The 121,896-nt window shown below is 49.3% G+C and overlaps 1 protein-coding gene across 1 annotated transcript; it reads right to left on the bottom strand.

Moving 5' to 3' along the window:
- Nucleotides 1-288: 288 nt before the first annotated feature.
- LOC119965036 (E3 ubiquitin/ISG15 ligase TRIM25-like) lies at nt 289-68,116 on the bottom strand. Its single transcript, XM_038795248.1, has 8 exons — nt 67,312-68,116; nt 56,113-56,208; nt 54,671-54,901; nt 54,158-54,180; nt 37,754-37,887; nt 33,316-33,450; nt 1,642-1,776; nt 289-561 (listed from the first exon to the last, which is right to left on the bottom strand). Exons 1-8 carry the CDS (start codon nt 67,870-67,872, stop codon nt 497-499), a joined length of 1,380 nt encoding a protein of 459 aa, XP_038651176.1. The 5' UTR covers nt 67,873-68,116; the 3' UTR covers nt 289-496.
- Between the last annotated feature and the right edge of the window lie 53,780 nt (nt 68,117-121,896).

The raw sequence follows: 121,896 nt of genomic DNA, 5'->3' as shown, positions 1-121,896 counted from the left end.
AAATCCCGAAACTAAGTGATGTCACGAAGAATACAATATCAGAATTAATTTTAACAATTTTAGGGATGTGTACCGACAATAAAATGCTGGAAATACAGGTTCAGTGAATTTGGTTTTAAATGTGTGTAAATTTGCCAATAAGTCGGTGACCTCATGAAATGACAAAGTCCCAGTGTTGTAGTTTAACTGAACTCGGATTCTGTTGTTAGAGGGAAATGGTCGCAGGCGAGTGACATGGGAATTATGGCGGGCCCAGAGAGAACCAAAGCCACAATATATGCACCAAGATTTATTGCTATTCCCAAGACCAGAATTTCCCCCCTCCCTCTCCGCACTCTTACTGGCAATCCCTATTACCCAGTAATCCCCATTCGTCTCACATCCCAGGAATGGGATCCTGAGGAAAAGCTCTGGGAACAGAGAACTTGAGGTCGATCTTTAAACCTCCCTGGATGAGCTGGGTAGGGCTGTTTCTGTTTAGTCCATGTTACTGATCTCAGATCATCAGACAAACCAAGTTGCAGTTTGCTGTCTTGGGATCCAGACTGAATGAGCTTTTCCCTAGAGAGGAGAGAAGAGATTGGTAAAACAGGTTATTCCACTCAGATCAATGATTGACAACTGCAGGGTAAGAGAGTCATTATTTCCCAGACACAGTCAGGCCCATATTACCTGCCAGACTGTATTCTTCCCAAGTCAAATAAAATAATAATCACTTATTGTCACAAGTAGACTTCAATGAAGTTACTGTGAAAAGCCCCTAGTTGCCACATTCCGGCGCCTGTAAATAAATAACCTTCAATCAGAATCCCTGTTCAATAGCAGTGTGTGGCTCCCAGTGCTGTACACTCAGTGCAACACTGCAGTGAGTCTCACAGTAACAGTCAGTTTAATTACACAAGCTGCTGACGCTGAACACATTCTCCCAGATACAATTACCTGAATGTTTCACCTATTGGGTGTGCCACAGTCAGCCTTGGACCGCAATTTCTTCCTGCCCAGCCAATTAAGAGCCAGCCAGTGTAAAACATGTTCTGTGAAAGTCTGAGCGCTGCCAGTGAGAATGAGAAGCGGGCAGGCGCCAAGAAAGGGAGGGTGTGGGCTGACGTTTGTAACCCCCCCCTAGTGAAGTATCACCCCACCAGGTGGCTGCGAACTGAGTTCACAGCCACCACCGACCATTCCCGACAGGCAAAACGCGGTTAGAATCACGCCGTCAGGAACCCGGCCAGTTTTCCTCGGAGAATTGCCCGCGGGAGCCTCGGACAGTAGCCTCCTACTCTCACTGCGTAGACCGCGCATGCGTGTAATTTGTGGCGATTCTCCAGGGATCGGAGAGTCGCGGGAGCAGCGTCGGACTGGATTTCAGCGTAACCGCCCATTCGCCGATCGCGATTTCGGCGCCGAGGCTCGGAGAATCCAGCCCCCTATTCCTGACACTTAAACTAATAGAGAGCTGTGAGGAGGGAACGGGGCAGGAACTCAAATCTCATATGCTTAACTGAAGAAAATATCACCGAGAAAGAAAGGGTTAAATGGAAACAAAGGATTAGTAGAAAAACAAAGGGTAATTAAAAAACATGAGAGGGTTTAAATATAAATTAAAGTCAGTGTGATTCCTGTGTTGGATTACAAACTCACCTTCGGATATTCCCGCATTCCCACTCATCCCCATGGATGGCTGGAGGATGTTCCCTGCGTCAGCGACTGCTCCAGAGGAGCTGTGTGGGGAAGGAGGTACGTTCGATGGGCCCCTGTAATTGGTGGGAGCTGTCACTGTAAACAAAGCACACAGTGATTGGGAATTGTGACACAGAGAGGTCCACCCTCTTTCATATTACACAGTGGTGGGTTCTAAATTTCATCCGTATAAATTCCTACATTACAACAGTGGACTACACTTCAAAAATAAAACTTCATTCTAAAGACATTTGGGATTTCCTGAGGTTGCTCCATGAATAAAATTCTTCTTTTATTTTAAACATACTGACATGTCTGTGAGAGAGGGTGTGCCTTTAGGAAACATTCTGATTGACGCAGGATTCTCCATCGGCCAATGCTGAAATCAGGAAAGGCAATTGGGCGGATAATAATAATCTTTATTGTCACAAATAGGCTCACATAACGCTGCAATTAAGTTACTTCATTGAAAAGCCCCACATTCCGGTGCCTGTTCGGGTGCACAGATGGAGAACTCAATGTCCAAATTACCTTAGCGCACGTCTTTCAGGACTTGTGGGGAGGAAACCGGAGCTCCTGGAGGAAACCCACATCAACACGGGGAGAAGGTGCAGACTCTGCACAGACAGTGACTCAAGCTGGGAATCGAACATGGGACCCTGGCGTTGTGAAGCAACAGTGCTAACCACTGTGCTACCACGGCCACAGAGAAACCGCTGTGACACGGAAATCATGGCGGATGCTGAGTTCATGCCAAATTGCAATTCTCCGGTGCTTCGACAGTGGCGTCAATGCATTCCACTCCGCAAGTACAGTAAACGTCTGCATATCATTATTGGGCCTGACCCAGTATTCTTCGGGGCCTCCACTGGGGGGAATTCCCTGCCGACGAGGTTTACTTGTGCTTTTAAAAAATCGAGAAACAGGCACTGTGTCTGACGAGGGAGAGAGGAGGAGGAGGTAGAGGCACGACTTGGGCTGCCGGTCCTGACACTTGCCTGGCTGGCTGACGTGGGGTGCGCTGCCAGAGCCGGGGTAACCCCACCACAGGACTGGGGCGGTGTCCCAGCACGGATTGCCATTGCTGTGGCCTGCAAGGCAGCCATCTTGCTGCGCACCCCACCCAGTTTGACCTGGTTGGGCACGGGTGTATGCACTATGCTAAAAGGTTGCCTTTCACCCCCTGCAGAATGTGCATATTGGAATACAACCAGCAATGGTGGCCTTCCTCCTAGTCGCTGTAGCCCTGGGAGATGCAGTGCAGCTGGACGAGCTAGAGCTGCTCAAGGAGGAGAGCTGCAACAGCAAAGCCTGCCCCAGAGGAACAGGAGGCAGCGTTGAGGATGGAGAGCCGGCCGCCCAAACAGCCGAGGAGGAGGAGGTGAAGGAGGTGCAAAGGAGGCCTCGTGTGTATTGGCAACGCTTTGTAATTTGAGGACCTGCTGGACCAGGTATGCTGTCAAAGACTCTGGCTGAGCAGGGGGACCATGCAACATATCTGTCGGATCATGACGCACCTGGCATTGCACGGGAATGGGGGAGGACACCTTCTCCCACTGGCCGTTAAGGTGACTGCCGCCTGGACTTCCCAATGATGGTCGCCTGAACGTCCAGTGGCGGCCATGGAGTGAGTGGTTGAAGGCGTTAGTTTTGGCACTTATACACATTGTGGGGTAGCTCCGGCAGGAAATGATGCAAAAGGTACAGTCGGAGAAGGTCTTCCCAAGATTGGCATATCTACTGGCTACCAGACCCGACAAAAAACAGTTAAAGACCTGGCTAAGGATTGGCGAGGACCTGTGGCACAGCAACAATTGCGAAAAAGGCGGAAGCAGAAGGGTCGCTGCCAGAGGGAAAGCCCCAGATGGAGCAGTTGATGGTCTTCATCAAAGATGAATTTTGCCAGTAAAGGAAGGATGTACATGGTGAATGCTCGAAGTCCATTGACGGACAGTAGCATCTCTGAAAGGATTGATGGACCATGTAGAAAGGCACAAGGGGTGACGATACGTGAGTGTAGAAGCCAGGTATTTCTAATACACCTAATATAGGTAAAGATAGCTGTTTAAGCGTAAATATTAATCCCCAGTTTTAAAATTAAAGAAAACACATATTTGCAAACTCATTGTCATAGTTTTAAAGTAACACAGAAGTCTGATAAGCCAAACACTTTTCATTACATTTCCCCAAGGACAAGGGCTGAATCCATGGCAACGAGGTGGCAGCAGTGAACAAAGAACAAAGAAAATTACAGCACAGGAACAGGCCCTTCGGCCCTCCCAGCCTGCGCCAATCCAGATCCTTTATCTAAACCCGTCTCCTATTTTCCAAGGTCTACTTCCCTCTGTTCCCGCCCATTCATATACCTGTCTAGATGCTGCTTAAATGATGCTATCGTGCCCGCCTCTGCCACCTCCGCTGGTAAAGCGTTCCAGGCACCCACCACCCTCTGCGTAAAAAACTTTCCACGCACATCTCCCTTAAACTTTCCCCCTCTCACCTTGAATCGTGACACCTTGTAACTGACACCCCCACTCTTGGGAAAAGCTTGTTGCTATCCACCCTGTCCATACCTCATAATTTTTAGACCTCAATCAGCTCCCCCCTCAACCTCTGTCTTTCCAACGAAAACAATCCTAATCTACTTAACCTTTCTTCATAGCTAGCACCCTCCATACCAGGCAACATCCTGGTGAACCGCCTCTGCACCCCTCTCTAAAGCATCCACATCCTTCTGGTAATGTGGCGACCAGAACTGCACGCAGTATTCCAAATGTGGCCGAACCAAAGTCCTATACAACTGTAACATGACCTGCCAACTCTTGTACTCAATACCCCGTCCGATGAAGGCAAGCATGCTGTATGCCTTCTTGACCACTCTATCAACCTGCGTTGCCACCTTCAGGGTACAATGGACCTGAACTCCCAGATCTCTCTGCACGTCAATTTTCCCCAAGACCCTTCCATTGACCATATAGTCCGCTCTTGAATTTGATCTTCCAAAATGCATCACCTCGCATTTGCCTGGATTGAACTCCATCTGCCATTTCTCTGCCCAACTCTCCAATCTATCTATATTTTGTTGTATTCTCTGACAGTCCTCCTCGCTATCTGCAACTCCACCAATCATAGTATCATCTGCAAACTTGCTAATCAGACCACCTATACCTTCCTCCAGGTCATTTATGTAGATCACAAACAACAGTGGTCCGAGTACGGATCCCTGTGGAACACCACTAGTCACCCTTCTCCATTTTGAGACACCTCCCTTCCACCACTACTCTGTCTCCTGTGCCCAGCCAGTTCTTTATCCATCTAGCTGGTACACCCTGAACCCATACGACTTCCACTTTTTCCATCAACCTGCCATGGGAAACCTTATCAAACGCCTTACTAAAGTCCATGCATACGACATCTACAGCCCTTCCCTCATCAATTAACTTTGTCACTTTCTCAAAGAATTCTATTAGGTTTGTAAGACATGACCTTCCCTGCACAAAATCATGCTGCCTATCACTGATAAGTCTATTTTCTTCCAGATGTGAATAGATCCTATCCCTCAGTATCTTCTCTAACAGTTTGCCTACCACTGACGTCAAGCTCACAGGTCTATAATTCCCTGGATTATCCCTGCTACCCTTCTTAAACAAAGGGACAACATTAGCAATTCTTCAGTCCCCCGAGACCTCACCCGTGCTCAAGGATGCTGCAAAGATATCTGTTAAGGTCCCAGCTATTTCAACCCTCGCTTCCCTCAGTAACCTGGGATAGATCCCATCCGGTCCTGGGGACTTGTCCACCTTAATGTCTTTTAGAATACCCAAAACTTCCCCCTTCCGTATGACAACTTGACCGAGAGTATTTAAACATCCATCCCTAGCCTCAACATCCGTCTTGTCCCTCTCCTTTTTGAATACCAATGCAAAGTACTCATTAAGAATCTCACCCATTTCCTCTGAGTCCACGCATAATTCCCTCTTTTGTCTTTAAGTGGGACCAATCCTTTCTCTAGTTACCCTCTTGCTCCTTACATACGAATAAAATGCTTTGGGATTTTCCTTAACCCTGTTAGCCAAAGATATTTCTTGACCCCTTTTAGCCCTCTTTATTGAGCGTTTGAGATTCGTCCTACTTTCCCGATATTCCTCCAAAGCTTATCAGTGTTGAGTTGCCTCGATCCTATGTATGCTTCCTTTTTCATCTTAGCTAGTCTCACACTTTCACCGTCATCCATGGTTTCCCTAATCTTGCCATTTCTATCTTTCATTTTCACAGGAACATGTCTGTCCTGCACTCTAATCAACCTTTCCTTAAAAGACTTGCACATTTCAAATGTGGATTTACCCTTAAACAGCTGCTCCCAATCCCCATTCCCTCGCTCCTGCCGAATTTGTTATACTCTGCCTTTCCCCAATTTAGTACTCTTCCTTTCGGACCCCTCTTGTCCTTGTCCATGAGTATTCTAAAATTTACGGAATTGTGATCGCTATTCCCAAGTAATCACCGGCTGAAACATCAACCACCTGGCCGGGATCATTCCCCAATACCAGGTCCAGTATGGCCCCTTCCCGAGTTGGACTATTTACATACTGCTCTAAAAAACTCCCTTGGATGCTCCTTACAAACTCTGCTCCATCTACGCCTCCAACACTACACGAATCCCATTCAATGTTGGGGAAGTTAAAATCTCCATCACAACCACCCTATTGCTCCTACATTTTTCTATAATCTGTCTGCATATTTGTACCTCTACTTCATGCTTGCTTTTGGGAGGCCTGTAGTAAAGTCCCAACAATGTTACTGCACCCTTCCTATTTCTCAGCTCAACCCATATTGCCTCAGTGCTCGAATCCTCCATCGTGCCCTCCTTAATTACAGCTGTGATATCATCTCTGACGAGCAATGCAACTCCTCCACCCCTTCTACCTCCCTCTCTATCCCTCCTGAAGCATCTATACCTGGGATATTCAGTTGCGAGTCCTGTCCTTCCCTCAACCAAGTCTCAGTAATACCAATAGCATCATATTCCCAGGTACTGATCCAAGCCCTAAGTTCATCTGCCTTACCTGCTACACTTCTCGCATTAAACAAATGCACCTCAGACCACCTTTACGTTCTTCATCTCTTCCCTGTCTATACTTCCCCTTAGTCCACATTGAGTGTATTGTCTCGTACCTTACTGGCTTTTGTTGCTGCTTCTTTACTGACCTCTAACTTCCTAATCTGGTTCCCATCCCCCTGCCACATTAGTTTAAAACCTCCCCAACAGTGTTAGCAAAAGCACCCCCTAGGACATTGGTTCCAGTCCTGCCCAGGTGTAGACCATCCGGTTTGTAATGGTCCCACCGCCCCCAGAACCGGTTCCAATGTCCCAAAAATCTGAACCCCTCCCTCCTGCACCATCTCTCAGCCACGTATTCATTCTGACTATTCTTGAATTTCTACTCTGACTGTCCCGTGGCACTGGTAGTAATCCTGAGATTACTACCTTTGAGGTCCTACTTTTTAAACTTATCTCCTAACTCCCTAAATTCTGATTGTAGGACCTCATCCCTTTTTTACCTATATCGTTGGTGCCTATATGCACCACGACAACTGGCTGTTCACCCTCCCCCTTCAGTATGTCCTGCAGCCGATCGGAGACATGCCTGACCCGAGCACCCGGGAGGCAACATACCATTCGGGAGTCTCGTTTTCAACCACCGAACGCCTGTCTACTCCCCTTACATAGAACATAGAACAGTACAGCACAGAACAGGCCCTTCGGCCCTCGATGTTGTGCCGAGCAATGATCACCCTACTCAAACCCACGTATCCACCCTATACCCGTAACCCACAACCCCCCGCTTAACCTTACTTTTTAGGATACTACGGGCAATTTAGCATGGCCAATCCACCTAACCCGCACATCTTTGGACTGTGGGAGGAAACCGGAGCACCCGGAGAAAACCCACGCACACACGGGGAGGACGTGCAGACTCCGCACAGACAGTGACCCAGCCGGGAATCGAACCTGGGACCCTGGAGCTGTGAAGCATTTATGCTAACCACTATGCTACCGTGCTGCCCAATGGAGTTACAATTAAATCCCCTATGACTATAGCCCTGCCAGTCTTTTTCCCGCCCTTCTGTGCAGCAGAGCTAGCCACGGTGCCATGAGCCTGGCTACTACTGCCTTCCCCTGGTCAGTCATCTCCCCCAACAGTATCCAAAACGGTATACCTGTTTTGGAGGGAGATGACCGCAGGGGACACCTGCACTGCCTTCCTGCTCTTTCTCTGCCTTTTGGTCACCCTTTCCCTGTCTCCGTCACCAATCCTAATCTGTGGTGTGACCAACTCACTGAACGTGCTAGCTACGACCTCCTCAGAATCTCAGAAGGTTCTACTGTTCTCACGCCGTTCGAGATTAGGGCGAATCACATCCCATGACTTATACAAACTGGAACATTTTAGACTATGTTGCCTTGTTTTTAATAAATGGACAGTTAGAACATCGAATCAAATATATATTTGATTCCAACATTCTCAAAACAACAATTTTATAAAAGCAGCATAATTTACTTTACTAGATTGAAATAGACGGTTTGAATTATAGTTTGGAGTCATGTCCAGCATGACATGATGAGATAGCATGAGGTCTCCATTGTTGCAGTAATCAGGTCAGCATAAAACCAGTTTTTGCTAATTTGATAAAGCACAATATCGCATTCTTTAAAATGCACAAGTAGGCAGACAGGCAACAATTAGAAGTAATGTTACATATTGAAGATGGACAGCTTGCCATCAAATCAAATGTGTTTGAGTCTAACCCAAACCAATTAGGATTATATTGGGGTGTGATCAGATCACTTAAGACAGATATGAAATAGTATAACAACAGAAGATTTTGCCGCCATTTTGGAGAGTTAGGTTAGGGTTAGGTTAGAGAGAGAGAGAGAGAGAGAGAGAGAAAGAGTTTTAGGATAGTTTTTGTTGGTAGGTTAGAAGCATCTATTCTTTGATATGAACTATTAACTGTCTCTCTGTATTCATATTTCATTTTCAGACTTTGACTTCAGACTTTGACTTTTAAAAGTTATGTTTCGAGCTGTTCGTCTAAGAAGAGAATTCCTATGATTCTTTGAAAGCTTCAAATTGTCTACGAAATGCCTTTTAATGACTTTCAAGTTGTAATCAATGGAAGATAAATAAAACAATCTTATTTGCACCTGACAAGTTTTAACTCAAATTTCTACTGAGTTCCAGTAATCGCAAGTGCAGCTGGTAACCTTGAATTAATGGTTTCAAAATCCCTCAACTGACACAGTCGAAATCCAACAGTGAGGTGGAGAAGGTGGTGTTCGACCAGCGCGATCAGATCATATCTTCGGAGGCGGAGGTGAGGATCCTGGAGAACCTATGCAAGTAGCTGAGAGTGAAGGTTGAGGAGCAGGAGAACAGGTCCAGGCGGCAGAACCTGTGAATCGTAGGTCTGCAAGAGGATGTGGAAGGAACGAGAACCATGAATATGTGTCAACGATGTTGGCATGGTTAGTGGAGGGAGAGGAGGGGTGTGCTTCCTGGTCAAGGCCCCAGAGATGTACAGGGCCCACAGGTCTCTAAGGCAGAAGCCGAGAGTGGGGCAGCTGCTGTGGGTGGTGATTATGTGGTTGCGCAGGTTTGTGGAAAAGGAGAAGATCTACGATGGGGCCATGCAAAGGCGAGACTGTGAATGAGAGGGGAATCCTGTCCAAATATGTCAGGACATTGGTGCGGAGCTGGCGAAGAGGCATGCTGGATTCAACAGGGCCAAGGTGGTGGTGTACTGAAGGAAGATTCAGTTTGAGGTACTGTACCCAGCAAAATTGTGGGCCACATTTGAAAGCCGGGAGTCTTATTTTGAAATGCCAGAAGAGGCCAATTACTTTATAAGGGACCATAAACTGGGGGAGAACTGAAAGGTAGTGTGAGATGGAGGAGCTATCTCTGGAAAGGTTGGATGTTCTGGCTATTGTTTGCTGCCGGAATTTTTTCTTTTCTTTGGGGAGTTCTAAGTTTGCGAGGGTTAATCGCATCCCCCCCTCACCCCCCCCCCCCCCCCCGTTTGGAGGGGGCAATTTTGGATGGTTTTTCTTTGCAGGTTAGGGGTGTGTATGGTGGGGCCCGCTGGGTGGGGTTGCTGGCTGAGGGTCATTCAGGTGGGTAGGCGGGTCGTTTGCACAGGCTAAGGAGGGACTGGTGGGGGGAGAGGAAAAGGGGTGTGCCTTCGAGTGGGAGTTGCTTTGTTCACACAAAATGCTGGTAACGGAGGTGAGGTGGGGAGTAGGCCGCGAGAGGTGGCCAGGCTGGGGCGGGTCGCAACGTGGCAGAGTTGAGACTGAGCACGGTCATGGGCGGAGGGGGGCCATCTTGGATGGGACCGGTTTAGGGCGGTATTAGAGGAGGGTAAAGCAGGAGGAGGATTATGGCGGATGATAGAGGGGACTGGAGGCGTAAGCCTCTGGTAAGATTTGTAATGTGGAACGTCCGTAGATTAAATGAGCCGATAAGAGGTCTCAGGTTTTTGCGCACCTGAGGAGTTTGAAGGCAGAGATGATCTTTTTACAGGAGACACAACTCTGGGTGAAGGATCAGGTGAGGTTGAGGAAGGGATGGGTGAGACAAGTACTTCACTCTCGGGGTGCGGCCATTTTGTTGAAAAAAGGACGGGGTTTGTGGGGGCCAACAAAGTCCGGGACCCGGGGGTAGATATGTGATTGTGAGTGGGGTGTTGGAGGGGACACCGGTAGTGCTAGTGAACGCTTATGCGCCGAATTGGGATAATGAAGGGTTTAGGGGGTACAATTCCAGACTTAAATATGCACCAGTTGATTATGGGTGGAGATTTCAACTGTGTGACGGAACTGGGAATGGACAGGTCGAGCCCCAAGTCATGAGAAAGTTGAGGATGGCAAAGGAATTGGGAGTGTTGATGGAATGTGTGGAAATGGTTGATCCATGGAGGTTTAAGAACCCAATGGGGAGGGAGTACTCCTTCTCACATTTGTATAAGGTGTATTCGAGAATTGATTTCTTTGTGGTGAGTCGAGCGGTGTTGATGGGGGTTGAGCGGTCGGAGTATGTGGGAATTATGATTTCAGATCATGTGCCGCATTGGCTGGAGGTGAAGTTTAGCTCGGAGCAAGTGCAGAGGCCAGGATGAGGCTGGATTCACGTCATTTGGCAGATAGGGGCTTTTCACAGTAACATTATTGAAGCCTTTACTGTGACATAAGCAATTGTTATTAAGGGCTTTTTGTGAAAAGGTGAAGTTGGTGATTGGGGATTACGTGGAGCTGAATCAGAAGAGAGAGGTGTCAGCGGCTACGTTTTGGGAGGCGTTGAAGGCGGTGGTCCGAGGGGAGATTATCTTGTTCAAGGCTCATAGGCATAGGAGGAGGACAATTGCTGGACGAGATATTTGAGGCGGCTCCCACTAAGGGGTTGTTGGCTGAGAGGAAGAGGTTGCAGGGCTAGTTCGATAGGTTGACAATGGAAAGGCAGGCTTCCGCTTGTGACCATGGAGTGATGGTCACATAAAGGGATGTTCCTGTTCAAAGTCACAGAAAAAGGCTCTTTTTTACCCAGATCGGGTGGAATTTTGATGAAAAGGCGTAGGTGAATTTTAGAGGAGTAGTTTACCCTTGGAATGGTATGTCTTCTGATCACCGGACCTGGCAGAAAACATTGAGAGGTTGGCTGGAAAGTTGAACAGTCTTGTGCTTCACTATAGTCTCTTCCAGCATGCAGGCGGGGGAGGGGCAAGCTGTAAGGCCCCAGATACAGGAACTGATGACTTTTATCAAGGAGGAATTCATAAACAGAGGAAAGAAATACATGAGGATCATGCAAAGGCCATTGCAAAAGCTGTGGCACCCCTGAAGAGTACTTTGGAGCGGATGGAGGCGTGTTTGGAGGTGCAGGGGTCGTAGATTCGGGAGATTGAGAAGTGATCTCGGACCACAGTGATCATGTGGTGGCTCTGGAGGTGGAGGTGGGGCTCCTAGGAGGCCTTTGTTACACGCTGAGGGCAAAAGTGGAGGAGCAGGAGAATGCCTCGAGAAGCAGAACCTGCGAATAGTGGGCCTGCCTGAAGGAGTGGAAGGTTGTGAGTGCTACGAGGTATGTCTCGAGGATGCTGGTGGGACTGGTGGCAGAAGGGGTACTGATAAGGCACCTGAAGTGGACTGAGCGTATAGGTCTCTGAGGCAAAAGCGACAGCTGGGGAGCCGCCGCAGGCGGTGATTGTGAGACTCCATAAATTTGTGGAGAAAGGGAAAATTCTACGGTGGGCCAGGGAGAAGCGTAGCTGTGACTGGGAGGGAAATAAATCCGGATTTATCAGGACATCGGAGCCGAGTTGGCAAAACGACGGGCAGGTTTCAACAAGGCCAAGGCGGTGCTGTACCGGCGGCAGATCAGGTTTGGGGTGCTCTATCCGGCGAAATATGGGTGATGTTTGGAGGCCGGGGAGTATTATTTTGAGACCCCAAAAGTGGCGAAGACTTCATTGAGGAGCATAAACTGGGGGAGAACTGAGTGGATAATGCTTGGGAACTGGGGTGTCTGGCACTATGTAATGTTTGGGAGCATATTTGAAGTGGGTTGTAGGGATTTTCGCCTTTATTTGTGGCGGGGGGGGGGGGGGATTTCTGTTCAATGTTGAGATTGTAAGAAGTTGTAGGGGTGAAACGCTTATGTGGGGATGGATGTTAGCATCCCCCTCCTGTTTTCTGGCACTGTTTGTATTTAAATCTGTTTGTTTGCTTTTGGAGAAGGCTACCTGGAGTTCAGGAGAAGTCCTTGTTTGGGTGGGGAGGGGAAGGACAGCAGGAGGCCTTCTTCTTTGAGCTTTGAGCTCAGGAGTGGGGGGGGGGGGCATTAGGATGTGCCTTGGGCAGGACAGCCACACTAGCAGGTTATCATAAAATTATCATAGAATTTACAGTGCAGAAGGAGGCCATTCGGGCCCATCGAGTCTGCACCGGCTCTTGGAAAGAGCACTCTACCCAAGGTCAACACCTCCCCTATCCCAATAACCCAGTAACCCCACCCAACAACTAAGGGCAATTTTGGACACTAAGGGCAATTTATCATGGCCAATCCACCTATGGTTATGCTGTGTGAACGGAAGTGAGGTGGTGGGGGAGAGAAGGCCAAGAGTGGTGGCGGGGGAGGAAAGGGAAGTGGGGGGAAGAAGGGGAAGGAAAAAGTGGGGGCGGGGGGTTCTGCAACGCGGCAGGGGGGAGAGATGACATGGTCAAAGGCGAGAAAGGGGCATCTGGGATGGGCTAGGTTACAGAGTGGAATTAAATGGGCAGGAGTTAAGTGGGAAGATGACGGGCGGCAGAGGGGATTGGAGGCGCAAGCCTCCAGTAAGGTTGGTGACGTGGAATGTCCGGGGACTGAATGGGCCGGTTAAAAGATCGCGGGTGTTCGCACACCTCAGGAGCTTGAAAGCAGGGGGTGTCTTTTTGCAGGAGACACACCTCGTGTGAAGGATCAGGTTAAGTTAAGGAAGGGGTGGGTCAGGCAGGTTTTTTCACTCAGGGTTTGATTTGAAATCGAGGGATCTGTGGCAATTTAATGAGCAAAAAATGGGATCGTGAGTGCGAAGGAGGTGAGGGATCCAGGTGGGAGATATGTGATTGTGAGGGGGCATTGGAAGGAGCACAGGTAGTGTGGTAAATGTGTATGCCCCAAATTGGGATGATGTGTGTTTTATGAGGCGGTTGCTGGCAGCAATCCCGGATTTGGCCACGTACCAGTTGACCATGGAGGAGATGTTTAACTGTGTCCTGGAGCTGAGGGTGGATAGATCGAGCCCCAGGTCGATGGCTAGCGTATGAATGGCAAGGGAGCTGGGGGGGGGGGGGTTTATGGAGAGGATGGGTATGGTGCATCCATGATGCCTTCAGAACCCAGGGGGAAGGGAGTATCCTTCTTTCACACATCGATAAGGTGTATTCGAGGATTGATTACTTTGTAGTGAGTCGGGAGGTTTTGGTTGGGGTGGAGGGGGCAGAGTATGCGGGGATAGTTATCTCAGACCATGCACCCCTTTGGCTGGATATTCGGTTCCGTACGGAAGAGAGCAGAGGAGTAAAGTAAATAGAAGATAGAAGATTAAGGTAAAAGCGTTAAGAGATGAGTTCCTCTGGAGAAAGGGAATTCAGATTTTCTGTCGCCGTGAGATAGGCTAACGGTTAACTGTGATATTTGTGAGCTGTGAGAATCTGTTTTGTTTAACCAATTAATTTTAGTCAAAGCATGAAGTGGGTTATAATTTTTTATCGTCTGTCATTCTGAGTCAGAGTCGGAGATTATAACTTAAGTGATTTTTGTTGAGATTTCTCTACTGAACGAAAACATCGGAAATTACAATCAGTTTAAAAGAAAGAAAGTGCCTTTATGAATAAAAGTCATTGAATATGAATAAGTTTTTAGATTACGTGAAAAGACATAAATGGCATCATGCCAAGTTCTCCGCCCCTTAGATTCTGCAGGAAACATTAACTATTTCAGTAGACAGTTGAACTTTTCTGAATAGACAAAGAAAAAATTTACGTCTCTAAGAATAGCTAATGCCTATAACATCAATCATTGGAAATTGACTTAAATGTGTGATATTCATAGCCCCCTTCCAGGGATGTTTTGCTGCTTCTAAAATACTCTTATGGTGCATCTTTGTCAGCTTTGAAGCTTTGGCATTGCAGTCCCACTCGGCATAGATGGGGGCTGGTTCCCAATTATGATAATCATTTGAATGAAGGAAATGAGTCCCTCGAACACTGGTTAGCAAATAGAGGGATAGAGGCTATCATGCAAGGGGCCAAGGAGCATTTAGCCCCAGGAAGGATGTACCGCAACTAGCGACACCTGAACCTATTAGGCAGACCACTGCAAATTAGGAGCGGTAATACATTGCATTGATAATGGAATGTTTATAGAACGGTCTCAAATACGAGCTCACCAGATGCAAAATTTAATAACTCCTGAGCCTGCGCCCGATCGCTCTGTGTCTGTGTTCTATGCTGGCAGCTGAACGTTAACCCTTAGAGTACCACTGCAGGAAGTATTACAAAAGATTAATGACCCTTGGGCACAGCTATTAAAACACCTGATAGAGTCCAGATGAGAGAATATAGTAACCCATTGCACGGCTTGGTATGCTCGTGAGGATGAGCACGCATACAATTTACAAACACACAGTCACTTAGGGAAGCAGACTTCATTGCATATCACTCCTTTTTATTTTTCGGTGTTGTGGGATTAGGAATGTTAGTACAGTTGACCCATAGTCCGAGGGACCTTTTTAGGATGGGTTTAACTTCAGAACCCATTTAACATTTGCTGTAAGACATCCCGCTAAGGAAAAGCAAATAGGAGAAATGATCAAAGAGGCCAAAGGAAAAAAGTAATACATGGGATGTATATTGAAATGGACGGACGAAATTGCCTGATAGAATTTTATGGCAATCAGGAGGGCAGAGTGACCTGGAAAGAGGAGCAATGGCCCGCTACATTTGAAAGACAATAACCTCCCTGAGTCAACGCTGCAACACTCTTGCCCGCGCCCTCGGAAGCAGAACATTTGTATGATTGTGACTGTTTACAATTGGTTGAAGCCATCACAACCCCTCAACCTGATTTATTGAGTCACCCACGAGAAAATCCAGACATCATCTTTTTCACCGATGGGTCAGCAAACAGACCAAATGATATGGCCCTCCTGGCCGGCTATGCAATAGTAACTCCATTCGAGATATTGGAAGCTTTTGCTATGCCTTCGGGAACGTATGCTCAAGCGGCCGAATAGTTTGCCCTTACTAAAGCATGTATTCTAGCTAAAAATAAACAGTCAATATTTATATGATTCCTGATCCGCTTTTGGGGCAGTACATGATTTTGGCCAAATTTGGAAAAAACACGGGATTCATAACTTCTTCCGGCCAACCTACTAAACATGCTAAATTGATTTTAAATTTACTAGGTGCTGTTCAGCTGCCCAGCAAGGTTGCCGTTTTAAAGTATGAAGCGCATACTACCGCAGACGATGAAGTCTCATGCGGCAATAGATTTGCTGACAAAATAGCAAAGGAATTGGCTCTCAAACAGGAGCCACAACTGCAAGCGGCCTGCAGTTGAACTTCCATCCACCATAACAGAACCAAAGTTAAAACAGGCACTTTGGAGGAGTTTAAAAATTCAATTCCTGATGTAGTGAGAACTCATATGGAAGAACAGAGGGTTAAAACTGCGAGATTTATTGGATAAGCATATGGATGATAATGGCATAGTGTAGGTTAGATGGCCTTTAGTTTTTGACTTCCCATGTCGGTGCAACATCGTGGGCCGAAGGGCCTGTACTGCGCTGTATCATAAGAACATAAGAACTAGGAGCAGGAGTAGGCCATCTGGCCCCTCGAGCCTGCTCCGCCATTCAATTAGATCATTGCTGATCTTTTGTGGACTCAGCTCCACTTTCCGGCCCGAACACCATAACCCTTAATCCCTTTATTCTTCAAAAAACTATCTATCTTTACCTTAAAAACATGTAATGAAGGAGCCTCAACTGCTTCACTGGGCAAGGAATTCCATAGATTCACAACCCTTTGGGTGAAGAAGTTCCTCCTAAACTCAGTCCTAAATCTACTTCCCCTTATTTTGAGGCTATGCCCCCTAGTTCTGCTGTCACCCGCCAGTGGAAACAACCTGCCCGCATCTATCCTATCTATTCCCTTCATAATTTTAAATGTTTCTATAAGATCCCCCCTCATCCTTCTAAATTCCAACGAGTACAGTCCCAGTCTACTCAACCTCTCCTCATAATCCAACCCCTTCAGCTCTGGGATTAACCTAGTGAATCTCCTCTGCACACCCTCCAGCGCCAGTACGTCCTTTCTCAAGTAAGGAGACCAAAACTGAACACAATACTCCAGGTGTGGCCGCACTAACACCTTATACAATTGCAACATAACCTCCCTAGTCTTAAACTCCATCCCTCTAGCAATGAAGGACAAAATTCCATTTGCCTTCTTAATCACCTGTTGCACTTGTAAACCAACCTTCTGTGACTCATGCACTAGCACACCCAAGTCTCTCTGAACAGCGGCATGCTTTAATATTTTATCGTTTAAATAATAATCCCGTTTGCTGTTATTCCTACCAAATGGATAACCTCACATTTGTCAACATTGTATTCCATCTGCCAGACCCGAGCCCATTCACTTAACCTATCCAAATCCCTCTGCAGACTTCCAGTATCCTCTGCACTTTTCGCTTTACCACTCATCTTAGTGTCATCTGCAAACTTGGACACATTGCCCTTGGTCCCCAACTCCAAATCATCAATGTAAATTGTGAACAATTGTGGGCCCAACACGGATCCCTGAGGGACACCACTAGCTACTGATTGCCAACCAGAGAAACACCCATTTATCCCAACTCTTTGCTTTCTATTAATTAACCAATCCTCTATCCATGCTACTACTTTACCCTTTAATGCCATGCATCTTTATCTTATGCAGCAACCTTTTGTGTGGCACCTTGTCAAAGGCTTTCTGGAAATCCAGATATACCACATCCATCGGCTCCCCGTTATCTACTGCACTGGTAATGTCCTCAAAAAATTCCACTAAATTAGTTAGGCATGACCTGCCTTTAACGAACCCATGCTGCGTCTGCCCAATGGGACAATTTCTATCCAGATGCCTCGCAATTTCTTCCTTGATGATAGATTCCAGCATCTTCCCTATTACCGAAGTTAAACTCACTGGCCTATAATTTCCTGCTTTCTGCCTACCTCCTTTTTTAAACAGTGGCGTCACGTTTGCTAATTTCCAATCCACCGGGACCACCCCAGAGTCTAGTGAATTTCGGTAAATTATCACTAGTGCATCTGCAATTTCCCTAGCCATCTCTTTTAGCACTCTGGGATGCATTCCATCAGGGCCAGGAGACTTGTCTACCTTTAGCCCCATTAGCTTGCCCATCACTCCCTCCTTAGTGATAACAATCCTCTCAAGGTCCTCACCTGTCATAGCCTCATTTCTATCAGTCGCTGTCATGTTATTTGTGTCTTCCACTGTGAAGACCGACCCAAAAAACCTGTTCAGTTCCTCAGCCATTTCCTCATTTCCCATTATTAAAACTCCCTTCTCATCCTCTAAAGGACCAATAGTTACCTTAGCCACTCTTTTTTGTCTTATATATTTGTAAAAACTTTTACTGTCTGTTTTTATATTCTGAGCAAGTTTACTCTCATACTCTATCTTACTCTTCTTTATAGCTTTTTTAGTAGCTTTCTGTTGCCCCCTAAAGATTTCCCAGTCCTCTAATCTCCCAGCAATCTTTGCCACTTTATATGCTTTTTCCTTCAATTTGATACTCTCCCTTATTTCCTTAGATATCCACGGTCGATTTTCCCTCTTTCTTCCGTCCTTCCTTTTTGTTGGTATAAACCTTTGCTGAGCACTGTGAAAAATCGCTTGGAAGGTTCTCCACTGTTCCTCAACTGTTCCACCATAAAGTCTTAGCTCCCAGTCTACCTTAGCTAGTTCTTCTCTCATCCCCTTGTAATCTCCTTTGTTTAAACACAAAACACTAGTATTTGATTTTACTTTCTCACCCTCCATCTGTATTTTAAATTCCACCATATTGTGATCGCTCCTTCCGAGAGGATCCCTAACTATGAGATCATGAATCAATCCTGTCTCATTACACAGGACAAGATCTAGGACCGCTTGTTCCCTCGTAGGTTCCATTACATACTGTTCTAGGAAACTATCGCGGATACATTCTATAAACTCCTCCTCACGGTTGCCTTGACCGACCTGGTTAAACCAATCGACATGTAGATTTAAATCCCCCATGATAACTGCTGTACCATTTCTACATGCATCAGTTATTTCTTTGTTTATTGCCTGCCCCACCATCTCGTTACTATTTGGTGGCGATAGACTACTCCTATCAGTGACTTTTTCGCCTTACTATTCCTGATTTCCACCCAAATGGATTCAACCTTATCCTCCATAGCACCAATGTCATCCCTTACTATTGCCCAGATGTCATCCTTAAATAACAGAGCAACACCACCTCCCTTACCATCCACTCTGTCCTTCCGAATAGTTTGATACCCTCGGATATTTAACTCCCTGTCGTGACCATCCTTTAACCATGTTTCAGTAATGGCCACTAAATCATAGTCATTTACGATGATTTGTGCCACCAACTCATTTACTTTATTCCGAATACTACGAGCATTCAGGTAAAGTACACTTATGTTGGTTTTTTTTTAACCTATCGTTCTATGTTCTATGTAAATGGCAGATGATAATGAATTAGTTCATAAATCAAAGCTTGGTTTTCGACAACAGTTTCAGCCTGTGAGGGATAGAAACTGGGGACATGAGAAATACTCAAGTGGTGAAGGTAAAGGTGATCTGATGGGAGATAATAAGGAGAGTACCTCAGATTAAAAAAGAAATCCAGGAGGGTGGAAAAGAAATGAAAAGTTTCAAATGTTTTCACTGTAATAAATTAGGCCATGTAAAGTCACAGTGTTGGTGGTTGAAGAAAAGCACTGTGGTAAAACAGGATAAGACAGTGGGGTTTGTTAAAGTGGTAAAGGAAAGCCCAAGTGAAGCGAAGTAGGTGTAAAAGATTGTAGAGCTTGATCAAGAGGTGATTGATAAGAAGGTGCCAGATCTCTTTAAAGAATTTACTTGCATGGGAAAAGTTTACTCATGTGTATAAGGAGGAGCAGGTAAAGAAGTCACAATTTTAAGAGATACGGGAGCTAGTCAATCTTTGATGGAAAGAGATGAGGAGTTATGTAGTTTGGGAAGAATGTTGCCAGAAAAGGTGATGATATGTGGAATTTAGGGTGAGAGGAGTAGCATTCCATTATATAAGGTAAGGTTGGAAAGTCCAGCGAAGAGTGGAAAAGTGGTAGTAGGAGTAATAGCGAAATTATCTTGTCCAGGAATACAATTTATCTTGGGTAATGATATAGCTGGATCGCAGGTGGGAGTGATGCCTCCTGTGGTTGATAAGCCAGTGGAAAATCAGACAACCGAAGTGTTGAAGGGATATCCTCGGATATCCCTTTGGGATTGTGTTACCAATGGGTATTAACAGTGACGGGGAACTCATTTCACTAGCAAATTGACCAAAGCCCTAACAGAAGCCATGGGATTTGATTGGAAATTGCATATGCCATATCAGCCACAATCCTCAGGAATGGTGGAAAGGGCGGATGGAATAATTAAAACTGCAGTTACAAAAGTGTGTCAACAAAATGGGCTGCTATGGCCAGATGCCATACCCATAGTATTGTATGCCCTGCAAAATCTGAGAAATTGTAATACGGGTTTAACCCCGTATGAGATATTAATGGAAAATTCTATGACAACTGGAATGAAACCCCAATGACTCCGGCTGCAGTAGCCATAGTATGGGCAGATGAGGCATCACTAAAATATGCCCAGGCCATGTGTGAAGCTGCTGAAATAAAAACAAGAAAAAAAAATGAAAAGGTGCAAAAGGCTCAGATGCATCCAAAAGAGGGAAATACACACCCTTTAAACCTGGAGATCAAGTGCATGTGAAAGCACCAAACAAAGATTATTTTTCTCCTAGGCGGAATGAACCCTACCAAGTGTTGCTAACAACCCGAACAGCCGTTAAAGTAAAAGAAAAGCCAGATGGGATCCACGCAACTCGTGTGAACTACATCATACGGAACATTGAGAGTACTAGCGAAATGCTAACCTGAAGGGAATGATGGCGTTGACGTTTTTATATTATCATATTAATCCAACATCATGTAGAGGGTAAACTGCATACTAACACCTTAATATACATGTCTCACTCATATGCAGTGAGGGTAAATAAATTCAGTTGTTGGGTTTGTACACAAATTCCCAGATGCTCGGGGAGGGCTTCCCTGTGCGACCTATGCCATTTACCAGTAAAGAGATAGCAGAATGGGTTCTAAGACAAAATAGTACAGGATGTGGTGAAGATATGTTCGATTGGAGATTAGCTGGATACGATATGAATAGATTTGAGGAATGGTGGGGGCCTAGGCTTAATGTAACAAGTCAACTGCCCTGGTTGATCCTTCCCAATTATACTGGAGTCTCAAAAGGAAGTATGCTTTAAGAATCATAAAACATATGGGACCCACTCAGTAGGCATTAGTCAGTGTGATCAGACCTTGAATTGGCAACCCCCTATGTTCCACCTTACAGCTAAAGAACTATTCATTTTGATTGGTCAGGAGTTGAAAATCAAACTAGTGGAGGCTTCTGGGAAGGGGGGTTGATTAGACTAATGATGACTGATAGTAAAGGAAACCTGACCGCATATAACGGCATGTATTTTATCTGTGGCCATACCAGAAAATTGGGAAGTATCCTGCTATTTTGGGCACGTAGTCCCTTATGTGCATCACATTCAGCAATTGCAGGACCATCTCCAACACAGGACGACACAAATGCTGGGAATAATGATACCACCATTATGAATAGCCACTAATGCATACAAACTATGCGAACTGCGAGACATCCTTGAGCAGGTAGCTAATGACACTGCAGAAGCTGTCAACCAGATAGAAACTGAGATGGCTGCTATAAGAGCGGTTGCCCTGCAGAATAGAATGGCTCTTGATTTCTTGTTAGCTGAAAAGGGAGGCACTTGTGCCCTGAATGGCAGTGACTGTTGCACATACATCCCTGATAACTCAGAGAAAATTGATAATCTGGTAGATCACACTTGTAGAGAGGTAACAAGATTGCATGAAAATGAGGGATGGGACTTTAGCTTTGGATGGTAGTATCGTCAGGGCTGAGGACTGTGTTCTGGATTATAATCGCCATTGTAATCTTGATTGTCGTATGGTTACTGTTTTAATATTGCGCAAGATATTTTTATTGCAATAACACGGGAGAACAGGCCTAACCGCGTTGCCTCCTTGCTACCAGGCTCATAATACGCAGGGAACTGTCATACGTCCGTTCCCCTTACGTTATAAACCGCTCTTCTCTGGAGGACACGATAATTTACTAAAAGGTGTTGATCAAAAGATCAACAAGGAGGGAATTGTGGAAGGGAAGTTAATGAGTTACCAATTTAGAAACATGCTGGGAATATCGACTATATTTTAACACTGCTTTTGAGCGAAAATAAGTTGGTCAAGTAATGTAAACTAAATACTGCTTGGTATTTGTACTCGGCCTTATTATGATAATAAGTTGTTCTTCCGAAGGACAACAAAATGCGTAGTCGAATTGTTTTTAAACCAAGGGCAAAACATTCATATTTCCTCTTGCATACGTTCCCAAGTGTTTATTTCACACTATAAATATAATGGTTTCCGACTGCATACCTCAGAGTGCAGTCCACTAGCTTTTGCAGCTGGAACACTCTCTCTCCACAAATATATTTGTCAATAAATTTCCTTAAATCGAACCTCGAGGAATTTGTCTTTATTTTGATTTCCACAACACAGAGGCTGGGGTGGAGATTTGACTCGGGGATTGTTGGCAGATGGAGGTTTTGTGATAAGGTGCGGTTGGCAATTAGGGATTACGCATCACAGCCTGGTATGGCAACTGCTCGGCCCAGGACCGCAAGGAACTTCAGAGAGTCGTGAATACCGCCCAGTCCATCACACGAACCTGCCTCCCATCCATTGATTCCATCTACACCTCCCGCTGCCGGGGGAAAGCAGGCAGCATAATCAAGGATCCCTCCCACCCGGCTTACTCACTTTTCCAACTTCTTCCATCGGGCAGGAGATACAGAAGTCTGAGAACACGCATGAACAGACTCAAAAACAGCTTCTTCCCCACTGTCACCAGACTCCTAAATTACCCTCTTATGGACTGACCTCATTAACACTACACCCATGTATGCTTCAACCAATGCCAATGCTTATGTAGTTACATTGTATATATTGTGTTGAACTATTATGTATTCTCATGTATTTTCTTGAATTCTGCTTAATTCCCTTTTCTTCCCATGTACTGAATGATCTGTTGAGCTGCTTGCAGAAAAATACTTTTCACTGTACCTCGGTACACGTGACAATAAACAAATTCAATCCAATGTGGAGTTTAATCAGAATGGGGAGGTGTCGGTGGGCATTTCTTGGGAAGCACTGAAGGTAGTGATCTGGGGAGTAATTCTCATTTACAGTTCGCGTGAATAAGGAAAGGAGGGCGGAACATGACCGTCTAGTGAGCGAGATAGTGGAGGTTGACAGGGAATATTCGAGGGTGCCCACTGTGCGGGATTGGCGGGGAGGAAAAAGTTGCAGTGGCAATTTGACAGGCTGACAATGGGGAGGGCGGTAGGGCAACTGCGTAGGGCAAGAGGGGCGCAATATGAATATGGGGAGAAGGCGAGCTGCTGATGGCAGGCTGCGTCCAGGGAAATATTGAAGATACGGACTGGGGATGTGGTGTCAGAGCCAGGGAAAATAAATGAGGCATTTAGAGAGTATTACCAGGGACTTTATGAGGCTGACCCAGGAGAGGAGGGGGACATGGGGTGGTTTCTGGATGAGCTGGAATTTCCCCAGGGGGACGAAGCAAAGAGGCAGGCGTTGGAGGAGCCCCTGGGATGCTGGATAGTATGAGGGGTATGAAGTCGGGGAAGGCCCCTGAGCCGGATGGGTACCCAACAGAATTTTATAAGGAATTTGCGGCAGAACTGGCACATCTGTTGGGGGCGTTTAATGAAGTACTGGAGAAGTGGGAAGTCCCAGAGACAATGAAGCAGGCAGTAATCACACTAATCCCAAAAAAAGGGAAGGATCCAGTGGAATGTGGGTCGTATACACCCATATCACTATTGAACAAGGATATGAAAGTATTGGCTAAGTTGTTGGTGGGGAGGATGGAGGATTGTGTCCTGGGGGTGGTTGCAGAAGATCAAACAGGCTTCATGAAGGGCAGGCAGCTCACAAGTAATATAAGACGGTTGTGTAATGTGGTGATGAATCCGTCGAGAGCTCTGGTAGTGGTGTCCATGGACACAGAGAAAAAATTTGATCGGGTGGAGTGGCGGTACTTGTTCGAAGTTTTGGGAAGGTTTGGGTTTGGGCTGAGATTTGTGGCATGGGTGTGGTTGCTGTATGTGGCGCCAAGAGCGAGGGTGAGGACGAATGATATGAGCTCACGAAGCTTTGACTTACACGGGTACGAGGCAGGGATGCCCGCTGTCGCTGCTGCTGTTTGTTCTGGCCATAGAGCCATTGGCGATGGCTCTCAGGGGGGTCGGCAGAATGGCAGGGGATAATGAGGGGACAGCGGGAGCATCGGGTGTAGCTCTATGCCCATGACCTCTTGATGTATATTTTGGATCCGTTGGAGAGTATGGGAAGGATTATGGGCCTGTTGGGGAGTTTTGCAGGGTTCTCGCGATACAAGCTGAATGTAGGGAAAAGCGAGATATTCCTGGTGAATGAGCTGGCACAGCAGGCTAATTTAAGGGGGATGCCATTTATGGTAGCGAGGGATAGGTTTAGATACTCGGGGATTCAGGTAGCGAGGGAATGGACGGGGCTCCATAAGTGCAACTTAACGAAGGTGGTGGAGGAGGCTAGGGAAGATCTTAAGAGGTGGGATACACTGCACTTAACTTTGGCGGGGAGGGTCCAAGTGGTGAAAATGAATATTCTGCCGAGGTTCTTGTTTATCTTTCAGGCACTCCCGATCTTTATACCAAAGGCCTTTTTTCGGAAAGTGGACACAATCATCTCTGATTTTGTATGGACAGGAAAGGTGCCGAGGGTGGGGAGGACCCTGCTGCAGAGGCAGCAGGGGGTTGGCATTGCCAAACTTTCTTCATTATTATTGGGCGGCGAATGTGGACAAGGTGTGGCGATGGTGGGAAGGAGAATGGGTAGAGTGGGTTAGGATGGAGGAGGAATCTTGTAAGGGGTCTAGTTTGAGGGCTATGGTGTCGGCAGCATTGCCAATGGCTCCGAGTAGGTGTTCAGGGAGCCCAGTGGTGCAGTCCACGGTGAAGATATGGAATCAGCTGAGGAGGCATTTTAGGATGGCAGGGATGTCGGTGCTAACGTCGCTGTGCGAGAATCATGGGTTTGAGCCGGTGGGGGATGGATAGTGTATACAGGAGGTGGAGGGAAGTGGGGCTGGTCAAGGTGAGGGATTTGTATTTGGAGAAGGGTTCGCCAGTCTGGAGGAGCTAAGGAAGAGGTTAGTGCTGCCGAGGGGTAGTGAGTTCAGTTATCTCCAGGTTAGGGACTTTGCACAAAAGGTCTGGAGGGGGTTCCCTTGATTGCCGGGATACGCCCTGCTGGAGCGACTGCTACTTCCGGATGTGGAAGGGGAGGGAAGAATTGGGGATATATATAAGTGGCTGGGGGAGCAGGAGGCGAGTGGGGTGGTGAAGATCAAGGAGAAATGGGAAGCGGAGTTGGGAATGGAGATAATTTGGTGAGTATGGAGTGAGGCACTGCGAAGGGTAAACGGGACTTCCTTGTACAATGATGAGCCTGATACAGTTTAAGGTGGTGCACAGGGTGCATATGACTTGGACGAGAATGAGTGGGTTCTTTCAGGGGGTAGCAGATGAGTTTGAGAGGTGTGGGCGGGGGCCAGCGAATCATGTACACGTTTTGGGGTTGTGAAAAATTGGAAGATTCTGGGCGGGAGTGTTCGCGGTCTTAGCCAGATTAGTGAAGGAGAGGGTGGACCCGGACCCTGGTGGCGATATTTGGGGTTTCAGAGAAGCCAGAGCTAATGGAGAGGAGGACGGCCGATGTCTTGGCCTTCGCCTCTCTGATTGCACTGTGCCGAATTTTGCTGGAGTGGCAGTCGGCATCTCCACTGGGGGCAGCAGCATGGTTAGGTGACCTGTATGACTTCCTGCGGTTAGAGAAGATAAAGTACGAGTTAAGGGGCTCAGCAGGGGAGTTTGAGGAAAGGTGGGGGGTGTTTGTGACTGTGTTTGAGGAGCTGTTTGTCGCAGGAGATGGGTGAAAAAGTAGAAAAATCTGTACAAACTGTATAGTTGATTGTTGGAAAGAATGTTTCCCGGGGTGTTTATTTGCTGTAACCTACTTTGATACAAGTTTGAATAAAATGCGTTTAAAAAAAAAAGACTGGGAAGGGCAGTGGGGCAGCTACGGATGGCGAGAGGGGTGCAATATGAATATGGTGAGAAGGCAAGCTGTATGCTGGCCCACCACCTGCAGAGGCAGGCTGCACCCAGGTAAATTCAAAGGATGCAAACAGAAAAGGAGGAGGTAGTGTCAGAGCCGAGGAAGATAAATTAAGTAAATTAAGTATTCAGGGTAATTTGACAAGCTGTACAGGGCCAAGCCGGGTGGAGAGGAAGGAGAGATGGGACAGTTTTTAGATGGGTTGGAGTTCCCAAGATTGGAGAAAGAGAGGAAGCAGGCGTTGGAGGAGCTGCTGGGCCCAAGGGAGGTGATTGACATCATTAAGGGACGAAGTTGGGGAAAGCTCCAGCCGGACGGCATTCTGGCAGAGTTTTATAAAGCGTTTGCGGAAGAGTTGGCACTGCATTTGTTGGGGATGTTTACTGAGGCTTGCAGAAGAGGGAACTGCCAGAGACACTGATACAGACGTCGGTCACACTAATCCTGAAGAAGGGGAAGGATTTGTTAGAGTGTGGGTCGTTTTGACCCATTTTGTTGTTGAACACAGACGAGAAAGTGCTGGGTAAGTTAGTGGCAGGGAGGATGGAGGGATGTGTGCCAGAGGTAGTTGCTGAGGTTCAAACGGGTTTTGTAAAGAGCTGGTTGCTGTCTAGTAACATCAGGAGGCTGTTAAATATGGTTATCAGTGGGGCGGGTGCCAGAGGTTATTGTCTCTATGGATGCAGAGAAGGCTTTTGATCGGGTGGAGTGGAGGTATTTATTTGAGATCTTGGGTAGGTTTGGATTTTGCCCGAAGTTTGTGGTGTATGGCATCTGTTGTTTGTACCCCGGTGACAAGTGTACGTACAAATGAGATGAGTTCACAAAGTTTTGGACTGCACAGGGGAACAAGACCGGAGTGTTCGCTGTCGCCGTTGTTCTTCGCACTGGCGATTGAACCTTTGACAATTGCCCTTCGGAGGTCTGTGGACTGGAGGGGGAGCAGGGAGCACTGGGTGTCATTGTACGCAGACGACCTGCTGTTGTATGTGTCAGACCCACTGGACAGTATGGGTAGGCGCATGGGAATATTGGAGAGGTTTGGGGCCTTCTCGGATATAATTAAATGTCGGGAAGAGTGAAGTATTACTGGTGAATGCAGTGGATCGGGGGCCAACTTGGGATTGTGTTGCCATTCATGGTAGCTAGGGAAAGGTTCAGGTATTTAGGGATTCAGTGACGAGGGAATGGACGATGATGCACAGGTGGAATTTGACAACGTTAATGCAGGAGATTTGGGGGGATTTTAAGAGATGGGGCTGGCAGGGAGAGTGCAAGTGGTAAAGATGAATGTGCTGCCAAGGTTCCTGTTTGTTTTCCAGACCCTCACAATCTTTCTCCCCAAGGCCTTTTTCCGGAAATTGGAGACAGTGATTTTGGAGTTGATATGGGCAGGGAAGGTGCCGAGGGTAAAGAGGCAGAAAGGGGGGTTGGTGCTCTTGAACCTGCTAGACTATTATTGGGTGGTGAATGTAGAGGTGAGGCGATGGTGGGGGAGAGGACGGGAGGCTGGTGGAGTGGGTGAAGACGGAGGAGGAGTCCTGTAGGGGTTCCAGCCTGAGGGCTACGATGATGGCTCCGCTGCCACTAGCTCCAGGAAAGTGTACGGGAAGCCCGGTGGTACAGTTGAAGGTCAGGGTGTGGAATCAGCTGCGGAGACACGTTAAACTGGAGGGAATGTCAAGTGTTGACACTGCCGTGCGGGAACCATAGTTTTAAGCTGGGAAATGGATGGAGATGGGGCTGGTGAGGGCAAAGGGGGGTTTGGCCGAGATGGAGACTGTTAATGTCCCTGTTTGAGGACCTGTTTGTTGTCAGTGGGTGAGGCGGGGGGGGGGGGGGGGGGGGGGGGGGGGTGAAGGGGAGAAAAGGTCAATTATGGGAATTGTTATGTTTTTGTTTGATTATGTGTTCATGTTTATGTATGACTGGTTTAAATAAAATAATATATATTTAAAATTAAGGATGAAATTGCAGAGTACTTGGAAGTGCATGGAAAAATAGGGCTGAGTCAGCACTGCTTCGTCGAGGAGAGATCATGCTTGACAAATCTGTTAGAATTCTTGGAAGGTAACAAGGAAGTTAGACAAAGAAGAGCCAGTGCATGTGATTTATTTGGATTTCCATATGGCCTTTGACAAGGTGCCGTACAGGAGGCTGCTAAAGAAGATAGGAATTCATGGTGCTAGGTGCAAGTTACTGGCATAGATAGAGGATTGGCTGACTGGCAGAAGGCAGAGAGTGGGGATAAAGAAGGGTCTTTTTCAGGCTGGCAGCCAGTGACTAATGGGGTTCCGCAGGGGTCAGTCTCGGAGCCTCAACTATTCACGATATACGTTAACAATCTGGAAGAAGAAACTGAGGGCACTGTTGCTAAGTTTACAGATGAGAGTGAGAAGAGGGCAGGTGCCAAGAAAAGGGAGGGTGTGGGCTGACATTTGTAATGTGCTCCTTCAGGGTGACAACCACTGTGGAGCTGTCTCAGGGAGATGTTGATGTCAAAACCATGTCACAAGTGTCTAAGCAGCACAATCAAGCACAAATCTCAGCCCCCAGACGTCATGTTAATTTATTTCAGTCTTCACAGTTGATCCCACCCTAGATTGAAGTTGCAGCTAAAATGTAACGGCCGCTTGGCCATTCGGCATGTCCATTAATCAGAAAAGTAGACAGGACATGGACAAGTAAAATTGTGTCCAATTGCTCCCTGAATGGACTATGTTACCTCCTTGATTTTCGGTGGATATGCTTCTGACTCTTGTGCGTGCCCATTACCTGAAATATTGAGTGAGTGTGCGAGATGTTGGGACGCAGGGCCAACAACTTTTGCGATTTCACGCACTTCCAGGATGCATGCCCGCCAGCCCGATCAACGTAAAACTCTGGCCAGTGTAGAAGATTCATAGGGATACAGCACCGTCTCCAGCCTCAGGGTTACAGCCCCACAAACTCAGCACTGGTTGTATAGGGAACACACAGCTCACTGGACTTTCCTGTGTCCTGGACTTTCTCCCTCCTGTTACTGTCCCATCCTAAATACAGGAATGTGTCCTGAGCTCCGTTACTGTCCCATCCTGAATACAGAAGTGTGTCCTGGACTTTCTCCCTCCTGTTACTGTCCCATCCTGAATACAGGAGTGTGTCCTGAGATCTGTTACTGTCCCATCCTCAATACAGGAGTTTGTTCTGGACTCCCTCCTCTTACTGTCTAATCCTGAATACAGGAGTGTGTCCTGGGCTCTCTTTGTCCTGTTACTGTCCCATCATTAAAACAGGAGTGTGTCCTGGACCTTCCTCGTCCTGATACTGTCCCATCCTGAATACAGGAGTATGTCCTGGACTCAGAACAGAATCTCAGAATACTACAGTGTAGAAGAGGCTCTTCGGCCCATAGATCTGCACCAAACCTATCCAACCTCTCTTTATAACTTAAATGTCCCATCCCAGGCAACATTCCAGTGAATCTTCTCGGCACCCCCTCCAATGCAATTACATCCTTCCTATAATGTGCCGACCAGAATTGCACACAGTACTCCATCTGTGGCCTCACCAAGTTCATCGTGACCTCCCTGTTTTTGTAATATATGCCCGATTGATAAAAGCCGTGTCCCATATGCCTTTCTCACCACCCTATTAACCTGCCCTTCTGCCTTCAAAGATCTATGGGCAGAGGTGCCCTTGTTCTTCAGAATTTCCCAGTGTCAGATCTTCCATAGTATGCCTCCTTGTTAAATTGCTCCTTCCAAAGTTTATCACCTCACACTTTTCAGGGTTAAATTCCACCTGCCACTTATCCGCCAATTTGACCATCCTGTTTATATCTTCCTGTAATCTAAGACACTCAGCCTCACTGTTATCCACCCGGCCAATCTTTGTGTTATCCACAAACTTACTGATCCTACCCCCCACAGTCATCTATCCTCCCCCTGTTACTGTCCCATCCTGAATACAGGAATGTATCCTGGGCTCTCCCTCCTGTACTGTCCCATCCTGAATACAGGAGTGTGTCCTGAATTCTCCCCCTCCTGTTACTGTCCCATCCTGAATACAGGAGTGTGTCCTGAACTCTCCCCCTCCTGTTACTGCCCATCCTGAATACAGCCTGAATGAATCTTCCATCAGTTTGCACAAAAGCACAGAAAATTTTGTTGGAATTCAGATGAATTTTATGTCCTTTCTGTGCATTAAGCCATGGTGCCCTGTTTTATGATCTCAGTGTTGAGTTTGACAGGCAATAAAATTACAGCATGCAAAACTGTTCCTCACTGAGCTTCGGTGGAAAGTATGAGAGCTGATAATGAGAGTGAGATGCAGAATTGAAGTGGTAAGCAACTGGAAGATCAGCACCATGTTTGCAGATTGAATAAATAATGTCATTAAATCAATCCGCTAGTGTAAATGAGAATGTATAACGAGCAGTTAAAATAGTTTTACTAAATTGGAAGATGCCCTAGTATATCACTGTTTCCATTGGATGGAGTGTTTGTTACCCTGGACAGTGCAATAGAAGGAGGTGAAAGGTCAGCTGTTGCATCTCCTGTGTTTACACAGGAAGATCCCATGGGAAGGGAGGGGTGTTGAATGTGGCGAAAGTGTAGACCAGGGTGTCTCAGAAGGAATGGGCGCTTCAGAGTGCACTTTGCAGCAGGGAGACTTCACAGGGGTGAGGATCAAGAAGCTGTGAGGGTTTCCATTCCCAGCCCAGAATCAGTGAAAGAGAAAGAGAGACAGATAGAGAGGAGTTTCAGCAGGAGGGGGGAAATGTCAAATTAAAAAATAAATTCCAATGGGGTATCGGAACATTCCAGCCGGAGACAGTGGAGAGAAATTGGCTGGAATCCACTTCATGGTGTCTGTGATGCATAAGCAATCATATAAATAGTGATGTAGACAACCTCTAATCAGCAGGTGGCAGTGCAAATCTACCACGTGACTCTACCTCGAGGAGTCTGGAGATAGACGTGTTTGTGATAATCATACTTTTTTTAAAAAATGTTTTTATTCTCCATTTTCACATTTTCCTTCAAAATTTACACCCCACCAACAAGCAGTAAACGGTAACAGATACAAAGTCAATACCCTTAATATCAGCAACGATCCCATCCTCCCACCACCCCAACCAACGGCCCACCTGTCAATATATGCATCAAATAAAACAAACCCTCCCAAGGTGGAAAAAAAAACAAAGGCAAAAAAGAGAAAGGAGTCTGGAATCGCCTATGGTCACCATTAACCTATAGAGTCGTTCCCCCACCCACCCCCAGATGACACTCAATGCCATCCAACCTCCGAAAGAGTACCGTAAATGACACCCAAGAGTTGTAAACCCCCCCCCCCCCAACTCCTCCCCTCCATTTCCTCTTGTAAAAATCTCCCCACCCCCCCCAACCTAAGTTCCTTCTCCCCAACTTTCCACCCTGGCTAGACCCCTCGGACCCTGTTCTGCCAGGCTCCAATGGCCGCAGCCCATCCTCCCCGTTCACTGGCCGGCTTAAACCTGCCAGAGTGGAGGCCCCCGCCCAGGTCTCTTTCTCCCTTGCCCGGCCCCAGGAAAAACCCAGAAGTCCCCTTTAGCACACAAACCCCGCATACACACCCACACCCCAAAGATCCCTCATTATGACTGAAAATCCCATTTCTTCCCTTGTCCAAATATATACAACGTTGGCTCCTGTAGCCCATACACCAGCACGCAGTGAAACAAAAAAATACAGTCATGAGGCTACATCGGTACAAGACCATTTCTCAATTCTGCCACAGTCCTTCTGCCTTCGCAAACTCCTCCGCTGCTTCCGCCGTCCCAAAATAAAAGTCCTTAAACTTGTAGGTCACTCTCAGCTTCGCTGGATATACAATGCCGCACTGCACCTTGCTAATGTACAGTGCCCTCTTCACCCGGTTGAAGGCAGCTCGTCTCCTCGCCAGCTCCACCGTAAAGTCCTGGTATACACATATACCAGCTCCCCACTGCACCACCCGCTTCCGCTTGGCCCAGCACAGGACCTTCTCCTTTACACTGTACTTATGGAAGCACAGAGTCACTACTCTTGGCGGCTCACTCGCCTTTGGTACAGGCCTCCACGACCGATGAGCCCGATCCAGCTCATATCAGGAGGGATCCTCCCCCTCCCCCAATAGTTTTGCCAACATCGTGGCAAAATAGTCAGTCGGCCTCGGTCCTTCAGCTCCTTCGGGCAGCCCCACAATCCTCAGATTCTGTCGTCTGGATCTGTTTTCCTGGTCTTCCATTTTGCCTCGCAGATCTTTGTTAATCTCTATCACCTTCCGCATCTCCTTCCCCATCGAGGTAAGTTGATCACTGTGCTGCAGTAATGTCTCTTCCACTTCCTTCAGCGCCTCGCCTTGCTCCCGCACCTCCGCCACTGCGCTCACCACCGCTGTCCTCACCGGGGTAATCGCCTCCTCCACCAGCACTTTCAAAACCGCCCCCATCTCCTTCTACATTGCCTCCAAGTGTTTTGTAAACTGCCTTTCGACTTCCACAGCCATCACCTGAGTTATTTCTTCAGCTGTAAGCAATGCGACCTCCCCTGGTGCTCCAGGCTCCATTTTCTTTACTGACCCCGCGGTGACCTTTCCACTCCCCGACGGACATTCAGCTGCTTTTTTCACGGCTCTGACGTCGGCTGCTGAATTCTCCTGTATTCAGGATGGTGGGGGCAGGGATCACATTGCGCCGGTCGGGGGCCATTAGCAGTGGCCCTCCCAGCGAATTCTCCGGGCCCCCGATGGGCCGAGCGGCCGCCCTTTTCCAGCCGATCCTGCCGGCTTGAAATACACAAGGTCCATACGAGCGGGACCTGGCCCTGAGGGTGGCCAGTGGAGTCCTCGGGGGGGGATCTGACCCCAGGGGGAGGGGGTGGGGGCACGGTGGCCTGGCCCATGATCGGGGCCCACCGATCTGCAGGCGGGCCTGTGCTGTGGGAGCACTCTTTCCCTTCGCACCGGCCTCTGTAAAGCTCCGCCATGGCCGGCGTGGCGATGAAACCCCCTGCGCATGCACAGGGATCACGCCAGCAGTTCTGCACATGCGGCAGAACATGCTGGCGCTCCCGCGCATGCGCCAACCGGCAGAGGCCCTTCGGCGGCAGTTGGCACGGCAACTTCTGGGCGGCTCGACGCCGGAGTAGTTCACGACACTCTTTGGCGCCGGTATGGCCCGCCCACCGGTTGGTGGAAGCGTCCCAGCCTCTGTTCCTGGAACTTAAACTAATAGAGAAGGGTCAGGAGCAGGAACTCAAATCTCATATGCTTAACTGAAGAAATATCACCGAGAAAGAAAAGATTAAATGGAAACAGAAAGGATTAGTAGGAAAACAAAGGGTTATTAAAAAAAATGAGAGGGTTAAATATAAATTAAAGTCAGTGTGATCCCTGTTTGGATGACAAACTCACCTTCGGATATTCCCGCTCTCCCGATGACCCCAGTCGATGGCTGAAGGATGTTCCCTGAGACAGCGACTGCCCCAGAGGAACTGTGTGGGGAACGAGTTATGTTCGATGGGCCCCTGTAGTTAGTGGAAGCTGGCACTGTAAATAAAGCAGATGGTGATCGGAAATTGTGACAGAGGTCCAGTCTCCTTCACATTATATAATGGTGGGTTCTATATTCCATCCTTATATATTCCTACATTACAACAGTGACTACACTTCAAAAATAAAAATTCATCGCAAAGACATTTGGGATATCTTGAGGTTGCTTCATAAATACAAGTCTTCCTTTATTTTTAAACATACTGACAGGCCTGTGAGGGATTGGCAGCACGGTAGCATAGTGGTTAGCACGATTGCTTCACAGCTCCAGGGTCCCAGGTTCGATTCCGGCTTGGATCACTGTCTGTGTGGAGTCTGCACATCCTCCCCGTGTGTGCGTGGGTTTCTTCCGGGTGCTCCGGTTTCCTCCCACAGTCCAAAGATGTGCAGGTTAGGTGGATTGCCCATGCTAAATTGCCCTTAGTGTCCAAAATTGCCTTTAGTGTTGGGTGGGGTTACTGGGTTATGGGGATAGGGTGGAGGTGTGGGCTTGGTTAGAGAGCTCTTTCCAAGAGCCGGTGCAGACACGATGGGCCGAATGGCCTCCTTCTGCACTGTTACGTCTATGATTTAAGAGACATTCTGACTGGCATAGGATTCTCCATTGGCCGACACCGAAATCAGGACAGGCGATTGGGCGGAGAATTGGGTTTAACGCCAAAATTGTGGTGGATGCCGGGTTCACTCCAAATCGCAATTCTCCGATGCCTTGACAGCGGTGTCAATGCATTCCACTCCGCACTTACATTAAATGCTTTTGCACATCATTAGCGAGCCTGACCTGGTATTCTCAACCAGGTCTACCTCAACGTTGGTCTACCAACGGCAAGGTTCGCTTGTGCTTTTAAAAATCGGCAAAATAGGCGGCGTGGCTGATGAGGGAGAGAGAAGAGGTAGGATACGCAGAGGCACGACCATGGGCTGCTTGTCCTGACACTTGCAGGGCTGGCAGGTTGGGGGTGGCCCTGCCAGGGCTCGGGGCTGGCGTGGGACCGGGGTGATCCTCCACGAGACTGGGGCGGATCCCGGCACGGACCGACATTGCCACGGCCTGCAAGGTAGCCATCTTGCCGCTCATCCCACTGACCACCCACTGTGGCCGCTGGTTCTGCAAAGTGACACTGGCTGTATGGGTGTCCCCACTCCACCGTCAACCCCCGCACCCCACCCTCCGCCATACCACACTCCCAACCGGCCACCGCCTGCCCAAGGGTAACACCAACATGGGATGGGGTGAGGAGTGCGGGCAGACATGCAGAGGCAGGCTCTGCAGTGCCAACTAGGGCCACTGTGTAGCCTGTTGGATCTGTTTGGGCAGAGGGGTACCCATCCGTGTCATTATGAAGGTTCTATAATGCCCAGTCGGCACAATACATACAGTTCAATGTGAACCGTGCCCACCAGGATGCCCGGGCAGTGGGGTTCATTGCCATCGCCATCATGGGAGGCATATCACCCACAAGGATGGAGGATAATGACAACCCGCTCTACGATGAGCTCTGTGCGCCAGATTGTTTGACAACATCTGACTCCTGCCCACGGTAGCACTTCCCACTGTGATCCCTGCATACGAGCTAGCCATTCGATCACATGGTTCCATCGAATACTTGGGGTGACAGAGGTGGGGGCACCAGAGCGGTGAGCGCTGGCTGTACGGCGGTCCCCGGGTCCAGCCCACCACCAACGTCCGACCATTCTCCCCCCCCCCCCCCAACGACCCCTCTGCGGCAAGCCCAGACCAGCCCCCCCCTCACATCGATCTGTCAGGTGTTTAATGTGGAAACGTACGTACAGATTCATGCCCTAGCCCCTGCCGCTAAACTGTGCCCTGCACTCGTGCCAACTTAACTGGTGTCCAAATTTCTGGCCGTATTGGCCCTAATACTACGCCTAGGTGGATACCCAGACGGTACAGCAGGAATGGAGGTGGCCTGCTGTGATTCCTGCCCTGCGGCCTGGAGTGATTGTCTTCTGGGGTGACTGGGCCTGGATGGGCCCAGCTGCTGCTTGGGAGTCCCAGGTGGCAGGTGCCGCCCTGTTCTGCCCGCCGCCCACCAGATGCGGCTGGGGTGGGGGCAGTCCGAGACGCAGTGCTGTTCCAGCACCACCCCTGTGGGAGTCACCGGTACGGGCCCAACTACCTCCTCTTCGCTCAGGGTGCTCGATGGCCACCGGATACTCCATAGGACAGGTTGCCAGCAGAGGTAACCCCTCAGGCTCCCCCGCCACGCGGCGCTGCCAGTCCTGGAGGCCTGCTGCCGTCTCAACCAGGGTCTTTATGCACGCGGCCAAGGAGCACAGGAAGTGGACCACCTCTGTCTGGGACTGCACCACATCACGCTGCGACTGTGCCATCACCTTCTATGTGTGTGCCACATTAACCTGTGACTGCGCCATCTCCCTCTGGGACTGTCCCACTTTGGCCAGCACCTGGGCAACGCTGCAGACGCTCTCAGCCATGGCTCACTGTGACTTAGTCATGCTCAGGAGCGCCGCTGCAATGTCCAGGTGGCTCTGGCACATGGCTGCCTGTGAGAGGGCAGCCCTGTCCTGGGCCCCAGGCCTTAGACATGCTGAACCATGGCCGGAACCCTTGCCACACATGCGGTGTTGGCTTGGGTGGCATGCATGTTCAGCACCATCTCCCGCTCCTGAAGGCAGATGGTCTCCTCTAACTGTACCTGCAGGTGCTGGATGTTCACCGACAATTCCTCAGCAGTCCCTGGCTCTGCGACTGCATCTCCACAATCAATGGGACCGCCCATTCCAAAAACCTGAAACCCGTCTGGACGGCAGCTAGTCGCGAGGGTCGTTTTGCTCTCAGACTATCTGCCCCATTGGGAGTTCCTACCTCCATTTGCTGTACTTGAGCATGGGTGTGGTGTGCACCAGATAGTGCCCAGGAGCCTCTTCGCTAACAGACCCAGAGTGTCTCTGGGATGGTGGAGTGTATTGAAAACAGCTCTGAAGCTAAATATATGTCATCCGCGGACACGAGCTCCGGGAGAATGGGGGACGGGGCTGAGATTCAGGCTGATTGCTTCCGTCCGTGTTGGTATTGTCCTCGTCGCTGTTCGGCACCTGGGGTTCCGACTATGGCATCACCTACAGCTCCTGACAAGAGAGAGGGGGGAGTAGGGGTGGTGGTGGTGTGGATGTGAAGGCGGTGTGGATGTAGGGTGGTGCTGAGGGATGACACACGTGCCACAGGGAACTGCAACTCAACTTCCTCGCCCAATGACGACCTCTGCCCCGGAAACAGCCCTTTCTTCGGTCCACCGACCATGTCCAGGGCACTCTGCTCTGCTGTGGTGAGGGCCGCAGGTCCGGTGGTCCCCCTCCAATCTTCTGCTCTCGGTGGTTATGGGTGGCGTACCCGGGGGGGGGGGGGGGGGGGGGGGGGGAACAGAAAACACTCACTGTTAGACAGTCCGATGCATGCAGCCCAGGGGGTGGATAGCTGGTGGCACAGTGGCCAGGGCACCCAGCCATGGCGGCCGGTATGGGTGCTGGCATGTCATGTAGGGTGGGGTTCAGCCACCCTCCGGGTGAGGGGGTGGGGTTACGGGTATGTCGGACAGTGTTTGGTGCTATAGGCTCAGTGCTGCTTACTCACCCTGGCCACCCTGAGGTCATGCAGTTTTTTCCTGCATTGCTGGCCGGTCTGGACGTTGTTGCCCATGGCGCTAACCACCTCTGCCACCTGTGTCCAGAATCAGCGAACGGTGGCGGCTGGCGGTTTCCTTCCCGCCCCGGGGTACAAGGTCGCCTTCCTTTCCTCCATGGCGTCCAGCAGGGTCTCAAGCTCGGCCTCTGTGAAATGGCGTGTCGATGACCTTGCTGCCATCTTGTTGGCTGGGATGGTGCGTGTGGGTGTGAAATGTGTATATGCGGCTGCAGCTTGTCAGCCTTCTGAGTGTCAATCGTGAACCGGCAAATCCGGCACCGTTCCACGTGGCACTGGTGCTAGCCCCTTCACTGTTGTTGAATTGGCCCAGGTGCGGCGCCAGTTTTGCTGTCATAAAAGTGCATGAATCCTGCCCCGACGTCAACACTTAGTCTCGGGAACGGAGAATTCTGCCGAGTGCGTCCCTACCTGACCCACGTTGGGTGAAGCTCTGGCCCATCACAGTGAGGAATATTTAAAGCCGGTGTCACTGGAAACTGAGGTTGAATCTCAGGCTCCTGATCTCCACACACAGGGAGATGAGATTAAAGTTCAGGAATATTCCCAGCTGTCTGAACACAACTAAACCAACTCTCTCAGCCCATAAATTGGAGAAAAGCTGTATGTTCTTACTGATGATTCTCAATATGTCGGAGTGAAACCTTTCCCATCCATTCAGCCTCTTCTGGATAAGTTGAGATATATTGGGCAGGTTCAGGGTGAGCGCTGGAACATCTGGATCTGTTCCTCTCTGAGTCTCAGTCACTCTGTAATGAAAGAGGAGAAAATGTTTTTAGCAGTCAGGACATTTCAGATCAGAAACCCAAAGGGGACTTAAGTGATCATTGTAACAACCTGCACCCTTTTCTAATGCTTGCACTGACACCCCACAGTAACCCATCCTGAAAAATCGCAGAAGCCCGGGATTTACAGTCTCCCTGTATTCACACTGATCTCCACACATGCAGTGGATCATCCAGCTTTCATTCCATCTTCCCCATTCCCAATGGAGTCTTGGAGTTTTCGCTTCATTTGAGTCCCCATCTGTATCCTCCTGCCATTTATTTTACTCGAGTTTGTCAACCAAGTCATTAATAATTAGCTGTTGGTTGGGAGTCTGAAGAAGATTATTTAAGTTAGGTTCTGTCATTAAGATCAACAGAGTGTCCGTATCCAGTCTTACTGGGATCTTCCCATGTTAACAACTTCCCCAGCCTTCCTGTTAATATTGGGGTCAATGTCCAGTGACCTGGATATTACTGGGAAAGTACAAAGTCATTTCTCTGACAATGGATTGCTGAGCCAATCAGAATGCTGACGCTGGAACTTGACCCTCTGCTCAGTTTTCCATGGGTGGATTGATGGAACAAACCAATCATACAACATTTACTGAGCCAATGGAATAAAGCTGTCACTAAGACACAGAGCATTCCGGAAGAATTGATTAGATACAGTTCATTGCAGCTTTCTCTCTCTCTCACTTTCATGTCCTGAAAGGTCTGAAATCAAAGGAATTTACAGCATGGACGGCCCATTGTGTCCCTGCTGTCGAACAGTAGCCATCCAGCCTAATCTAATTTCCAGCTCTTAGTCTCTAGCCCAGCTTGTAGAAGCCCAGCTTGTAGATTCTAGCATTCAAGAGCACACATAAGCCTTCTTGACCACAGTATCTACCTGTCCCAGCCACCTTCAGGAATCTGCAGATATTATCTCCAAGCTCTCCATTTTTGTTCATTTCTCAGATCTTTCCATTTGTTGTGTATACCCTTGCCTTATTAGCCTTCCCTGAATGTATCGCCTCATACTCTCTGGATTGAATTCCATTTACCACTGTTCTGCCCCCCCTGACTAGTCCATTGACATCTTCCTGCAGTCTACAGTTTTTTCCTTCATTATCAGCCACAAGGCCAGTTTCTGTAATGTCTGCAAACTTCTTACTCATACACCCTAAGTGAGAGTCCAAATCATTTATATATACTGTAAAAGGCAAGGAACCCAGTACTGAGCCCTGCAGAACATCATTGGAAACAGCTTTCCAGTCACAAAAATACTCATCGACCAAGATTGTTAGTGTAATGACCCTTACAAGGCCCCCGGGTATGATCTGATTGATCTCCCTGTGGAGCTCGTGGAATACGAGCTCCCCCGCTGATGGCAGATATCCATCACCTGGGGCTCATGGACTCAACCCTTAAAAGCCGGCCTGGATTGGGAGCGGCATAATCCGTAGTCCTGGCAGGGGCCTATGTGCTGCATGCCACGTTGCAGACTTTTCCTTTGGTTTTCAATAAAGCTCCATTTGAATCACCTTCTCGGATCTCCTGACCTTTAATACCGGCGACGGGAAAAATCTAAAGTTGCGATTTTGGATATCTGGACCTTACTTTAATTCCTGAGCACAAGAGCAACGTCGGAGAGAATTTGAAAAGCCGCTGTTTTGAAGGCTAGTGGCCTTATACGCAGGTGTGGAAGATTGGGCCAGTACAACAAACGGATGCGATATTTCACCCAGGTGAATAATAGCGTAGGAGAGGATCAGCAAAATGTAATACTCCTGGCTGCCTGAGGAGCCCTAATTTTCAATGTGATCAAAAGTCCAACAGATCCGGCAGCACCAGATTTGAAGACCTTTAATGAACTTGTAGAGCGTGTCGCACACCATTACAAACCTACACCACCATGATTATGCAGAGATACCGGTTCAACATGGCCGGGTAAACACCGGGGGAATCGGCTACAGAATCCCTGACGTGCCCTTGCAAGCTGGCTGAGCATCGTGACTACGGCCTATTCCTCCCAGAGATATTGTGAGAGCACCTATTGTATGGCATTAATAACATGGTGACCCAAAGGAAATTGTTGGCGGGATGGTCCTTGGGTTTAAAAAGAGCCATAGAATTATCCCTCTCTGGCGAAATCACAGAAAAGGGGGTCCATGAACCCCAGGGCTCCATGGACTTTGATGAACGTAGCATTGGCCACCGTATAGTGGTCAGATCCAGTGACCGAGAACCACTGCAGCCCAATGAGACATCTCCCTGAGGTCCAGGAAGAAGACTCACAACGGTCCTACATTTGTAGTTACAGGAACTGTGGCAGACGGGGCACCAGAATTGATGGCGAAAGCGTTGCCCTGATCGGGTGACACAACTACCCCGAGGCAGGACATTAAATATTGCCCAACCCAATGAGGATAATTGCATGCAACAAAATTGCATTATGGCACCAAAAGTAGCCCCAATTAAGATAACCCTCCAAGTGAATGGCCACCCCTTGGATATGGAAATAAATACAGTGGCTGCAGTCTTGGTCATTGAACAACAGACTTTGCAGAAAATTCATTTGGTGATCCAGTACCTGGACCTAAAGGGCACTAAGACATGGCTGACAACGTATTATGGGAAACTATTATCAAATATTGGGACAACGATGACCCCGTTAGCCATGGAAACAATCTGCTTGACTCCAACAGGTAGTGGTGCAGAGGCCCGGATCCAGTCTTCTGGGCCGTGACTGGTTTCAGAGATTCTGCTTAGATTGGCAACAGATCTTTAGAATGGGTACAGGCGGATTGTATGAGGTCCTGGGAAAGTACCTGGAAGTCCTCCAGGAAGGCCTAAGGAAGATAAAGGGGACTACGGCTAAAATTCACATTGACCCGGATGCCCAACCTAAGTATTTCAGGGCCCGTCTAGTCCCATATGCTCTGCTGTCAAAGGTGGATGATGAGCTGAGTCGGCTAGAGAACTTGGAGATTATTCGCCCAGCCCAATTTGCAGAATGGACGGCACCAGTGATCCCGGTACTAATGCCAGACAAGACCATCTGCTTGTGCGGCAACAATTGTAAGGGACCTTCGCTTTTATTCCCTTATTTCCCCGTTCTTTTATTTTGCTGTTGCATTTTCGATCTATGGTTGATTAATGGACATATATCTTAAAGTCAAGTGGCCTGTGCCTTTAATTCAAGTGGAGGATTTCAGCAGCAGGAGAGATCATTGTGCTACTGTGCCGATTCATACTAGAGTTGTGGACTAACCGGCACCAATGACAAACATTGGCTGGGACTCAGTTTGATTGATTTGGCAGGGGCCAATGAATTGGTCTGAAAGGCCTTGCCCGGTAACAGGTGGCGATTGGATCTGATCCCACTGGAATGTTTTTCAGAGCTCCGAACTGGAGTTTGGTTTCAGTTTTGATCTTGGCTGTCCCAGGGAAGGATCTGCTATCCTTTCCCCTCCAATTTTCTCCAGAAAGGCTACATTTCTGAACAGGCAGAAAGCCTGGATGAATCTGTTTACAGGAGAACCATTACAGTTTGTGCAGGCAAAGTTCAGATTTGCTAACTCTCCACAGAAAAGCTGCTTTGAATCGACTATCTTTCCCGAGAAGGCCTGCTGCCTGTGAGTGCTGCACATGATGAAACAGGGCCATGAACTGAAAGCAAAATGTGATGGAACAGGGACCCTTTATCCACACGCAGTCTTGTGCGTGGATAAACGGTGGGATATTTAAAGTGGGTCGTAGTTGAAGTTACTGCATATTTCATGATAGTCCTTGTTATAAATAAGCAGCTAATGTGTTTAAACTTGCAAACCTGACCTGATGACTATAGTTATTGGGCAGCCAAGGGCCAAAGACTTTGGTTTTTTTAATAAGAATTATTGGTTAATTCACTTGTGTTGTGACTCCGAGGCACGTGGGACTGGAATTTGACCAGCACTAGACCAGAGTGTCATAGCATTATAAAATAACAGTCAACAAGGCATCCCATTTAGACCAGTACCACATGCCACGCGTGGAAACCTTTACACAAAGTTGGCTGGGGCCATTCTTTCTCAAAGCTGTATATGAGCCATGTATATCTCCAGCTTGAGTTGGATAAGGCGTCCAGAAAATATGTAACCATTAATACCCACAGAGAATTGTTTGAGTATACAAGGCTCCCATTTGGAGTATCATCATGTGCCATTTTCCAGCAGGCTATGGAATGCATTCTCCAAGGGCTCCCTACCTGGATGACGCATTGATTTTTTTTTTTTATAAATTTAGATTACCCAATTATTTTTTCAAATTAAGGGGCAATTTAGCGTGGCCAATCCACCTACTCTGCACATTTTTGGGTTGTGGGGGTGAAACCCACGCAGACACGGGGAGAATGTGCAAACTCCACACAGACAGTGACCCAGAGCCGGGATCAAAACTGGGACCTCAGCGCCGTGAGGCGGTTGTGCTAACCACTAGGCCACCGTGCTGCCCTTGGATGACGCATTGATTACAGGAGCCTCTGAGAAGGAACACCTGGACAACCTAGAAGAAGTTTTCAGTCAATTCTTGGAAGTTGGTCTGTGTCTGGAAAGAGGCATGTGCGTCTTCCAGGCAAGGGAATCATCTATCTGAATACCACACTACAAAAAAAGTCAGATTTGCACCTTGTAGAAGAGAAAGCCCGAGCTGTGATGACTGGGAGATGTTAGGAAATTAGATCAAAGGTGCAGTGGGAAATTTAGGGTTCAACAATCTTGGAGTAAAACTGTTAGCACTGAATCAGAGATATATGTTGGTCTGAGTTACATTGTCCCATTCGGACTTAAACTCGTTAATGGGAATAAATACCCTGGTCATTCAGGGTGATTCACTCAAGATTCACTGTCCTTTGAAACATTCTTATCTGACCAGCCATTAGTCTATTAAGGAGTTTGATTGGCTCTTTTGTCCGTAATTGGAAGTTAGTTACATAGAGCATGGCCCTGTTATTTTGTGTAAATGGGAGTGGGTTAAAGTCCAGATAACTATCAGGAGTTCAAGTTTGGACACGCCTGGACAGAACCATTTTTGATGGGCTGGGCGGAGCTCAGAGTGATAAAGAATCCTGTTCGAACAGATGGGGCAGAAGGATTTGGAGAACGATCAAGGGAGGGTATGAAAAACTGCCACGGAGACAGATTTTTGGACAGGGTCCGAAGGAGCCTCACTACCATCAGGAATATGTCCTATAATGCAAGTATCATTTTTGCCTGCTTCTGCAAGAACATAAGAACTAGGAGCAGGAGTAGGCCATCTGGCCCTTCGAGCCTGCTACGCCATTCAATGAGACATGGCTGATCTTTTGTGGACTCAGCTCCATTTTATTCTTCAAAAAACTATCTATCTATATCTTGAAGTCGAGACCTGAATGTTCATTTTATGTGCTGTGTAATGGGAAATCATGTGTTAGGTTTAAGAGCTAAATGTAAGCTGTTCTTGTTAGGTTTGAAGTTTAAAAGTTTAAATATTGTTTTTCATTTGTTATAATAAAGTTTTGTTTGTAAAAATAACCAAGCCCAATTCCTCATGCAACCGGTCTTTCCGCACAGTTTCAAAAATAACAAAAACGTTGTGGTTCTCATCCAGTATCTTAGCCAATGTTAGAATATAGTCTGCCGTCCGTAACAGAGTCATCAAGCTGGCCTCAATGCCAGAGAATACGACAGAGCTAAGATCATTCCTAGGGCTTATTAACAATTTGGAAAATTTATTCTACATCTGACAACCATACTGGAGCCTCTACATAGGCTCTTGAAGAAGCAACAGAAATGGGCATGGTCAGCGCCACAAGCAGAGATATTTGACAAAATAAAGTGCCAGCTATTATCCTCCAGGCCGTGACACACCATGACCCGTCAAAACTGCTGATACTCATGTGCGACATCTCCCCATATGGCATTGGAGCAGTGTTGTCCCATTGGTGGGACAATGGGACAGAGTGACCGATAGCCTACACATCAAGAAACTGGGCTGATGGTTTCCGGTGGCGGCGATGCTTGAGTGAGCCACACATTCGGCGGGCTCTCACTCCGGCGGGGCTTGAGGGCTGATTCCCTGCGATAGCGGGACCAAGGAGCGGCAAAAAGGCGGCCGCGAAAAGGCTGGAGAGCGGGCTGCAATCAATGGAACCGTGGGAATCCAGGAAGTAGAGGAGGTGAGAGAGAAAGAGACAGAGTCAAGGAGCAGAGGAAACTGACCTGAAACTTAAGATGGTGGGCACACGGACCTTTCTTGCTCCAGGAGAAGAAAAACAGTTTTGGAGTCGCTGAAGCAGGACAACTTGGACCCACTTCAGATGCTCAAGAGGTAAAAGTTAAGGAGCTGGGAGAAGGAAGGCGGCAGCGAAAGTGCTGAGGAGCGGGCTGCGGCACATGGAACAGTGGGAGTCCAGAAGGCAGAAGAAAAAGGAACAGAGGCAAGGACCTGAAGAAAATTACCTGGGACCGAAGATGGCGGACACACGGACCCCGGACTCAGCAATCCAGCAGGCGCTGGATAACATGCTCCAGGTAATGAAATCCAGTTTTGAAGCGCTGAAGCGGGACAGCTTGGACCCAATCCAGAAAGCGGTGGATCAGCTGAACCAGAGGCTGGATGCGCAAGATGTTAAAGTTAAGGAGCTGGGAGAGGCGGTGGAGGAGCAGGCGGATGCACAGACGGCTGCGGCACTAGAAGTTGGCGGGCTGAAAGAACGGAGAGAAGACTGCTGGACAGAGTGGAGGAGCTGGAAAATAGAGTCCGCAGGAACAACCTGAGGATGGTCGGCCTCCCGGAGGGGGCTGAGGGAGCTGATGCCGCAGCGTTTGTAGCAGACCTGTTGAAGCAGCTGATGGGGGCCGAAGCCTTTTCGCGACCGCCGGAGCTGGAGGGAGCACACAGAGTGCAGGCGAGGCAGGGGCGGCCAGGCGCCCCCCCCCCCCCCCCCCCCCGCCCGATGGTGATTAGGTTCCACAGGTTCGTGGACAAGGAGCGGGTGCTGCGGTGGGCAAAGAGCGCCAGGAGCAGCACGTGGAACAACAGTGTTCTCCGCATTTACCAGGACCTAAGCCAGGAGGTGGCTCGGCGGCAAGCAGCCTTTAAGAATGTCAAGGAGGTGCAGTTCAAGAAGCACGTGAAGTTTGGTCTGCTGTTCCCGGCTCGCCTATGGGTCACGCACCAGGGTCAACACCACTACATCTCCGAGCCCGAAGAAGCAATGGATTTTGCGAGGGATCAGGGGCTGGTCCCGAAAAGAGGCCCCACGGACGCGAATTAGGGCCCAAGGATTACCGTGGGAAGGTACGCCGAATGGGCCTGGACTGCTGTTCAACGGTTTGCTGGGCCAAAGGTGCCAAGCGGAACATTTGGGACTCTTTCCTTTGTTCATGGACATTGGTTTGGGGGGGGTTTACTTTTTTTTTTCTCTTTTTTCTCATGGGGTTTTTTTTTTTGGTTTGTTTTTTCCTCTTTTTTCCTTTTTGGGCGGATTTGTACTTTTTGTGCAGCTCGCGGAGGACACTGGAGCCGGCTTGCTCCAGTGGGTTGGAGAGGGGGATAGGGCGCCGGGGAGTGGGGAGGAGGACGGGGAAACAATGGGAATGAGACAGGAAGGCGCCGGAGTGTTGAGTCACCGGGCTAGCAGATTGGCTAGTCAAGGGAGTCAGGGGGGGGGGGGGGGGGGGGGGGGAGATCACAGCCAGTGGATGGCAGGGGTGGGGGTTGTTCTGCTGACGTGGGAGGAACTTGAACTAGGCACTGGAAAGGAGGTCAAGGGTGGAGGCAGCCAAAGGGCGGGCCAGGAATGGCGCGACGCACGGGCCGGGGGCCGGCCCGAGAAAGGCTATGGCTGACCGGCGTTGTGGGGGGGGTGAGTTGTGCCCCCCGACCAGGCTGATCACCTGGAACGTCAAGGGACTGAATGGGCCGGTTAAGAGGGCGCGGGTGTTCGCGCACTTGCGGGCTCTGAGGGCGGATGTAATTATGTTGCAGGAGACACATCTGAAAGTGTCTGACCAGACCAGGCTAAGGAAGGGCTGGATTAGCCTAGGTCTTCCACTCGGACTTGGACTCGAACTCGAAGTCCAGGGGGGTGGCAATCATGATCAACAAGCGCGTGCAATTTGAGGCGGAGGGCATATCCGCAGACAGGGGGGGCAGATACCTGATGGTACGGGGCAGATTGGAGGGGAGAAGAGTGGTGCTGGTGAATATATATGCCCCGAACTGGGATGACGTGGACTTCATTAAAAGATGTGGAGATGCCGGCGTTGGACTGGGGTGAGCACAGTAAGAAGTCTTACAACACCAGGTTAAAGTCCAACAGGTTTGTTTCAAACACGAGCTTTCGGAGCACGGCTCCTTCTTCAGGTGAAGCTGAAGAAGGAGCCGTGCTCCGAAAGCTCGTGTTTGAAACAAACCTGTTGGACTTTAACCTGGTGTTGTAAGACTTCTTACTTCATTAAAAGAGTGCTGGGGAAGATCCCGGGCCTGGATTCTCGCAGGCTAATAATGGGGGGGGGGGGAGATTTTAACATGGTCCTTGACCCGGCTTTGGATCGGTCGTGTCCCAGAACGGGTAGACTCCCAGCAATGGCAAGGGAGCTGAAAGGGTTTATGGAGCAAATGGGGGCAGTGGACCCCTGGAGAGATAGACAGCCGACAGGAAGGGGCTACACGTTTTACTCGCACGTCCATAAAGTATATTCTAGGATAGATTTCTTCGTACTAAGCAGGGATTGTATAGGGGAGGTAAAGAAAACGGAATACTCGGCAATTACTATCTCAGACCATGCCCCGCATTGGGTAGACCTGCAGATCGGGGGAGCGAGCTACCAACGCCCGCAATGGAGGCTAGACGTGGGACTGCTGTCGGAGGAGGGGATCTGCGAGAGGCTTCGGAGGTGTATGCAAAATCACTTGCAGGTGAATGACACGGGGGAGGTCTCAGCGGCGACCCTGTGGGAGGCGCTAAAGGCAGTAGTGCGGGGGGAGCTGATTTCAATTGGGGCCCACAGAGCCAAGGCAGACAGGGCAGAGATGGATAGATTGGTCAGGGAAATGGGTCGGATAGATGAAGAGCACGTGGAGTCCCCGGGGGAGGTTTTACTCATGGAGAGGCAGAGACTCATGGAGAGGCAGAGACGCAGAGGCGGCACGGTAGCATAGTGGTTAGCATAAATGCTTCACAGCTCCAGGGTCCCAGGTTCGATTCCCGGCTGGGTCACTGTCTGTGCGGAGTCTGCACGTCCTCTCCGTGTGTGCGTGGGTTTCCTCCGGGTGCTCCGGTTTCCTCCCACAGTCCAAAGATGTGCAGGTTAGGTGGCTTGGCCATGCTAAATTGCCCGTAGTGTCCTAAAAAGTAAGGTTAAGGGGGGGGGGAGTTGTTGGGTTACGGGTATAGGGTGGATACGTGGGTTTGAGTAGGGTGATCATGGCTCGGCACAACATTGAGGGCCGAAGGGCCTGTTCTGTGCTGTACTGTTCTATGTTCTATGACTACAGGCGGAACTGGGGGCACTATCCACGAGTAGGGCCGTGGAACAGCTTAGGAAGGCGAGGGGAGTGGTGTACGAGCATGGGGAAAAGGCTAGCAGACTGATAGCGCAGCAACTCAGGAGGAGGGAGGCGGCCAGGGAAATAGGTAGAGTGAGGGATGGGGAGGGGCGCAAAGTGGAGGACCCGGCAGGATTGAATAAGGTATTCCGAGACTTCTATCGCAAGCTGTATACTTCGGAGCCGCCGGAAGAACCGGAGGAGATGAAAAGGTTTCTGGACGGGTTAACCTTCCCAATAGTAGGTGGGGGGCGGATGGATGAGCTGGGGGCCCCGATTAGAGTGGCGGAGGTATTGGGGGGCCTAAAGGCCATGCAGTCGGGGAAAGCCCCGGGGCCGGATGGATACCCGGTAGAGTTCTATAGGAAGTTTTCTGAGCTGGTGGGCCCGGTCTTGGTGAGGGTTTTTAATGAGGCAAGGGACAGAGGGACCCTGCCGCCGGCAATGTCGCAAGCCACTATATCACTGATATTGAAGCGGGGTAAAGACCCGGAGGCGTGCAGGCCAATCAGGCCAATCTCCCTGATTAATGTTGACGTCAAGCTCCTGGCAAAGGTACTGGCGGTTAGAATGGAGGACTGCGTACCGGAGGTGATTGGGGAGGACCAAACTGGGTTCGTGAAAGGTAGGGAGCTGGCGGCCAACCTGAGAAGATTACTTAATGTGATAATGATGCCCCCGGCGGGTAGGGAGGTGGATGTAGTGGTGGCAATGGACGCCGAGAAGGCCTTTGACCGGGTGGAATGGGACTATCTATGGGAGGTGCTCGGACGGTTTGGGTTCGGGGAGGGATTGGTGGATTGGATCAAATTATTATATCAGGCCCCGAGGGCCAGCGTCAGGACTAACAGAGAAGTGTCGGAGTACTTTAGGTTGTACCGAGGGACCAGACAGGGCTGCCCGCTCTCCCTGCTGCTGTATGCGCTGGCCATAGAGCCGCTGGCGATTGCGCTGAGAGCCGCAGAGGGATGGAAGGGGATGGTGAGGGGCGGGGTAGAACATAGGGTCTCTCTTTACGCAGACGACCTGCTCCTGTACGTATCGGACCGAGTGGCCGGGATGGGAAGTATACTGGGAATGCTGAGGAAGTTCGGCCAGTTCTCAGGATACAAATTAAATACGGCCAAGAGTGAAATGTTTGTGGTGCAGGCAAGGGGCCAGGAGAACAGATTGAGAGGGCTACCGTTTAGGCTGGTTGAGGAAAATTTCCGGTATTTGGGAATCCAGGTGGCACGAGACTGGGGCAGGCTGCACAAGTTAAATTTGGCCAGGGTGGTGGAGCAAATGACAGGAGAGTTTTGGAGATGGGATGCACTCCCGCTGTCGCTGGCAGGGAGGGTGCAGACTGTAAAGATGACAATCCTCCCTAGATTTCTGTTTATTTTTCAGTGCCTCCCGATCTTTATCCCACAGTCCTTCTTCAAAAGAGTTAACGGGCTGATCATGAGCTTTGTCTGGGCGGGAAAATCCCCGCGGGTGAAGAAGGCGATGTTGGAGAGGAACCGCAGCGAGGGAGGGCTGGCTTTGCCGAGTCTGATTAATTATTACTGGGCGGCCAACATCGCTATGATAAGGAAGTGGATGGTGGGTACAGGGTCTATTTGGGAGCGGGTGGAGGCGGCTTCGTGCAGGGGCTCCAGCTTGGCAGCCCTGGTCACGGCTCCTCTACCGTTGCCGCCGGCCAAGTACACCACCAGCCCGGTATTGGTGGCGTCCCTGCGGATATGGGGCCAGTGGAGGAGGCATGTAGGGGAGATGGGGGCGTCTGTCTGGGCGCCAATCTGCGACAACCATCGGTTTGCCCCCGGAAGTATGGATGGGGGGTTCCGAGTATGGCGGCGGGCGGGGGTGGGAAGGGTGGGTGATATGTTCCTGGAAGGGAGCTTTGCGAGTTTGAGGAGCTTGGAGGAGAAATTTGGGTTGGTAAGGGGAAATTATTTTAGGTACCTACAGTTGCGGGACTTTGTTCGTAGACAGGTCCCATCTTTCCCACGCCTCCCGCAAATGGGGATCCTGGACAGAATAGTCTCTAGGGGGGAAGAAGGGGAGGGTAGAGTCTCGGGTATTTATAAGGTGCTCATGAGGGAGGAAGGGTCCCAGACAGAGGAACTGAAACTTAAATGGGAGGAGGAGCTAGGCGGAGAAATGGAGGACGGGCTGTGGGCAGAGGCCCTGTGTAGGGTAAATTCGACCGCGACATGTGCTAGGCTCGGGCTGATTCAATTTAAGGTCGTTCACCGGGCCCATATGACGGTGGCTCGGATGAACAAATTCTTTGGGATAGAGGACAAATGCGCTAGGTGCGCGGGAGGACCAGCGAACCACGTTCACATGTTTTGGGCATGCCCTAAGCGGAGGGGGTACTGGGAGGGACTTGCGGGGATCATGTCCCGGGTGCTAAAAACAAGGGTGGTGATGAGTCCAGGGGTGGCAATTTTTGGGGTTTCGGAAGACCCGGGAGTCCAGGGGGAGAAAGAGGCCGATGTTTTGGCCTTTGCTTCCCTGATAGCCCGGCGACGAATACTATTGCCGTGGAGGGACTCAAAGCCCCCGAAGACTGAGTTGTGGCTTGCAGACATGTCGAGTTTCCTGGGTATGGAAAAAATTAAGTTCGCCTTGAGGGGATCTGTACAGGGGTTCGCCCGGAGGTGGAAACCATTTATTGACTTCTTTGCGGGAGAGTGAGCGTCAGCAGGGGGTGGGGGGTAGAGTAGAGTAGGAGGGAAAATATGGGGATAGTACCGGTGGGAGAGGAGCGGGCTTGTGCAGTATGTTACGATTGAAGTATTGAAAGTACATGGATGTTTGCACATTTTTGCCTTTTTTGCTTTCTTTCTGTTGATGTCGGTAACTGTTTACAAAGCCAAAAACTACCTCAATAAAATTGTTTATTTAAAAAAGAAACTGGGCTGACATAGAGCACCGTTACGCTCAAATTGAAAAGGAAGGACTGACCATGATCTTTGCTCTTAAAAAGTTTCACCAGTATGTCTATGGACGCAATTTCATAATAATCACAGATCACAAGCCCTTACGTGGTCTTTTCAAAGATCCACCATCGATGGAAATTGCTGTTGGTTGGCAGCGTATGAATAAACTTTTGAGTCTTGCCCAGGTGCACAAATTGCGCATGCGGATACCCTTAGCTGAGTCCCACTGCCTAGACCCATTCCCCCCCCCCCCGCAGTGGGGAACAAAGTTGCGTTGCCACTTAATTTTATGGACACATTGCCTGTCATGGCTTCACAAATTTGTGTGTGGACTCAAAAGGACCCTACATTAGCAAAACTGTGCCACATCCCCTGGAGGACTGCAGGGGAAGCTTCCAGAAGAACTGCAAGCATTCACAATCAAGCAATAGGAGTTAGGTGTATAGAACGGCATTCTCCTGTTGGGAGCCAGTGTCATAGTCCCGAGGCGAGACAAAAGTATCTTTTTGCAGGACTCGCACAGTGGACATCCAGGGGTTTCCAAAATGAAGATGATTGCCATGAACTACATGTGGTGGCCAGGGCTCTATGGCGATATTGAGGTTAGTGCAGCTGTGCGCACTGTGCCAAGAATATCAAAAGTTCCTGCCATCAGCCTCCCTCCACCCATCGGAGTGGCCGAGGTGCCCTTATGTGCTTTTGCACCCTGATTTCACTGTGCCCTTCCTGGGGCTCGATGTTTCTGCTGATTGCTGCCCATTCAAAGTGGATGGATGTATACCGGATGCCTTCCAGCACTTGCAAGCCACCATAGCGAAGCTATGCCAATCATTCAGCATTCACTGTATCCAGAGGTGTTCGTCACCAATAATACAAGTGAGGAATTTCTGGGGTTTATGCAGTGAAGCATATTCAAACTACCCCATATTCAAAAACTCTGGCTGAGCGGGCAGTACAAACCTTTAAGAGGGGCATAAACATAAATAAAGCATGGGATCAGTTGAACCGAAGTGGCACGTTTTTTGTTATTCGGACCATGCCACATTTTACCACCCCGGGGTAGCACCAGCAGAGCTACTGATAGGCTGACAGTGCCAAACCCATTTAGGCTTGACATTTCCCAACCTTGATGGGAAGATGGAGAAGATGCAAGGGGCTGGATTTTCCGCACCCCGATGCCGAAATCGCGACCGACGTCGGGGCGGAGAATCCATTTCCACATACGATAATCGGGACCAGTTCCCCAATTCTGCAGGCCCCAAAAAGCAGCGTACGCCTAGCACCTACCTGGGGCCATTGCTGGCTGCAGACTCAGTGCACGGCCACCCTGGATCAGGGATGGGCCGATCGGTGGGCAGGGGGGTGGCCTTATATGCAGACAGGCAATGTTCAGGCGGGTGGTCAGGGCCGGGCGTGCGGTCGGTCGGGGGATCTATTTTTAGTGCCCAGCTCCGAGGTCTGAGCCCGCCATGGAGCAAGACGCAGCCGCTGGGGGCTGCCGCCGTGCGGATGTGTGGCCTCTGACCCGGAAGGTCCTTGCTAGCACCCTGCAGGGCTAGGAATATGTGGCCCTTTCACAGCAGTTTTTCTGGCATGAAAGTCCACAGTTTTTACAATGGCGTGGGGACATAGTCCCAATCACAGAGAATCCAGCCCAAGACATCCAGAAGAGATCACAACCTCCGGAAGCAGGACAGAAGGTTTAAGCTAGAAGAGGCAGTATATGGCTGGAATTTTGGGGATGGCGCCCAGTGGATGACGTCGGCAGGTGGCAGCCCCCTTCCCACCCGAGGGAACAGGGTATTCTGCCTCTCCTCCACAGCATCCAGTAGCGTGTCTAGCTCGGCATCAGCCAACCTCGGTGCCACTCTTCAGGGTGGCATCTTCTTGGCTGGAATAAGAGTGTGTAGGGAGTGAAGTGCTTATTTGCGGCTGCAACTGGTCAGGCTCTCAAGTGCCAATCCCTACCCTGGCGAATCACATGCTAGTGTTCATTGGAATTGTACTAGTTCTACATGGCGCCTGCTAGGATGTGTTGAATCGCTCCGGGACTGGCGTTGCTTTCGGGGCCAAAGAACTCTCACAGTTCACACCGGCATCAACGCGTGGTCTCTAAAACGGAGAATCCTGACCTCTGTCTTTCACATCCTCTAAACTGTAATCCCATTGAAAGCATTAGAGATTCTGAGAGTTTGGCAAGGTACCTGTGAGAAGCTGTTTCCCCTGGCAAGAGAGTACAGGGCTCTGCCATATAACAGTGAAATGAGAAGCCATTTCTTTACTCAGGAGGTGGTACAGAAACTTCCCACAATAATTAAGAGATAATGATCAGATAATACATAGAAACATACATAGAAAATAGAAAAAGGAGTCGATTCGGCCCTTCAAGTCTACTCCGCCATTCATTATTATGGCCGACCATCAAATTCAATACCATGATCCCGCCTTCCCCCCATATACTTTGTTCCTTTAACCTCAACAACTGTGGGCTGGATTCTCCGCTCCCTGAAGCCGAAATCGCGTTCGGCGATGCGGTGAAGAATCTGTTTTGGTGCCAAAATCGGGAGTGGCGCCGGTTTTTAAATTCTCCCCCCCCCCCCGAAAATTGCGCTGAGTATCCACCGCCTCAGGCTATTGCATGAGGCCCGCCCCGCGATGCTCTGTTGCCGACTGGCCGAATTCCCGACGGCGTGGCTCACACTGTCTAGGATCCTCACGTGGCGGCTGCGGACTCAGTCCAGGGCCGCCAAAGTTGGGAGAGGGCCAATCGGCAGGCAGGGGTGGCTTCATTCAGGGCTGGGGGCAATGTCGTCGGGCGGTCTGGGGCGTGAGAGCGGCCGATGCGGGGCACTACTTTGCCGGCCCAGGTCCGCAGGCTAAGTCCGCCACTGAGCACGGCACGGCTGCCGCAATGCCCATGCAAGGCCTCTGACCCAGAAGTGCTGGGGGCCGTACTGGCAGCTAAAGCTGCGAGCTCTATGACAGCTGCCTGCTAGCCCCCAGCAAATCGGTGGATCTGTGGCCTTTTGATGCCAGTTTTCCTGGCGTAAAAGACCACAGTTTTCAGAATGGCGTGGGGACTTTGTCCCAAAAACAAAGAATCCAGCCCTTGATCTAATTCCTTCTTAGTTTCATTAAATTAATTGAGAGATAAACATTGGACAGGACATTGGGATAAACTGTCTGCACTTAGAAATAATAGCATGGAATCTCTGATATCTACCTCTCATCTGAAACTCAGCACCCCAGACAGCACAGCACATCATCAATACTACTGCAGGACCCAAACCAACAATCTTCATACTTGGGGTGACAACTGAGTCAAAATTGGCACTCAAATCGCACACAGTCCAGTTCAACTTCAGCCAGTGGCCAACAAGATGAATAGCGTAAATGGTTATGGAATGGAGTTTTTGACTGGGATTGAAGACAAGGGCTTCAATCTTTCCACTATTTTATGGGGAGAAAGATAGCTTACCCAATTCTGGATGTCGAACAAGCAGTGAAACAAATCAGAGGCACTGGAGGAATGGAGAGAGGTGATGAGGAAGAACTGGTATCATCAATGTAAGTGTAGAATCACCCATTTAGCACAGGCTGTCTGAGCCAATAATCCTTCAAATTACAGTTGAATATTACTCAATATTCACACCATTTCAAAACACCTTATTTGGAAGGCTTCCAAGCGAAGGTTATACTTTCACTCGTCTACCAGACGACATCGAATGCTCTCTATCAGCAACAGGTTTTTATGAGTGAGAGGAATTTACCTGGAAAGGAGCCGCTTTGAGTTCTGTGAATAAAGAGGAGATTAAATCAGTCAACGAACAAACCAACTCCCAATAGAACCAGTGAATCTGGGATTGAGGGGAAATAGTTCAGTGTGAAACAGTAGGGGGAGCTAGTCACAGGAATGGAAAATAATCCCACATTTTACTGAACTCCATCCTGCACCAACACTCCGAGGGCAGGACTGAGGGATGGCACCAACTGTCCAAGGGCAGGACTGAGGGGCAGTACCAACATCCCGACGGTGGGACTGAGGGGGCAGCACCAACTCTCCAAGGGCAGGGCTGAAGGGAACAGCACCAAAACTCCAAGGGCAGGGATGAGGGGGCAGCACCAACACTCCAAGGACAGGACTGAGGGAGCAGCACCAACACTCCGAGGCCAGGGCTGAGGGGCAACACCAATTCTGGGCCCCACCAACAATTTTCAAACAATCCAACCTCACAGAAACACCATATTCCCCAGCCGTGACCCGGTTTACATTGAAGATGTACCTGAATAAAGGAGAGAGGGTCCATCTGTACCACACTCCGGGTTTCTTCATCTATTAATGTAATCTGTTCCCTCCTCTTGTTTAATGCTTCAGAAAAGCTTCTAATCTTTGAGAGAGCTCGGAGCTCCTCCTCATCAATCAGTTTCAATGTGGATTTTTCATCTTCTTCCAGCTTTCTCCTCCATTCAGAGAAGCTCTTCGATAACTTTCCTTTCAGCTCCTTGATTTGTTTCTGAAACCCAAACCAACTCTCGTTACAAAAAGCCTTACCACACAGCTGTTACCCTGAACACATGGAACTTTCCAGAGACGGAAAAGTTTGTTTTATATCACTGCTCCATCACCCGTTAAAGATAGACAAGCAGTGGGAGAGGGGAGGGGTACTGGGAGAGAAAACAGAGTTTAACCAGGATTACCTTGAGTTTAAAGGAAAGAGAAGTGTATTTAGACTGGGGATGGCACTGCCATCTGCTCCATCCACACCTAGTGTGATGGCTCCTGTTTTGGTGCCCACACCTGGTGAAGGAGATGGAGATTCTTAAGAGGACGGTGACCAGAATGACACAGAGTCTGATGGATTTTAGTTCAGAGGATCAGCTCCAAGAGTTTGGGTCATTCAGCGAAAAGCAGGCTGAGAGGAACAAGATGCAGGGTTTTAAAATGATGGAGGAATTATTGGACTCACTTATTGGGTGAGGTACTTGACATGGATCAGGATGGTAGGACTAGAGAGTCTGTGTATAAAATCCATAGACACAGAATTAGTTTAGACACCAGAGTCCTCGATCTCTGGAACAGACTCCTTGAACATGTGGTGAGTATGGAGTCACTACCACACTTTAAAAGGGAGCTGGAGAGGAATTTCGCCCAGTTTGTCCTGAATTGTCTGCAGGTGTTTATTCTCTCTTCTGTTTGTGTCTCCCAGGTGAGTACAAGGTTCAGGGTGGTTCAGGGTGGATCAGTGGTGTGTGTGGGATTGAACCCTGTTTGCATGGGGCAGCCTCACTGGGATTAATGGGTTTTCTTCCTCTTCCTCAAAATGTTCATATGATTCAGGTTTCAGGACAAGTCTTCAACTGCCAACCTCTGGCTGTTTCAGTAAATCCAGTATCCAATATTGCCTGGGAGGTGCAGGCAGAGTTAAGCAGCTCTTCACATCAAATACATGTGCCAGAATTTTACGCATCTCACCGCTGGTTTTTTTAGGCGATGTGAAATTGACGTAACAGGATTCCCTCCGGGTTCCCACCTATCCAGCCAGGCAGCAATTTTACACTGGGATGCACAAGGCCTCAGACAACATGACTGCTCTTGCCCCAATTAAGTGTAATCAGCGAATCGGCCCCAACAGAACCAGCCTGGTTTAGAAAGCTTGTTTCTGATGTTCTCAGTGATCCTGTGAGGAGAGAAACCCTTTTGAAATCCAGCTCCACTTTTCCCTACCTTTATTTTAGTTTCTGATCTCTCCAAGTCTTGCTGTTTGCTGGAACAAATCTGCTGGACTCCTCGAAGCTTCTTGATTTCTCTCTCCAATTCTTCCTGTAAAGACATTTTAAAAATGTTTGAAATAACCGTCTGCTTTAAGATATTACTTTCAAAAGAATAACACTCCACCCGTCTTCATTGGATTCATCTCCTTTGACTCCCATCACTCAGCAACAATATCTGTCACCAGAAAATCAATGGCCCCATTAAGCAGTATATCCCTACAGGTTCTCCTTCAGGACAGCAGAGGTATTCCTGATGGCAACAAGGGACCTTCCCATAAGACCAAGAGGGCTTGAATGGAAATTGTAGTGGTGACAAGCAGCCATGGGGTCCATAATCGCTCCTGGGTCCAGAGCCACAAATGGATCAATGACCTCTTCCAATATGGCTTGGTGGCTTTGTATCAATAAGGCTCTCAGCAGGCCTCAAGCCGTGAGTGGAGAGTGATGTTGGGGAGGAGAATGTGTACTAAACCTCAGTTAAAAGTGACAGGGCCAGTACATGATTTGGGTGCATGTAGACAAGATGGCAAGGTGCCCCAGTGAGACGTCACTAACTCTCCCCTTTGTCAATATATGATCAGTTATTACATTGCGCTCGAGAGAGAGGACCAAGATGGCTGGAGGTGTGGTAAAGATGAAGATCCTGATCACAGCTGAGGAGGAAGCTGTGGAGATTATCTGGGTACAGGGTATTTGTGCCATTGCAGACAGTGAGGCAGGAGTGGCAAAGTAGCAAAGTGAGAATGCCTCCAACCTGATGTCAAGACATGGGCACACAGGAGACAGGTGGAGGACTGTGATGTGCTCATAGAATCTGCTGAACCTTAAAGTCTTTCTTCTCAACTGCAAGTCATAGAAGTCCAGAGCTTAGGCTACAGCCCTTAGCCTTCAGTGAAGTCTCCCCCTCTGAGAAATGCACTGACACTGCTCCTCCTGCACACTCTTAACAGAGCAGTGGTCGTCAAATCGGTTGTATTGCGTCAGGGCCGCATTTAGAATCAGGGACACAATCTGGTGAACACATTGCACACAAGTCACAGCAGCTGAGGGAAGATGTGACGGGCGAGGTCTGTGATGTTGGGAGGAATGTCAGGGACCAGGCCAATATTATACAGCAATTGTTAGGAGAGAGAGAATTAGGGACCTGGACCTCCCTCCAGTTGCCTTTTCTGCTCAAGGAGACAGGAGGGTGCCATCACACGTGGAGAGGCAGGAGGGGTGCATGCCAGCCCCCAAGTGTGTTTTTTCAGGACCTGGAAATTCTGTTGGAGATTGTCTTTAACAGCCCTGCTAAGTCGTCTCTCCAAGTCACTGGCATCTTGGAAATAAGCCATAACATTTCTAGCCTCTTCAGATTCATCACTTTCATACCCATTTAATCAGGGAAATGATTACCAATGTGCGGGATAATTTTCTGTGTTTGCAGACTGTTTGAACATTAAGAGAGTGAAATTCCTTGCGATTCACAAATGCAGATGTAAATTCCCAGTGGACTCTAATGTATTCAACATCCCCTTGCATTGCGGGAACTGCACAATGTCCCTGAGGCTTACTGCTCTTCAACCTGGCTTTCAACATCAGTGGTGAACTTAATCCATATTTTGCAGCTACAGAAATACCACATCTGTCCTCTGTGGCCCTTTGGAATGGCCAGATAGATGGAAATTCAACACTGTGGTCCTTGAAGGCAACTGGCATTGAATTTCCTCCCGTTTCACGGCGCTGCATATTTTATTGAAGGAGTGCAGAGAGGTCAATACTGCCTCCCTGAATAGTCTCAGCCACCTCTGGCATTGCCTTGCAGATATTTGAAGATAGCTTGTGTCCATTCTGAACACCCGTTGCTGCGCTACTGGTTGCTGACAATGCCGACTCCCCTGGTTTCTTGCCCCCTGCCCAGCCGCAACCACTTGTGCAGTATCTTGTCTGGCTTATGTTGTTTGGCCATGGTCTTCCTATGGCAAATCCTCGCAACCTCCACCTGACGTTGTAAAACTACTGGGTGTATGAGACCTAACATGTATCCAAAAAGTGAACAACATAAAGAAGGCAAGCAAAGATTTGAACACCTGTCGACAAGGCCTTCCTCCCAAATCTGCTGCAGCTGACCAATATGAATGCCTGATACAGACATGAACAACACCTAGGACTCCTCAATCCCAAAGTATCCTCCTCTCTCTTGAACATGGTTTTCTTACAGTTCAATCTGTATTCACTGAGATATGCATAGACCCCCCCCAATTGTGACCCTGGAGCCCCCAGTCATTCACCTCCACCCTTTACTTACACGTGAGCTTCATCTTATTGCCCTTGACCCTCCTTGCACCTTTCAACAATCAATTTTGTGCCTCCCACCAACGACCTGTACCCTCAACCTTCATTCTTTCATCCACTCACACCCCCTGGATCCTCCCTCGATCACACTTGAATTGCACTCAATAGCCCTTAACTTGCCCTCAGTTAGCCTTGATCTGCCCTCCCTCAAGCTGGACGTGTCCTTCCTCAAGCTCAATCTCCCCTCTGTGAACTTAGACTTTCCATGTCAAGTACAGCTGATTCGTCTGGACACACAGGACCCAACGTTCGCCAGCAATGACCCTGCCCTATTGGCACTGGTAGACCAGAAATCTGACCCCAACAACCTCCATCATTGTGCCTGATAGTTGCACCATTATGATCCTGGTACCTCCCAGCTCCCCTTCCAGGTACGTGAGGCTTCTCCTGATCGTCTCTGTGCCACTGAGTTAACCACAGTCAATACTCACCTCCCATTGTAAGCTTTCCTGGTGGAGGAAGCACAGGTTTTTCACATCTAGCTGATTTATTCTCAAAGGTAGGACTTCATTTGTTTGGCTTCAATCAGTACTCATGGGATGCAAATCTATGGAGAAACCACTGGACAGCGAATACCACTGAAATGCTGCCGACTTAATTACAGAAACTCAACTCACTGTCGGGAAACATTTCCCCTCAGCCCTAGCCTCTCAAACTCCACCCCCCAGTGCCTCCTTGTTGGGGTCTGCCAACTTGACCCTGTTGAGACCCTCAACCCTTAGCTAAGTGCCAATCCAGCACCTCCTCGTTGCCCAATATATTGGAGAGTTAACAGTCTCTTATAAGTTAAGGACTGAGGTATGAATTCCTATTTCTGTGGGCTGAAAATCCTGGGTCACCTCATCTAATGACCAACCAGCTGTTTACTTGATGCGGGGCAACTGAGTATCAGCAAGCTCCCTCCAACTATTGTACCTTCTAAAATCAAGCCCATTAACATAATTTCTCTCTCCAAGAAGCTGCCAGAGTTGCTAGATATCAGGCAAGCAGTTTGATAAATCAGAATGTGGAGATGCCGGTGTTGGACTAGGGTGAGCACAGTAAGAAGTCTTACAACACCAGGTTAAAGTCCAACAGGTTTGTTTCAAATGACTAGCTTTCAGAGCACTGCTTCTTCCTCAGAGGAAGGAGCAGTGCTCCGAAAGCTAGTGATTCAAAACAAACCTGTTGGATTTTAACCTGGTGTTGTAAGACTTCTTAATGTGATAAATCAGAGGAAGTGGAGGGATGGAGATCGGTGATGGTAGGGTACAGATTGGTGTTGTCAACATATACATGTGAACTTATGTTGTGGTTTCAGATTATGTCACCGGGAGCAGGCTGTGGATGAGAAACAGGAGGGAGAAAAGAATAGATCCAAAGAGAACTCCAGAGATAACAATATGGGAGTGGGAAGGGAAGCCATTGCAGGAGATTTTCTGGCTGTGACTGGATAGGTAAGAGTGAAACCAGGTGAGGCCTCACTCAGCTGGACGAAGGGGACATGCATTGGAGGAGAATGATGTAGTTAAATGTCATGATGTGGAGATGCCGGCGTAGAAGCTGATGTTGTGAAACTTCTTACTATAGTTAAATGTGTCAAGGTTGCAGACACATCAAGAAGGATAAGGAGAGGTACCTCTCTTTTTGGTTGGGCTGTTTAAATGCTGTGGCAGGGGCAGAGGAGAGTTTAAAACATTGAGTTGCTGGAAAGCTGGACACAGATTTGAGAGGTGACAAGAGAGGCACGTTGAGAGGAAGGAGAAGTTATGATGCGATGAGATTTTGTAAGAATTGAGGGGTTTGGGTTTGTTTCTTTGAGAAGAGGCTGACAACGGTAGATTTGAAAGTGAGTAGAATGGTCCCATAGGAGAGACAATGGGTGGGATTCTCTGGTCCGCCAGCCACATTTCTTGCACAATGCACCCTTGGTGACAGCGGGATCCTCCGTTCTAGCTGGCCAATGGAATTTTCCATTGTGGCAACTCCACACTGTTAGGAAATCCACGGGCGTGACTGCGCTACCGGTAGAGCGGTGGATCCCGCCGACGGTGAATTCTGCCCAATATTTGCACGAATGTGGACCAGGAAGGGAAGTTAGGTAGTCAGTGGTGTCTTGAGAATAAGTTCAGGGGTGTATAGTTTGGATCTCAAATGAGCACAGCAAGGGCATAGATTCATAGAAAACCTACAGTGCTGAAGGAAGACATTTAACCCATCGAGGTTGCACCGGCCCTTCAAAAGAGCACCCTACCTAGGCCCACTCCCTGGTCCTATACCTGTAACCCACCTAACCCGAACACCTTTGGACAGCCATTTCACCGTGATCCCTGGTCCTTTATTTTACCTCTCGGTTTGTTCTCACTGGAACGACGGAGGTTTAAGGACGACCTGATAGAGGTCTACAAAATTATGAGGGGCATAGACAGAGTGGATAGTCAGAGGCTTTTTCCCAGGGTAAGGGGGCATAGGTTTAAGGTGCGAGGGGCAAGGTTTAGAGGAGATGTATGAGGCAAGTTTTTTTACACAGAGGATAGTGGGTGCCTGGAACTCGCTGCCGGAAGAGGTGGTGGAAGCAGGGACTATAGTGACATTTAAGGGGCATCTTGACAAATACATGAATAGGATGGGAATAGAGGGATACGGACCCAGGAAGTGCAGAAGATTTTAGTTTAAACGGGCAGCATGGTCGGCACGGGCTTGGAGGGCCGAAAGGCCTGTTCCTGTGCTGTACTTTTCTTTGTTCTTTGTTCTGCCTGCAGTTACAATTTACTCTCAGTTAAAAATCAATCACATTGCTGTGGGACCGGAGTCATAAATAGAGCAGACCAGGAAAGGACAGCAGGGTTCCTGCAAAATCATTGCCAATTAATAGATGGAAGTTTGTTTATAGTAAGGGTGGTGATGGAGTTGGGAGAGAGATTTATGAAAATCTGTCTATAGACCCACCCAGTGGCAACACCTTGAAAATAGAACGGAAGGAACAATTGATATCACAAAATTAAATGGGAAATGCCATCATAGTAATTTGCCCAAGATGAAAGTTGATGAACACTGAGCAAGTATTACAAGCGAAATTGAGTTTGTGTATGGAAATATATTTCCTAAGAGAAAAATAATTGCATTATCATTGTGCCTTCACAACTTCAGGACATCCCAAAGTGCTTTACGGACAACAAAGATTTTTGAAGTGTAATTATTGTTCTCATGTGGAATTGTTGCGGCCCATCTGCGCCAGCAAGCTCCCACTATCAGCAATGTGATAATGAACAGATAATCTATTTCAGTGTTGTTGGATGAGCATTGGCCACAATGGGAATAAACTTTCATGCTTTTCTTCAAATAGTGTTATAGGATCTTTTACACTTTAAGTAAAAGAAACAGCACATCTCAGAGCGCAACACTCCCTCGGTACTGCAGGCTTTACTGTCAGGCTATATTACCCGCTTAAGTCTCTTGAGTGGATCTTGAAACTGCAACCTTCTGATTGAAAGGGCTCAGAGCTACCACTGAGCTATGTCTGACCATTCTGAGATAATTATTTAAACTGTTTGAGGAAATTATTAACTTTTTTTGGCAATGATGACAGTTCTAGGTCCAAGGCTCATGGTGCAGAATAGCAGCTGGGAGAGGGGAGGAGGCAACACTTCCATTCATCTTTGCTATGTCAACTGTCACAGTGGATACCGACCCTGATATGACTGGCAAACAACATCCTCACAGCATCATACCTGAGCCCCTGACCTCTGGGCACAATCCCTGCCCGAGATGCAAAATGAGATAAAGTGGATTAAAGAAAACACATCCAGAAAGTATAAAAAGAGCGAGAAAGTCAATGTGATATTGATCTTCAAATTCATTCTAACAATGTAAAAATAGGGTGTACAGCAAGCTCCAAGCAGCCGCCAATGATACAGAATCAGGAGCATTAGGATCTGGGGTTCAGGTGAGAAAATCCGATGATGTATGATCAGAAGTGATAAAAGGGAGTAGAAACCACCTTGTTTTCTCTTTACTCTGAACTCACATCTATCTGTTCCCTCCTTTATTCTATATCATTCACATCCTCTCATATAACAATGGAGAAGATTTCAGCAGCATGGACAGAGAAATTAAAAGCAAATATCAGAATTTGAAAGATAAACTGAAATGAGAGCTAAAGATGGGACTTATTTTGTTTTCAGTGTACATTCCCTCTAAAACCATCTGTAATTGTTCACTTTTCAGATGCTCCACTCCCTACTACAGCTTGCAGTATGCAGCAAAACAACCCTATTGTACAGGACGCTGTTTCTTTTTTGGCCTTGGCAAAGAATGCCGTGCCGAGGCCGCACTTACTCAATTCCTGCACTGATTAACTCAGCTTGACACCCATCACAGCCTCTGGACCTCCACCCCCACAAATTACTAATTAGGTAGTCCTCGAACCCCCTGCACTCCACCTCACCCGGGCCCAAACCCCAGCATGGGCAAGGTGCCAGCTGGGCATCTTGGCATTGCCAGCCTGGCAGTAACCCTGCCAGGGTTGGCACGGCCAGGGTGCCAAACTCCCCAGGTGGCATCGGTAGTCCCAGGGTAACACCCTGCCCAGAGCCCAATTGCTTGGGAGACCCCCCTGTTACGCTTGATCTACGTTTGTGGAACCCAGTGCTCAACAGCGCCGGGGGGGGGGGTGTCTCCAAGGCGAGGCTGTTGGGTAACTCCGGCATAGACATATTCAAATGAGACTAACTACTCACTTGAATATGCAAATCTGGATCACTCCCAGCGATAGTGAGATCCAGATTGCGACACCTCTGAGACCTTGTTAGATCTCGCGAGGTGTAACAAGCGTCGTAAATCTCTCGCGAGGCCTCCCGCGAGATTGACCGGCCTTGTCGCGTCACCAGGTCGGGGGTGACGAGGCCGGAAGATTGCCCCCTATGTTTTGGGCCTGAATTATTAGAGTAACTGACCTGAGATTACAGACTGAGAATCTGGTCAAATTGTGAATAGTGGTTTTCTGTGACATCACCACAGAAAGCTAGTTCTGTAAATTATCAGAACTGTTTCTAAACTGTCAAATAAAAATTGGCATTTTAATATTCACAATTAACAGAGAATCAAAGATTCAAGTTAGATATGGAGAATTTTCAGTGTAACTGGAGTTATCAGGTTTGTTATTGGGGAATGTGAATACAGTTGATGTCTGAGAAAACTAAGTAATTGTAAGAAAATAATTTCAACTTAACATACTATCTCCAAAACCTCACCAGATTTAAGGTGGTTCGGCTCAGTCTCCGAGTCTTGTCTGTGTATGAGATACAGGTGAGGAAAAAGGAATTCCATTTTTAATGAGGTGAACAAGTTAACATTCTGAAATTCCAATAATATTGGGTCACAGAGTGGGTAATTACTTTAAAAAAATAAATTTAGAGTACCCAATTCATTTTTCCAATTAAGGGGCAATTTAGCGTGCCTAATCCAACTACCCTACACATCTTTGGGCTGTGGGAGCGAAACCCACACAAACACGGCAATAATGTGCAAACTCCACACGGACAGTGACCCAGGGCCAGGATGGAACCTGGGACCTCGGCGCCGTGAGGCAACAGTGCTAACCACTGCACCACCGTGCTGCCCATAGAGTGGGTAATTACAATTGTAATTATTCAATTGATTGTTCAATGGCTTCTGCTTTGTTTCAATTGATTCATATTTCTACTTTTTCGACACTATCTTTATTCTGTACAGGCACAATAACATCAAGGAACCAACTAGAGAACAGGTCATCCCATCCTACACTGGGTCCTGTGTAATGAGAACAGAATCATTGGCAAACTAGTTGTACGAGATCCCTTGGGGATGAGCGACCATAATAAGATAGACATTTTCAAGATGGAGAATGATGTATTTTATTCTGAGACTAGAGTCCAGAATCTTAATAAAGGAAACTACAATGCTATGAGGTTTGAGTTGGCTATGATTGATAGGGAAACATTACTGTTGATATCCAATGGCAAACATTCAAGGAGCGCATGGGTGAACTGCAACAATTGTTTATTCCCGTTTGCAAAAGTAAAATGGGAAATTGGCCAAACCATGGCTGACAAGGAAAATTAGAGATAGTATTCAATGCAAGGAAGAAGCATGCAAATTGGCCAAGCAAAACAACAGAGATAGACAGAGTCCTTCTGGAGCGCGTTTAGCCAGGTGTTTTTTCCGGTACACTCAGTGGCGAGAAACACCACGCTATTTACCGAGACTCTGTTTCAATTTGGAACCTCAGCGGGGAATGTCTTGCTGAGGCCACATTTAGTCGGCTGACTGAGGAACTTCCATTGCTGGAACTCCTCAGTCCAGGAAGAGATACAACCAGCCTGGCACCCAAGTGGCAGTGCCAGTGCGTCTAGGTGGCACCAGCAATACCAGAGTGCCATCCTATTCAGAGCACAAGAACCCACGGACCTCCGATTCCCTCGAGACTCCCTCAAGTGCTGTTCCGTCTGGTCACCGTTTGTGGAGAACAGCACTGAACGGCGCTCGCCCGAGGTGAAGGCGTTAGATCTCAACACCTTGGGTAGATCAGGGGAGTGCATATTAGAGTGAGACTAGCTCATATTAGCCTCAAACCTAATCCTTACTTATTTCCAACCCCACCAGAATGACTAACAGCCTTACTGAGATAAGAATAGAGTTCCCCACACAAGATTTTAAAAGGGTTTTCAAGCAACTGACCCGGCTTGCAACTCGTGGCTGGACTAAATTTCCCTGCAGTTCAATTTGGCTGCAGAGACTGAAAGGCCTTTAATTTAGATCTTTAGAAATACTCCATTGGATGAAATGGAGAGATCAGGGCTGTGACCATCCAGCTTCTGAACAAAATGTAAGTAAAAACAAAAACAATCACACAGAGGAAGGAACATTCCAGCAAAAACCCGACAAATCGGCAGGGACCCTTGGTAAGAACTGGCAATTCAAAACAGTCCATTGGTCATCAGCCAAATCCATCAAGATGTGTCATCCCAATCTCCCTTGAATCTGCTGATCCAAAATATAAACAGCTCCTGCAACCTGCCTTGCCTGAGGTCATAAGTCAATCCTCAGATTACCAACCCTTGAATTAAAGGTGAAGTTCATTTTAAATGCATAGGTCCCATTAATTGTCCAGGTGCAAAAAAATTAAATAGAAAAACATTAAAATTAAAAGGCAAAAACAAGGGACAGACAGGAGGATCCTTATAATGATCAAAGATTTTATATGAGCACTCACAAAAAGTGGCAGGATCGGACAGTCATCATGTATTTATGAAAGAGAAATCATACTTGGCAAATCTACTGGAATTCTTTGAGTATGCAACTAGTAGAGTTGATGCTGAGGAGCCAATGGATGCGGTTAAATTGGATTTTCAGAAGGCTTTCGACAAAGTCCCACATAAAAGATTAACGTGTAAAATTAAAGCACATGGAATTAGGTGCAGTGCCATATGTTTCTCCCACCCACCATCTTTCTTTCGCTTCCATCAACTCTCAATTATGCTATAAAATCTTTTCACTGAAAATCTTTTCTAATTTTACTGGGACCATCTCCTGTGCTCACCAGCTCCTGACAAGGCCAGCATATGGTATCGATCCCGAATTGTCCTTGAACTGAATGGTTTACTATGCCATTTCAGAGGGCAATTAAGTCAACCATATTGCTGCGGATCTCGAGCCGCTTGTAACCAAACCGGGTAAGGACGGCAGATTTCCTTCCCTAAAAGACATTATTGAGCCAAGGATGGCGTTTACAAAGCAATGCCACCATCATCACCACCTCACCAACCCAACAAGAAACACATTCAACCATAATAATTGATGAATTTTGGACTCATACATCTGATTTGGACTTATTGTTTAGTGATCACTGTTATCATGATTTGTACATAGCATCACTTATCTACCTGTTTTTGTTCAATTTTCTTTAATACTGTACAGAAAATCTGTAACACGAAAAAAAGAGGGATGTGGTGATTTGCATCACTGTAAATATACAAGGGGTTAATGTAAATACACGTAAACTAGCTAGACACTAGAGGGAGCACCAGAGACATGACACACAGACTTTCAACCAATAGGTCAGTAAGATAGGACATGACCAATGGGCATTCACGATACACACAGAGGTGACACAGGATGGCATTACACCAACCCATATGTAAAGGACACAGCACACATGATCTTCCTCTTTCCAGTGGAAACACTCAATGAGTACAGACACAGGGTTAATTGAACATCACACCCACCACGTGAATTGTGGCAGACTGGTCCGTCAGTCTGAGTAGCTATAGAAGGATTAACAGTAGAGTCGAATCTGAGTAGAATTGTTAATAGTTTAATAAACGTGTTGAGGTTATCTCCACGTCTGAACATTCCTTTGTCAGAGTGCACATCAAGGAAGCAGCTTATGCTACACCAAGAGCATAAGACACTTCCCAGAGGGTAAAGTCCCCCAGTGTTACACAGAGCTACAACATGCTCTGCTCCATAGCTCTATGCCATCGAGTGCCAGTTCAAGGTGCCCACATAGTGAATTACTGAGCTGAACAGTGCCCACCCCAGAAGGGTGTGGATGAGGGGCAGTCACCCTGGGTCACTCTCATAGAACCTCCCACTGCCCACCGTGTTCTCAGACAAACTGTAAGAGAAAGGGGAGGGAACAAATCTGACCGACAAAAAATAAACTCCCGTAAACCCAGACCCAGCACAGCACGAAAACACTGGACCCAATCAGCACTTTCTGCAATCAGTTCAATTAATGTTGGTCATTAACAGGAAACTCTCCCTCACTGTAGTTAATATTTAGAATTGTGTCACTCACCTTAATTTCACTTTGTGCCTCATCCAGGCTCAGAAATGTGTGGGATTTATGTTTTCCTATTATTGCACAGGAAATACACACACATTCGGCATCATCCTTACAATAGAAATTGAGGAGATCCTTATGATCAGGACACTGTCTGTCTGTAAGGTTAGCCACCGGCTCAATGAGGGTGTGTTCACTGAAAGCCTTATTCCGTAAATGTGGTTTTAAATGAAGGGAACAAAGAGATATTTCACACTTCAGACACGTCTTCACAGCTGGGGTTGGATTCTCATCACAACAATCACACACGACATGAGCTGAATCAACAGGAGGCTGTGAGCTGTTGTATTTTTCCACAATATTACACAGAGTGAAGTTTCTCTCCAGACTCGGCCTGGGGTTAAATTTCCGGCGACACTGAGGGCATTCAAATCTTCCTGGGCCTACTGTCTGGGTCCAAACTCCCTCAATACATTTCAAACAGAAACTATGCTGACAGGGTAATGCCACAGGGTCCTGGTACACCTGGAGACACACAGCACAGGTTAATTCATCCTTTAAAACTCCAGGATCCATTGTTAAAGCAGCTGAAGAGGTTTTACCGAGCAGCGGAGAGTCGGGAACCACAACAGGAAGTGATATCTTTATAAACACTTGGTGCAGGGAATGAGAATGTTAGTTTCATTTTCCCGATTCACAAGGACCGAAGATTAACCCTTTCAGGCCTGAAGTAGCAGTTCAGAACAAAAATCAGAAAAATAAGATTGCAATTGAAAACTTGGAGCCAGAATACAGCACACTGAATTCAGTCAATCCAAACTGAAAACTAATCAGCTCAGACCAGACTCAAAATACTTGAATAAATTAAAACCTATATAAAAACAAAAATGAATCTTTACAAATCCTGAAGAAAGGAAGGAGCGTTCTAGAAAGAACAGAAACATATGGAGAAAAAGTTGAGTCTCGTCAGAGGGGCAAAGAGAGATATAAAACAAAGCAGCAGAGACTACAAGTCTCAGTCATGATGCCCCCGAAGAGGCAGGAAGTGGAAGTGATGATGGACACAGAGAAGGCTTTTGACCCGATGGAGTGGGAATATCTGTGGGAGTTGCTGGGGCGGTTTGGGTAGGGGCTTTTGAACTGGGTCCAGTTACTGTACATGGCACCGGTCGCAAGTGTGCGGACGAACCGGGTGAGCTCTGCATATTTTGGGTCGGGGTGCCCGCGCTCCCCGTTTCCTTTTGCCCTGGCTATGGCACTTAGAGCGTCAACTGGAAAGGGATTGTGCGGGTTGGCGTCGAGAGCGGGGTTTTGCTGTAGGCGGATGGCCTGTTGTTATATATTTTGGATCTACTGGGGGCATTGGCAGCATTGTGGGATTTTGGTTGGGTTCCCGGGTACAAGTTGAACATGGGAAAGAGTAAAGTGTTCCCGATTGATACCAGGGGCCAGGAGAGGAGGTTGCGGGAGCTGCCGTTCAAGGTGGTGGGGGCGAGCTTTAGATACTTAAGCATCCAAGTGATGCAAGGTTGGGCGCAGCTACATAAGTTACATTTGTCTCGGCTGGTGGAGCAGATGAAGGGGGATTTTAAGGTGTGGGATGTGCTGCCACTGTCGTTGACGGGATGGGTTCAGAAAGTGAAGATGACGGTGCTGCCAAGGTTCCTGTTCATATTTCAGAACCTTCCCATCTTTGTCCCAAAGTCATTCTTTCAGGCTACTGTGTTGATCTCGGGGTTTGTAGGGGCAGTAAGACCCCTCAGGTCAGGAGGTCTTTTTTGGAGTGGGGCAATGATTTGGGGGGGGGGGGGGGGGGTGGCTGCCGAATATAATGAATTACTACTGGGCAGCAAATATCGCTATGGTCAGGAAATGGGTAGTGGGGGAGAGGCTGGTATTGGGGCGGATGGAAGCAGCTTCTTGCAGGGGAACGAGCTTAAAGGCATTGTTGACAGCACCTCTGCCATTCTCACCAGCCAGGTTCTCCATGAGCCCAGTAGTAGTGTTGGCCTTGAGGGTACGGGGCAGTAAAGGGAGCATTTGAGACTGGAGGGGGCCTCGGTGTGGGCACCGATCTGTGATAATCATAGGTTGCACCCAGAGGGCTGGATGCGAGGTTTCGGGGGTGGCGGCAAGCAGGGATTGAGCGTGTTGGGACCTTTTCATAGGGGGCATCTTTGCGAAATTAGAAGACCTGGAGGAAGAATATGAGCAATCGATTCTATTGACCAACGGTGCCGGATTCGCGATTCACACTCATGAGGCTGGCAAGCTGCAGCTGCAGAAACACACTTCACCGCATACACGCACCATCCCAGCCAACAAGATGGCAGCGAAGCGAGCAACCCTGAGATTCACAGATACCGAGCTGGAGACCCTCTTGGACGCAGTGGAGGAGTGGCGGATGACCTTGTACCCTGGCCCGGGAAGGACTCTGCCACCTACACCATTTGCGGTGCCTGCAGCAGATGGAGGAGACCGTGAGCGCTGTGGGCAACCCCATCCGGACCGGCTTGAAGTGCCGGAAAAAACTGCATTACCTCCTCAGGGAGGCCAGGGTGAGTAGTCAGCAATGTGTCACTGGCAGTAACCCATGTCCCACGCACATGTAACCTTCCCCCACCCCCCAACCAGTAGGATGACCGAACCCCATACCGGCCACCGTGGCTCTGAACTGCATGCGTTGGACTATCTAACACTGTCCTTTTCTGTTTCCCCTCCTCCCGCCCCAGGAGAAGACCGTGCAAAACTCCTGGGAGTGTGGCAAGACAGGAGGGAGACCACCGGACCTGCCGGCCATCACCGCGCCCGAGCAGAGGGCCCTGGACGTGGTCGGCAGCACAGAGGAACAGGAGGTCGTCAAGGTGAAGCTCGGCCGCGGAAGTTAGACCCCGCTTAGCTGTGGTTCCCCTTGACACATGTACCAACCTTACCACCCTTAGCCCCATACCACTGTCACGCCAACACCACAACCCCAGCCTGCAGTCTAATCATGCATACTGTCTTGTAGGACCTGCTGGTGATGGGGTGGGTCCATCTGGTGTGCCCAGCCAGTGCCACAGACCCCCCCGCCTAGTGAGCCGAGCACTGACGAGGAGAGAAACTGGGACACCAGCCCTCCGCAGTGACTCAGGGGACCCCGGAGTGCGGGGTCGGAGAATGACAGTGATTTTCTGTCACAGCTGTTTCCAACACCCTCCACCATCCCAGAGACACTCACCTCGGTTGGGCACTTAAGTGCAGAGGCTGCTGGGACACTATTTGGTGCGCACCACAAAGTTGACCCGGTACAGCAGGTGGAGGCAGGAGCACCCAAGGAGGCGGGTGGTCGGAAGGTAGGCCAATCCCAGGGACTAGCTGTCATTCAGACGGGTCTCGAGCTTCTGGAACAAACAGTCCCATCCATAGTGGAGATGCAGTCACAAAGCCAGGGCCTACATGAGGGGTTGTCAGCGAGCAGGTGCAGTTAGAGAGGTCCAACCGCTTGCAGGAGCAGGAGGTGGTGCCGACAATGTGTGCCACCTAGGCCAACACTATACGGGTGGCGTCCATGGTGGAGAAATTGGGGGTGACGGTTTTGGCTACGCATCAGCATGTAATAATAATCTTTATTAGTGTCACAAGTAAGCTTACATTAACACTGCAATGAAGTTACTGTGAAAATCCCTGAGTTGCCACACTCCGGCTCCTATTTGGGTACACGGAGGGAGAATTCAGAATGTCCAAATTACCTAACATCATGTCTTTAGGAACTTGTGGGAGGAAACCGGAGCACCCGGAGGAAACCCACACAGCAACGAGGAGAAGATGCAAACTCTGCACAGTGACCCAAGCCGGGAATTGAACTTGGGATCCTGGCACTGTGAAGTAACAGTGCTAACCACTGTGCTACCGTGCCACTCCAAGGCCTGGGGCATTCTGTGCAGGCGCTGGCCGATGCCCAGGACAGGGTTGCTGCCTCACAGGCGACTATGTCCTGGAGCCACCTGGAAATTGCAGTGGCGCTCCTGAGCGTGGCCAAGTCACAGCAGGCCATGGCTGGGAACATAGGCGGCATAGCCCAGGCGCTGGCCGACGCAGCGCAAACACAGAGGGAAGTGGCCCCGTCCCAGAGGAGATGGCGAAGCCACTGGCTGATGTGACACAGGCACAGAATGTGGTGGCACAGTCGCAACATTATGTGGCGCACTCCCTGTGCTCCATGACATGAGCGTGTGGCCCCTGGTCAAAACAAGAGCAGGCCTCCAGGACAGGCAGTACCAGGTGGCAGGGGAGCCTCAGGGGTGTGGTGAACGTATTATGGTAACCATTCACCACTGTACTACATTGTACCACGCTGTTGCCCATGTGGACTCCACCTATGGACCATTGTACTGTACTACACTGATTGTATCATGTTGGTGCCCTTGTGGGCTCCGTCCCCTTGAGGGGAGGTATAAAGAGAGCTGCCCTGTAGGCGGCTCACATTTGAAGAGCAGTTGCAGGCAGGCACTGTTCTAGTTGATTAAAGCCACTGTTCACTTCAACTCTCTTGTCTCGTGTGAATTGATGGCCGCGCAATTTAATCAACTGCAACATTGCAATGGAAGCAGCCCACAAACCTGACCGACTGGAACTCGACTCACAGGCCGCTGAAGCCAAAGGGATTTTTTAACACTGGCTCCGATGTTTCGAGGCCTACCTCGTCGTCTCCTCCTTGCCCTCCGTCACCGATGAACAGAAGCTGAGCCTCCTCCACGCCCGGGTGAGCCATCGAATCTCCGTACAACTCGAGGAGGCGACCACATACACATAGATGCTGAAGCGCCTATACGTGAGGCCGGTGAACGAAGTGTACGCGCGGCATCTCCTAACCACTCGCCGCCAACGCCCCCGGGAATCGCTGGAGGAGTACCTACGCGACCTCAAAGTCCTCGCGCAAAGCTGCAACTACAAGGCTGTCACAGCCTCCCAACACATGGAACTCGCCGTCCGGGACGCTTACGTGGCTGGGGTCCAGTCCAACTACATCAGACAGTGCCTGCGCGAGAAGGGTGCCCTCGACCTAGAAGAGACGGTAAAACTAGCCACCTCCCTAGAAGTAGCGTTTCAAAGCCTCAACGCTTTCCCGTCAGATCACGCGGCCCCCTCGTGGGCCCCCGACCAGAGAGTACTCCAGGCCTGTGCCGCGCGGCTGCCCGCCCAACCCGAGGGGCTACCCTGCTATTTCTGCGGCCAGCATCCCAGGCAGCGCTGCCCAGCTCGGGACGCGAACTGCAGCGATTGCGGCAAGAAAGGACACTTTGCCAAAGTTTGCCTGGCCAGGTCCAAGTCCTCCAAATCGCAGGCCCGACTCTCGGACTCACAGGTCCGCAAACCCCGCAGTGTTGCTGTGTGCCTGCCGGCTCCGCTCCCTCCGGACGTGTCATCCGCCTTGTGTTGTCTGTGGGGGCAGCCATCTTCAACTCCGCACAATACATGCGACTCACGGAGGCCGCCATCTTGGCCACCGTCTCCCACTCGGCCCGCCATGTGCAACTCATGGGGGCCACCATCTTCCTCGCCGCCTGACACGTTCAACCGAGGGGGGGCCACCATCTGCAACACCGCCCGATATGTGCGACCGACGGGGGTAGCCACCTTGGGACCACACCACCACCTCTGACCACACCGGCTACCCTCAACTCAGCGCGGTCACCCTTGACCAGTCATGCCCAAAGCACCTCCGGAACTCCATGATGACCGTCTGGGTCAATGGGCAAGAAACGCCTTGCCTGTTTGACTCTGGGAGCACGGACAGCTTCTTTCACCCAGACAACGGTAAGGCGCTGTTAGCTCCAAATCTCCCCCGCACTTCAAACAATCTCCCTCGCTTCCAGATCGCACTCAGTGCAGATGAAAAATGAAATGAAAATCGCTTATTGTCACGAGTAGGCTTCAATGAAGTTACTGTGAAAAGCCCCTAGTCGCCACAATACGGCACCTATCCGGGGAGGCTGGTACGGGAATCGAACCGTGCTGCTGGCCTGCTTTAAAAGCCAGTGATTTAGCCCAGTGAGCTAAACAGATCTGGGGGTACACTGTCACGAACCTCGCGATACAAGGCGTTGAATATGCAAACTTCAAGCTATACGTACTCCCCGATCTCTGCGCTCCTCTTCTGTTGGGACTGGACTTCTAGTGCAACCTCAGGAGCCTGACCCTGAAGTTCGAAGGGCCCTGCCACCTCTCACCATTTGTAGCCTTGCGATGCTGAAGGTAGACCCTCCCCCGCTCTTCGCAAATCTCACCACCAACTGCAAACCCATCGCCACCAGATGCAGGCGGCACAGTATCCAGGACAGGACTTTTATCAGGTCCGAGGTCTAGCTACTCTTGCGGGAAGGGATCATCGAGGCCAGTAATACCTCCTGGAGAGCTCAGGTGGTGGTAGACTACAGCCAAACCATAAACCGGTACAGGCACCTCGATGCGTACCCCTTCCCCCGGATAGCGGATATGGTTAATCGGATCGCACAGTACCGAGTGTTCTCCACGGTGAATCTGAAGTCCGCATACCACCAGCTCCCAATCCGCCCGGAGGACCACCACTACACGGCCTTTGAGGCAGATGGCCGCCTTTTCCACTTCCTCCAGGTCCCCTTCGGAGTCACCAACGGGGTCTCGGTCTTCCAGAGAACAATGGACCGAATGGTGAACCAGTACAGGCTGCGGGCCACATTTCCGTACCTGGATAACGTCACCATCTGCGGCCACGACCAGCAGGACCACGACGCCGACCTCCAGAAGTTTCTCCAAACTGCCTAAGCCCTCAACCTCACTTATAACAAGGAGAAATACGTTTTCCGCACAACCAAACTAGCCATCCTCGGCTACGTCGTGGAAAACTGAGTTCTAGGACCCTACCCCAACCGTATGCGCTCCCTCCTGCAACTCCCCCTTCCCCACTGCTCCAGGGCCCTGAAAAGGTGCCTCGGGTTCTTTTCCTATTACGCCCAGTGGGTCTCCAACTATGCAGACAAATGACCCCCACTGATCAAAGCTACCATCTTCTAAACTGACGGCTTCAGCCGCACCAAGGCAGATATTGCCAAGGCCGTGATGCGCACGGTGGACGAGTCCATCCCCTTCCAGGTGGAGAGCGACGCGGCAGAGGTCACCCACGGCGCCACCCTCAATCAGGCGGGCAGGCCAGTAGCATTTTTCTCTGTACCCTCAACGCCTCCGAAATTCGACACTCCTCAGTCGAAAAAGAAGCTCAAGCCATCATGGAAGCTGTATGGCACTAGAGGCACTACCTCGCTGGTAGGAGGTTTACCCTCGTCACCAACCAATGGTCGGTAGCCTTCATGTTCGACAATACACATCGGGGCAAGATCAAGAACGATAAGATCTTGAGGTGGAGGATCGAACTCTCCACCTCTAATTACGATATAGTGTATCATCCTGTGAAGCTCAACAAGCCCCCAGATGCCCTGTCCCGCGGCACATGCGCCAGCACGCAAGATGACCGACTCCGGGCCATCCACGATGACCTCTGCCACCCGGGGGTCACCCAGCTTCTCCACTGCATCAAAGCTCGCAACCTGCCCCACTCCACCGAGGATTGGATTGGATTGATTTGTTTATTGTCACGTGTACCGAGGAACAGTGAAAAGTATTTTTCTGCAAGCAGCTCAACAGATCATTCAGTACATGGAAGAAAAGGGAATTAAACAAAATTCAAGAAAATACATGAGAATACATAATAGGGCAACACAAGATATACAATGTAACTACATAAGCATTGGCATCGGTTGAAGCATACAGGGTGTAGTGTTAATGAGGTCAGTCAATAAGAGGGTCATTTAGGAGTCTGGTGACAGCGGGGAAGAAGCTGTTTTTGAGTCTGTTCGTGCGTGTTCTCAGACTTCTGTATCTCCTGCCCGATGGAAGAAGTTGGAAAAGTGAGTAAGCCGGGTGGGAGGGATCCTTGATTATGCTCCTGCTTTCCCCCGGCAGCGGGAGGTGTAGATGGAGTCCATGGATGGGAGGCAGGTTTGTGTGATGGACTGGGCGGTATTCACGACTCTCTGAAGTTCCTTGCGGTCCTGGGCCGAGCAGTTGCCATACCAGGCTGTGATGCAGCCCGATAGGATGCTTTCTATAGTGCATCTGTAAAAGTTGGTAAGGGTTAATGTGGACATGCCAAATTTCCTTAGTTTCCTGAGGAAGTATAGGCGCTGTTGTGCTTTCTTGGTGATAGCGTCGACGTGAGTGGACCAGGACAGATTTTTGGTGATGTGCACCCCTAGGAATTTGAAACTGCTAACCATCTCCACCTCGGCCCCGTTGATGCTGACAGGGATGTGTACAGTACTTTGCTTCCTGAAGTCGATGACCAGCTCTTTAGTTTTGCTGGCATTGAGGGAGAGTTTGTTGTCGTTACACCACTCCACTAGGTTCTCTATCTCCCTCCTGTATTCGGACTCGTCGTTATTAGAGATCCGGCCCACTATGGTCGTATCGTCAGCAAACTTGTAGATGGAGTTGGAACCAAGTTTTGCCACGCAGTCGTGTGTGTACAGGGAGTAGAGTAGGGGGCTAAGTACGCAGGGCCATGACCAGGGACTGCCAAATCTCCGAACCTAGCACGGAGTATAAGCCGCACTTCTATCGACCGGATAAGGCCCACCTGGTGAAGGCATCCCGGCCCTTTGAGCGCCTCAGTCTCGACTTCAAAGGGCCCCTCCTCTCTACCAACCGCAACACGTATTTCCTGAACGTTATTAACGGGTTCTCCGACTTCCCCTTTGCAATCCCTTGCCCCGACATGACTGCGGCCAACGTCATTAAGGCCCTTCATAGGATCTTCACCTTGTTCAGTTTCCGTACTTAAGTCCACAGTGACCGGGGCTCCTCGTTTATGAGCGACGAACTGCGTCAGTACCTGCTCGGTAAGGGCATCGCCTCGAGCAGGACTGCCAGTTACAATCCCCGGGGAAACAGACAGGTGGAGAGGGAGAAAGCAACGGTATGGAGGGCCATCCTCCTGGCCCCACCGGCCAGGAATCTTCCAGCTACCCATTGGCAGGAGGTCCTCCCCGACACGCTCTACTCCATTAGGTCCCTCTTTTGCACAGTCACGAACGAGACCCCTAATGACCGGCTGTTTGTTTTCCCTAGTTTATCCACCTCCGGGGTCTCGCTTCCGTCCTGGCTGAAGACACCGGGGCCCGTCCTATTCCGCAAACGCATAAGAAGCCACAAGTCCAACTCCTGGTCGAGAGGGTCCAGTTCCTCCACACCAACCCCCAGTACGCATACGTAGAGCACCCCAACGGCCGACAGGATACGGTCTCCCTTCGGGACTTGGCACCCGCAGGATCCCCTACCATCACCCCCAAACTACCTCCCCCAATCTACACCGAACAGTCCCACGCCCCTACATGGCCTCTACACTCCGTCCTATACACCTTCCCCCCTTCGCCGACCTACAGGAATGAAGCTCCTGAAGGCACGCTCCCAGAGTCCACGCCTGTGCCCGCATCGACGAGTTCACCACCCATGCCCGCAACGACGAGTTCGACACCCGTGCCCGCTGCAAAACCAGAGCTCCGGCGATCGCAGCGCACGATCAGGGCGCCGGACAGACTGAACCTGTGAGCCCTTCACCCCCGCCGGACTTCAATTTTTTTTAACAGGGTGTGAATGTGGTGAACGTGCCATTCACCACTGTACTACATTGTACCACGCTGTTGCCCATGTGGGCTCCACCTATGGACCACTGTACTGCACTACACGGAATGTATCATGTTGGTGCCCTTGTGGGCCCCGCCCCTGTCTCCGGCGGGATAAAGAGCAGCTGCCCTGTAGGCGGCTCTCAGTAGCAGAGCAGTCACAGGCAGGCACTGTTCTAGTCGATTAAAACCACTGTTCACTTCAACTCTCTGTCTCCTGTGAATTGATGGTTGCATCAAGGGAAAAGCTCACCTCGCAGCCCCATCCCATGGAGAAGCCCGGGGGCCAGAGGGCACCCCAAGGGAGGAGGAGGTGATAGGGCCAGTCCCACAGAGGAGGTGCCGGAGCACAGCAGCACCTCGTACTCCTCTCCTGTCCCTGGCGCATCTGGTGGGCAGTAGGCAGAACAGGCCTGGACCACGCCACCCCGGGCACCCAAGCTCATTCAGGCTCGGTCGCCCCAGAGTACATTGACCAACGGCAACCCAGATCGCAGGGCAGGAATCACAGCAGGTCGCCTCCACTCCTGCTGTACCTAGACATAGCTTTAGGGCCCCTAAGGCCAGGAAGTTAGACACGAGTTAAGTTTGCACTGGTGCACACCAGTTTAGTTATAGGGGCTGGGGCACAAATCTGTATATCACATAAACACCTGTTGTCACCGTTACAATCTGCCCCGGTGCTTTGTCTGCTCCCCGTTCATCGAGTGGAACCCCTTACAGTTGTGTACAGCAGCCTGTTACCCGCAGGCTCTCCAACCTGGACGGCTGCCACCTGCCTCTCTGCAGCAGGATACGCTGCTGCCCGCTCCACTGCTGCAGCTTCCTCCTCGAGCAGCTCCAACTCGTACAGCCGCAGGGCATCCCCCAAGGCTGTGGCGAGTAGTAGGAAGGCCAGCATTGCTCGTTGAATTCCAGTATCCATTGTCTGCAGGGGGTGAGAGGCTGACATGTTAGCCTGGTGCATACCTGCGTGCCCAACCAGGTCCACAGGGCTACACGGTGGTCCCAGTTGGCACTGCAGGCTCTGCCCCCGCATGCCCCTCGCCACCCCCATTCCTGGCCCCGTTGGTGGCTGGCATCGTGGGGGCCTCTGGACCCCATCCCTGATGCCAGGGATATCATTGGCTGGCACTGCCCCTGACATGGTAGGCACCATTGCCCCCATAAGGACTACTGTGGGTTTTGCCCTGGGTGGTCCGCCGGTGGCAAGGTTTGGGGGAGGGTCTGTGGCGCAGGGGTGTCCATATGATCAGTGTCATTCTGCAGAACCAGAGGTCAGGGGGTGGTTAGTGTGGTGTGCAGCACGATGGCTGCCTTGCAGGGCGCGGTAATGACAGTCCATGCCTGGACATTGCCCAAGTTCCATAGGTGGTCACCCCGGCCACTCGGCCTGCTCCCCCACCCCTCCTCCCACCTCTGCCAGTGTCCGGTCCGGTAGCCCACAGTCACTCCTCTCTGTGTCCTACCTCCTCTCTCTCTTTCATCAGCCACAACGCTGGTTTCATGATTTTCAAAAGCACAAGTGAACCACGCCGTGGGGAACTCGGCCCATCAGAGGAGGAGAATTGCGGAGGCCCCGGAGAATACCAGGTCGGGCCCGCTAATGACATGCAAATGGTATTTACTGTATGTGCGTTTCTGTACTCATTGACTCCGCTGTTGAGGTGATGGGGAATTGCGATTTGCTGTCAAATTGGTACACATCACGATTTTGGTGGTGGACCCGATTCTCCGCCCATTCGCATTTCGTGACCGGCTAACAGGTAATCCCTCCCAGTATATATGAGCAAGATAGTGGTGATGGAGCTGTATAAACCATTGTTAAACCACAGCTAGAGTAGTGAATGGTTCTGGTCATTACACTAGAAGAAGGGTGTGATTGCCAAAGATAGTGTCGAGAGGATATTCACCAGGATGTTGCCTGGACTGGTGTTTCAGCTATGAAGAGAGCTGGTTAGACTGGGGTTGTTTTCCTCAGAACAGAGAAGGATGAGGGGGGGGAACCCGATTGAAGAATAAAAAATTATGTGGTAGGTAGGGAGGAACCTTTCCACTCAGCAGAAGGGAGGCATAGATTTAATTTAAAGAGCAGATTTAAAAGTGAAACTTTTTCACCAAATGGTTAGCTTCAGGTTCAACTCTGGCCATTGGTGACTGTGGAGTTTGCATATTCTCCCCATGTCTGTGTGGGTTTCTCTCACAGTCCAAAGATGTGCAGCTGAAGTGGGGTTACAGGGATATAGGTCAGGCGAGCAGGCCAAGATCAGGTGCTCTTTCGGGGGTCAGTGCAAACTCAATGGGCCGAATAGCCTCCTTCTACATTGTTGGGATTCTATGGAGAAGGAAAAAACAGTTCAGACCAGTATTCTTATTTTCCATTTTAGTTTTTTTCCTTCTGGATGGTGCGAGTCTGGAACTTTCTGCCTGAAGAACATGGTACTGGAGGGGACCTTCACACCATTTAAGAAACATTTAGATGAGCACTCGAACCGCCATAACATACAATTGAGAAGAAAATGGCTGTAAAATGGGAAGAAAAGGCAATGGTTGACGAGCCTCTTGCTGTGCCACAAAATGACTTATGATGGAGGCTCAGAGTTCAGCCTAACACCGAGAGATTGGGCCCTGGCACCAATCACCACCTCATTGTTCCTCACACATCCACAGCAAGCCGAGGAGAGGGGCCGCCACAATGCTCACTCTGTGTTTCCTTGCCTGATTTCACTCACTCACTCACTCACTCACACACTCTCTCTCTCTCCATCGGGACGGGGCTGATCTGCTCCGTCAACTCTGCTCCAACACCCGCCAGCTGGAACACCGCGCAGAAGAGCTCGCGGCCCCACGGCCCCAACCGCCCAGATTTAAATCATAGCGCGAGGCCGCCAAGCGCCGCGGCCATTAGCTCAGGGTCACGTGCAGCAACCGCCTCTGTTACCGGCTGCGAGGGAAGAGACGGGAGGGAGTGGATTCTGGGGGGCTGTGGGAGCTACTGAAATGGGGAGATAAATGATTGCGAGCGAGGGGAAGGAGATGAGAGTGTGAAACGGAGATTGGGGGAAGTGCTAATGGTGTGAGAGTTGTGGAATGGAAAGAGACAGGTGGGGGAGAGTGTGTGGGAGCAGAATGAAAAAGTTGTGGTGCAGGCTGTGAAGTAAGATTATGTAACCCCTCATTGTAATGGCCCTGAGTTGTCTGCCGTTAGAGTGGGGGGAGGGGTCAGTTGAATGAAAAATTAGAAAATCAAAGTTAAAGGAGAAGGTAGGAGTGCCGGTGAATGATGAGGACTTGAAAATAGTTTGTGTGTGTGGGGTGGGGTGGGGGTGGGGGATGGGGTGGGGGATGGGGTGGGGGGGAATCTAACTTAGAATCATAGAATTTACAGTGCAGAAGGTGGCCATTCGGCCAATCGAGTCTACACCGGCCCTTGAAAAGAGCACGCTTAAGTCCCCTCCACCCTATCTCCGCCTAACCTTTCGGACACTAAGGGGCAATTTAGCATGGCCAATCCTAACATGCACATCTTTGGACTGTTTGAGGAACCTGGAGGAAACCCATGCAGACACTGGGAGGATGTGCAAACTCCACACAGTCACCCGAGGCTGGAATTTCCTGGAGCTGTGAAACAGCAGTGCTAGCCACCGTGCCGCCATTCAGGCACAGAAGATAAGGGGACCGGTATTGGGGGGGAGGGGGGGTCAGCATATGACTGGGTATTGTACCTAAATGCGCGCAACATATGAAACAAGGTAAATGAACTTGTCGCACACTTTGAAATTGGTGGGTACGATGTTGTGGACATCACAGAGATGTGGTTGCAAGGGGATCAGGGCTGATATCTAAATATCCAAGGAAACGTGCACTATCAAAAGGACGAGATGATGGGCATGGTGTTGCTTTGCTAGGAGGAAATGAAATTAAATCGATAACAAGAAGGTGTAGAATCTGTGGGTAGAGTTGTGGAATTGCAAAAGAAAAAATAGGAGTTATGTACAGGCCCTCTAGCTAGGATGTGGGGCAGAAAATAAATCAGGAGATAGAAAAGGCATATAAGAAAGGCAATATTGCAATAATCATGGGGCTTCAAGATGCAGGTGGATTGAGAAAATAAGGTTGGTAGTGGATCCTAAGAGAAGGAATTTGTGGAATGTCTACAAAATGGTTTTTTGGAACAGCTTGTGGAAGAGCCCATTAGAGAACAAGCAATTCTAGATTTGATGATGTGTAACGAGGTAGACTTGATTAGGGAACTTAAGGTGAAGAAATCCTTAGGGACAGTGACCACAATATAATACAATTTATCCTGCAGTTAGAGAGAAACTGGAATCAGATTTAATGGTATTACAATTGAGTAAAGGTAACTACAAAGACATGAGAGAGAAGCTGGCCAGAGTTGATTGGAAAGGGAGCCTAGCAGGGAAAATGATGGAACAGCAATGGCAGAAGTTTTGGGTCATTCGGGAGTCACACCAGAAATTCATCCCAAGGAGGAAGAAACGCTAAAAGGAGGACAAGGCATTCAGGGCTGACAAGGCAAGTCAGGAACAGCATAAAAGCAAAAGCATGCAATGTGGCAAGGATTAGTGGGAAGCCAGAGGATTCGGAAGCCTTTAAAAGCAAGCAGAGGACAACTAAAAATGCAATAAGGGGGAAGAAGACGAAATATGAGTGTAAGCTAGCTAGTACATAGAACATAGGATATACAGTGCAGAAGGAGGCCATTCGGCCCATTGAGTCTGCACCGACCCACTTAAGCCCTCACTTCCACCCTATCCCCGTAACCCAATAACCCTTCCTAACCTTTTTTTTGTCACCAAGGGCAATTTATCATGGCCAATCCACCTAACCTGCATGTCTTTGGACTGTGGGAGGAAACCGGAGCACCCGGAGGAAACCCACGCAGATACGGGGAGAACGTGTTGACTCTGCACAGACAGTGACAGTGACCCAGCGGGGAATCGAACCTGGGACCCTGGCGCTATGAAGCCACAGTGCTATCCACTTGTGCTACCGTGCTGCCCTAAAAAGTAATATAATTGCCCGAGTAATAGAAAAGAAGATTGCAAGAGTGTTTTTCCATATATGAACGGTAAGAGAGAGGCAAGAATGGACATTGTGGTGCACTGGAAAATGACGCTAGAGAAGTAGTAATAGGGAACAACGAAATGGTAGAGAACTGTATCGGTACTTTGTACCAGTCTTCACAGTGGAAGACACCAGTGGCATACCAGAACTTCCAAGAGTCAGGGGGCAGAGGTGAGAGTAGTGCAAAGGTGCTGAGAGAGCTAAAAGGTCTGAGGTGGATAAATCTCTTGGAACGGATAGGGTTCTGAAGGAGATTGCTGAGGAGATTGCATAGCATTGGTGGTGATCTTTCAGGAATCACTGGAGTCAGGGAGGATCCCAGAGGACTGGAAAATGGGTAATGTAACACCCCTGTTTAAGAAAGGAGGGAGGCAGAAGATGGGAAATTATAGGTTGGTTGGTTTGACTGTAGTCATTGGTAAGATTTTAGAGTCCATTATTAAAGATGAGATTCTGGATTACTTGGAAGTGCATTGTAAAATAGGACTTCGTCAAAGGGAGGTCATGCCTGACAAATCTGTTGGAATTCTTTGAGGAAGTAACACGGAAGTTAGACAAAGGAGAGCCAGTGGACATGATCTATTTGGATTCCAGAAGGCTTTTGACAAGGTGCCATACAGGAGGCTGCTATATGAGGTATGAGTCTATTGTGTTAGGGGCAAGGCACTGACATCAATAGAGGTTAGGCAGACCTGGGTGGGAGAGTGGAAGGTTTCAGATATTAACCAGGAACTTTTGGAGGCGGAGGAAACTCTGGTGGAGGAGCTTACGGGCAAGTGGGAGGACGAGCTAGGAGGAGAGATAGAGGCAGGTCTATGGGTGTATGCCCTAAGCAGGGTTAATACCTCATCATGTGCCAGGCCTGGTACAATTTAACGTAGTCCACCGGGCACACATGACAGTGGCTAGGATGAGCAAGTTTTTCGGGGTAGAGGACAGGTGTGCGAGGTGCACGGGAAGCCCAGCAAATCATGTCCACATGTTTTGGGCATGCCCGAAGCTTAGAGGGTTTTGGCACGGTTTTGCTAAGGCAATGTCCACAGTGCTAAAAACACGAGTGGTGCCGAGTCCGGAGGTAGCGATCTTTGGAGTGTTAGAAGAGCCGGGAGTTCAGGGGGCAAAAGAGGCTGACGTCTTGGCCTTTGCCTCCCTCGTAGCCCGGAGACGGATCTTGTTAATGTGGATGGACTCAAAGCCCCCCGAGTGTAGAGACCTAGATTAGTGATATGGCTGGGTTTTTCAGTCTCGAGAAGATAAAGTGCGCCTTAAAAGGGTCAATGGTCGGGTTCACCCGGAGGTGGCAGCCGTTCGTCGACTTTCTCGGGAAAAACTAAAATGTCAGCAGATGCAGTATTCCAATGGGGGGGGGGGGGGGGGGGAGCGCAGATTGTTGTATGGTTGGGGTCTGTAAAGATTGAGATGGAGGAAAATGTTTATTATACCATGTTGATGTCATTCTCTATGTTATTTTTATAAAAAAATTCAAATACCTTAATAAAAATATTTTTTTTAAAATAGAGAGTGGGGATAAAGGGGATTTCAGGATGGCAAACAATGACTAGTGGTGTTTTGCAGGGATCAGTGTTGGGACCACAACTATTCACGATATGCATTAATAACCTGGAAGAAGGAACTGAGGGCACTGTTGCTAAGTTTGCAGATGATACAAAGATATGCAGAGGGACAGATAGTGTTGAGGAAGCAGGGGGTCTGTAGAAGACTTTGACTAGCGAGGAAAGTGGGCAAAGAAGTGGCAGTTGGAACACAATGTGGAAAAGTGTGACGTTTTGCACTTTGAGAGGAAGAATAGAGGCATAGACTATTTTTTGAATGGGGAAAGGCTTTGGAAATCTGAAGCCAAAGGGACTTCAGAGTCCTAGTTCAGGATTCTCTTAAGGTTAACGTGCAGGTTCAGTTGGCAGTTGGAAGGCAAATGCAATGTCACCATTCAATTCGTGAGGGCTAGAATACAAGAACAGAGATGTAATGCTGAGGCTGTATAAGGCTTTGGTCAGACCCTATTTGAAATGTGAGCAGTTTGGGCCCTGTGTCTAAGGAAGGATGTGCTGGCCTTGGAGAGGGTCCAGAGGAAGTTCACAGGAATGATCCCGGGAATGAAGGACTTGTCATATGATGAGCGGTTGAGACCTCTGGGTCTGTACTCCATGGGGCGTGGCGGGGGCGGGGGGGGGGGGGGGGGGGGAAATCTCATTGAAACTTACAGAATACTGAGAGGCATAGATAGAGTGGAAGTGGAGAAGATGTTTCCACTAGTCTCCAAGTGCACAGCCCTCAGATTGAAGGGATGATCCTTTAAAACAGTGTTCTTCAAAGTCGGTGGGTCGCGGGCGGGTGTCGGGAGGGTCGCGGAGCTGTTGTCCGCGGTGCTCCTGATTGCGCAAATCCCCGCACAGGGGAGTCTGGAGTGAAGCTCCACGGGGCAGCATGGTAGCATTGTGGATAGCACAATCACTTCACAGCTCCAGGGTCCCAGGTTCGATTCTGGCTTGGGTCACTGTCTGTGCGGAGTCTGCACATCCTCCCCGTGTGTGCATGGGTTTCCTCCGGGTGCTCCGGTTTCCTCCCACAGTCCAAAGATGTGCAGGTTAGGTGGATTGGCCATGATAAATTGCCCTTAGTGTCCAAAATTGCCCTTAGTGTTGGGTGGGATTACTGGGTTATGGGGATGGGGTGGAGGTGTTGACCTTGGGTAGGATGCTCTTTCCAAGAGCCGGTGCAGACTCGATGGGCCGAATGGCCTCCTGCACTGTAAAACAAAATCTACTATGAAGCACTATGTAAGGCCAACTCCACCACCTCCTAGGCTAACCTAAGTGTCATGCCGTTTAAAGTGGTGCACAGAGCACATCTAACTAGAAACAAATGAACAGCTTCTTCCCGGAGGTGGAGGACAAATGTGAACGGTGATAAGGAGGCCTGGCCAACCACGCCCACACATTCTGGGCCTACCCCAGACTTGCCGGATTCTGGACAGCCTTGTTCGAGGCGATGTCCAAGGTTGTGGGGGTGAGGATGGAGCCTTGCCCGAGAGTGGCAGTCTTCGGGATATCAGACCAGCCAGAACTTCATTTGGGGAAGAGGGCCAATGCCCTGGCTTTTGCTTCCTTAAGCGCCCGCCGGAGAATCCTGCTGGCTAGCCACCCACAGCTGCAGACTGGCTGGCAGACCTATCGGAATTTTTCCATCTGGAGAAGATCAAGTACACCATCTGAGGGACAGACGAGGGCTTCCACAAAGTGTGGGGACAATTTATCAGCCTTTCCAAGATCTGTTCAAAGCAAACAGCGACTGGGAAGAGAGGGGTGAGGATGGATGGAGGAAAACAATAAGAGCACACACAATGGAAAGGAGCAGAGTGGGGAAGGAGAGAGAGGATGGAGCCCAAGGGAGTCACAGAACAAAACAAGGGGCACAAAGGAGGAGAGGAGAGGCAGGAATCCCCTCGCCCTCAGACCCCACAAGGACAACAGCTAATAATAATGAAAATGATCTTTCTTAGTGTCACAAATAGGCTTACATTAACACTGTAATGAAGTTACTGTGAAAATCCCCGAGTCACCACACTCCGGCGCCTGTTCGGGTACACTGAGGGAGAATTCAGAATGTCCAGTTCACCTAACAAGCACGTCTTTCGGGGCTTGTGGGAGGAAACCGGAGCACCCAGAGGAAACCCACGCAGACGCAGGGAGAACGTGCAGACTCCACACAGTCAATGAAGCAACAGTGCTAACTAAAACCGCAACAGAAAGGAGCGGAGCACAGTATGTGACACCCACGGCGGTAGTTGGTACTAGGGTAAACCAGAGTACCAGTGGGTGGGGGCGAATATATGTAAAAAAAAAAGGTTTGCAAATAAGAAACGTCTATGTAAATACCAGGTGCATCATAGATTGAGTTGTTACTCTTAAAAACTGAAAAATGCCAATAAAAATATTTCAATAAAAAAAATAAACCAGTATTGTTGCATCCAGCCTACCATACCATGTGTGTTCACTCTGTGAATTCTACAATAGGTTCTTGATTAATAAGGGGATCATGAGTTACGGGGAGAAGGCAGGAGAATGGGGATGAGAAACATATCAGCCATGATTGAATGGTGGAGTAGACTCGATGGGCCGAATGGCCTAATTTTGCTCCTATATCTTATGGTCCTATTGTTATAAATTCTGCCATCTCCCCACTGTCCATGCTCTCATTACTTGACCAGTCTTCATTCTCTAGCCTCTCCCACCCCCTCCCCTCTGCCTCTCATAGGTGCTACACCATGCTCTGCTATATGTCCTATGTCCTGGAGGATCAGTTCTCGCTACTGTCCACTGTAGCCACCTGGGGTGGCCACGTCCCGATTCAAAATGGACACTCGCAAGGAGTGCAGGGAAAATTGGACAACACCAGAGAAAACAAGCAGGTGCAAGGTTTCCTGTGTATTAAGATTTGCAGAACCCAGACAGAACCGAAACCAATAGCCATTAACATATTAATGAGCTATCTCCAGGGACAAAAAGAAACATTGAAACAATCGAGACCAAGCCAGACTCCCCGGCGCCAGTGGGAGCTAAGACAAAGGCAGGCCAACGGCCACCTAGGGCCCGCCCAACGATCAGGGAACAACTCCGGTATTGGAGAAAATTGATAAGAACGATTGGGACATAGTCCAATTAATTGGGACCAAGTCCGGGGCCGCCCAGAAGGGCGCGAAACCCCTGGGGACTATAAGATAGCGTCCCCAAGTTCAGTTCGCTCTCTTGGCCTTGGCTCTCAGCGAGGAGACACCTGCCTAGCAGCTGCATCAACCAAGTAAGCCTCAAGTCAACGCACGCTACAAGATAGACGCTTCTAGCTACTATTCCGTACCAGTTCGAAGCCAGCAGAATCAGAACCGGACAAAGGCCATTGTTCCTCTGACCTGGTGGGCCACTCGAAGCGAAGTATAGGCTTTTAGTAGCAGTTGTAGTTTAGTAAATAGAGTTTATGCATGAGTAGTAATTGACTGTGTGTATAATAAATGTGTATTGATTTCAAACTTACTAACTGGTGTATTGATTTATTGATCAGTACTTGGTTTTAAACCCTGTGGTATCAGAAAGATACCTGGCGACTCTCGAGCAAAGGTCATTAAAACAGAGCAAATTAAGGGAAAGCATAACGAGCAACACCACACAGTAAATTACTGAGCTCTACCAAACCTAGGAGGGACTGAGTATAGATGAGGGCAGTTACCCTGGACCATCCTCACATTAATTCTAGTGCCCACCCTGTTCTCAGACAGACTGTAAGAGAATGGGGAGGGAGCAAATCAATGTGACAAAAACTCAATTCTCATAAACTGAGACCCAGGGCAGCAAGAAAACTCCTGGTTAAACCAGCACTTTCTGCAATCAGTTCCAATTAATGTTAATCATTAACAGGAAAACTCTTGCTCACTGTTTTTCACATCGCAGCTTGGGCCTCATCCAAGCTCAGCAATGTATGCGATCCATGTTTCCTTATAAGAACCACATAAGTATTCTGCTTTCAAATGTTGTCTTGATGTCAGGGGAGATCACTCTCGAGTCACCTCTTGTGTTCAACTCTATTGTTCTTGTTTGGACCAAGGCTGCAATAAGGTCAGGAACTGAGTGGCCGTGTTGGAACCCAACTGAGTGTTATTGAACAAGTTATTACTGAGTAAGTGCTCCTTCAGAGCAATGTTGTTGATCCCTTCCATCACTTTGCTAATCATTGAGAGTAGACTGATGGGAAAGTGATTGGCAGGGTTGGAATTCTGCTTTATGTGGACAGGACATACCTGGGCAATTTTACACACTTCTCGGCAGATGTTAGTGTTGTAGCCAGGGCCGGTGCTAGGAATTGTGGGCCCAATTAGAAAAGTGATAGCGGGGCCCCTACTCTACAAAAGTAAAAATTTATGTATGTTTATATTTCGTGTAGTATGCTCGTCTTTAACCAAAAAAAAACATTAAATGCTTGATATACTAAAATTTTGAAACTTACTTACCTGGGCGGAAGGATTTGTCGACGGTAATGCGGTGCGTTCCCCAAAAGTAAAAACTACCCTATAGTTCCTCTTAGAATACAGAAAAGGCTTCAAACGGTAACTCTGTCGCCGCTGGCGCGGGGCCCCCTTAAGGTGCAGGGCCCAATTTGATGAAATTGGTCAAGTAGGCTTAAAACTGGCCCTGGTTGTAGCTCATTATGAAATCTATTGAGCAGTATGACCCTGTGGAGATTGTAACATTTAAAGGTACAGGATGCTCCAATACTGTTACATTGGTTCCTGACTAGTAACAAGTGAGCAAATGTGTTAAAAAGGTTATTAGATCAGTTCAAGAATCAGTCAGTTTTAGGCAGTCACCTTCAGAGGAACTAGCCAAGAAGTGACACAGGCAGGGATCCAGCTAAGTTAAATTTTAAAAGTAGTTAATAGACTGTTTCCACAGTGTGATCCATTGGGGCAAAGGAAGGGGTGGTAGTGTTATAACTCACATGAGACCTACAGGATTGGAGAAATCAGTCCCCCATGTGTCTAACCAAATACGAACTCCCCCGTTAAAGGGGCGAGGAATCCTAAATCACCCATAGTTAACTTCTGTATAAAATTGGCCTGGTTTGGTTCTGACAGTTCAGACCCGGTTGGGATCTGGTGTGTATTGTAAATACAAGTGTGTTGAAATGAACTAAGTTCCCTTTAATCTACTCGGTCCAGACTTATTTGTGGTCGACAATAGGTAGTGGGCTAGATTATCCGCTAACAGGATTCTCGTTGTGCTGGCACTGCACCCACTTCCGAGGATTTCCTGACAATGGGAAACCCCATTGGCCGGCTGGTGGGATGGGGACACGACGGACAGAGAATCCCGCCCAGTGCCTTTTGGGGATTATTTCAACACATATTCTTCAAAGGTGGAGATTGGAAGTCCTCATGAGAATTACGAAGTTTGAGAGAGATTGGGAGACTAACATCTGGGAGGGTTCTTGAAATGTCGAAGGGTTGCATCTGTCATTTACTGTGTTGTGTGGTGTACAGCCACAGCTTGTCTGTTAAACCATATGTACCCCATGCTAATTCTGAATGTTATACACAAAGCTGTATTGTGAATTATTTTACTTTTCTAGTTTTGTTATCTTGGTTGTTCAAATCCCGTGGAATTTTGTGGCTATTCCAAAAGCAGGTATCTTTAATCTCAACTACTTCAAATGAAACGTTACTGGCCCCTAACCGCAACCCAACCAAGGATTCTAACAAGCTGTAGTGATGCAGCTAGTTCTGGAGCACAAGTTTTCAGTACTATTGCTGGAATGTTGTCAGGGCCCACAGCCATTGCAGTATCCAGTGTCTTCAGCTGTTTCGTGATATCACATGGAGGGAATCAAATTGGCTGAAAATTGGCATTTGTGATGCTGGGGGTCCTCCAAAGTAGGCTGTGATAGATCATTCACTTGGCACTTCAGACTCAAGATTGTTGCAAAAACGTCAGCCTGGTCTTTTGCAATAATGTGCTGGACTCCCCTATCATTGAGGGCGGTGATATTTGTGGAGCCTTCTCCTGTTAGTTGCTTAACGGCACACCACCATTTGCAACTGGATGCGCAGGGCTTAAATCTGATCAATTGGTTGTGGAATCACTTAGCTCTGTCTACTGCATGCTGCTTCTGCTGTTTGGAATTAATCCTGTGTACTGTAGCTTTACAATGTTTGCACCTCATTTAGGTTTATTTGGTGCTTGTACTGGTATGCCCTCCTGTACTCTTGATTGAAGTACGGTTGGTGCCCCAGTTTGAAGGTAATGTGGGGGCTATGCCAGGTGATGATGTTACAGATTGTGGATGTATATAATTTAGCTGCTGCTTATGACTCACAACACCTCATGGATGCCCAGTTTTGAGCCACTAAATCAGTTCAAAATCTATCCCATTTAGCAACATGGACCTATTGTGATTGTTGGAATCCATGGTTAGAGCCCCACACAGCCAATTAACTCTTTTGGAGGGCGGGGAAGAGGAGGATAGAACAGAGAATGTAAACTCAGAGCACCAGATACACATACTTCTTTAACTGACCCTCATTTCAAACTCTTGAAATATCATGACGTGGAGATGCCGGCGCTGGACTGGGGTAAGCACTGTAAGAAGTTTTACAACACCAGGTTAAAGTCCAACAGGTTTGTTTCAAACACTAGCTTTCGGAGCACTGCTCCTTCCTCAGGAAGGAAATATTCTTGAAATATCAGAATGGATGGGGCTAACAAGATTCACCATTTCATTAAAAATGTTGTCTTTATGCAGTAGTCCTGGCATAAATGAGGGAGCTCAGCAGGGTAGAAAAAGAATGACTAAGCAAGGAAAATATTTTTTTTAAATAAAAAAAAATAAAGTCAGGAAGTAAGGCAATTAAACTTTGGGAGGAAGTTACAGAGAACACTGACTGGGTGATTGGAGGACCGAGACACGGGGACTGTGATTGGAGGACAGACATGGGGACAGTGAGTGGAGGACTGAGGCATGGGGACTGTGATTGGAGGACAGACATGGGGACAGTGAGAGGAGGACTGAGACACGGGGACTGTGATACGGGACTATGATTGGAGGACTGAGACACGGGGACTGCGATTGGAGGACTGAGACACGGAAACTGTGATTGGAGGACAAAGACACGGGGACTATGATTGGAGGATGAGATATGGGACTATGAGTGGAGGATGAGACACGGGGACTGTGATTGGAGGACTGAGACACGGGGACTGTGATTGGAGGACTGAGACACGGGGACTGTGATTGGAGGACTGAGACACGGGGACTGTGATTGGAGGACGAGACATGGGGACTGTGATTGGAGGATGAGACACGGGGACTGTGATTGGAGGACAGACACGGGGACTGTGATTGGAGGACTGAGACACGGGGACTATGATTGGAGGACCTAGGCACGGAGACTGTGATTGGAGGACTGAGACACGGGGACTGATTGGAGGACTGAGACACGGGGACTGTAATTGGAGGAGGGAAACACGAGGTCGAAGTGATTGGTGTCTGATAGGGAAGCAGAGAATGACGTTGTGTCCCTGTGTGTAACTGTCAAAGCTGCCAGTCTCACATCGGTTATTTAAAATCAAAAATAGGACAAGTTCTATGAAGGTCACCTAACAGATATATTTTACGTGTAGTTCACTTGACATTTAGAAAGTGAACAAATTATGGTACATTTCATATTAAAGGACAAATCATTCCGTCATCTGGGCAGCACGGTAGCATTGTGGATAGCGCAATGGCTTCACAGCTCCAGGGTCCCAGGTTCGATTCCGGCTTGGGTCACTGTCTGTGCGGAGTCTGCACATCCTCCCCGTGTGTGCGTAGGTTTCCTCCGGGTGCTCCGGTTTCCTCCCACAGTCCAAAGATGTGCAGGTTAGGTGGATTGGCCATGATAAATTGCCCTTAGTGTCCAAAATTGTCCTTAGTGTTGGGTGGGGTTACTGGGTTGTTGGGATAGGGGGAGGTGTTGACCTCGGGTAGGGTGCTCTTTCCAAGAGCCGGTGCAGACTCGATAGGTCGAATGGCCTCCTTCTGCACTGTAAATTCTATGATATCTAATGTCTTGACTAAACTTTGAGGTAGAGCAGAAACATGACAGAATTTTGTAAACATTAAATTGAAGAATGTGAAGGGCAGCTGCGCTCGCGAACAAAAAGAAACAAATCCACTGTTGAAAGAATATCAGGGAAATAAATATCCAATTTAGAAAACAAAAACATTGACATGCCTCCTAATGCTGTTGATGTAATTTCCACTTTTGGATTGTGGTCAGGCAGGCAAACACTGCAGATGAAAACCTGTTAGGCTGATAGCAAATTCACCCATTGGTCAGAATCTAAAATAATCCAAACTACACTGGCTCTAGCGTACCAATGAATGTGTCCTGCATTTTTACATCAGCTCGTGTTCAGATCAGACATTAAACTGGTATCCCCTCTGCCTGTTTCAGGGCTGGATACAGAGAAATCCTATGGCACTGTTGAAAGAATAAGGAGTTTGCTTGATATGCTGGACCACATAAATAGCTTTCACCAGCTTTCACCCTAAACACATTAAAGAAGCCATCCCCTGTGGACATGCCCTCCGTATACCCTGGATCTGCTCAGACGAGGAGGAGCGTAACAGAAATCTACAGACGCTGAAAGATGCCCTCGTACAAATGGGATATGGCGCTTGACTCATCAATCGACAGTTCCAACGCGCCACAGCAAAAAACCGCACCAACCTCCTCAGAAGACAAACACGGGACACAACTGACAGAGTACCCTTCGTCGTCCAGTACTTTCCTGGAGCAGAGAAACTACGACATCTTCTTCGCAGCCTTCAATACATAATCGATGAAGATGAATATCTTGCCAAGGTCAACCCCACACCACCACTACTTGCCTTCAAACAACCGCGCAACCTCAAACAAACCATTGTTTGCAGCAAACTACCCAGCCTTCAGAACAGCGACCACGACACCACACAACCCTGCCAGGCCAATCTCTGCAAGACGTGCCAGATCATAGACATGGATACCACCATTACACGTGAGAACACAACCCACCAGGTACGCGGTACATACTCGTGCGACTTGGCCAATGTTGTCTACCTCATACACTGCAGGAAAGGATGTCCCGAAGCGTGGTACATTGGCGAGACCATGCAGACGCTGCGACAACGAATGAACGGGCATCATGCGACAATCACCAGGCAGGAATGTTCCCTTCCAGTCGGGGAACATGTCAGCAGTCAAGGGCATTCAGCCTCTGGGGCGGCATTCTCCCCTACCCGGCGTGACGGAGGGTGCCGGCGTAGGGGAGTAGCGCCAACCACTCAGTGGTCGGGCCTCCCCAAAGGTGGGGAATTCTCCTCACCTTTCGGGGCCAGCCCCGCGCCGGAGCGGTTTGCACCAGAAGACTGGCGCAAAAAACCGCTGACGTCACTGCCGGCGCATGCGCGATGTGCAGTTCTCTTCCGCTTCTGCCATGGCGAAGGCCGTGGCGACCGCGGAGGAAAATAGTGCACCCAGGGCACTGGCCCGGAGTCTGAGCGGGGGGCCCCGATCGCGGGCCAGGCCACCGTGGGGGCACCCCCCGGGATTCGATCGCCCCCCCCCAGGACCCCGGGGCCCGCTCGTGCCGCTGATCCCACCGTTCCAGAGGTGGTTCAAACCTCGGCGGCGGGACTTCGGCCCATCCGGGCCGGAGAATCACCGCAGGGGCCTCTCCGATCGGAGTGGCGAGATTCCTGCCACCGCCACTTCCCGGGTGGCGGAGAATCTCTGCCACGGCGGGGGCGGGATTTTCGGCGGCCCCAGGCGATTCTCCGACCCTGCTGGGGGTCGGAGAATTTCGCCCCAGATCTTCGGGTAAGCGTTCTCCAAGGCGGCCTCCAGGACACGCGACAACGCAGAATTGCAGAGCAGAAATTTATAGCCAAGTTCCGCACGCATGAGTGCGGCCTCAACCGGGATCTTGGATTCATGTCGCATTACATTCACCCCGCACCATCTGGCCTGGACTTGCAAAATCCTACCAACTGTCCTGGCTTGAGACAATTCACACCTCTTTAACCTGGCATTACCCCTCTGGATCTGTAAAGATTTGATTACCCGCAAATGCTTGCATTCCAAGCATTGTCTGGCATCTTTGACTTTGTCTACATATATGTTTCTGGAACATATCTCTTCATTCACCTGAGGAAGGAGCAGTGCTCCGAGAGCTTGTGTTTGAAACAAAACTGTTGGACTTTAATTTGGTGTTAGAACATAGAACATTACAGCGCAGTACGGGCCCTTCGGCCTTCGATGTTGCGCCAACCTGTGAAACCATCTGAAGCCTATCTGACCTACACTATTCCATTTTCATCCATATGTCTATCCAGTGACCACTTAAATGGCCTTAAATTTGGCGAGTCTACTACTGTTGCAGGCAGGGCGTTCCACACCCCTACTACTCTCTGAGTAAAGAAACTGCCTCTGACATCTGTCCTACATCTACCACCCCTCAATTTAAAGCTATGTCCCCTCGTGTTGGTCATCACCATCCAAGGAAAAAGACTCTCACTGTCCACCCTATCTAACCCTCTGACTATCTTATATGTCTCTATTAAGTTACCTCTCAGCCTTCTCCTCTCTAACGAAAACAACCTCAAGTCCCTGAGCCTTTCCTCATAAGACCTTCCCTCCATACCAGGCAACATCCTAGTAAATCTCCTCTGAACCCTTTCCAAAGCTTCCACATCCTTCCTATAATGTGGTGACCAGAACTGCACGCAGTACTCCAGGTGCGGCCGCACCAGAGTTTTGTATGCAGCATGACCTCGTGGTTCCGAAACTCAATCCCCCTACTGATAAAGGCTAGCACACCATATGCCTTCTTAACAGCCCTATTAAGCTGGGTGGCAACTTTCAGGGATTTATGTACCTGGATGCCGAGATCTCTCTGTACATCTACACTACCGAGAATCTTGCCATTAGCCCAGTACTCTGCATTCCTGTTACTCCTTCCAAAGTGAACCACCTTACACTTTTCCGCATTAAACTCCATCTGCCACCTCTCAGCCCAGCTCTGCAGCTTATCTATGTCCCTCTGTAACCTATAACATCCTTCAGCACTATCCACAACTCCACCGACCTTCGTGTCATCTGCAAATTTACTAACCCATTCTTCTACACCCTCTTCCAGGTCATTTATAAAAATGACAAACAGCAGTGGCCCCAAAACAGATCCTTGCGGTACACCACTAGTAACTGAACTCCAGGATGAACATTTGCCATCAACCACCACCCTCTGTCTTCTTTCAGCTAGCCAATTACTGATCCAAACCGCTAAATCACCTTCAATCCCATACTTCCGTATTTTCTTTAATAGCCTACGTGGGGAACCTTATCAAACGCCTTACTGAAATCCATATACACCACATCAACCGCTTTACCCTCATCCACCTGTTTGGTCACCTTCTCAAAAAACTCAATAAGGTTTCTGAGGCATGACCTACCCTTCACAAAACCGTGTTGACTATCGCTAATCAACTTGTTCTTTTCAAGATGATTATAAACCCTATCTCTTATAACCTTTTCCAACATTTTACCCACAACCGAAGTAAGGCTCAAAGGTCTATAATTACCAGGGTTCTCTCTACTCCCCTTCTTGAACAAGGGGACAACATTTGCTATCCTCCAGTCTTCCGGCACTATTCCTGTCGACAAAGACGACATTAAGATCAAGGACAAAGGCTCTGCAATCTCCTCCCTGGCTTCCCAGAGAATCCTAGGATAAATCCCATCTGGCCCAGAGGACTTATCTATTTTTACACTTTCCAAAATTGCTAACACCTCCTCCTTGTGAACCTCAATCCCATCTAGCCTGGTCGACTGTACCTGAGTATTCTCCTCGACAACATTGTCTTTCTCCAGTGTAAACACTGACGAAAAATATCCATTTAACGCTTCCCCTATCTCCTCTGATTCCACACACAACTTTCCACTACTATCCTTGATTGGCTCTAATCTTACTCTAGTCATTCTTTTGTTCCTGATATACCTATAGAAAGCCTTAGGGTTTTCCTTGATCCTATCCGCCAACGACTTTTCGTGTCCTCTCCTCGCTCTTCTTAACTCTCCCTTTAGGTCCTTCCTGGCTAACTTGTAACTCTTAAGTGTCCTAACTGAGCCTTCATGTCTCATCCTAATATAAGCCTTCTTCCTCTTGACAAGTGCTTCAACTTCCTTAGTAAACCACGGTTCCCTTGTCGACAACTTCCTCCCTGCCTGACAGGTACATACTTATCAAGGACACGCAGTAGCTGTTCCTTGAAAAAGCTCCACATTTCGATTGTACCCATCCCCTGCAGTTTCCTTCCCCATCCTATACATCCTAAATCTTGCCGAATAGCATCATAATTGCCTTTCCCCCAGCTATAATTCTTACTGTGCTCACCCCAGTCCAATGCCGGCATCTCCACAACATAAATAACGTTCACCGTTCATTCATCTCATTGCTATGTTTTAATGGCTCTTGCTGCTGCAAAATAGCTGCCACAGTTCACATGCAAATGACTAATGATGTAAACATATTTCACTACACAAGATTTTCTTCCAAATTACATCACAGAAATTTTCAGGTGGGAGATTAATCAGTTTAAACTAAAACAAATTTAGATGTCGACTACATCCCCAAAAAACCATACCATGCTTTCTCTGTCCCATCACCGACAGGTACTCTGTCAGAGATTTCACCTGCCCCATCACGGATAGATATTGTTCTAGAGCTTGCCCTGTCTCATCGCTGACAGGTACTGTCCCAGAGAGTTTGCCCCTTCCCATCACCAACAGGTACTGTTCCAGAGAGTTTGCCCTGTCCCATCACTGGCAGGTACTGTCCCAGAGAGTTTGCCCCTTCCCATCACCGACAGGTACTGTTCCAGAGAGTTTGCCCTGTCCCATCACTGACCGGTACTGTCCCAGGGAGTTCACCCTGTACCATCACCGACAGACATCAACCTTTCGCAACAGTGCCTAAAACATTATGCCAATTAAAAGCAAAATACTGTGGACGCTGGAAATCTGAAATGAAAACAGAATATGCAGGTCTGGCAACATCTGTGGTGAGAGAAACAGTTAACATTTCCAGTACATCAGACTCTTCCACAGAAGGGTCTAAACAGGCGAAGTTACTGCGACAGGCAGGTCCAAACTTGTATCTCATTATTACGGATGAAGGTGCTGTCTTGAGAAGGAATAGAAGAGCTTTGCTTACAGTACGGCAACCGTTTGTGATGCAACCACCAGAAGAAGCACGCAACAGTGCTAAAATATCTGAAGAATATATGGACCAAATGCAACAAGAGGATAATACCTCAATATACGAAGAACATCAAACTCAAGCAACAAACACTAAAGAAAATGAAGAACCTTTGCAAGTTCAGCAGACACTGGGATGGTCTACAAGGATAAGGTGCAAGCCAGAAAGACTGAACTTGTGACAGACTGTAAAAAATTCTAAACATGTAAATAGTTATGCATATCATGGTGAAATTTAAAAAATAATTGAATGTATGTAAATAATGTTATTTTTCAAAGGAAAGGGGATGTGATAAATACATAAAGCAAGTCTGTACATAATGTTATGCACGACCTCGACCACTCAGTTGCAGTACAAACTCATCACATGACCCTGTGGCTGGGGAGTTGGGAGTAGGTTGTGCTGGAGGATAGATGTATTTTGTAGTAGCTCTACAATAGTTAATTGTGTTGGTAGTTTATTATTTTATTTATCCTAGTTATCTTATCACACAGTTGTTTCATAATAAATTATTTAAACTAGATGTTCTGTAGTTCATCATTCACTTTTGGTGAGTCTACAGAACATGACATAACCCATGGCATATAATTTCCCCATCCAGCCCCTACAATCTCACACACTATTGATACAAATCTATGCACCTCTAACCACCCATGGCCTCATACTGTCCATGACAACCTCTGCCACTCTATCCTTCCGCAGTGGTCCTTTGTGGTTCTTATGCCAACTTAGTGGAAAATCATGCCAACCCAGGCCTCTGACTCACCACCCTTTGTCCTTACACCTACCATGCAACTCATCCAATGACCACCATGGGCAGATCTCAGGACCAGTGCTGAGATTAAATAAAGCTCTTGGGTGTCAATTGATGAATTTACTATTTTAAAAAACACTTTGATAAAAACCCATTTAACACGTTTTCCTTCCTTTACTCACTTATAAAAACACGCATTGTAGTTCATAGTCCCACTTTAAAGAGTTTATAACTAGTGAAGCTGCCAGTCAGACACCAGTGTAACAATGAAAAGGGGTTGAAATCAGTCATGCAGCACTAATCCTGTAATTATAGCTTTCAGGTTTCTATCAACAGCGTAGACAGTCTTTTCCTAAATATTTGAAGGGCAGGAGTTTTATATGCTCTGACAGCTTGTCAGCTCTTTTTGACAGCTCTGTGTTACCGTTGCAATAAAGTGGGACAAGTTTGTTCAGCATGTTGAAAGTTACGCGGAAAGACAATGGGACTTGTTGGGGTTCATAAGGGGGATTCTGAAAAGGGAACAAAAATGGAGAATACTGCAAGGCAGACTGTAGCTCTAACTGGACTAAGGAGACCTGAGGTAAACTCTGCTATGGTAGCAGGTGTGATGAATGAGATATATGAGGGATATACAGGTTTTTGTTCAAGGGGAATATCACCCAATTTCGTCAACTGATGCAGCCAAATCCATAAGCATTTTAAGGGACACGGTGCTATGCAAACTCTCTTACTGGAGAGGGATTTGGACCAGATAATTCTCTGGTCTCTAATGCTGAAATCGCTTTGGCAATCGGCCGGAGAATCCCTGTTTTTGCCGAAATTGGGGGAGGCAGAGCTTTTGTGATGCTCCTCCCCCTCCAAAACGGCATACGGGTATGCCGCAAGCCGTCGGAACGGCCTCAGGACGTTACCCGAGGCCCTCCCCGTGCTCTTCCCCGATGGGCTAAGTTCCTATCGGCGTGAGACACGTGTCCTATTTTTTTCCAGGGACCCGGCGTGGCAGCTGCGGACTAAGTCCAGCACCACCACAGTCGGCGGGGGATGGGGGTGGGGAGCCGATCTGCGGACAGGGAAGACTCTGGTGGGGTGTGGTCCGGAGGTGGGAAAGCCTGGCCAAATTAGGGCATTATTTGGCAGGCTGGGTTTGCACGCGGCCGACGCCATGTGTGCGTATGTGCGGCCACGGAACTGGAAATTCTCCGGCCGTATCCGCAGCTAGAGTTGGGGGCTCTACGCTGTGTACCTGCTAGCCCCCCACCAGGCGGAGGATTGGTGGAGGTTTTGCGCCATTTTTCCGGGCGTAAAACGCCACTGTTCCACACCAGTGCGGCACCTGGTCTGCAATCAGAGAATCCAGCCCAAGCTATAGTGAATAGGAAAAGTGGAGATTCTATCCCGGCTCCATTGTATGAAGTACAATTGGAGTGTGATTTAGTGTCAGGTCCTGTGGTTGTCGGAGTGGTTAAGAAGTTACAAGTGGATGGAGTAGACTTACTTTTGGGGAATGATTTGGCAGGAGTGAAGTTTGTAGCTTCGCCCATGATTACAGAGAGTGCGAGGGAAGTACTGCGGATGACTCAAATAATGACTGCCTGCTTTCTCAGCTGGTGAGCCAACAGGTGCTGGCTTTGTCTCCATGCTCATAAAAGGTCCCCAGTGTCTGGCAGAGCTGGTGCACTGCTTTCCCAGTGAAGAGCAAATCAAAGTCCATTTGTAGCTTTGTCTTCTCTGCCAGTAATTCTATGGCCGGGGCCGTGGAGTACCACTGATCCAACTCCAGTTTGGAGTCGTCCAGCTGTTGCCTTGCTGCCCTCTGCTACCTATCTTTGAGCACCCTGTACGCAATAATCTCCCCCTTTATCACCGCCTTCAGTGCCTCTCAGAATGTGTTGGGTGAGACCTCCCCATTCTGGTTGCCGGTAAGGTACCCATCCCGATGACTCATGATATCCGTTCACAGAATGCCTTATCAGTTAGGAGGGCCGTGTTCAGCCTCCATTGGCGCGGGGGGGGGGGCCTTGTGCCCGGCCTGTCTCCAGCCTCTCATCCACGTAGTATGGAGCGTGGTTGGAGATTCCGATTGCGGAGTACTCGCTCTCGCTTTCCCTGGAAGCATCACTTTCCCTACTACAAAGAATGTGGTCCTAGAGTAGACCCTGTGGGCCTGGGAGAAGAAGGAGAACTCCTTCTCCATTGGGTGCACGAACCTCCAGGAATCTGCTGCCCTCATCTGCTCCATGAAGGTGTTCAACTCTCTCGCCATGCTTGATGGTTTCCCCAATTTGGGGTTGGATCTGTCCGTCCGTGGGTCCAGTGTATGGTTAAAGTCTCCCCCCCCCCCCTCCAGTAATTAGTCAGTGGGAATCAAGGCTTTTTACATATATGCACAAAAATATCAGAAGACCAAAACATCAACATGAACAAAAAGCACAAATCCCCAATTTCCCCCGATACCAACACCCACTGCACCACACCTTTCTAATTTCAGCAACCTTATCCCCCCACCCCCCTGGCTGACCTCTCAATCTTCCTTGAAGAAATCAATGAATGGTTTCCACCTCCGGGTGAACGTCCTCACCCCTCCTCCAATCCCCGCAAAGCGAATTTGACCTTCTCCAACATCAGGAATTCTGCCAGGTTACTCACCCAAAGCCTGCCAACACAAGATCCATCTCCGGGCTACCAGGGAGGCAAGGGCCAATAAGTCGGCTGCTTTCCCCACTTGGACCCTCGGATCTTCCGACACACCGAATATCGCCACCTCCGGACTCGGGGCTACCACCACACCCAGAATCTCGGACATAACATCTGAGAACCCTGCCAGTACCACCTCAGTTTTTGACATGCTCAAAACATGTGGACATGATTTATGGGCTCCCTGCACACTGCCCACACCTATCCTCCACTCCCACAAAGAACCGGCTCATCCTCGCCATTATCATGCGGGACCTATGCACCACCTTAAACTGGATAACGCTCAGCCTTGCACACAATGAGGATGTGTTCACTGTCCACAAGGTCCCTTTCCATGTCTTTCCACCTCACCTCCCAATTCCTCCTCCCATTTCCGCTTAATCTCCTCCACCCTCCCTCTTCATTATTCCTTGTAGATATCCATCACCTCTCCTCCCCTATATCATTCTCTGACAACAACTTGCCCTGCAACACTGTAGGTGGCAGCCTACAGGTACCTTTTGGCAATTCATACAATTCCTCCAACTCCTCCAATCCCGCAAATTTGCCCCCTATGAACGAATCCCTAAAGTACTCCATCCCCACCTGACGCCACCCATGGAACCTCGCATCCAGCCCGGCTGGCACAAAATTGTGGTTGTCATATCGGCCCCCACAACGACATGCCCTCCAGCCCAAAATGCTGCCCACACTGACTCCACACCTGTAACGCCGAAACCACCACTGGGCTCATGGAATACCTGACCGGAGAGAATGGAAGAGGCACCAACAACAGCGCACTCAATTATTGTCTCCCTACACAAAGTCGTTTCATCCACCCATACTGATCCCTCCTCCATCACCGATTTCCTCACCATTGCAATGTTCACCGGCAAATAATAATTTATCAAATTCGGCAACTCCACCAGTCGTGCCAAGTTAAATTTATGTAGCTGGGTCCAGCTACACACCACCTGGATTCCTAGATACCGAAAACACACCTCCATCACCCAGAACGGCAACTCCCCCAACCTCCTCTTCTGCCCTCTAGCATTAATCGAGAACACCTCGCTCTTCCCCTGTTCAATTTGTACCCTGAAAACCACCCGGATTCCCTCAAAATCTCCATAATCCTTCCAATGCTGCTCAGCGGGTCTGAAATGCATAAGAAACTCCATGCTTGCACCTCCTCCATCGCTCAATCCCTTTCCAGCTCCTCAACGCCCTAAGAACCATTGATAACGGCTCTAGCACCAAGGCGAATTGCAATGGAAAGAGCGGGCCTTGTCCCATGAAGTAACCCAAAGTACCCCGAACTTGTCCTGCTCATCCGAACGTTCGCCTCAGGCACCATGTACAACAGCCAAACCCACTCCACAAACCCCTGACCAAACCCGAACTGGTCCAACACCTACAGCAAATACGCCTACTCCACCTGTTCAAAGACTTCTCCACGTCCATTGCCACTCCTACCTCTACCTGCTGCCCCTCCAAGGGCATCATAATTACATTAAGCAGCCTGCGCACATTCACCAAAAGCAGTCTTCCCATCACAAGTCCCGTCTGGTCCTCCCTATCACATTCGGCACACAGCCCTCTATTCGCGGATGCCAGCACTTTCGCCAACAACTTACATCAGTGTTCTTCAAACTTTTTTCCGGGGACCCATTTTTAACAACCGGCCTACCTTCGGGACCCAACCCGGCCGACCTTCGCAGCCCACGCCGGCCGACCTGCGCGATCCACCATTTTCTCTTATCTTGTTTGCTGCTGACAAAAACGGAGGAAATGGGTTTGGGTCCCTTTGGCCCTCGTACACGCTCCTCCAATGGAACCTGTTGGATGAAGGTGAAGCCTTCTGGTGTCGGAAAGTATGGTGTCTCCATCTGTCCAAAGTTCTGAATTTTTTTCCTGTAAAATTTTATCAAATAAACCCCCCTGAACTTGTAAAAAAAAACTAAATGAATAAAATAAATGAATAAGTTAATAAAAATCAAATAAAAAGCTGCAACCGTTTAAAAAAAATAGCGGCCGCACTGCGCATGCACGCCGATCATCATACGCACATGCGCAATGCGGCCGAATATTTTATTTCCCCACGTTCGCGGCCGCTTGCAGCCGGCGTTATGAAAAGCCGGCTGCTGCGCCGGGGTTTGCGTGATCGGGAGCGCCGCGGACAACGGCTACGCGACCCTCCCGACACCCGCCCGCGCCCCCAACTTTGAAGAACACTGACTTACATTAAGCAGCGATATTGGGCGGTACGAACCACACTGTTCCGGGTCCTTGCCTTTCTTCAAGATCGGGAGATGGAAGCCTGCGACAATGTGGGGGGGGGGATTCCCCCTATCCCTCACATCATTGTACGTCCTCACTAGTAGCGGCCCCAGCTCCGCACCGAACTTCTTATAAAATTCTACTGGGAACCCATTCGGCCCTCGGGGCCTTCCCCGCCTGCATCACACCCATGCCAACCCAATTTGGGGCCCCCAGCCCCTGCACACTCTCCCCCTCCACCTTAGGGAACTTTAACTCATCCAGGAACCGTCTCATCCCCTCCTTCCCGGCCAGAGGCTCTGAGTCGTACAGCCTCTTATAGAAGGCTTTGTGGTAGTCACCACTGTTGTTTTATATTGTATATACTGCACAGCGTATTATGGTAAGGTCCCTGTACTACAGGTACAGGGGTAAATCCCTGCCTGCTGGCTCCGCCCAGTAGGCGGAGTATAAATGTGTGTACTCTCTGAACTGCAGCCATTTTGGCAGCAGCTGTAGGAGGCCACACATCTCTGTGTAATAAAGCCTTGATTACTCTCTACTCTCGTCGCGTCGTAATTGATAGTGCACCAATTTATTACGCAGAGATTTTAAAACGATGGATCTCCGCATCAAGCCTGATCGCCTGTAGCTGCATCCTCAAGCAGACAACGCCAAGTCAGCCTTCGCACATTGGCTAGCTTGCTTCGAGGCATACATAGGATCTGCGACTGACCCACCCTCAGAGGCAAAGAAGCTCCAGATCCTCTACACACGCCTGAGCTTGGAGACCTTCCCCCTCATCCGGGACGCGCAGACATACGCTGAGGCCATGGCGCAACTGAAGGACACGCAGCAGACCAACAAGATCTACGCCAGGCACCTCCTCACCACGCGGCATCAACTCCCCGGTGAGTCTGTGGAGGATTTCTGGCGTGCCCTCCAAATCCTAGTGAGAGACTGCGATTGCCAGGCTGTTTCAGCCTCTGAACATTCAGACTTGCTACTTAGAGACGCATTTGTTACAGGCATAGAGTCGGCCTACATCCACCAGTGACTCTTAGAAGGGGCTACCCTCACCTCGCGGCGACCAAGAAACTAGCGCTCTCGCTCACGGTCGTCTCGCGCAATATTCAAGCGTATGCCCCCGACCGCGTGGCCCACCCCTCCTGGACATCGTGGACCCTGCCAGTGAACGCCCTACCGTACACCCCGTCAATGACCGCCCCCAGGCCTGCGCCGCGCAGCAACCAAACAACCCCGGGGGACCGAAGTGCTACTTCTGCGGACAGTCAAAGCACCCCCGACAACGCTGCCCGGCACAGAGTGCACTCTGCAAGGCCTGCGGTAAGAAAGGACATTTTGCTGCTGTGTGCCAGACCCGCTTGGTCGCTGCCGTTGCCTCAGTGTCCCCCATGTGCAACCCCCCGGCACCACCATCTTTCCCCCCGTAGACCACGTGTGGACCGTGGGCGCCGCCATATTGCTCCCCTCACAACACATGCAGCCCGTGGGCGCCGCCATCTTCCTCGCCATCTTGCTCGCCTCACACGTGCAGCCCGTGGGCGCCGCCATCTTGCCCACCCCAGGACACATGCGGCCTGTGGGCGCCACCATCTACCCCGCCTCAGGTTCCCTGCTTGTCAGACACCTCATCGGGCCGCTCATCGCCTGCAACCGCCGCCGATCAACCACGCTTGGCCTCCGTTACGATCGACCAGACACAACCTCACGACCGCGTCGGCGATGGTGAAGATCGACGGGCATAAGGTTTCCTGCCTTCTGAACTCTGGGAGCACTGAGAGCTTTATCCACCCCGATACAGTAAGGCGCTGCTCCCTCATGGTCCACCCCACCAACTAGAGAATATCCCTGGCCTATGGCTCCCACCCCTTGGCGATCTGGGGTTACTGCACTGCCACCCTAACTATCCAGGGCGTAGAGTTCAGCGGCTTCCGGCTCTACGTTCTCCCCAACCTCTGCGCTGCCCTGCTACTCAGCCTGGACTTCCAGTGCAACCTCCAGAGCCTAACGGCCTCACGACCCTCAAGGTCGACCCACCTTCCCTGTTTGCGAACCTCACCCTGGATTGCAAACCCGTCGCCACCAGGAGCAGACGTTACAGTGCCCAGGACAGGACCTTCATCAGGTCTGAGGTCCAGCGGCTGATACAGGAAGGTATTATCAAGGCCAGCAACAACCCCTGGAGAGCCCAAGTGGTAGTGGTAAAAACTGGGGAGAAAAACAGGATGGTCGTTGACTACAGTCAGACCATCGATTGGTACACGCAGCTCGATGCGTACCCCCTCCCTCGCATATCTGATATGGTCAATCAGATTGCACAGTACCGGGTCTTCTCGACAGTAGGCCGCCCGCAACGGCCTACCACCAGCTCCCCATTCGCAAGGCGGACCGCCAGTACACCGCATTTGAAGCGGACGGCCGCCTTTACCATTTCCTTCAGGTTCCTTTCGGCGTCACTAACGGGGTCTCGGTCTTCCAAAGGGAGATGGACCATATGGTTGACCGGTACGGACTGCGGGCCACTTTCCCGTACCTGGACAATGTTACCATCTGCGGCCACGACCAGCAGGACCATGATGCTAATCTTTCCAAATTTCTCCACACCACCAAACTCCTCAACCTAACTTACAACATGGAGAAGTGTGCGTTCAGCACGGACCAACTAGCCATCCTCGGCCATGTGGTCCAGAACGGAGTTCTAGGGCCCGACCCCGATCGCATGCGCCCCCTCATGGGACTCACCCTCCCCCATTGCCCCAAGGCCCTCAAACGATGCCTGGGGTTCTTTTCGTACTACGCCCAGTGGGTCCCAAACTATGCAGACAAGGCCCGCCCACTCATTCAATCCACCGCTTTCCCACTGATGGCCGAGGCTCACCAGGCCTTCAACCATATGAAGGCAGACATCGCTAAGGCCGCGATGCACGCGGTCGACGAGACGGTCCCCTTTCCAGTCGCTCTGGCCGCCACCCTCAACCAGGCAGGCAGGCCCGTGGCATTTTCCCGCACCCTCCATGCCTCCGAAATTCGGCACTCCTCCATCGAAAAGGAGGCCCAGGCCATCGTAGAAGCTGTGCGACATTAGAACATAGAACATAGAACAGTACAGCACAGAACAGGCCCTTCGGCCCTCAATGTTGTGCCGAGCCATGATCACCCTACTCAAACCCACGTATCCACCCTATACCCGTAACCCAACAACCCCCCCCCTTAACCTTTCTTTTATTAGGACACTACGGGCAAATCTTAGCAATTTTAGCATAGCCAATCCACCTAACCCGCACATCTTTGGACTGTGGTAGGAAACCGGAGCACCCGGAGGAAACCCACGCACACAGGGGGAGGACGTGCAGACTCCACACAGACATTGGAGGCACTATCTGGCCGGCAGGAGATTCACTCTCCTCACTGACCAACGGTCGGTTGCCTTCATGTTTAACAACACACAGCGGGGTAAGATCAAAAACAATAAGATCTTGAGGTGGAGAATCGAGCTCTCCATCTACAATTATGAGATTTTGTATTGGCCCGGTAAGCTCAACGAACCCCCCCGATGCCCTATCCCGAGGTACATGTGCCAGTGCAAAGTAGACCGACTCCGCACCCTGCATGACGATCTCTGTCACCCAGGGGTCACCCGCTTTTACCACTTCATAAAGGCCTGCAATCTGCCTTACTCCATCGAGGAAGTCTGGGTTAACACCAGAGACTGCCAGGTCTGCGCGGAGTGTAAACCGCACTTCTACAGGCCAGACCGTGCGCGCCAGGTGAAGGCCTCCCGTCCCTTTGAGCGCCTCAGCGTGGACTTCAAAGGGCTCCTCCCCTCCACCGTGGTCGACGAGTACTCGAGATTCCCCTTCGCCCCGACATGACGTCTGCCACTGTCATCAAAGCGCTTAACACCATCTTTGCTCTGTTCGATTTCCCCGCCTACGTCCACAGTGACCGGGGATCCCCATTCATGAGCGATGAGCTGCGCCAGTACCTGCTCAACAGGGGCATTGCCTCAAGCAGGACGACCAGCTGCAACCCCCCGGGGAAACGGGCAGGTGGAGCGGGAAAATGGGATGGTCTGGAGGGCCATCCAGCTGGCCCTACGGTCCAGAAATCACCCAGCCTCCCACTGGCAGGAGGTCCTTCCCGACGCCCTTCACTCCATTCGGTCACTCCTGCGTACTGCGACTAATTAAACCCCCCATGAACATCTCTTTGCCTTCCCCTGGACGTCCACCTCCGGGGTTTCGCTCCCAACATGGCTGGCGGCTCCAGGACCCGTCCTCCTCCGTATGCACGTGCGGCTACACAAGGTGATCCCATTGGTTGAGAGGTTACAGCTACTCCACGCGAACCCGCAGTTCGCCTACGTAGCGTACCCCAACGGCCGCCAAGACACAGTCTCCCTTCGGAACCTGGCATCAGCTGGGTCCCCGCACACTCCCGCTCTGCCCCGGCACCACCCTCCCTTCCCTCGGCACAGCCCCCGCTCCAGGACGATCCGTCCTCCCCTTGGTCCCACCGGGGGATGAAGAGGATGTCGACATGCTTCCAGAGTCATCGACGACCGAGCCGACGCCTGACTCGCCACCAACACTGCGGCGCTCTCAACGCTGGATCAAGGCGCCCGATGGTCTAAATTTGGAACCTCCTCTGAAATCTTAATGACAACTTGTATGTAAATAGTCTCCCACCACCCCCGCTGGACTCATTTTTAACAGAGGGCGAATGTGGTAGTCACCACTGTTGTATTATATTGTATATACTGCACTGCATACGAGGGCATTACAGTAAGGTCCCTGTGCTACAGGTACGGGGGTAGATCCCTGCCTGCTGGCTCCGCCCAGTAGGCGGAGTATAAATGTGTGTACTCTGAACTGCAGCCATTTCGGCAGCAGCTGCAGGAGGCTACACATCTCTGTGTAATAAAGCCTCGATTACTCTCTACTCTCGTCTCGTCGTAATTGACAGTGCATCAGGCCTGAAATACCTCATTCATCCCCTCAGGATCCGTCACCACCTTACTCCTCTCGTCCCTCACCCTATCAATCTCCCTCGCCACTGCCTGCTTCCTCAGCTGGTGGACCAGCATCCACTTGCCCTTTCCCCATACTCATTCACTACCCCTCTGCAACTGCTCCACTGCCTTCCCCATGGATCCTAACCCAAACTCCATCTGGAGCCTCTACCTCTCCTCCAACAATCCCTCCTTCGGCACCGACTACCTCCGATCCACCCTCAGAATCACCTGTACCAGCTTCACCCTTTCCTCTCAGTCCACCCTCCCCCTATGTGCCCGGATCTAAATAAATATTCCCTAACTACTGCCTTAAGTACCTCCCACAGTGTAGCAGCTGTGACCTCCCTCGTGTCGTTCTACTCCACATAAGCCCAAATGGTGGCCCTCACCCGCTCACCCCCCCCCCCCCCACCCGCCCCCTCATCTGCCAATAGCCTCACATCCAGCCTCCACTGTTCCGTTAGGCTTCCCCCTGCACCACCTGCAAATCCACGCAATATGGCACTTGGTCGGAAACCACCATCGCTGACTACTCCGGTTCGGCCATCCCCGCGAGCAGCATCTTGTCCATCACAAAAAAGTAGATCGGGGAGTACACCTGGTGTACATGAAAAATGAAAATCGCTTTCTTGTCACGAGTAGGCTTCAATGAAGTTACTGTGAAAAGCCCCTAGTCGCCACATTCCGGCACCTGTCCGGGGAGTCGGGTACGGGAATCGAACCGTGCTGCTGGCCTGCTTTAAAAGCCAGCGATTTAGCCCAGTGAGCTAAACCATGTGCCAATTATAAGAACTCCTTTGTCCTCGGACTCCCAAAACTCCACTGGTCCGCGCCCCCGTGTGTTCCATGAACCTCCCTTAATTCCCTCGCCACCGCCGACACCCTTGACGACTTAGGACTCGACCTGTCCAAACGTGGATCTAACACCGTGTTGAAATCGTCCCCTATGTGTGTCCAAGTCCGAGATTATTCCTAACACCCGTCTCATAAAGTCCACATTGTTCCAATTTGGGGCATAAACATTCACCAGGACCACTGGCATCCCCTCCAGCTTCCTACTGACCTCCATGTATCTACCCCCCAGATCAGCCACTTCCCTGCCCCATCCACCCCTTCCTCAGCCTCGTCTGATCCCGCAACTTCAGGTGTGTCTCCTGCATGAACACAATGTCCACCATCAAGCTCCTCAGATGCGTGAAAACACATGGACGTTTAACCGGCCCATTCAACCCTGGGACCAGCCTGCCCCCCTCCCTGTGGAACAGCCATACATCTTTTTAAGCGAGTGCCTGGCTACGTCACGCGCCCGTTCAGCCCGCCCCCAGATGTCTGCTGCCATCTCTCCCTTCTCAACTGCGCCACACCAACCACACCCATGTCAGCAACCCTCTCTCCTCCCCCCCAACAACCAAACAAAGAACCAACCCTCCCCCCTCCCCTACACCTTTCTCCTGATAACCCCCACTTTACTCCTGTTAACTAGCCTGCTGAGCTAGCATGTTGGCCCAATGCCTCTGACTTCCCCTCACCTTCCCAGTCCACCCTCCCAACCACCAACAAACAAAGAGAAGCAAAAGGCACACTCACCATCACCGCTCCCCTGTCATAACCTGCCCCAACCCACCCACCCAAAATGCTCCACAATTCACACAGAAATCCTCTCCAAAGTTCAATGTCCTCACTCTCCTCCCATCTCATGGTCCCTCAAAGTCCATCGCCTCCTCTGGTGAGTAAAAGTAAAATTCCTGTTTTTGACGCATCAGCCACAAGCAGGCAGGGTACAAGACCCTGAACTTCACCCTCTTCTTGAAGAGGGTGGCCATTATCTGATTAAACAAGGCCTTCTGCTTGGCCAGCTCTGCACCCAGGTCTTAGTAAATCCGCAGCTCACTCCCTTGCCAGGTGCATTTCTTGGTCTGCCTCGCCCACCTCAAGATCTTCTCTTTATCCAGGAACCGATGCAGCCTCACCACCATCACCTTTGGTGTTCCCCCACCTGCGGCCTTTTTCTCAGTGCCCTGTGCACCCGATCCACCTCGCAGAGCCGGTCAAAGGCCCCCTCCCCATCACGGATGCCAAAAGCCTTGTGGCCCTCGCACCTTTGATGCCTTCAGGGGTCCCACCAATCCTCAGATTCTGCCTCAAAATCCTCCAGTTTCTCTCTCAGCCTTTTCTGGTTGCTCATCACCATCCCCATCTCCGCCTCCAGCGGGGTCAGATGATCCTCAAGCTCCGCCACCAACTCCTCAACCTTCTGGATTGCCAGGCCCTGAGCCTCCTGCCTCTGGTCCAACGGCTTGATTGCTGCCCGAAGCAGCTCCACCACCTTGGACAAATCCTCCAAGGCCTCTTTCCTCTGCTGCTGGAATTTGCCATTTAAAAACTCCACCAGTGGCTGCACTGACCACTGGGAGGACATGCTGCCCCCTTATCCTCTGCCATCTTCACCTGTGCCGCATCACGAAAACTTCTCTGCTTCAACAGCTCTCGCTTTCTCGTGGCAATTCTCGTTTGCTGATCTATACACCAACTTCACCAGAGGAGTATTACCTTCCCTGGGCACTCAGATACCTTTACTCCCAAACACCACAACATTCAGGTGGGGAAGGACCAAAAAAGATTAACCTTGAGCGGAGCCACCAAATGTGTGACCACTTACTCCATGGCTGCCACCGGAAGTCCCCTGCCATGGTTTTATGATTTCTGCATTGTCTCAGTTGGGAACTTACAGGTTTGAGGCCCACTGGTACCCCTTCCAGGACACCATTAATCATGACATACCGTCCCCCTGGGTCTGTAACCACCTTCGTCATCGTGAACTCTGTCCTCTTATTGAACGGTATGGCCACCCCTCAGCCCTTGTCTCATTGCACGATTGGTAAGCCTGTCCCACCCAGCTCTTTCTTACCCTCAGTCGGTCCTTCTCCTTCAGGTGCATCTCTTGGAGGAAAATAGCAGCGGACCTCAGACCTTTCAGATGGGTGAAGACTCTGGATCTTTACACTGGGCCGTTCAGTCCCCTGATGTTCCAGGTGACTATCCTGTTGTTGGGTTTCTGTCCCCCCTCCCCTCCCCCGCCTTGAGAGGTCAACCATATTTATCTTGTGAATGCGCCCCCTGCAATCCATGACTTTCCTTTGTTTGAGGGCCATCAAAGATGGCCGTTGTCACCATACTCATCATGTGGCTGTGCATTTCAAGGTCCCATTGTCCAGGGGCCAGCCAAGATGGGGCCATCCAAAATGGTTGAGCTGATTGCTGTTATTGTGCGGGGTGCAGTGGTTGCTGAGTGAGTGGTTGCTGAGAAGGGGAGTAAATCTTTAAAAAAACTTACTGTTGGGGGTTTCCAGCTGAATCCGGTCAGAGTGAGGACAGAGTGACAGCTGGGTAAGTAGTAAAGATTTCAATTGTTTGCGCTGGCCCATAACAGCTGATTGCTGTTATCGTGCAGGGCGCAGTGGTTGCTGGTTAATTGTTTTATTTTTACCTGTATTTAAGTTGGGTGGTTCCTAAACCCGAGACACTACACTTGTAGTGTCCCCCACCCTTCCACCTCCTCTAACCTAAGGGGTTGAGTGAATATCAGGTAAGCTTTCTTTCTTTTTCTTGTTTTTATCCGCAAGTTATCTAGAGGGGATGGCAGGGAAGGCAGTGCAATGTTCCTCCTGCAGAATGTTTGAGGTGAGGGACGCCGTCAGTGTCCCTGCTGATTTCACCTGTGGGAAGTGCGCCCACCTCCAGCTCCTCAGAAACCGTGTTAGGGAACTGGAGCTGGATGAACTTCATTCGGGAGGCAGAGGTAGTCATAGATAGTAGCTTCAGGGATGTAGTTACTCCAAAGAATCAAGATAGATGGGTGACGGTGAGAGGGGCTGGGAGGAAGCAGTCAGTGCAGAGATCCTCTGTGGTCGTTCCCCTCAGTAACAAGTATACCACTTTATCATAGAATTTACAGTGCAGAAGGAGGCCATTCGGCCCATTGAGTCAGCACCGGCTCTTGGAAAGAGCACCCTACCCAAGGTCAACACCTCCACCTTATCCCCATAACCTAACCCAACACTAAGGGCAATTTTGGACACTAAGGGCAATTTATCATGGCCAATCCACCTAACCTGCACATCTTTGGATTGTGGGAGGAAACCGGAGCACCCGGAGGAAACCCACGCACACACGGGGAGGATGTGCAGACTCCGCACAGCAGTGACCCAAGCCGGAATCGAACCTGGGACCCCGGAGCTGTGAAGCGATTGTGCTATCCACGACCTACCAGGGGTAAGCCACAGTGAATGGATCTCCAGCATGAGTCCGTCCCTGTGGCTCAGAAGGGAAGGAGGGAGAGCAGGAGAGCAATAGTTATTGGGGACTCGATAGCTAGAGGGACAGATAGACGGTTCTGTGGCAACGAAAGAGACTCAGGGATGGTATGTTGCCTCCCGGGTGCCAGGGTCCGTGACATCTCGGACCGTGTTTTCAGAATCCTAAAGGGGGAGGGGGAACAGTCACAAGTCGTGGTACACATCAGTACCAACAACATAGGTAAGAGAAGGGACGGGAATTTAAAACAAGAATTTAGGGAGCTAGGGTGGAAGCTGAGAGACAGGACAAAGCATGTTGTCATCTCTGGTTTGTTGCCGGTGCCACGTGTTAGCGAGTTGAGGAACAGGGAGAGAGTGCAGTTAAACACGTGGCTACAGGAATGGTGTAGGAGGGAGGGTTTCAGTTACTTGGATAATTGGAGCACATTCTGGGGTAGGTGGGACCTGTACAGACAGGACGGTTTGCACCTGAACCAGAGGGGCACCAATGTTCTGGGAGGGAAATTGCTACGGCTCTTCGGGGCCGGGGGGGGGGGTATTAAATTAATTTGTCAGGAGGATGGGAAAACGAGCTGTAGTCCAGAAGCCAGTGTTGAGAGTAGTGAGTTACTGAGGAGGGTATCAAGGTCGCAGGAGTGTACCGGCAGACATGAAGGTGGGTTGAAGTGTGTCTACTTCAATGCAAGGAGCAGCCGGAATAAGACAGGTGAACTTGGAGCGTGGATTGGTACCTGGGACTACGATGTTGTGGGCATTACGGAGACATGGTTAGAACAGGGACAGGAATGGTTGTTGGAAGTTCCGGGTATAGATGTTTCAGTAAGAGTGGGGAAGGTGGTAAAAGAGGTTGAGGAGTACCATTGTTAATCAAGGATAGTTTAACGGCTGGGGAAAGGCAGTTCGAGGGGGATCTGCCTACTGAGGTAATATGGGCTGAAGTTAGAAATATGAAAGAAGCGGTCACCTTGCTAGGAGTTTTCTATAGGCCCCCAAATAGTAATAGAGATGTGGAGGAAGAAATTGCAAAACAGATTATGGATAGGTATGGAGGTCTCAGGGTAGTTGTCATGGGTGACATTAACTTTCCAAATATAGATTGGAACCTCTATAGGTCGAACAGTTCGGATGGGGCAGTTTTTGTACAGTGTGTGCAGGAGGGTTTCCTGACACAATATGTGAATAGGCCGACAAGAGGTGGAGCCACATTGGATTTGGTACTGGGTAATGAACCGGGCCAAGTGTTAGATTTGTTTGTGGGAGAGCACTTTGTAGATAACGACCACAATTTGGTGTCATTCACTATTGCAATGGAGAGGGATAGGGCCATATGGCAGGGCAAGGTTTATGATTGGGGGAGGAGTAATTATGATGCAATTAGGCAAGAATTAGGGAACATAAGATGGGAACAGAAACTTTCAGGGAAAGGCACAAATGAAAAGTAGAGCTTGTTCAAGGAACAAATACTGCATGTCCTTGATAGGTATGTCCCTGTCAGGCAGGGAGGAAATGGCCGTGTGAGGGAACCATGGTTCACAAAAGAGGTTGAATGTCTTGTCAAGAGGAAAAAGGAAGAGTATGTAAGGATGAGAAAACAAGGTTCAGTTGGGTCGCTTGAGGGTTACAAGGTTTCAAGGAATGAGCTAAAAAAAAGGGCTCAGGAGAGCTAGGAGGGGGCATGAGAAGTCCTTGGCAGGTCAGATCAAGGAAAACCCCAAGGCTTTTTACTCTTATGTGAGAAATAAAAGAATGACCAGGGTAATGGTAGGGCTGGTCAAGGACAGTAGTTGGAACTTGTGCATGGAGTCAGAAGAGATAGGAGAGGCGTTGAATGAATACTTCAGTGTTCACCAAGGAGAGGGGCCATGTTTTTGAGGATGAGAGTGTGATACAGGCGGGTAGGCTGGAGGAGGTAGATAAGTAACTGGCTGTCACATAGAAGACAGAGGGTGGTGGTGGATGGAAAATTTTCAGACTGGAGACCAGTTACCAGCATTGTACCACATGGATCAGTGCTGGGTCCTCTGCTATTTGTGATTTTTATCAATGACTTGGAGGAGGGGCCTGAAGGATGGGTTAGTAAATTTGCTGAAGACACAAAGAGTAGTGGTGGAGTAGTGGGATGAGGTGGATGGCTGTTGTAGGCTGCAAGGAGACATTGATAGGACGCAGAGCTGGGCCAAAAAATGTCAGATGGAGTTTAACCCTGAAAAGTGCGAGGTGATTAATTTTGGTAGGAAAATTTTTAATACGGATTACAGGGTCAACGGCAGGGTTCTGAGGAATGTGGAGGAAAAGAGAGATCTTGGGGTTCATGTCCACAGATCTCTGAAGGTTGCCACTCAAGTGGATCGAGCCGTGAAGAAGGCCTACAATGTGTTAGCGTTTATTAACAGGGGGCTTACGTTTAAGAGCCGTGGGGTTATGCTTGAAACTGTACGTGACCCTGGTGAGACCACATTTGGAGTATTGTGTGAAGTTCTGGTCACCTTATTATAGGAAGGATGTGGAAACATTGGAAAGGGTGCAAAGGAGATTTACCAGGATGCTGCCTGGGTTGAGGGATAGGTCTTATGAGGAAAGGTTGAAGGAGCTAGGGCTTTTCTCTTTGGAGCGGTGGAGGATGAGAGGCGACTTAATAGAGGTTTATAAGATGATGATGTGGATAGATAGAGTGGACGTTCAGAGACTATTTCCTCGGGTGGATGTAGCTGTTCCCTCTCCTTGGTGAACACTGAAGAAAAGTATTCATTCAATGCCTCTCCTATCTCTTCTGACTCCATGCACAAGTTCCCACTACTCTCCTTGACCAGCCCTTTTATTCTTTTATTCTTTTATTTCTCACATAAGAGTAAAAAGCCTTGGGGTTTTCCTTGATCTGACCTGCCAAGGACTTCTCATGCCCCCTCCTAGTTCTCCTGAGCCCTTTTTTTAGCTCATTCCTAGCAATCTATTCTCCTGATCCTCTAAGTGTTCCATGGGTCGCCACCAACCTTATCATCTCTGTCTCCAATGAGGCGATCCAGTCGCTCTGATTGGTTGCCGCTTCCTCCAGATCCTTGATTGTTGCTTCCTGCACCTCCAGTCGTCGTTGCGTCTTTTCGAGTACCACCTTGAAGAGGGCCAGGGCATCCACAACTGCTGCCTTCACCGTTGCATCATCTCCAGTTTGATGGCGTCTCTGTGCTTTTGGAGCTTTTGTGATAGGGGTTCCATCCACATCCTTATCAGCTTTATCACCCTTAGTCCGGGATGGACGATCCGCCATGTTCGGCTGCGACCGGCTCCGTCTCACTCCGCATGTTTGTTGTCATCTCTGTCTTCCTTTCCAGACTCTTGCTGATCCTGCCGTCTCTTCGGCTCTTGGAATTATTTGCGGGCATGTCTTGGTAGCTGTGGTGACCTTGAAGGAGGAAGTGTTATTTTTTGCAGGTTTAGTGGCCTATTTCTGGGCTAAAAGTTCCAAATTTCCAGGAGGAGAGCCATCTTTCCTGCATCTGCTAAACCAGGGGTGGGCAAACTTTTCCGTGCAAGGGCCACATTCAGAAATTCACAATTTTAAAGGGCCGCATAGTATATTAAGTAAAATAATTACTTCACCCGGTTATGATTCTGGGCGCCTCATGTAGAACATAGAACATAGAACAGTACAGCACAGAACGGGCCCTTCGGCCCTCGATGTTTTGCCGAGCAATGATCCCCCTACTCAAGTCAACGTATCCACCCAATACCAGTAAGTAACCCAACAGCCCCCCCCCCCCCCCCCCCCCCCCCCCACCACCCCCATTAACCTTAAAAAAAAACATTTTCTTTTTTTTAATGACTTGGTGGGCCGCATAAAGACCTTCGGCCCGCGGGCCGTAGTTTGCCCACCCCTGTGCTAAACACACCCGTCACCGAACGTCCCCTGACTGCAGCTCCAACTAGAACTAGGAGACCAGAGGTAAACACTGCTGTGAGAACAGGTGTGGTGAATGATGTAGATGGGAGGTATGCAGGACTTTTGTCTAAGGAGAAGATCACCCCATTTTCATCAACTGATGTAGCCAAACCCATATCTATTTTAAGGGACACAGGTGCTATGCAAACTCTCTTACTGGAGAGGGATTTGTTTTTCCCTCCAGAGAGTTCAATGAAAGCCATGGTGTAAGTGATTGGGATAAGTGGAGATTATAGAATCCCTACAGTGTAGAAGGAGGCCATTTGGCCCATCAAGTCTGCACCAGCCCTTGGAAAGAGCACCGTACTTAAGCCCACACCTCCACCTCATTCACGTAACCCAGTAACCCCACCCAACCTTTTGGACACTAAGGGGGCAATCCACCTAAACTGCACATCTTTGGACTGTGGGAGGAAACCACAGCACCCAGAGGAACCCCATGCAGACACAGGGAGAAAGTGCAAACTCCACACAGACCGTCACCCGGCTGGAATTGAACTTGGGTCCCTGGAGCTGTGAGGCAGCAGTGCTAACCATTGTGCCACCGTGCTGCCCAATTCCACAAGAGATTATATCCCAGTTCCATTGTATAAAGTACAATTGGAGTGTAATTTATTGTCATGTCCAGTAGTTGTCCATGTGGTTAAGAAGTTACCAGTAGATGGGGAATGATCTGGCAGGGGTGAAGGTTGTAGCTTCACATATGATTACTCAGAGCCTTGAGGTAAGATAATGGAGACAGAAAAGTTGCAGGAGCAGTTTCCAGATATTTTTCTGTCATGTATGGTGATCAGGGCAATGGTTAAACAAAGTTCACCACAATAGCTGTAATTGTAGAATAGCCAAAACTACCCTTGAGGATGAGGCCAAGTCTGAAGAAGTGTTTGGTAGGACTTAATTAATTGAGGCCCAAGAGGCAGACCCAGAGTTACATAGATTAGCACAATTAGTTCTCACACAAATTGAGGCTGAAGGGGTTCTAGAGTATTAAGTTAAGAAGGAGTTCTGATGAAGAAGTGGAGACATCCTCATAGACCTGCTGAGGAGGAGTGAACGGTTGTTCATTTTCATAGTGGTACTTCCCAAATATCATAGTTCTGGAATAGTACAGATAGCACATTACATGCCAATGGTAGGACATGTGGGAATTAGGAAAACATAGGCATCAGTCAACAGGCATTTTACCTGGCCAAGATTGCATAAGGATGGGGTGCAGTTCTGTATAACCTGTCATACCTGCCAGGTAATAGGTAAACTACAACATGGGATTAACCCCTCACCTTTGATACCCATTCCAATGTTTGAAGAACCATTTAGCGGGGTATTGGTAGATTGCGCAAGACTATTGCCTAAAACAAAGACAGGAATCAATACATTTTTACGGTCATGGATATGACCACCCAATTTCCAATATACCTTTGAGAACAATTACAGCTCAGGTAGTAGTGGAAAAGTTGACAGTTTTTTTTACATGTTATGGCCTACCTAGCCTTCGAAATACAATCTGACCAGGGTTCTAATTTTATGTCTCACATTTTCCAGGACACAATCGTAGTTTAGGTATCAAGCAACTAAAGTCAAATGACTATCACCCACAAACTCAGGGAACTTTGGAGATATACCATCAGACTTTCAAAGCCATGATTAGGGCCTATTGCCATGAATGCCCAAGAGATTGGGACAAGGGATTGGATTTTTTACTATTTGCCACCAGGGAATCTCCGAATATATCTTCTGGGTTTAACCCATTTGAATTGGTCTATGGCCATGAGATACGGGGTCCATTAAAGTTAATGAAAGAGAAGTTTCTAAAACAAAAAGACGAATCCTCAATGTTGGATTATGTCCACTTTTCTGAAAGATTCACAGAAGCTTGTCAGGTAGTCCAAGAACATTTAAAAGTTTCGGGAGCGAGAATGAAAATGTGGGCAGACAAACAATGCCAGTTCCAGAACATTCCAAGCTGGAGATGAGGTACTGGTATTATTGCCATTGCAGGATGAACATCTGAAAGCGAAAATCAGCGGCCCCTATAAGGTAGTTAGGAGGGTGAGTAACGTGACTTACCTAATAAATACTTCAGACCAGAGGAAGAAGGACTGATTAGAACATCGAACAGTACAGCACAGAACAGGCCCTTCGGCCCTCGATGTTGTGCCGAACAATGATCACCCTACTCAAACTCACGTAACCCGTATACCCGTAACCCAACAATCCCCCCATTAACCTTACACTACGGGCAATTTAGCATGGCCAATCCACCTAACCCGCACATCTTTGGACTGTGGGAGGAAACCGGAGCACCCGGAGGAAACCCACGCGCACACGGGGAGGACGTGGAGACTCCACACAGACAGTGACCCAGCCGGGAATCGAACCTGGGACCCTGGAGCTGTGAAGCATTGATGCTAACCACCATGCTACCGTGAAGCCCCTGATTGTGAAACATAAATATGTTGGGAAAATACCATCATAGGGAAGAAAATAGGAACGAACAAGTGCATCAGGTTAGTGGAAAAGGGCAGCACGGTGGCGCAGTGGGTTAGCCCTGCTGCCTCACGGCGCCGAGGTCCCAGGTTCGATCCCGGCTCTGGGTCACTGTCCGTGTGGAGTTTGCACATTCTCCCTGTGTTTGCGTGGGTTTCGCCCCGACAACCCAAAAATGTGCAGGGTAGGTCAATTGGCCACGCTAAATTGCCCCTTAATTGGAGAAAATGAATTGAGTATTCTAAATTTTAAAAAAAAAGGTTAGTGGAAAAGGACAGAGATAGTAAGAGTGAGGTACGAGAACAGTGCACTACATTAACTGAACATGATGTTGATGTAAGTGACTCCAACCCGATAAAACAACATCCATATCTACACAACACACAGAAACTAGCTCAGACAGAAGCAGAGATCCAATACAATTGGGTATATTGCGGAAACAAGCAGAAATGGTATGGTCCGCTGATTGCCAAACAGTGTTTGTGAAATTGAGGGCCATATTGGTAAGCAAACCAGTGTTGGCTACCATGGAATTTTCCAAACCCTTTAAAAATGGTCACGGTTGCAGGATGTTTCTGAGAGAGCTCGGCTGAAAATAGACCTTGAGCGAGGAAGGAACTCTCTTGCTCTCTCTCTGCTGAACTAAAAGATTGTTTTATTGTTCTAAAACCAATGAGTGCCTGGCACATCTTTATTACATATTTGAAATGATCTTGAATCTGCAAAGGAAGTATACAGCCTTGCCAGATAAAACTTTCTGAAGTTCAAAAGGAAGAAGCAGTGAAGTGAAAGCTTGGACTCTTGAAAGACCAACTGAAAACCATCTAGTGTTGGGACGCTATCTAATATAATGGGGGTAGAGGTAAAGCTGGACCTAATGGTGGCAATTACTGGGGTATCAGAAGTGCCGGAGCTTCTGGAGGGGAAAGGCCTTTGTCTCTCTAATTGCCTGGGAGGTCGAATACGCCCCGGGGATGGCGGCTTGGCTAGGGGATTTATGCAACTTTCTCTGGTTGGAGAAGATAAAGTTCGAATTGAGGGTGTCAGAGGAGGGGTTCGAGATACAGTGGGGGTTGTTCATGATGCTATTTGAGGAATTGTTCATCATGCGGCGGGGGGGGGGGGAATAAAAGGGGAAAAATTGTACAAACTGTGTACTGTGAGTTTATGTATTTTATGTTTTGCTGCTGTCATATGTGGTTGAAATAAAATATCTTTGAAAAAAAAAACATCCTAGTGCATTTAAAAATGGACAGGGCTTCAGTTCAATTTACAGAATCACTGTCATGGTGCTAAAGAAGGAGACCCAGAACCTCACGAGTTTAGAACATGACCAGAACATGTGCACATGGTTAGCTGGGCCCCTCCCATATAACTCACACTTATCCCCCACTCCCCCATCTCCCACAAACAATCTACTCATCCTGGACCTAGTCCAATGAGCCCGATGCACTATCTTCAACTGTATCAACCCTAATGTTGCTCACAAAGATGTGGCTTTCATCCTCCACAGAGCTTTGCACCACATTCTCCAATTCCATTCTCCAATTCCAACACCAACTCTTCCTCCCATTTGGCCTTGACCCTCTCCACTGACACTACGTCCTCCCCCATGATCCTTCCATTAATCCCTGAGGTACTCCCCTTCTCCATGCCTGCAAGTGACAAAATCCTCTCCAGCAACGAGGATGGAAGCACCACAGGGAATATAGGAAATGCCTTTTTCACAAAACTGCGAACGTGTCGATACCTAAATGTATCCAACTGCAAAAGCCTAAATTACTCTGACAACTCCTCCCAGCTCGCAAAACACTCCTCCAAAACTAAATCCTTCATCACTTCCACTCCCTTCTCCTCCCATCCCCTAAACCTGATATCCAACCTCTCTGGCTCAAACGTGGGGCTGGATTCTCTGTCTGGTTTTACGACCAGAAAGTCGGTGACACCCCACTCCGATCCACCGCCCTGTGGGTGGCCAGCAGCCACGCAGCGTAATTTGTAATTTACCTGCGGATACGGCCGCAGAATGGCCGGGTCCGTGGGCCCACATGCGCACGGCAGCGGCTGCACTGTACAGCATGGCACCGGCCGTGTGCGGACCCGGCCTGCCAAAAACTGCCCCCTGTAATCCCCCTCGCCATCTCTGGACTACCCCCCACCAGCCCCCGCCGAAGCCCCTCCTGCCAGCGGAACGGCTCCCCCTGACTATGGTGACCCTAGGCACAGTCCACAGCTGCCATGCGAGGTCGCCGAACGGTATGAGCACACGCAAGCGACGCTGTCGAGGACCCGGTCCATTGGTGGCGGAGCATCGGGGGAGGGCCTCAGGTGACGTCCTGAGGCCGTCCATACGGCGTGCGGCGTACTCTTTGAATATGCCATTTTTGAGGGGGCGGAGCTCAATTCCCAGATTCCACCGTAACGTGGATTTCCGGCCGATAGCCGAATGCGATTTCGGCGTCGGTGATCGGAGAATCCCCATGGTTTGCACGAATCAGCTTCGATACCGTCCTAATTTAAAGTACTGCCAAAATTGTCTCTATATCTTCAGTGTGGAGACCACCACAAGGTTCGCTGAATATTTCCCAGAAGAAAACAGCAGAGAGGTCATCACTAATGCTGTCGACCCCGATCTTCTTCGCACCCACACAGCCTCAGGATCCTCACACTATCCCAGCTCCTTCTCTGGATTCAACGCCCAGTGATAATATATCAAGTTTGGCAACACCACGACCACTGACTGCCAGTCTCTCTGAAGGAATGTCTGCTGAATCCTAGCTACTTTACCCACCCAAATAAAAGGTGACGTCAATCTCCCAACTCCCCGAAGATAGGACTTAAAAAAAAAAATTTAGAGTACCCAACTTTTTTTTCCCAATTAAGGAGCAATTTAGCGTCGCCAATCCATCTACCCTGCACATCATTGGGTTGTGGGGGTGAGGCCGTGCAGACAGGAAGAGAATGTGCAAACTCCACATGGACAGTGACCCGGGGTTCTGGAGTGGGGTCACTGGAATACTTACCACCTACCACTTACCACCTACCTCCAAAGTCTTATCCACCAGCCTTTGCCGTTCCTACCTGGCCTCCCTATCCACCTGTGTCTTATGTACGATTATCTCCCCTCTCGCCACTGCCTTCAAGGCCTCCCACCGCACCAAGGGTGATACCTCCCCATGTTTGTTCAACCCCACATACTCAATCACCCTTGCCATCTTCACACAAAATCCCAAATCCGCCAAAAAACCTACATCCAAACTCCATGCCGGTTGCTGAACTAGCCCCCTCTCCAAGACCACATCTACCAGTTGCGGAGCATGATCCAAAATAACTATGGCGGCATGGTAGCACAGTGGTTAGCACTTCTGCTTCACAGTGCCAGGCACCCGGGTTCGATTCCCGACTTGGATCACTGCCTGTGTGGAATGTGCACGTTCTCCATGTGTCTGCGTGGGTTTCCTCCGGGTGCATCCGGTTTCCACCCACAAGTCCCGAAAGACATGCTTGTTA

The sequence above is a fragment of the Scyliorhinus canicula genome, chromosome 4, assembly GCF_902713615.1.
Source record: "Scyliorhinus canicula chromosome 4, sScyCan1.1, whole genome shotgun sequence".
In the NCBI taxonomy this organism is placed as follows: domain Eukaryota; kingdom Metazoa; phylum Chordata; class Chondrichthyes; order Carcharhiniformes; family Scyliorhinidae; genus Scyliorhinus; species Scyliorhinus canicula.
The sequence above is the reverse complement of the archived record's forward strand: the minus strand, read 5'-3'. Positions and strand labels throughout refer to the sequence as shown.

What these genes read in the sequence shown, in the direction of transcription:
- LOC119965036 (XM_038795248.1), bottom strand. Translation starts at nt 67,872, where the DNA reads ATGGATCCTGGAGTTTTAAAGGATGAATTAACCTGTGCTGTGTGTCTC. An exon ending in GATCAGAAACTAAAATAAAG is followed by an intron (nt 54,902 to 56,112) that starts GTAGGGAAAAGT and finishes TTTGGGTTTCAG; the next exon opens with AAACAAATCAAGGAGCTGAA. An exon ending in GAGAGCGGGAATATCCGAAG is followed by an intron (nt 1,777 to 33,315) that starts GTGAGTTTGTCA and finishes CTTTGTTTACAG; the next exon opens with TGACAGCTCCCACCAATTAC.